The sequence below is a fragment of the Talpa occidentalis genome, unplaced genomic scaffold, assembly GCF_014898055.3.
Source record: "Talpa occidentalis isolate TD23 unplaced genomic scaffold, MPIMG_talOcc4v2.1 talOcc4.7, whole genome shotgun sequence".
Classification (NCBI taxonomy): Eukaryota; Metazoa; Chordata; class Mammalia; order Eulipotyphla; family Talpidae; genus Talpa; species Talpa occidentalis.
The window spans coordinates 59,935,563-60,079,741 of NW_023605083.1; the positions used below are offsets into that span (position 1 = coordinate 59,935,563).

Below are 144,179 nucleotides of genomic sequence, written 5' to 3' on the forward strand. Positions count from 1 at the left end.
GTTGCTGCCACCGCAAGCCGCGCCAACGCCGCCGCTCTCCAGATCGGTGGCCACGGTCGCCGCCGCCAGGTCGTAGGGGCGGCCGGGAAGCACCGGGGGAAGTCGCTTCATGTGCGAGAGCTCTTCCCGCCAGCGCTGAAGGAACAGAGAAGGAGAGAAACCGTCAGTGCTGACCTCCAACTGCCACCCGACATAGTGGAGGGCCCGGCGCCGCTTGCGGACTCCGATGCCAACGCTGCAATCTCGGCCCACACCCGGGTCCGAGGAGAGGCGGTCTGCATGGGTGTTAGGCAGTGTCTGCCGGATTGCGTGTGAACGAGCGCAGAGGCTCGCCAGCCCGGGTCCCTCCCCCGCCAGATCCCGGCGACGCTCCCGCCGCCCCCGAAATTGGGACACCGAGGCTCTCCCGGGGAGCCCTCGCCACGGGGCCGCCTACACCTCAAGCTCCCTCGGGCCCAGTAGCGAGGGTCTGGGGACCTCGCCACCTCCTGCCCTGCGGCCCGCGAGCCCGCCCGGCCGCTGGAACTAGGAGACGCGCGCGGGCCAGGCGTGCGCCCCCCGCGGCTCGGCAGCCGCCCGACCACACGCACGTACCGCGGAGCCCAGAGCGCGGGGGCCATCCGCGCTCTGGGCAGGCAACGGAGGCCGTGCGGTGGCCACCCCTTCGCCTCGCCCAGTGGGCTCGGCGACCCTGGGGTGCCGCCCGTCCTCACCCCACCCACAGAAGCCCACCGGACGCTGCGGGCGGCCCGGGGCAACACTCACGTTATTCGGGGCACCTGCTGGACGCAGTGTCTTCTCCCTTCCCGCCGGGCCGGACGCGAACGTGGAGAAGGACGGGAGCAGCGCGTCGCTGACAGCCATGTCAGACTCGCCAGGTGGCTGCCTGAGGGTCGGGTGGGGCGCACAAGGAAGCAGGAGTCAGGGGGCCACTCTCAACCGCCGCTCGGGTGCGTCCCACCAGCTCCCACCCTTCCCTGAACGCCGCGCTGCACCTACCTCATTAATGTGGGGGCCCAGAATGTCCTCGGGAGTCCGAAGCGGTAGGGGTACCCGAACCCCAAGGTCAACGAGGAGAAGGGGAAAACTTAGAAACGAAGCCGAAACCAAAAACGCCCCAATTTTTGCCCGAGCTTCTTCTTTGGATGAAATATAAATGGATGATGCCGTTTAAAAAAAAGTTCCTCTGTATACAAAAGTTCTCAGAAAAGTTGTAAACTCGTAAAAACACACAAGCGGGAAGGCGAGCGAGGAGGTCCGACGGCCGGGCTGCGCGCTCTTCGGCTCAGCAGTGTCCCCCGCCGCTGTCGCGGGCGCCGCGGCTGTGGCCGTGCGCGCTGGGGCTGGGGCCGGGGCCGGGGCGGCGGGCGGGCGGCGCCGCCAGGTGAGCCTGGCCGGGCTGGCGCTGATCTGCGTGCTGGGCGGCGGCGCGGGGTGCGGAGTCCGGGGGGCTGCGCCGGGCGCGCGCGGCCATGGGCGCTGGCCGCGGGCGGGTGGGTGGGTGGGGGCCGGAGGGGCGGGGAGGGGCACTTGGCGGCTCCCGGTGCCGCCGCCGCCCGCCACCGCCTCTGCTCCCCGCGCGCCCGCAGCCGCGCTCGCTCTCTCGGGCCGGGGAACTGCCGGCGGCCGCCGCGCGCTCCTTACTTATAACTTCTCGCTCCGGCGCTCCCCCCCACCCCCCCGCCTCCTGCCCGCTGCGCGCCGGGGCCGGCCGCCAGGCTCCACCCCCTCCTTTTCTTCTCCCCCTCCCTCCCGCGGCTCCTCTGCGGTTGCCATGGCAGCTAAATAAACAAACTCGGCGCACGTGGGGGCGGGGGAGGGAGGGGCGCGGGCGCGGGGAGGGAGGGGCGCGGGCGGGGCCGGGCCCGGCCGTGACGCCAGCCCGGCAGCTGGCGGGCAGGAGCCGCGCTGACGCCGGCGGCGGCGGCCCGGGCGCGGGGCGAGGGGTGCCGGACGCGGGGCCGCTCGCCGCGCGAGCAGGGCGGTGCGCGTCGCCCTGCTCCGACCCCTGCGTTCGAAGCCCGCGGCTGAGAGGCTGGTGAGGGCGGCGGGGAACGGCCGCGCGCCCCACCCCCGCTCCCGCGCGCGCGCCGCGCCGCGCCGTCTGCGCGCTGGAGGAGAGCGCGATTATCCGTGTGACTCATGCGGCCCCGAGCCCTCCCCTGCGCGCGCAGGCGCCCGGCCCCGGCCCCGGCCCCGGAGCGCCAGCTCGGGCGCTGGGCCTAGCGCTGCACGGTTCCTCACGGGCTCTTCTTCAGGGTGGGGCTTCGGGGGTGGGGCCGGGGGTGGGGGCCCCCCAGAGGAGGGGGGTGCCCGGCGCTGTGTCGCGGGGACTGGGAGCCGCAGAAGGTCCGGGCATGTTTCCCGGAAAAGGCGAGAAGAGGCCGCCATGGGAAACCGGGTTATGGTTCTGGTATTTCAGGAGCGAGGAAGCAGGGAAGGGGTGCCGGGTTAACTGGGTGCCGTGGGGAAGGCAAGATGGGGCTGCTGGGCGCGGGGACACCTTTCAACCAGGGGCTCTCAAAGCTCTTTGCAAACTGCGCACTCTTCACTCCACTTTATAGATGAGAAAACTGAGTCATAAAGAGGTGAAGAGGCGAGGGAAAGGTCACACAACAACGCGTTGCCTTCAGCTCAGGCTCGCGGCCGTCCAGTCCACCCAAAGGGTCTTAGCTGGAAAGTGGCCACGAGCCAGGAGGTGGAGCGATGCGGTGGGACCCCCGGTTCCCGAGAAGGGTCCACCCCGAAAAGAGCCCGCGGCCGCCGTCCGTGCCCACCGGGAAGGGAGGAGGAAACGGCGGTCGTTATTTCAGTCTTATAACTCTGCCTCTCCATCCACCCCTCTCCCCCCTTAGTTTGTGATCAGTAATTTTCCAGCCGGGAAATGTTTTCGCCCTCATCTTGTCTGCAAACATACTTTTTTTTTAAACGTGAGTGTGGTGTTCGGTATCGCTTGCTAAACGTCGGTTTGCGAGGTGTTTAGTTTGGATTCGGGCGCGCAGAGCCAAGCTCCGCCCGCCCTCTCCACCGAGCCCCCTCGTCGGTACACGCAGCCGCTCCCAGCGGGTGTCAGAACAGGAAAGAAAGGCAGGAGCCGACGCCAGGGAAAGGGCGAGCCGCAGCCCTGCGTGCGTTCTCTCTGTGTGAGCTCTGGTTGTCTCTACGTTAAGTTGTCACCTGTTTGTTTTGAGTCCTGCGATTCTGGTACCTATTAGGTTTCCTCAGAATATTTATTATCCCTGATTTTTTCCACTCCTTGCCGGCCACAGAAGCATTCTTGGAATGCAGCATCTCGCTCCGAATGAATCCGCTGGGCCTTTTCTACCAAGGCCAGGAATCCCTGTAGGTCCGGAGCTGAGCGCGCTGGAAGATGACTGGCATCCTCTTCCTGGCTGTGGTCAGGGGCTTCGAGGGCCCGCTGCTGGGGGAGGGGTGTGCTTTGGCAGAGAAACCTGGATCCGTCTACACTTGGCTTACTGGGTGGGGTTCAGCCCTCCCATGAAGGAGCAGCTCGAGGAGCTCATTTAACTCTTTGAAAACATTGCCCTTTTCAAAGGGAGGAACCTAGAAAGGCAGACACCTGCTACCTCCTCCCCTTACCCAAAATTTCTTGGGAAATTCTCCTTCAAGGCCAAGATTCCTAAACCCCAGTGAACTTGGTTTTGCCCTTGATTGATAGTCATCAACCCAGGATGTAAACTTGTAAGTGAGAACTTGGAATTTGTAACTGAGGTCGGCAGTGCAGGAGGTTTTTTTCTGCTTTGCTTTTATTCCTCTAAGGCAGTAGCCCTTCCCCTTACCAAAAAAAAAAAAAGTAACCGCCGCTATGAAAAAACAATATTACACAGATGAATTGGAAAGCCACTATTATTATGTCATTTAATCAAGACAAGATTCAGAAATTCAATTTAGAAAGATGAACTTGTAGTTTCCAAACAGCCTTCTGGAGGAAGAAAGCCAGTGCCTCTTCGTGGCAGGCAACTATCTGGTTATTCTTCTGATTGCATCATAGAGGGAACTCTATATATTCACCCCAGAGTTTTCTAAAAGAGGTTAAGGAACTTCAAGTTCACAAATCATCTCCTTACAAGGCAGGTGCCTGGTATGACAACAGGGTTATGACCCTCCCTCTCTTCAGAACAGGTAGGTCCAGAAGAGTTAAATCCCTGCCCCATATAATTTATAAACATGAGGCTGAGTAAACCTTTGATGACTAAATTGCACTCTAAAATAATAATAATAGAAGACACCCTTTAAAGAAGAATTAAATACTGGTGACTTTATTTCAGCAAACTGATATTACAAGTTTTGTGGTATGGAAGTTAATTATTAATGTCCTTGGAGTTATAAAATAGATTTTTTTTTTCCAGCCCAAACTACATTAGTTGGCAGGAGATGTGATGGAAACCATCAGGGCTAGGGGATTAATGTGAAGCCATTGAGAGGCGTGATGGATTGAAGAGGCTGCAGAAATGTTTCAAGTGAAGGATTCAATACCAGAACTGGGCACCAGGGCTGGGCACATAGCTCTGGAGGCCGGCTGCACCCTAGCCTGGGGTGTATGTGTACCACTGCCCGGGACTCAGGGAAAAAAATGCTTTTTTCAGATGGTGAAAGCCAGAGATAATTTTAAGTGTCCAAATTGCTTTGAAATGAAACCCCTACTGATAATAACTATGAGAGGGGTCTGCACATTTTAAGAAGGTGGCAAAGCTTCACTTCCACCTCCTTGTTAGACTTCAGCTTCGTTTGAATCCTAGTCTTGGGTAGAGGTTAAGAAAGTGGACTTCAGCATTTGATTTTTGGAGTTCGTGTTCTGGCTCTGCTGCTTCCCTTGACTTCACTTTCCCATTTCTTCTAAAAAATGGGGAAATGAATAGTATCTACTTAAGTGATGAGGATTATAAATGGGACCTTCCAAGTAAAGTGACTTCACACAACAGGTATTGATGTCCAGGTGCGCTCCATTACAGCATAAGCCTTAGGAGGACAGATGCTATCATTCTGTTTACCCCTGTATCCTCAACACCTTGTGCAGTGTCTGCCGAACATGTGGTCATGTTCAGCAAGAGTTGGTTGAACAAATGAGTAATGAGGTTTCCTTTTTGAACACTTCGACAGGAAACTGGTTTTTCCTTTCAGCTCTCAACTGTAGACTCCCCCACCTTTTTTTGTTACAAACTACCAGACCCCCCCTTTTTTGGTCAAGAACTACCAGACTCATCATTTTCCCTATTGTCATTTCATTACTCTTTCCACATTCCTTCATTTTCTTTGACCAAGGCATCTGCGTGCCTACAGAGTTCAGCCATTTCTGATATTTCCAAATATCTAAAGATTCTAACCAATATCTAAATATCCAACCATTTCTAAACACCTTCACTATCTTTCCCCTAATTCTGAGTTGGGCTGGCAGGGTTCAGCCTCGCTACAAAGGAGCACCTTGGCTCCAGCCCTCCTCATTGGTAGTTACTAATTACTGCTATAGCCTCCAGACTGTTGCCCCTCCCCCCACCCATCCCACCAGAGTTTCTCTGCTAGATGGAATCCATGCGGCTCACACTTTGCCACACTTCTGCTCTGCTCACCTCACCACCACGAGCCAATCTTTCAATAGCCCCCTTTGCTTAGAGGAGCAAGACTGAACCCCTTAGCCTGATGTCCCACCCTGGCCCTGGACAGACGTTACAGGATCATCTCTAGAGACTGACCCCACCCTCCCTAAATGTTAACCGATGTTCCCTCAAGCCACTGAACACATGATGTGCTTTTCCTGTCTGAAATGTCCTTTCTCCCCAGGGGCTCTCATCATCTTCAACCTGTAGAGGTCGATGATCTCTGACTTGTTCCTGGGGTCTGTTAGTCCCCAGCTAGGTCAGTCTTCTTGCCTCTGAGCTCCGACCAAGCTGGGTGGCAACTCTGCAGCGCCATTTTCCCAGTGGATGGCCTGTGTCTGGTTACTCATCTGTGGTTCTGCTTCCCCTGTGGCATCTTTAAGACAGCTGCCCAGTGGCTGTTCATTGTAAGATGAAGCAAGTGAGCAAAAGGGTAGGACTGTTCATCTGGGAACCTGCCCTTATCATGGCCTTTCTCTGTTTTTCATCCCTCTCTTCCTCAGCCTGCTTCATTTCTTTCTTTGAAAAGTTAGGTGAAGGAGACAGAAAATAAAGTCCTTCCTCACTCTCCTCACAAAGCAGTTGGACACAGTGAGAGCACAGGCCTGGCCAAAGCATTGTAATAAAACAAACTAGAAAACACAAACAAAAATAACCAAAACCCAAACCGAAACCAAATGGAGAAAGAGTCAACTCTTTTCTGTGGCCAAATCCATTGCCTTTCAAAACCCAAACACTGGATATCAAAGTTTTTAGAGCAGAAAATGAATCACAGACATTTAAAAATCAATTCTCAGAAGTTTAAAATCTTTATCATGGGCTTTTAGGTTTGATCACTGAAGTTGCAGTGTGAGTCCTCCAGAGTTAGCCCCAATGCATTCTTCAAGCTACTTAAAAAGACATTTTACACTTAATGGGATTATCTGAAAGACTCCGGAGTTGTTCTGACAGCAGTATGCTAAATTGGGCTTTTCAGTGCCCTCAGCTAGTTCTGAGATGTGTTAAGAAGATACCAAAAAAACAAAAACAAGCCCTCCTTTTAGTTTGTTTATTTTTAAATGTCTACGTACATGGTGATAGTAAAGAGTAAGACTTATAGAAGAAATATTCCTCCTAACAAAGAAATGAAGGCCTGGCATTTATCTTTGTCTAGTGGGATTGTCTTTAAGGCCAGAAGATATTATATGCATTGGAAAATAAATACAGCATTTGAAAGAAAATGAAATGGCAAAGAAGGCAAATCAGCATAGAAAACCTTGTGTTGGAATTTTCTCCTTTCTTTGTTCAAATTTTCACAGGCCTGGTAATAAAACAGGGGAGAATTATCTATCAGAGGGCAACTAAAACATTACACTCTCAAAAGATTCTATTTCCTTTATTTAAAAGCCTCTGTGCCTCACATTAATATACCAACAGTGTCACCCTCGTGAGGAAAAGTTGGGTTCCTGTGTAAGTCAGAATGGAGGTAAAATCTTTGCATTATGGAAAGCATAGGGATTCTGAGGGTTTGAAAAGAAGTTCCTCACACCCTGAGAAATGCAAACAAGAAACAAACAATTCTGTGTTTAATTTTCTTCTCAGTTTGTGGGTCGGACAAGAAGATAGGTTATTTTTGCCAATTTGACATTACGTACTTCGAGCCAGGGAAATGATTTTAACACACACACACACACACACACACACACAATGCATTTGATTACCCTGCGGTTGACTCTTTTTCACAAACATTGTGTTTGTTAATCAATTTGAATGTACTGGCTGGTGGGAGGATGGCCAGTGCAAATGCGGAAAGAAAAATAAAAAGGGCCCCAATAAATTTCTGACAGCACTCAGATACCTCATTGTGCTTGATGCCTTGTTTTATTCAAAGTCAGCAACTCAGGTCAGGACACATGGTTTTCTATCGGGATGATCAGAAGCTTCTTGAAAGAGGAAGCCCTGGAATAGATAGTGGATCTTAGAGGTATTTCCAGCTTTGTAATAGAGATTCAAGAAGGTAATCTGTTCAAAGACTGCACTCAGTCTATGTTGTCAGTTGCCCATGGATCTTTCTGGTTACTACATTTACCCAACAAAACTCTGAGAGTGAAGTGTTTATGGGAAGCAATGAGCTGCTGAATTTCAATGTTCTATGCCTCATTCAGCAAACTCAGTTTTTCATTAAAATAGAAACTCCTTTGGACTTCTCTATTAAAGACAGTGTCTCCAGGGCTAGCTGAGTGCAGATCAGAGTGTCCTTATCTGAGTTTCTTTGAGCCTGTTTGCTATGTTTGCTATGACTTGGTGAAGGAGAGGGACTTGGTTGAATTCCCTGGGATATGGGAGATGAAGAACTGATTTGAGATCATTTGATAAAAAATCATTTGAGATAAAAGTAGTTTAGAGACTCTCAGGGAGGTGGCTGGGTCTGCCACCCAGGAGTTGGAAGAAGGCCCCATTTGCCTCTTACTACCTGGATGACCCTGGGAGACTGTCATTTAGCCAGCCCCTACTTGTCTGTAAAATGGGACAATGGCTGTATCTGCCTCTCACACTACTGTGAAGACAAAGTGAGATATCGAATCTGAAAGCTACCATTAATATTAGTTTCTCCCCCACAACAATGTAACTTGACCTGTCGATAGTTATTCCTGTTTGAGAAACGTAAAGTGGGTTCTAAAATAGGCAACTTTGGGAGATGATGCAATATGTTGGTCAAAGTGTAAAATGCTTTTTCACACTATTTTCTTTTCTCCAAGTGTCACGGCAGATGCAACAATGAAAGACCAGGCTCACCTAAAACCTCACAGGGAACAGTTTCAATTAAGGTCATGTGTACGTTAACTTGAAGATCATACTTCTTGGATTCATGCCATGACTTGCAAACACCTTTCATTGGTTGTGTCAAATCTAGAAAAGAGGGTGACCTTGACCTTTCGTAAGGGCGTCAAGAGTTAGGTTAGACAAAGCCAAGGTCACCACTGAAGAATTATATCAGGTGGACAGTGTTGGCAGAGTTCTAACTTGGTCTTTCCTGCAAGAGCACTGGAAGGAATCTCCCTCCAGGAATCAGAGGGAACAGGGACATTCAAATAAATAGTGTCATGCCAGTCACTATACCAGATACCATGCAAGCACTTCAAATGCAGTAAGTCATTTCCTCTTCACACCACCTTTCTGAGGTAGGCGCTGCCAATAGTGCACTAGAATTCAGGCTTCAAGAGCTGTGGACCCTACCTGACTTACTCGTGTTCTAAAATGTAATGCAGTTTGCTGGCATTTAATACATGCCCATGTATATTTGTTTTAATAACCGCATTTTACCGTGTAAAGTACCACAGTATAGAGTGATGAAGAGAATGGCCCAGGGTTGTCTCCTTGGAGCCCAACCAGGGAAGGCAGCCTGGGCCTGCCTGTGCCACCTCTACTCCATTTGTAGCCTGTTCTTTATTCATCCTCATTTGCTCCTGTCCTCAGCTGTGTGAGGCTTCCCTGAGTCCAGAATTCTTGGATCAGATTTTTCAGACATGTACACTTTTTTTTTTTTGTGGGACTCTCGCTGGTGGCCGGGGAACGAACCCCGGCGCTGCAGAGGCTGCGGGCAGCCTCATAGCCCAGCACTCAACCGCTGCGCCACCCGAGGAGGCCCCAGACATGTACACATTTTAATCTTTGCCCTATGTTGGAGGAAAAACAGTCACTAGGTTCATTGGCTGGGGAGGAATATTAGGGCCTAACTGTTTGGATCGATGGATGGATGCAGGGTGGATGGGTGGATGGATGGATGGGTAGATGGATGGATCTTCCAATTGCTGCTTGTATATGCTTCAATCAACAATCTGGTTTCATCCTGTGCCTCACTCTCAGAGTTTCTTGATGTCTCCGCTTCTTGAGCCTTTCCAGGGTCTTGCACTCTGCAATCATAAGCTTTCATTTCTACTTTCTCTGATCTGAGTTTGGGGACTTTTGTCTATGTGTTTCCCAGTGTTTCCCACTCTCTCTCTGTCCTGGTTAGTTTTGACTTTTTGATTTCTTTATCATCACTTTAAAGGGGTTTCAAAAGGAGCACCATGCTTAACCAAAAACCCCTTGCTCATTTCATTATTAAGGGTAAATCTTTTTTATTTCAAAAATTAATGCTTGCTTATTCCTAAACATCTGTTAATAAATGTGTGTTTTACATTAAAAAATCCACATTATACCAATCTAGATATGACTATATACCCATTTGGGGTATAAGTTTTCAGAATTTTTATGCTTATATGAAAATATTAATATTTATTTAAAACATGGATTATTATGTGCACACAACTTTGTAAACTTTTATTTTCACCTGGTGTTATACCACAGACATCTATTCATGCTAATATATAGATGTACCTCATATATTTTTTATCATATTTTGATATTTCCTAATTTTGGTATTTAATCACTCTCCTTTTGGTAGTTTAGATTGCTCTCAATTTTTCACTATTATAAATTTTTTACAAGCATCATTAGGCATATTCACTTATTTTCTTAAACTCGGAACACTTCACAAATTTGCATGTCACCCTTGCACAGGGGGCCATGCTAATCTTCTCTGTATTTTAGTGTAAGTGCTGCCAAAGCAAACACTTTCTTAAGCTCAATTTATAGAACTTGATTTACGAGTTCAACATTATCAAATGGTTCCTCAAAAAAAAAAAAATGTATATTCCCATCAGCAATTTACATTCAGGTCAGCAAGGTATCAAGGTGTTGGTTTCCTTACAGCAGAAGACCTCGTTCTTTGGCTACTCCCTTTAAATACTGACACCTGCATTATTAGTTTTGGGGCTAGTCAGCCTTTCATGGCTGTGAGTTTGGGCTTCCTTCAGACTTTGAAGACGTGGAAATTGCACAGTGTTAGAATATAATCAGGGGCTCCCACTTTGCACATAAGGAAACAGGAGCTCGGGAGTAGCGGTGACTTGCTCGTACCCGGTGCTGGTGGAGCTGGGACAATAGAAAGAGTGTCCTGACCCCTCATTAAGTCCGAACCTCCTTCCCTGGATGGACATGAGAACCCCTGCAACCTGCCCTTGCCTGAGCTCCTGGCCCCTGCCCGCTGAAGCCGGAAGCGTGGTCCTCACAGGGGGATGAGAACCCCAGTTCAGAGACCTGGTAAGAGGCTCCGCCTTCCCTGGGCGCACTGCCTGTGCCAGGCCCACATTCCTCCTGGGAGCCCCATATTATTAATCCCATTACACAGAGGACGGACACGAAAGAATTGGACATTAAGTTAACCAAATTAGTAATCAGAGGAGATTTAGCACTGGGGACTAGATTGGATTTATTTTTAGAATGAATTCTGTGTCACTGTGTGAATTGGATTTAAAGGGAGGGAGAGTGGTTGCATTGGTCTCCCCTTATTTGAGTCTCTGCTTCCCAGTTTTAGTTACCTGCAGCCAACCATAGCATGGAAACATGCACAATAAGCCATTTTGAGAGACAGAGTTCAAGCACATTCACATAACTTCTATTACAATATTTTGTTAGAGTTGTTTATTTTTATTGTTAATATGTTGCTGTGCCTAATTTGTACACTAGCCTTTACCAGAGGGATGTAAGTATAGGATAAAATATGGTACTTGTACTATCTACTGGGGGACTTAGACCTTAACCTCCCCTATAGATGGGGGAAGGATGCTGCTGTGTCAGCAAGACCTGTCTGCCCTGTGTGGATTATGGAGATGATTCCCGTGAAGACTGGTGGTATTCTGGTTCCTCTTTTCTCTAACACACACAACTTAAACATAAGCATAAAACCCAGCAGCATGAACAGCTTCTCTAGACCCCATCTAGCTGTTTCAGGATTTTGTGTGGCCTGGTCTGGATCACCAGTCGAACACAATGCTTGCTGGCAGAGTCTCTGCTCTGGAATGATTGAGCTGTCCAGCATGGCCAGTGTGTAAATGTCAAGTAAACACCAAATTCAAGTGCAATCTAACTATTGTACTGGGACTGTTTGCTTTAGATATACCAGTCAGCAGGAAGGGGGAAGGACAGGGAGAGGGGAATGTATGACACTCCACAAGGCAGATTCTGAATGTTGCGAGCTCTCCCTTGACCAGCTGGAATCTTGGAGAGACCAATGTCAAATAAATAAGGAGCCGTGCTCCATGTTGCAAAAATAAGCATATCCACTGGCTTGAAAAAAAAAATTCAGATGAGAGAATATTTTCCAGTCAATCACACTGCAGCAAAGTCATCCTGTTGAATCTGTGACTCATTGACTCTGTGTGTCAATAGACAGAGAGCCAGCCCAGTGTTATGACTTCACTGGGAGATGCAGCAGGAGCGGGAGGAAGCAGGGCCGACCGTCAAACGGGGCTCCAAACTACGACAATAAGTAACAAGGAAATTCTGACCACTCGTAGGCTGGGTAATTGCACGTGCTGTTCCCTTTTTTTTAGTTCTTCCTTGGCTCCTAGGAAAGAACCAGTTTAAAATGTGGCTGACTTCATCCTTTCCTTGCATCCGCATTGATGACGTGGTCATGCTAAGGGCTAGGGCGCACAGAGCCTCCTGTGCCTGGTGTCCTATAGACCTCGCTATCACGTCCTTTCCTTGGAGAAATTCTCTAAGGTGGTTGGTATTTGTATTATTCTGTAGGTGAGAATATTGAAGTCCCCATAGGTTGCCTTTGGAGACTTCTGGTCAATGATTCTAACAGTTTTTCCTGGCTTTCATTTCAGGCTCTGTGCAGTTTTCGCATAGTCTCTCCTTTTGCTGTCCTACTGTGAGTCAGACACTACCCTCGGCCTTGGTGTCTCCATAGGCAGATGAAACTGTCATTACTGCTCTCCAGGACTTGCCAGAATACTCTTGTTTGATATTTCAGATCACTGCGACATGATGGTTTAAGTTGCCTGATGGGAATAGATATTTTAGAAGAGAGAATACAGACTCATTGCTTCTTTCCAACGTTGCGCTATTTGCAGATTCTGCAGGAATGCACTAAGAGATAATAGACCAGGGCCTCCCCTGGTGGCACAGGTGGTTGAGCGCAGCGCTGTGAAGCCGCCCGCAGCTTCTGCAGTGCCAGTTTGATCTCCACCGGCCTCAGAGCAGCCCACATGGCGAGCAGACCTCTCCTGTCTCGCCCGCTGTGTATTTCATCAGTCTGCCTGTTCTGCTTACCACTCTGTCTCTAGTGAATCCTCTCACCCTCCTGCGCATCTGCCTGTACCCTGGCTTTTGTATAAATAAAATAAATCTTTAAAAAAAAAAAGAGAGATAATAGACCATAGGTGACCTAAACCATGACGCCAAAAAGGGTGATCTGAAAGCAAAGCTTACAGCCAATTAGCTTTGTTTGGCATCTGGTTCGAGAGGTAGAAGCTTGATGTTGATCTTGTGCATCCACAGAGCAGGGTAGATGGGTATGTGAGCCTTGACTGTGCATCTGGGAGGCTGGCCCCTCGTCAGGTTTGACTACTGCACACACGTGAACTTGGGTCAGTCTGCTCGGTCTGTCCAGTGGGCTTTTTATCTATAACATGAAATAGGGGGTGAAGCAAGTCCCTGGTTGCTCAAAGTAGCAGGATTAATCTGGATGGCTGGAGTCTTGCTTGATTTTGATGGCCTCAGCCTATAAATTTGAAGTGTAAGAAATGAAAAACAAGTAACGAACTTTGCTAGCTCTCAAGATCAAGACATTTCATCATCATAACTCTCTGCAATTCTGTTGGAAACTGAGTTTATAAAGTAGCTTTGATCCTCTAAAAAAATCTGTTGTCCAGATAGACAAAAGCAGTTTTCAGAGTGACTTTGCCTTTAATTTAATATAACATTGATTCTTTTTCTTTCTCTCCGAGGCCTCAAGTGTTCAACTAGTTCTGAGAAGTCCTATATAACGTATTCCTTGGTCGCCTTTATCCTCTTAATGTTACAGTCTTTAAAATTTTTCTTCTTGACACCTGGGAAAATTCTTGAAAGGACGTGGTCAGTCCTCTCTTGCCGGAGTATACTTTCTGCAATTTGTCTTGGCTCTGTGTTGTTTGTCAAGCCCTCACCGAGCCCTGTGAGTGGGATGCTCCGTTTACCATTTTGAATTTCTCCCCTTTCAGTTGGCAAGCATCATATGTCTGCTGTAATCTGCCTGAAAAACAAACAGGAGAGTTTACACTGGTTTCTGTGTCAACCATCTGCTTTCTCAATGATCTGTACAATACTGTAAGTGCTAGAAAACAGTGTGGACATGCACATGCACGTGTGTGCAAAAAAAACCACTTCCTCCCTTCACATGACTCCTATTTAGGGAGCACCAACTATGTCTCTGGCTCAGTACTTGCCACTGAGGACCCCGGCGGAGAGCAAAGATAGCTTCGATCCTACCCCGAGAGAACTTAGAGTGTATTGCCAGGAGAAAGACATTAATCAAATAATCACAAAAGTAATTGTAAACTGTACTAACTACCATGAAAAAGGCTGTGCAGAATAGGGAAGCTCATGCTATAGTTGGCCTGGCCCATGTGAACAAGGAGTGGGGAGAGGATCCTCATATTCTCTTTTGACCTCTGATCCCTGATAAATGATTAAGACAAGTTTAGTTTTGTTTTTTATGCCCTTACATTTCTAAACCCATCATGATCTCAGTGGGATTTATATTTTTTAAATCATTTAATCTCCCAGGCGAGGGACTGAGGATCCAGAGGTGAAGAAGACATTGCACGAGAGATATGCCATGGAGGAAATGGTCATGCAAGGTGCCAAACATTACAATAGCGAGTGGGATGCATGGGAGTCCAGAAGAGAGCAGACTAAGTTCTACAGGGGCAGCACCTGGCAGGGAGGTTGGAGGAAGATCGTCCAGGCAGAACACGGCACTCACATGGGAGCTCTGACCCTGTAAGTAGACCAGTGTACATCCAGTGGGGCCAAAGTGCTGTGTGTAGGAGGCATTGGTGAATCTTTGGAAAAGTCCTTTGGGGACAAAAAAGCTGGGTGCTCCGGCATCTAGCTAGAAGCCCCCAAGAAACTAAATTGCCTGACACCTATACCATAAATCATTCTTGTACGGTCCCTTCCAATTCTGTGAAGCCTTCCAGATCAGAATATTATCAAACTACAAGGAGCAGAAGGAATCAACAGGGTAGGAAATAGTATAAAAAGGAACCACAGGGCCTCCCCGGTGGCGCAGTGGTTGAGCACTGGGTTGCAAAGCTGCCCACAGCCTCTGCAGCGCCGGTTCTATCCCCGGCTGCCAGGCGAGGGTCCCACATGGCGCGCAGACCTCTCCTGCCGCCCGCTGCTCCCCTCACCAGTGTACTTCGTCTGTCTGCCTGTTCTGCTCTCCGCTCTGGCTCTGGTGAATTCTCTCACCCTCCCGCGCTTCTGACTGTACCCAGTGCTTGTATAAATAAATAAATAAATCTTTTTTTTTTTTCTGCCTCCATATCTTTTTTTTTTCTTTCTCATCATGTTCTATTTATTTATTTTAAATAAATAAATCTTTAAAAAAATAAAATAAATAAAAAGGAACCACAATTAAAAAAACTGAAGGGTCAGGCGTAGGCCTTCCATTAAGTCCAAAAATTGCTCAAGACCCACATGTTACTATTATACTTTCCTCACTTCAAGGGATTCTTGATTTGAGATCTGCATTCATTTGGGGGGCGTAAATGTGTATAGGTCTACCACTCAGAATATGAATCATATTTTTCTTCAAATCCATCCATTTAAAAAATATTTTAAAACAGTAAAACATATTTAATAGTAATGTGTATAACATCACAAGTTAGAGGTGCTGTGTCAATGGTTAATAACCCTGTAATGTGATAAATGTCTAACAATGAAAACAATGCATCAGTCCATGAGTTCATCCTGAGTCCCATCAGTGGCAATTGTATTCCACTTTGATAAAAACCAGTCTACAACAACCCCAGGGCTGTTTAGTTGTTAAAAATCAAAGGCTTCCTTATATTTCCCATCACTTTTAAGTCACAACAGTGACTGAGCGCAATCTATTCTGTCTAAGCTGAGGTTTCTATGATAGCAGATAAGGGCCATTGCATTCTTCTGCCATTGGGCTTGCATTCTCTCTCCCTCCTTATTTTCTCCCATCCAAATGACTAATTGCCCACCTCCCTCCTCTTATACTCCTAGTATTGCAGCTTCTGGTGGTCAGTTGTCTGTTTAAAATATTTATTTCTCCTTTCTGAATTATCCCTCAAAAAAACAAAACAAAACAAAACAAAACTTCAACCCTAAAACAGTAGTGACTCAAGGCCCATTTCACAGATGAAGAAGCTGCATCGAGGAATAGCTGTTCTATCTCAGTGCAAGTGGTTGGTCAGAGCTGGGCCTGGAGTTCCAGAACGGGCTGGATATCCAAAGCCGTGGCTCGCTCTCTCTGACTAAATTCACTTGGTGAACTTTGCTCCTCATCTATTTAACAGGAATTTGCTGAATGCCAGTTATGTGCAAAGCACTCTGGGATGTGAAGGGATATTCAGGGAAGAATATGAGTGACAGAAGCTGTGTTCCTGGGGGAGTCAGAATTATGAAGGATTATCTTCTTGGTTTTGAATTGTATCATATTTTAGTGAAGTAACACTGGCTGGCAACGCTGAGTATGACTATAGGTCACACCTCTTCAAATGTATGTTACAAGGATCCCTGTTTTTTTTTTTTTTTAAAGATTTGTTTATGCATACAGAAACTGGGGTACAGGCCTGAGGTGTAGGGGGTGGAGAATTCACCAGAGACAGAGTGGGGAGCAGAACAGGTAATCTATTGAAATACACTGCCTAGGGTAGCAGTGGGTGAGACAGGAGAGGTCTGCTTTGCCATGTGGGTCAGCTCCCTGGCCGGGGATTGAACTCGTGCTGCGACTTAACCCCTTGTGCCACCAGGGAGGCCCCAGGATCCTGTTTTTTTAAGAAATAAATTTAATTTTTAAGTTTAAAAATTTCACTGATTTCATGTCACATGGTAAAGACACATGGTAAAATTCAGATAGCTTAGGGAAAACCCAAGATTAAAAGTTAAACCTTTTCCTATTACTCCTAAATACCAGATCTGTTCCACAGATGAAGCCATTGTAAATAACGTCTTCTTTTTTTTTTAAATATTTATTTATTTATGCATATAAGAACGGGAGTGTAAGCCAGAGGTGGGGCGGGGGTTGGTGAGAGGAATCACCAGAGAGTGGGAGCAGAACAGGAAGATCCACTGAAATACACTGCTGAGGGGAGCAGTGGGCAAGACAGGAGAGGTCAGCTGCACCATGTGGGTTACTCCCTGGCAGGCAGGGATCTCCCTCATGCTGTAGTGGCTTTCAGTAGCTTGATAGTGCTGTGTTTAACCCCTGTGCCATCAGGGAGGCCCTATTGTGAATTGCTTCTTATTTTCACTTTTCCCTTTGAAGACACTTTGAAGAGATTCACAACAAAGTATATGTTTTCTTTTCCTTTATAAAGTCAATAATGTAGAAATAGGAAACCCAGTCCATGAAAAAAAAAAAAAAGGAAGCGAGTACGCAATACAGTTGCTCTGATTGAATGTCCAACCTGCTTCTTAGCTTGTAGGCCAAGACAAAAAGGGAACCAGCTGAGTTCCATGGCCCTCATTATCATAGAGGAAGAAGTCCATTGTTATTCTGAATCCTCAAGCCTCAAGTTCAAGTCTCACCTGGAAGCCCATATAAGGATATTGATAGGCACAATAATCAATGTTATGGCAACAGCTTCATAGCAGATGCCTATGTTTGTCCACCATTTCTCCTGAAGGTCTTTTAAATAAGGTCAAGGGTTTAACAACAACGATGCAGACACCAGCGAGGGCTTGGCTAACCTGATTCCACATCTGGCTGTGACACAAAGCAGAAGGGAATAAAGCTCTAGTTTGGGCTACCAGTGGAGAACAGCAAGCAGATCTCTGTGGAATCTGCGACCATTTGCAAATTGAGCAGTGGAGAAAGCCTTGCAAGGGATGGCCTTGGAGGAGCAGGAGTCAGGATCCCAGAAGGGGGGGACAGGGAAGGGCCTTGCAAGTTTAGGGAGCAAGTGCAAAGGCATAAAGAAATGAAAATGCTTGGCCGCTTGGAGAATGTTAAGCTGTCGGGGGTTGAGAGAAAGAAATTCTAATAAGGCTTCCATTAAAGAGGCTGGATTTGCTGCTTGGACATTTTCTAGCTCTGCCGAGACAACTTTTTGTTGAGTTAAGCGAAAACGAATGAGAATCAGATGGGCCACATTTCTCTTGAATACACACGGGCTTAAAAACGAAGGGGAAAAAGAACTTGACAGAATGTGTCTTGGCTTTTGCCAAACCCAAAGTATTTGAAAAATCACACAAGACACATCTCAAACCCAAACACATGCCTGGATTCTCCCACTCCTAATTGCAGCTGCAGCCATTTAATAAAATGAATTGTGTACAAAAAATGGAGCCTGAATGGAGCAGCTTCATTAGAGAGAATGACTGATGCGGGTGGTTAGCCAGTTTGCCCTTGAGAATGAACACATCTCATTACCCCCACAGAGAAAAAGAGAGGGCCCACATAGGGTCGCTAACCAAGCTATTGAACAGACTCTTTTGTAGAACAATTAAAACCCATATTACTGAACTGCATTGTATCATGTGTAGAAAGAACTCGCATCTCTTGTTTCTCCCCCTCTCCATCTCTGGGTTTTACATTTCGGAATGTAAAAATGAAAAGAAATATGTTTTGCATCAATCTCTATTCACACGAGTGGAGACCAAATGAGAGATGGTGGAAACAGAAGAACAAGATCGCTAACACTATTTGTTGTGCTTCTAAACTCTCAGCTTGAGGATCACCAACGATTGAAAGGTGGCAGGAATGTGAGACCGAGAGAGGTTAACTGATTTATCTAAGGCTCACAGCTGGGGAGTCGTAGAGTTCAGACTTAATCCTGGATCGCTGATTTCTGTCCTTTCATGGTAAACTCTTTATTGGGTCAGACTCAGAAACTTGGAAGAAGAAAGGGGAATTATCTTGTATATTCCTTATTCCCTCCCTCCCTCCCTTTCTAAACAGACGCTGGGATCCGAAGACAGGTAAGGTGCCTTCAAACTCCGTCCGTGGAGATGATCATATGGCTATGCTGACAGAGCTTAAAAATAAAAAAATAAGCAGCCACTGAAAAAGGATTCAGTAGGGGTGGGGGTTGCAAAGTTAAGGAGGAGGGCTTCACAGAAGGCCTGGAAGGTGCCCTGAAGCCCAAGAGATAATGTGCTGATAATGTGCTCATATATGACAAAGTGGGGTGTGAGGGAGGTGTGAGAAGTGTGGTGGGTGTGGATGGGTAAGGGAGCAGCTGGGATCAGGGGCTCTGAGGCTCAGTGAGGCCAGGTGGTGGTGGTGCTGGCAGCACATGAGAGAAGTGGCAGAAGTGGGCTCTGATCCCAAAGGGTCTTGCATAACACGTGAGTAGGGTGGTTGGGCTCAATGGTGGTGTCATGCCCAGGACTGCTCAGGACTCATCCTCCCGACATGAAAGTTCTTAAAGTGAGGAAGGCTCTGGCGACTATTTTCCTGTGTGTGTGTGTGTATTTTGAAGTTATTTAATGCAATCAAAACAGTGTCCTTGTTGAGCTATATACTTCAGATTCATGCTCTTTTTCTGTATTGAGGCTCTGTCTCAATAACAAAAGGAAAAAAAAAATGATACGCTGGGCAGAATCCTTACCAATTTTTTAAACTATAAGATCTCAGTCCATTAAAGCAAAGATTGTGGTAAAGTAATTGGAATACATAGAATTCATAGAATTACCTTTTTTTGCCCTGGGACTCAGAGAGTGTTCCAAAAAACCTTGGGAAAATTAGTATACTACAGGCTTCCCTGTTCCCTGAAAGGTGAGGATTCCTACAAAAGCTTTTATTCCCTGACAAGGCATGATGTGAAGAAGCGTTGCCATGAATTTATACGGAAAAAATTTTAAGAATTCCTAGGTCCCAAAAATAATCTGCCAAACCATACCAAAAAACACATAAAACCAAAGAGAGCACTAACTTATAGCAAAAGCAGCAGGGCTATGACACTACATAGCTGGTGTGAAATAGTTCTGGGGGAGGATCTTGGCCAGGCCACTCTGGCTGCTCAGGATGCATGTGCTGCTACAGCCACTGCCGAACCCTATTTTCACTTTTTACCTTTTGTTGTAAAAGTGAAAATCTCTTTGGATTTCTTTCTGTTAGCAAAGACAGGTACTACATGTAAGTTTTTCTTTTTTTTAAAATAAATTTTATTTTTATATTCCCCATACAATTGCAATCCCCTTATTTTGACCCCAATCCCTCCCCTCCCCACCTCCCACCCTCCATAGAGTGTCTCTTGTTCATAGTTGTTTGTTGATTTTGATTTTCACTTTCTTATAGTTACTCATTTTCCTGGTCCCTTATTTAAGTTTTCTAGATTCCTGCTATGAGTGAGACCATCCGGTATTTTTCTTTTTCTTTCTGGCTTATTTTGCTGAGCATGATCCCTTCTAGCGCCATCCATGTTGCTGTAAACTGCATGTGTTTATCTTTTTTGAATGCTGAGTAATATTCCATGGTATATATGTACCACATCTTCTTGATCCAGTCATCTATTTTTGGGCATTTGGGTTGTTTCCAAAGCTTAGCTATTGTAAACATGTAAGTTTTTCTTAAAAGCATGTAGGTTTTTCATGAAAGTGCCTGGGATAATATAAACTTTCCCAAGCAGAAGTGCCTGGATAAGGAACACCCACCTACAAAGCTCTCTACCTCGATGTTCTGACATTCCTCCAGCATCATTTGTCCCTAATATCTTCCCTCACGCCAACTATTGTTCTTCAATACCTGATCCTGTTAACATGGGCACGTCATGTTCACTCAGCCCAGACCTGGGAGTTCCCTTGACCACACTTTAACCCTTACCCTCTTGTCTGAACAATCCCCCAGTCCTACTAACCTTCCCTTCTACGCCTTTCTTTAATATCTGTCTCTACAGCCCTATTTTTGACGATCTGCCTTTGGTCCTATTTCTTCTTCTCTTTCTCTTCTTCTTACAAAAAAAAAAAAAAAAAAAAAACAAGCCCCAAACACCCCAGATTTTTCATTTATTCTACCAATTTCTATTTTGCCACATCATTCACTTAGATTACTCTAATAGCTCTTTAAATAAAGCCTCCTGCCTCCAGTTTTAGCTCCTGGAAACTGTTCTTCACACTGCTACCGCTACCGTAGCGATTATTTTCATGTGAAAATAACCCACCCATGCCCATCCTGGTTCCCCTACACAGCAGGGTTTGACTCTAACAAGACGGGCCCTCACTACTGCTTCCCTGAGCCCCATCCAGCCTCAGGTGTTACACTGAGCAAACAACAGCTTGCAGCTTCCAGAGCAAGGAAAGTTGCTTGGTTTTTGCTTGTTTGTGTTTGTTGGCTTAATTTTTTTTTCCTTTTTTGTTTTTGCCTCTGTGCCTTTGCTCATACCACTCCCTCCACAGGGGATGCTCTCCCCACCTGTCACTTATTGCTCTCGGGAGGACTCTCAGAAGAAGGTTCATTCTGAATCAGTTTTTCGCTCTCAGCACCTGCCACAAAAATTGGATTGTAAGTGTTCAATAAATATTTACTAGATGAGAAGATTTTTGGACTGGGGCACATTCCAGGATGCCCATTCATTCCCTCACTCATTCATTCATCAGCATGACCTCATTTATTCCCTGCAGAAAGCCTGAAGACAGGGCACCATTCCTATGTTACACATTGGTACAGTTTCTATTATCAATGCTGTGTTTTCTTCCCTCCATATTTTAACATCTTTAAAACTGGAATAGTCATTAATGGCACTTAAAATTGTTATTGGACAGGTGCTTTTCATCTGCTAACCCCCCACCTGCAAACTCCCTCCCAGCACTGGTCCCCTAGCCTTGGGTTCCTCCAACCCTCTAGACCCCTTCAACCTCAGGTCTTTCACATTCCAATTTCCTCTCCCTAAAATTTACCCCTCTGGACAGCCAATGGTCAGTCTCCCAATTTTAAGTCTTTGCTCAAGTACCCACTTCACAGCATAACCGGTCTTTAAAATATTGCAGTGTCCCCTTCTCAAACCTGGAAATCCCCATTCCTCTTGCAACTTAATTTTACTGCCTGATTTCCTCCCTGGAATATATTACATAGAGCAGCACTCCAGCCTATTTTGTTCCCTTTATGTCCTCATACCTAGAACAGTGTCTGGCACAGGGTTAGAGCTTCAGTCACAGGTCGCTTAACTACAGGGGTCCATTCTGAGAAACGCATCATTAAAATGTAACTACACACACCTTGGTGGCTATTTGTAGCCTGTGGCTCCACCTTCCTATATGTGGTCTCTCGTTCACCAAAATGTCATGTGAGTAGGATTGACTGTGTTTGCTGAGTGAATGAGTCAAGGACTCTGCTTTTTGGTTGCTCAGAGGCTGACACTCCTTCCCTTCCCGCCTCCAGCCACTTGTAATGCACATTCCTTCTTTAGATGCCTTAATCCAGAATTACATTTCCCTTTGTCCAGGAACACTCAAGTTATCTCTTTTCTTTGCATATCTTTGCCCTAATGCTTCAGGGTATCTCACTGTCAATTCTAGCTCCAGTCCTGTGACTGGCCCGAGACCAGCTGACAGTGGCTGCATCAGAATGAGACCCTTTTGAACCAGAGCGGCCCTCCCCACCTAGGGCATTGGAAGTGGTAAGAAAGGCCAAGATGGATTTGAGAGTTGTAGAAAGAAGCTAGGAGATTGGGTGAAAGAGGAAAAGAGGGTGCAGGGTCCAGGCCCAGGTTAAAGATGCAGGAGCAGCAGTGGGTGGTTTGGGGTGTGCTGTGTCCATGACATTTGTTTCTGTGAAGGTCAAGGCTCACTTTCCAGAAGTGAATTCCACTGGAGCAGCTGATGGCAAATGTGGCTTCTCGGGTTTGGTAAGGCGGAGACTGCAGGCCTAAAAACCTTATTTCAAGGGAATTCGCCTATGAGGATGAGGGCCCCACTAAGATGACCTTGCTCTGACTGCCAGTTTCCCCAGCTGGAAGGGACCCATTGCCACCAGGAAACCTTCTACCCTTTGGGCAGGAGAAAGGCCAGACTGAGACCTGTGGCCACAGGTGTGCCATTGAGATCTCTGAACATATGACTTTGTAACCAGAGGTTCCTCTGTCTCTTCAGTGAGCCAGGGTGATCTCTGGGAGCAGGAGAGCTCCCATTTTTATCTCCTCTTTTAAAAAAAAGTTTTTTTTTGGGGCAGCAGTTTTAGGCTCATAGTAAAAATGGGAAGAAGACACAGCAATTTCCCATATACCACCCAGATAATGCATACCTCCTCCATTATCTTAGTAAAACATACATAAACATAAAATCTACCACTTTAAGTCTCCAGGGCAGTGGTGTTGAGTGTAATCAACCACACTGTTGTTTTGCCATCACCACCATCCACCTCCAGTTCTTTTTCATCTTCGCAGAATGACCATACCCATGAAGCAGTACCATCACACACAGTATAACAACACTGTGATGAACTCTGGCCACATGTACAATAGTGATGACTGTATCTACCCTAGGTGTGCAATGGGCTGTGCCATCAAGGTTTGTGTAAGAACATTCTACAGCATCCACACAATATCACACATTGACACAATGATGAAATTGCTTAATGGTGCATTTCTCAGCATGTTAAGTGATGCTGTCCCCCATTTCCCCTTCCCTTCCTGTCCCTAGTAACCTCTATTCTACTTTTGCCCTCTGTGAGTTTGACTACTCTAAGTACTTCATGGAAATGGAATCATATTTGTCACTCTATGACAGGTTTACTTCAGTTAACATATTCAAGGTTCATCCATACTGGAATGTCAGAATTTCACCTTTTCAGGGCTGAATAGTATTCCACAGTATGTATAGTCTTTTGTCTCTTAGCGATAGGTTTATGTTCTGAGACCTGTGTCATTAGGCTGTTTCATCATTGTACAAGTGTCATAGTTACTTACATAAACCTAGCTGGTATAGCCTCCTGCACATTTAGGCTACATGGGAGAGCCTACTGGGGCCAGCATCCTCTGTGTGGCCTGTTGGCCAAAACAGTGCCATATGGCACATGACTATAAACCACACTTTGTTTATCATCATCTGTGGATGAGCTCACTTGAGTTGCTCTCCCATTTGTCTTTCCATGTCCAGGATATTGGGTAGGTGTTCATGAGTGGCTTATGGATGAACAAAGCCCAAATGACCCATTGGGAAGATTTGGGATGGAGGACAGTTGTAGAAAGCTCCGCATTGCAAGATGTAGGTGCTGGCCAAGGAAGGCTGCTATCATTTCAGAGCAGAAGGTTGCTGATGAGTGAATTTGTACAAGTTCTGAGACTTTTCACTTCCCATATTGGTTTCTGTTGCCTTCAGTTTCTAGCAGAGTAGCAATAACATGCACAACCACCCAAGAATCTGTGGATCTGTTCCTAAGGAAATCAAGGAAAGGTGGACTGGGGTACGTGTGCCCCATTCTCAGCCTGTTCCAAGAAGAGAAATCTCAAGGTTAAGTGCTTCAACCTGGCATTTATTAAACACCTGTGGGTATCAGGCATTCTGCTGGTCCTCATTCACCTGGCTCTTAACCAGCCTATCAGGTCAATATGCCCCCTCCTCCAGGTGCTCCCTGATCGATCAAGGGTCAGAGCTGGTCCAAGTCACATAGGTCCTACAACTAGACTTAGGCTGTTGCTGCAACTTGTGTCCCTCTCTTTAAACCCACTGTCCTTCTACCACCAAGTAGATGAAGCCATTGCTCTCAGCTGGCAGCTAGAAAATATGTGCCAGATTCTAGATCCTGGGTATGATATCTGGCCCCACAGAGCCCCTGGGTTGGTGTCAGATGAATCAGGATGGGTTCCTGGACATTGTGGTCCAGAGTGGGCCAGAGAGCCTCTGCCAGGATGCCCTCAGCTCCCTGCTGGTAACCTCTGGAAGGTCTCATGTCAGGTCCAGAAGCCAGTGGGTCTCAGTCCTGAGCCCCATTATTTGGGTACTCCTTGCCTAACTTGGGAGGCCCTTGGGGCCAGGGAAGGGCCTGGGATCAGTTGGAAGTTGACTTGTCTTAGAAAAAAAATATAACTCCCACTCCCTCATCCTTCATCCTCATTCTCAGCCTCATCCCTGGGTCCTCCTTCAGGTGTCAAGAATGCAGGAGCCACTCCAACTGGTGTTCTCATTCTGAAATCTGCCAGCATCTAACCATGTGTTCTTGGGCAAATCACTTATCCTTTATTTGTCTCAACTTCCTCTTCTCTGAAATGGGGATAATTATCGCACTCGACTTATAGTGTTGATGGCAGGGTTAAAGGAATTAATACATCTAAGGCATTTGCATTGATTCTGCACATAACAGCTCTGGAAAGGCTAGTTTCCATTACTAGCAATCCCTTCCACGGGAGCCTTCTCCATGTGGCATGCCTTCCTGTCATTCGATCTGCAGGCCAGCTCTCCTGTAACCTCCACCAAGAAGTCTTTCCTGATTTTGGCCAGAGGGATGAGCCCTCTGAAGACCTGTAGTGGCAGGAAGGGCACAGTGCGGGGTTTCTATGATTTGAGCAGATGTGCAAAGGAGAGTCCTAGGAGCCCTTGGTGGCTTTTTCAGGCTTTTATTGAGCTTTTACCAGGTACACAGCAGGCAGTGTGCCGGGGGGCTGAGAGGCTGGCAGCCAATCTTCACTCTTTCTGGGCTCTCTGGTGTTCTCTTGTTCTGTTGCTCTTTTTTGTTCTGCTACTTCTGTTGTCTGCTGAGTCCCCGTGACGCTGCCTTTAAAAGCCCGGTCTCAGCCCAAGTGTGCCCACCTATGCATGCCCACACCGTACTCCAGGTGTCTGCCATCAGGCATTCATGTAGGACCGCAGGGATCTATCATTAATGCTAATGGCGGGAAGGTGGAAAAGCCTGAGAATTTGTCACTTACCCTAAAAGACCCCAGTGCTTTTCACTCTCTTAATCATGGTGTTTTTTATTTGTGGGCGTGAATTCTCCCTCTTGCTGACTGACAAGCTTCCTTGGGCCTGGAGCATGTCTTTTTCACTGTTCAGGCTGTGCAGTACCAGGCATCTCCCCTTCTTCTCTGGACCTTTGACCTTGGGTGCCATGGACATTACAAACTCTGCACAGGGCAAGGAAACCCAGGACTCCATGGAGAATGCAGTATGTAGCCCACTTGGGCAAGTCTCTTTGTTTTGGGTTTTGGGTTTGCCGTCTCTATAATGAGGTAGCTGGGTTAGATGACTTCTGAAGTCCTTCCAGACTTGGCCATTTTATAAACAAATAGAAGGCACTAAATCCTTCTGAAAGTAAACCCTTGGATCTGCCTAGCAGGACTTCCCAACCTCCAAAATTCCAACTCAGCACCCATATGTTCATTGTTGGGTTCAAAGCTTGGGTGTTGGAGTCAAAGACCGGGGTTGAATTTTGGTCCTAGTAATGGCAGCTGCGTGCAATCTACTTCTTTCTGGGAAACTCCCTTTCCTCCTTTATACATTGAGGATGATAATAACCTGTGTTAGTACGGATGGTTATAGGAGAATGTTTTAAAAGGGCTCAGGACTGTGTCCGTGATGAGGTTAATCATCAACCATGGCTATTATCTTGTTCCCCAAAAACTATGAGAAGGAAAGAAAGACCTTCGTGGCTCCACCTTTGACCAAAGCTTTATATAAACAAATAAACAGTTGTGTTTAATTGTGGGATTTGAGTGGGGACAATATAGGATATCATTAATTAATATGCTAACATTTTATTAATGGTAGTCCTTAGTTCTCACGCATTATTGCACAAGTATAACTAAAAGAATAGAGGCCTCCTAAATGAAGCATTTTCTAGGCCAGTGCCTTCAACCCTCTGATTTGGAATCCTCCCCCATTACTTTACCCATTCTGTTGGTGTGGCTCAAGGTACCTGAGCTTTGCATCCTTGGGCCCTTGGGCCATGTTCTGAACTCTACCCCTAACATCCCAAGCCAGGGGGCTGTTGGGAAAGGGGTGGAGCTATTTGGAAGCCCTTAACAGGGAGTGAGGCTGGTGGGCTTACTCTTTTTCATCAGGGCTGCTGTAGAAGGCATCTGCTGTTCCCTTGGCTGGCAGGCTGGGAAGCGGGCCTTCACCCCTACCCCTAGGAGGTGAGGGAGCCCTCCCAGGCCTCCTGTAATCCAGGCCCTTATCTTTCTCCTACATTATTGAGACAAAATTGAGCCTCCTACTGTCCACACCTTCATTCTGATTACTGAGGGTCAAGCTGCTATCCTGGACAGTCAGGAGGGTCTTCTGAACCAAATGTCGCTATTCACATACATCATCCAAACATACACACAGGAGTAGGAGATACACATTCTTCAACTAACAGTGCCAGAATAATTGGCTAATAATTTCCATTCGGGAAAAAAAAAATACAAACAGGGACCTCCCTGGTGGTTCAAGAGATTAAGTCTCAGCACTATGAAGCTATTGGCAGCCACTGAAGCATGAGTTTGATCCCCCCGCCAGGGAGCCAACCCACATGATGCAGCAGACCTCTCCTGCCTTGCCCGCTGCTCCCCTCAGCAGTGTATTTCAGTAGATCTTCCTGTTCTGCTCCCCACTCTGTCTCTGATGAATCCTCTCACCACCACCATCCCCACACCTCTGGCCTACACTCCTGTTCTTATATGCATAAATAAATAAATCTTTAAAAATATATATACAAACACAACTGGAGCCCTACCTCACACCACATATAAAATAAACTCTAAGCAATTCAAATTTGTAAAGATAACAAATGAAACCATAGTAGGAAAAATATATAACTGCACTTTTAATTTTGAAGTGAAAAAAGATTTCCTAATTATTTTGCAAAAATACAAACATTATATCAAACAGATTTAACACTTAAATTCATATATATATATATTCATATATTTTGTCACCAGCCATGTTGACAAAATGGAGCAAGTGTATTCCTCTGGTGAAAAGTGTGATATGGTCCAAACTTCTGGAAAGACAATTTTGCAATTTAAACCGGTAGAGAAATAAAAATGAGCATAACCTTGAATTCTAGGAATTCTCTTTGGGACATTTATAAGGATGGTCAGAAAGCTTTGGGTCTTGGCATGAGGTAAGAAATTACACGTATGTGCCTCCTGGTTTCTCCAGGAGCTTTTGAGTCAAGGCTGGTCAGAAATGACTCTTTGTCCTAATAATGTCCACAGGGACATCCCCACACTGAGGGGAGCAGTGTGGGAGTCCTGCTCTCACACAGGGCCGCACCGAAGAATAAGGCTCAGCAAGTGTTTGATGTCTGGGTCAGCAAATAGAAGAAAGAGAAAAAGGAAAATAACTAGAGGTTGGCAGGTGCTTGGCGTTAACAAGTGTGGAGGCTTCCCAGCAACCATCACGCCATCCTCCTGCATGTTAGCCTTTCCCTTGGGGGTGACGGGAGAGAGAAATTGGGTAAGATCCTGTTTTTAAAAATTCAGTGGGTGGACGAATTTTTACTGTGCCCAGCAGTGTATGAGAGCCTGAGCTCCCCATATTCTTGCCAACACTGGATATTATTACCTGACTTTTCCATTTTAGTCATTCTTTTGAGTGTCCAATAGATCCCCTGGCAGTTTTCATTTGCATTTCTCTTATTCATCGTGTCATGTTTGTGGATGTTTGAATATACTTTGTGGGGTGTGTGTGTGTGTGTGTGTGTGTGTGTGAGTGAGAAATGTCTGCAAGTTCCTCCTCTTCATGCACATTTTTTTCTATTGGATTGTTTCTCTTTGTAATTGATGTGTGGGAGTCCTGTATACATTGTTTATAAATCCTTTGTTGAATATAGTTTTGCAAAAATCTTTTCTCATTCTGTGCTGTGGATTCCTAATCTCTTAATGGTGTCTTTCTGATAGACAATTCTTACTTTTAAAGTAGTCCAGTTATCACTTCTTTCCTTTATGGATAGTGCTTTTTTACTCATTTTGCTTATCTCATGTCATATTCTACTCTATATGTAATTTTTTTTTGACAAGTCTTACTGTCTTCCTTTAACATTTTGATCTCTAATCCATCTGGAATTAATTTTAATATGTGGTTAATTTTTTTCAAGTGTTCACCCAATTGATCTGGCACCATTTATTGAAAACATCATTCTTTCCCCTTTCCACTGCCATGTCACCTAGATCATAAATCAAATAATCTATACTTGTGAATCTGTTTTTGAATTCTCTTTTGCAATCCACTGATCTATTTTTACCCAAACCACACTGTCCTAATTACCGTAGTTTTATAATATATAATAGTATAAGACCTCCAGTTTGTTCTATAAGATTGTGTTGGAGTTTTCCCTCCTCTATTTTCAGATAAATATTAGAGTCAGCTTGTTAGTTTCCACAACCACCTTCAAAACTATTGGCAATATCCACTAAAGCTGAACAGTTGTACTTCTAGGTAAATACTTAACAGAAAAAAAAAAAAACATGCAGGAATGTATATAGCCAACTCTACTCATAAGAGTCCCAAATTAGAAGCATCCCACATGTCCATCCACAGCAGCAGGAAGGACTAATAAGTAACTACACAGAGTGGAATGAGAGGCAACAGATGAGAGTAAACTCACCAACAACACACAGCACCAAGAGAGTTCATGCTGTGATTCCATTTATGCAAAGTTCAAAAGCTAAGCAAAACTAATGCACACTGTCAAGAAAGCCAGGTGGCTTGGGGAAGGAAGATCATGACGCAGGTCCTTTGGGTGCTGGATATATATACCCTTTCATGTTGTGAACACCCACATGTAGGATTCTGCACTTTTCTGTATGCACATCATACTTCAATAAAAAGCTTACTTAGGAATGAACTCAATGCATCCAGATATATTGAATTTTTTTACTTGCAGGGAAACTTGTCCTGCCTGTGCTGGGAATAGCTATCAAGACAAATATGAACTCAAGGTAGTTACTACCCTGCAGGGAGGTCAGGGTTCCTTTTTTTGGTGGTGGTGGGGCGGGGAAGAGGTAAAGGATGGAGGAGCAAACATCTAAATTTTCACAAGCCTTTATGAGAGCAAAAGGGCCACTCAGTCAGCCTCGCCTGGGCATTGGGGAAGTTATTTTGGCTGAAGCCTGAGTAGGATTTCAACTACTGTAGTCAAGGAGCTGTGAGTGTTTTTGAGGCAGGAAATAGAAACATATGAAATTAATGTGGCAAATTGTATTTTTAATTTGAAACAAGGTTAAAGTTTAATTTAAGGCCTGACTAATTTCCTTGGAACTCTGGAGTAGGGGGGATGTTGTAATATGGATGGCACATAAAAACACTCTCAAATCTCTAATATGAGAAAAAACAAATTGACACGTGGATTCCTTTTTCCCCTCTGTCCTTGACTGAATAACTTACTAGCCAATGTCATTGGTTAGATGTGGTTTTACCAATGAAGTAGTGAAATTAGTTATATTTGTTAAAATGCGAAACTCCCAATTTTTCTGAGGTGTAAGAAGTTGCAAAGTAGCCCAAGTAGGAAAATGTACTCACAGGTAAGATAGGGGGACGTGTTGGATACTATGAAGCAACCAGGGAGAGGAAGATGGAATTTTTTGTTTAATTGCTGGCAATTTGGGGAAATCCCAAAGGACCAAATGTTCTGGAAGAAATTTTGTGTAGTAAGAAAATGTCCCTAAATTAGACCTTTCAGCTTAATTCAGGCCTTCTGGAACCCCCTGGCTTCAGTATGGTAGTTTGATTGCTTCTTTAGAAATGTAAACCACTTGATTCTACCAAGTGTGGGTGAGTGAGAGTCAGTTGGAACAAGACTTGGTTACTTGTACAATGTGGAAGGCTCTCCCCAGATGGAATAAACTGCTATTTCAAAGCTACTTTGTTGCAAAGAATCTCAGCCCCTAGAATAAGTGTGCGTAAAAAGGAAGCTGGAGGTGGACAGATAAGGATTCCGGCCATGCCTTGGCCATTGGTTCTAAGACCTTGGAATGGCACATCACAGTTCTCTGGGCTTCAGTTTCCTTTTCTGAAAAACAAGGATGTTAACATACACCTCGAGTCACACACACCTTGTGAACTGAGATGTTGTTAAAGCTCATAGGACAGAGTCTGACCCAGATCGGGCCTTCACTCCATCATTGTCACTCTATTTTCTCATTATAGTTGGATGATATCATGCAGGACAAAAAGACAGCGTCCAACATCTCCTTTTCTAGGTCACTATATCCACATGAGAATTCACATTGTAATTCCATTTATACAAAGTTAAACAACAAATGAAACTAACATACAGTGTTAGTAGAAGTCCCTACAGTCCTGTCCTTTGGAGAGGCCGGTCACAGTGCAGGCCTGCTGCGTACACCTTCCTTATCTTTGGTTTTGTGTATGTGTGTGTGTGTGTGTGTGTGTGAACAAGCCAATCATATTTTCACTTGGAGCTGGGCTCTGTCCTCTGGGAAATTGGCAAGGAGAGGTATGAACCTATTGATTGGTCCCTGCAACTCATCTTGAAAATTCAATATATATTCTGCTTTCAACTATTTTTATTTTATTTATTTATTTTTTATTTTATTTTATTTTAATTTTTTTTATTTATTTTTTTTTCTTTTTTTTTTATTTTATTTTAATTTTTTACAGAGGTCATGTCACACCAGGGACACCCATGCTCCCAGGGGCCCGTTATCTCATTTCTTTCTTTCTTTCTTTTTTTTTTTTTTTAAGATTTATTTATTTATTTATACAAGCACTGGGTATAGTCAGAAGTGCAGGAGGGTGAGAGAATTCACTAGAGCCAGAGCCAGGAACAGAACAGGCAGACCGACGAAGTACACTGCTGAGGGGAGCAGTGGGCGGCAGGAGAGGTCTGCGCACCATGTGGGACCCTCGCCCAGTGGCCAGGGATCGAACCTGCAGCTTCACAACCCAGTGCTCAACCGCTGCACCACTGGGGAGGCCCTCTTTTTTTAAGATTTATTTTATTTATACAAGAGCTGGGGTACAGGCTAGAGGCACAGGAGGATTCACCAGAGACAGAGCGGGGAGCAGAACAGGCAGACGGACCAAAAGCACTGCTGAGGGGAGAAGCGGGCACGGCAGGAGAAGTCTGCCGCGCCATGTGGGAATACCCCTGGCTGACCGGGAATCCAACCAGTGCTGCAGCAGCCAGCTTCACAGCACTGCGCTCAACCACCCGAACCACCAGGGAGGCCCTCAACTATTTTTAAAAACCAGCAACCCATAGTGGGAAGTACAATTTGTGTTGATTTCAGGACATAGATGCTGTGAACATTTATACACACAAAAACCCTATTTAAGGTCGGGGAGAGGAATGCCCACGTGTGCACAATCAGCAAACTACTGGACCCAACTTACCTTGCACCTCCGACTGGAAGTGACATTAATTTCCTGCTTTGGCGCAGGGAGAAGGCGGCATCTTCACCTGGCAGCCCCTCTGGAGGTTGTGGACTGGGGTCCTGGCTTTGGATTAAGGGGAAGTGTGCATGTGTCGCATCCTGTGCCGGAGATAACCAAATTGCCTTCTTGTTTCTAAATAAGCTCATTTTGTTGGTGGAACAATTGAATGCTTTTTGTGTGAAGTCAACAGTATTTATAGATGACATTAAAAATTTCACCAGGCAATACTGTACTATTAACTGTGATGTAGCCACGTATTTTATATTCTAAATTTTTGCTGCAACGTGGAGCCTCAGAATGGACCAAGACTTGTATGTTTGAATAGTTTTTTTTTTAAAGATTTATTTATGCATATAAGAGCTGGGGTACAGGCCAGAGGCACAAGGGGTGAGAGGATTCACCAGAAACAGAGTAGAAACAAAACAGGGAGACTGACTGAAATCCACTGCTGAAGGGAGCAGGGGGCGAGTCAGGAGAGGTCTGCTGTGCCATGTGGGTTGCCCCCTGGCCGGCCCGGAATCGAACTCGTGCTGCAGTGGCTGTGGACAGCTTCATAGGTTGCTTCTTAACCCTCATGCCATCAGGGAGGCTCAGGACGTGTATGTTTGAAATGTACTGCTTTAATCCAGTCCCTCAGATTACTGTGAGGAAACTGAGCCACAAGGAGGGGGAAAGAAGTCGCTTGAGGAAAGTGGTGGGCAGCACAGGGCTGAAGGCAGATGTGTTGATATCATTTTTGGAGTTAGTGCGGGGTCCTTGGGCTCACTCTGGGCAAAGTTTCACCAGAGCTCCTGTGTTGGCGGCATGCGGTGAGTATCTCCACAAGGCAGAGACCGTAGTTATATTTATTTATTTAAATAAAGATAAGCTCTATTACTTTTTTTTTTTTTTAGATTTATTTGTTTATTTTATACAAGCACTGGATACAGTCAGAAGCGCGGGAGGGTGAGAGAATTCACCAGAGCCAGAGCGGGGAGCAGAGCAGGCAGAAGGACCGAAGTACACTGCTGAGGGGAGCAGCGGGCGGCAGGAGAGGTCTGCGCGCCATGTGGGACCCTCCTCCGGTGGCCGGGGAGCAGCCGGGGATCGAACCGGCGCTGCAGAGGCTGCGGGCAGCTTTGCAACCCAGAGCTCAACCGCTGTGCCACTGGGGAGGCCCCGTAGTTATATTTAAAGAGCAGGTTTATTACAAAAGGTATAGGACTGTAAAAGACATTTGCATAGACACAAATGGTCAGGAAGAGCTGCCCTGAGAGGAAAAGGTTTGCTGAGAGAGGCTTTCAGGCAGGTGGCCTTGAGGAGAGCAGCCTCCACTGAGGGAGGTCAGTGAAGAGAAGTCCTGGCATGGTAGAGGTCACAGGCAGGTAGGAAGCTGCTGCCCTGCAGGAGAGAGTTGGTGAAAGGAAGAACCTGCATAGTCACAGGTGGGCAGATGGAGTGCTGCCCCATTGTGGGGGCTGCATTAGGTTTTATCTTTAGGGAGGGGCTCATCTTTGTGGGTGGATGGTTTGTGTCCCCGACACTCCCTATAGCAGTCTGATAGTTTCTGGGTGTTGCACCTCCTGATCTGGGCATTGTTGCCTAAGGGTCTTGGTTTCTATAACTGGGTTAATGGCTTGCACTCATCTCTTCTACCCCTCCCTCCTTGTGTGAGTTAGGTTCTTCACCTCGTATCTCCTTTCCTCCATCAGTGTGGACTCCAAAATGCTTGCTATTTCCACAGACCACCGTGCAGAGGTGCACCTCAAGGTGTAAAACTCACAGAAGAGGCATTTCCTTTTTTAATTATAAGCCTCTGCAAAGGTTCTAAGGTAAACTCTATAAGGACCAGACCCTCTGCTGAAAGGAGACATTAGAATAGCCTCTCTTAAATCTCGGAGTGTAGCCTTTACCTGCCAAGTGTGAGCAAGAAGCCTCACATGCTTGCATGCCCCCCCTCCCAACCCCAGAGCTGCCCAAGATGTGGTCAGAACTAGCTATTCTTCCTGAGGAACTGAGCAGTTCAACATCTTGTCCTGCTTTCTGCAAACAGCGGGAAGCTGCTTGTCAGTCTGCCCCCAGGCCTGCCACTGTTTGCAGAGCTAGAAAGGATGTCAGATCTAAGTGGCAATCTTTACCGGGAGAGCAGGGGAGACTGGTAAGATTGTCAGGGGCTGTTTTCCTTGTGGATTTCTCTACCGGGCACACTCTTACCTCTACAGGAATGGAATGTCAGGACTTTCCTGAACTTAATTTTAGATGGAGCCTCTGAATCCCTCCTCTGTGCTCTTGTATAATTTAATGCTCAGTACTCTCTCCGCCATCTGCTTTGTTCCTTATTCCCATTCTAATCTTATCTACCCTATGAGATCCGTGCTATGACACTGACCCTGCTACAGGATTTGGCCCAGTAAATGTGGGCTGAATCAAGGTAAGCGCTGCTATTTCTCAGGAATGTGTTTCCCTTCAACAAGATTGTCTTTTTTTTTTTTTTTTTTTTTTAAATTCAGGGAGGGACGGGTCTTTGGCCTTAATGTCACAGACATCCAACCCACATGGCCATGTCTGACCTTGAAGTTAATGCCTAAAGATGCCCCAGTTTGAAGCTGCTAAAAACCAAATTTACAGGTTTCTGCTACAGCAAGAGCCCCTTGTACCAACACCTTGGCCTTGGCTGCCATTTGCTCTTTGGACAAAATGCCTACAGCTCAACCCTAGTCTGTATGTGTGCACATATGGCTCAGCTGGGAGGTGAGGCATGGCTCCTGACTCATCCCTTCAACATTAGCAGTTGATGTGTATTCATCTGTTTTTTATTCCAAAATACATACTGAGTGCCTTGTCAGTGTTCTATTGCTGGAGGTCTAGTGGCCAGGTGAGGCAGATAAGGACCTGGATCTGAGAGTGTTTGTATTCTAGAGGAAGAAAGGCACAGTATAAATATGTAAACAAATGAGATAATTTTAGATAAATGTGTTTTAGATAAAGTGCTAGGGAGAAAAGAAAAGAAAAAGGATAATGAGGTAGAATGATGGAAGGAGATAACTTTGATCAGAGACCTGAATTGCAAATGTGCAAGTAACTGGCAAAAGTATGCGGGTGAAAGGAGCCTAGGGAGTGAGAGTAGGGATGGTGCTGGTCCAGAAGGCTGTGGAGGGAGGGAAGACCTGAGTCCTACCTTCTAGACTCAAAGAGTTGCTTCTAGGTCCCAGGAAGGAGCATGATTTTATTTCAAATACAATAGGAGTTTGTCACTTTTATACCTTTCTGAACTTTCTTCCTGCAAGCCACAGACTTCTGTCTCTACCTGCCTAAGGCTTCAGGTCTTGAAGGCATCCTCAGAGCTCATTGCAACCACCCTTCAGGCCAAGGCTTGTATTTTCTTTTGAAATTAAGAAAGAAAACACAACAAAGCTATCTTTTGTGCCAGAAACATCAGGACAAGAGAGAAAGAAAGGAAAGGCATTATTTCCCCATTTTTCCACCCAAACTAGAAGACAGCCCTCATCTTGCATATGATGGTACAGTTCTTGCCAATATGTATAATTTTTATAGCTTTAACTAGATGATAATGAGCCATGCTATCGAGCAAAATAGAAATAACTAACCAGTTCCTATATTCCACTTCCTTTAGTCTATCTTTGTCCAGTCCAGTCCACCCACCTACTTACTGAAGTGAACTTTGTTAACCATTGCAAGAGCCTGGCATTGTGGAAATGTTTTGAGTGCATTATCTCAAATAAACAACATGTCAAACCTGTAAGGTAAGTGCTATTATTCTTATTTTACAGAGGAAAAACCAGAGGCTCAGAGAGATTAAATAAATTGCCCAAGATTATGCAAATTGTCACCCTGAATGATGTAGGAAAGATCCAAACCTAAAATCTCAAAATTCCAGTGCTCTTGACCCTGACCTAGAGCCCCTTTTTGCAGCTCCATCTATGATAGGGAGACTTCCCAAACCGGGTCCTTTTAAAGGGACTTCTGCTTCTACCTAATTGGGTTTCTACCTAATATTTATCTCATACACTTACTGTAAATAATGCTGACCATTGACATGTGTACAGCTTGATAAGTGTTTACTGAGTCCTTCAAACATATGACCTCACTTGATGCTCAAGCAGTACCCAGGTGGCAAGGGCTCCCCTCCCTGAGTATGCCCAGTGGAGGGGTGTGGAGGGAGAATAGAGCCAGTGTGACTGACCCAGGCTCTCTGGATGACAGCAATCTTCTGCTGCCTCACCAAGAACATGAGGCTAGGTGGGGCCTGATTAGTGACTGGTATAAGGGTAGATATTGCAGTCTCTCCTTCCTTGTCACTGGATCTTCCTGTGGCAGATACTGCCAAGGGAAAAGAAGTGTGGTAAATGTTCTCCATCTATCCTCTGCATAAAGGGCTAATGCTATTGCATGCCCTAAGACTGGACCCAGATCTTTGATTTCTGGAAGCTATTTGCCATTTCCTGTATCGTTACCTCCCAAGGAATCTTGTAAAGTAATGTAGTCATCTCATGTCCAGAGCCACTCAGTGGGCAAGGCAAAGATGAGCCTCTTGATTTGAGCCCTAGTTTTGTTACAGGGCAATCCCAGTGTGAAATGGGTACCTGACTGTGGGGCCTCACCACACTTAAAAGGGACTTACGAGAAGACTCAACTGTGGGCATACACAAAAAGGTTAATAAAGGGTTTATTATTTTTTTTTAAAGATTTATTTATTTATTTATACAAGCACTGGGTACAGTCAGAAGCACGGGAGGGTGAGAGAATTCACCAGAGCCAGAACACTGCTGAGGGGAGCAGCAGGCGGCAGGAGAGGTCTGCGTGCCATGTGGGACCCTCCTCCGGTGGCCGGGGAGCAGCCGGGGATGGAACCAGCGCTGCAGAGGCTGCGGGCAGCTTCACAACCCAGCACTCAACTGCTGTGCCACCGGGGAGGCCCTAATAAAGGGTTTGTTTTCAAAAGAAGGGGAAATGAAGAAACGAGTAATTCAGGGAGAAAAGCATGCTGAAAGCTGGTGAAAAACCCCCAAGGCCCACATGTCCAGTTATATAGCAAACCTGGCTGCTTAACTCTACCCTCAGTTGCCAGCAATCCTCCCTTCAGTGGTGATGACATTATGGGGTTTGTAGTCCTTAGTGTCTTGGATCTCTTTGGTCTGGGGTGGGGCTCCATAAAACCTACTTGTGGAGTTTATTCAGGACATCCTTTCCCCCCAACATTTCCTCCCTTTCACTTTTTGCCTCCATATCTCTAGTGATGAAGGTCAAATGTGTGGAAGCTGGAATGCAGCCTCAGATGATAATTTTTCCTTCAAGACATACAAAACATCAATGGTACGTGCAAAAACAATTCTGCTGCCCATTTGAGTAACAGTTTATAGCTTCACAAAGGGCTTTCAGATCAATCACTACAGCTATCCCCAGAGAGGCAGGCATCTTGCTGTTACTGTGTCAATTGTGTAGATGAAGAAACTGAGTCCCTGAGAATGCACAGAGGTAGTAAGTGGCACTGTCAGGATTAGAGTCCAGTTTTGTCCAGGAAGAATCCGAGTTTAGTCTGTGTATTTTCCAAGTATACCATGGTTTTTTGTTTTTTTTTTTTTTTTTTACTTTCTAAAAAATAGATATGAAATAGTCAGTGGCCTCAAAACTCTTAATTTACTATTGCCCTATGCTCCACCTCTCCAGGATAATGCAATTTATAGATTTGTTCTCCAGGCAGCATCTGAGCATCTGGCAAATGGTAGGATTTCTCCCTATGGCAGCTGGAAACCAGTGAGTGAAACATTTACTAGGTTATTGACATAATGGCTCGGGGTGTTTGTGTAGGTATCAGACAGGTATAGATTGCTTTTTAACACTCTTTTAAAATGAAAATAAATGTGATAGCAAGCCCCAAATGACTCTAATAGAATGTCAAGAATACTCAGTATTTGAGTATACTCGGTTTATGGTCTTGGGAGGGAAGTGAGAGGGGGACTCTGCTTGACCAGGTGTTGGGGCAGGGGCCTTGCACGACAGGAAGGTGTCAGGAGGTCCTTTCAAGGACCTGGAGGGGGGCAAGGGGAGAACAAGGTCGGTAGGTGGGAAAATCACTAACTCCAGGTGGATGATTTTGTGCCAGACTCAGAACCCCTTTTTGCTGATACTTAGAGCAGAAATGTGTCAGTGTTTAGCTCCTGGTAAATGAGGTGGGTTTTCTAGGAGGCAAACAGGGTTGGGATCAGAGATACGCAAATCCAAAAAGAAAGAAAGCAGCTGATCAGAGCAAGCCTGTCGGGAATTTTAACATATCTAAAGGAGTGTGTTAATCCAAAGGGGACCTAGTCTTTCCTGGAATCTTGGAAATCAGGAATTGCAGATGCCTGGAGTCTTTCTCAATTAGGGATATGTAGAGATAGATGCTCCAGAATCTTAGTCAGCTCAAACCTGCTAAACCTCCAGGTCACCCGATTGTGCCTGGGACCCTCCAAGACTGTGCCTAGATTGCTCCTGCCCGGGGCTACTGAGGCCAGGAGCCTGGGGGAGTGCGGGGGCAGGAGTGGGGGTGCTGAGGGGGTGGGTTGGGCTGGGGATGCAGTGTGGGGGAGGATGACAGAGGAAACAATGACTGTAAGCAGGGGGGAGGATGGGTCTTCATATTAAGAACTGGCTTTGGTCAACAGAAAGTCATAGTGACCCCAGAAAGAACTGTTTTGGTAGCAGAATGTGCTAGATGCCAGCTTGTGGTCTGTGCTGGAACAGAGAGGAAGAGAGTTGAGCCAAGTGCCAGGAGAGGTAAGGCAATAGCTGGAGGGCAATTGGAATGAAGGGCTTTTCACATTTATTTATTTATTTTGCAGTGTGAGAGGGTGTTGGAGTACTGAGGGGGTGAGCGGGTGGAAAGAGCCACTGAAAGGTCCTGCAGGGAGAGAAGGTAATTGACAGACAGGTGACCTTGAGATAGGTGGGGAGGGGCCAGGGGAGAGGGAAAGGGGAGGTGGATAGGGGTGGAGGGGCAGGAGGAGGAGGAAAAGGGAGAGGCTGTACTGGAGGTATGGATGAGGGACTGTCAGAACGCAGGACCTAGCAGCTTTCTTTGCTGTGACTGAGTGAGCCAGTTTGGGGTACACACAGCTGTAAGTGTGGGGAGGACTTGAAGGTTTGGAACTGGCTGCTGAGAGAAATAGGAAGGGGGGTGGAGATTGTGAGCAGCAGTCAAGAAAAAGTCTTCCTGAATCATGTTTCAGGTTCAGGGTGCTCCTCGGCTCCTTACACATCCCTGAAGACCCCAGTCAGGGTGAGGATCGCAGTCTCTCTGTGCCCTCAGTGATGCAACCATGAGTAAGAGTCACCAACTTCTGTCTCAAGTGTAAAAATGAAAGTAATATCAGTGATAGCTGCTATGAATCTGGACACAGCTTTCCCTGTAGACCATCTAGCTCATGGCTTTGCCAGTCGTGGTCTTCACTGAGACTGCAAACCACTGGGCCCTTCCTCAGCCCCCAAGCTGGGGCCTCACATCTACACACTCATTTCTGGAGGAACAGGAAGCAGGACAGGGAAGGAGGGAAGGAGAGGGATGTAGTGGAGGCCAGAAAAGTCCTGTATCCACCAACTCCGAGCTTGCACCTGGAGCAGTAGGTGCTTCTTTAAGTAAACCCACTAGGTATAAATGTTACAGAAGGAATCTACTCATTGCTTAAAAATTGCCATCAGTGCCCCTCTGAATACCAAGCTCCCTGTAGCATTTACATTAGGTGTTTAATGTCTGCAGAGAAAATTCCAGGAACATCCCCTGGGTGAGATGAAGAAGGGCTGCTTGGAGGCGCTATTTCCCTGCAGAGGCACCTTGAGATGGGAGTGAGTTTCTTCTACCTGGAAATGTGAAGGAAGGAGTTTCTCTGAGCTGGGAGTGCCCCTCTATACCAGGTAGGTCTCCTCCCAGGAATTGCTTTGGGATTGGGTGGAAGAGGGACCATCATAAACAGATGGTCCCTATTTATGAAAGGGCATGAGTGCAGTCCAGGACAGGAGCCTAGTGGTGACAGCAAAGTAGGAATAGTAGCTGGAGGCAAGGCTGTTCCAAAAGTAAGAGGTACTTGTTAGTGATATGTAGCATGTGAAACAGAATGTGTGGTATAGACTTGTGAACCCCCCTCAAAGACCAGTCGTGCAGTGGAGAGGGAAGAGCAGACGATCAGGACCCCAGTTCCACCGCTTCTCATGCTGTGAGTTTGGGCCATTGTCGCTCTCTAAGCCTGGGTTTCCTCATCTGAAATTGATTATGACAGTACCCAGGTCTGAAAGATGCAGATCAAGGAAGGTACCGTTGTTTGTAGTCCTATGCAAATTGAGGTATGCATCACCAATTTTTTTTTTTTAAGATTTATTTTTATTTACACATGTAAGAACTGGGCCAGAGAAGCAGGGGATGAGAGGATTCACCAGAGACAGAGCGGGGAGCAGAACAGGTGGATCTATTGAAATATACTGCTGAGGGGAGCAGCAATCGAGACAGGGAGGTCTCCTGTGCCATGTGGGTCAGCTCCCCGGCTGGGGATTGAACTTGTGCTGCAGTAGCTTGCGATAGCTTGATAGCGCTGAGACATTAACCCCTGTGTTACCAGAAAGGCCCATGTTTTTGAGATTATTAAGCTGCTGTTTTGCTAAGTGCTTTGTACAGAGCTAGAACTACTAAGCCTGGCATACATACAAGCTACTAATCTTCTCTTCCTCCTTTGTGAAAGAGTTCATAATTTCAACCTTTCTATTAAGTGAGTTTTTTGAATAGAAAATTGATGTTTGTTCATGCCTTTATTTAGTCAATAGATGTCTACAAATTTCCTACTCTGCTAAACGCTACATCTTTTTTGATGAGTATTTGTAGATTATACCTTATACCTTAATGTGAGTAAAGTACATATTTTGCTCTCATAGTCCTTTGTCAAGTTTAAGGTGCCCTAAATCAGCAATTAATTTTGGATTCACTTAAACTTAGAAGGCCAAGGTGATCACATTTAAGAAAGTGTTTGGGCACTGGTATCTTCCTTAATTTATCATGCAATCATTGTGTTCTGCTTTTATACCCCCACCCCGAGATTTGAGGTTGGTATAAAATAGAACCAACAAAATAAGGAAGACAGATCAAGAGCTATAAAATGTGATGGGGAAGTTGGTTGATTCAGATACACAGGGTAAAAATATCTATTGTAGTCATGCCCCAAACTTAGAATCGAGTTTCCTAGCAGTCTAGGGGTTAATGTAAAATAATGAGTTAAAGGTCACAGTGGACAATAAATAAAAGTGAACCAGTTCAGTGGTTCAGCTCAGGTTCCTTCAAGGGGAATCTCTAAGAAAGGTTCTGAGATAAAACTTTAAGGAACGATGAAATGAAAAGTACCTGGCAAACTGAACTGTTACCAAGGTAATAGGAGTGTTTCTTGTGTGACTGTCTTCTATACCAAGAAATGGCAAAGAGCTGGTGCTGATGCTTTCAGATGATGGTTGGAAGCGCACGGTAAAGTCACAGGCTCTGTATGATGTAGGAACAGCTTGAAAAGCTTCCAGGAAAGTGACGTGTTTGCATTTTCTTAGATTGTTGCCTTTGAAGTATTCGTTGTGTCCCTTGGACTTTTGTAAGGATTGGTGAGCAGAAAGCTATTGATCTGGTTATAGCTCAACTATCTTAATGTTGCTGAGATAGGCAAAAACGTGGTAGAATAAAAACACACAGAAGCAGACTGCCAGCCAATCTGTTGATTGAAGAAACGTTCATCTCCCCCACTACATGACTTTAATGGTATTGATAACAACAAGAAAATTTGTGAAGATTTTCAAAATAATGTGAAAATAATGTGAAGACTTTCATAGAGCCTATTTTAATTATGATTATTTTATCATTCTTATGTGTAATTTTTGCTCTGATACCAAAGGACACTTAAAAATATCAGCTTGAAACTGTAAGCACTTGTTCTGACAGTAGCTGTAACAGCTCGTCCCTGGAAATCAAGGACCTGAAGAATCACTGGGCTGTTGGAAAAGTTGTGACGTCTAGGAAAAATGCGTCATGACTTTCCCGGCAATCCAATACAACCGGTGTGTGATGCTACATCCAGACTTCAGGGTTTCCTGTGAAACTTTCAGAAACTTGCCATACTCCAAGAATAATTGGCTCAGTCAGGGAAACTTGGAAAATATTTTCAAAGATATGGATGAAAGTGGTTTTCTTCATTTAGCTACATATATTCATTCAGAAAATGTTCATTCAGGGAGGATTTCACGCTACAGCATGCCAGGCCAGGGCAGGAGGTGCCTGTGGTCATAGATGCAAAGGTAAGTCAGTTGGGGGAGAAGCAGGGGTGTGAATGAGTAGCAGTGTACCAGTACCATGGGATAGGGCCGGAGCAAAGTCATTGGAATCTGGAGGGAGAAGCCCCATCTGCTCCATGAACTGGAAAAGACATCCCAAAGACAGGAACTCAGGCTGAATCTTGAGTTCCCAGTAAGTGTTCCAGGAAGGGGAGAGAGGAAGGACAAAACAAACAAAAAGAACAGCATGTGGCAAAGGGCCGCAACACTTTAAAAGAGGGTGATACAAACAGAAAAGAGTCCATCTAGTGTCAGTTCTGAGGGATCAGGGGTGGTGGGAGGTGAGGCTGGAAGCTCTACTGTTAAGATAGGTGTGTTTTATGGGAGTTGTTGGCGCCGTCCTGTAGAAAAAGTGGTCCTTAGACCTGCAGTGCAGACCGGAAGTCAGTAATCTCTCCACTTACACCAGGGCCCCTCTTTCTAGGAGTCACATTGTTTTATATTTAGACTCTGGTCCAATGTCTCGTCCTGGTTGTTGGCCAAAGAACTTAAGTTCTTTGTATCCAGGAAGGCTTAATATCCTTTGAAAGCCAGATGAGGGCTTTGGATAATTGTCCTTTTGAGATGGCCTGGTCCCAGTTGTGTTTTAGAATAATGGGTCATGGCATAGAGAGGCAAAGGGAGACTCAAGGCAGCGTGGCCATGCAGACAACCCTCCGCATGTGACAAGATGGTGGAGAAGCAGCCAGTTGCTTGTGGGTGATGAAGGAACTGATGGATTAAGGATGATGCTGTCGTCTGGCTTGAACAAAGAGGTGGTTGGTTGTTGTGATCTCTGAGAGAGGTGGCATATGAAGAACAAGGATTTGGGGAACAAGATGATTTATTTGGAATGTGTTGATTTTATGGCACTTATAGAACATATTCAAATGGTGGTTGGGTATGAAAGCATTGATTGGCCAAAGACAGGATTTGGGAATTATTAGTGAGAGGATGACCCCAGAAGACATGAGATTTGGGGAATGTGGAGTAAGAGAAGAGCACTTAGGGTAAACTAAGTCCTAGGGAACTGGGCTATTTACTGCTGGCCAAAGGTGATCCTTGGAATCTCCCTACCTCCTGTGGGGTGTTAGGTAAGAGTCTGAACAATCTGCGCCTTGTTTTATCTGTAAGTTGGAGATAGTTACCATAATTGCTGAGTGCTACATGGAGGATGAAAGGGGTTAGCTGGTATAACACACTTAACCGAGTGTTGGCATGGAGCAAGGCATCAATACATTTCAATGACAGATCTTCTCAGGTTCCTGGAAGAACACGGGATGATGAGTTTGAGAGTGAATGGAGGACTCTCATCTCATCTCCATCATGAGCTGAAAGATCCGGGACCTACTTATTTCACTTCTCTGGAGGTTCCCAAGCCTTGGCACTTGTTCCTACTGCAATGTTCTGGGGTCAGGTCAGGGCATCAGGATAGAAACAAACAATTCTACAGGTTATTCTGTTGTGCAGCCAAAGGAGAGAACTTCCTTAGAAGACTCTCACAGAGATCAAAATGAACTGTGCAAGGGCTTTATTGATTGATGTTGAAGTATTTCTGAAACCTTCTTACTGTTTTCCTGTTCTAGCTCCAAATTCTGTGTCTCTTTTAATTTTAAAAGAAAGTAAGTCTTTCACTTTTTTTTTTTTTTAAGTGTCCCTTTCAGTTCAGGTCATCAGAGGAAGCAGACATTTGTCAATACTTCATCTTTGTCTCTAAAGGCAATGCAGTCTCACCCTAATAAAATCATGCCAGTAAGTCTTCTCCTGGGCAAAGCAGCATTGGTGTGACAGGGAACACTCCAGCCCCCTGACAAACACTGAGCATGCTCCATGTGGAAGGGTGCGAGGGAGGGTCCAGGGCAGGGGAATAATGTGAAGCACAGGTTCCCAGGGAGTAGTGTAGTGCCAGAACATTTTGTGATTCAAGAAAGCCATGGTGGGGGACGCAGGCTGGGTTAGTGCCTATTTGCTCTGCAGAAATGGCATATTGAAGTTCTGAACACTAGGAAAGGAATCTCCATCTTGTTTTAATAGCTGTTCACACACTCTTCCCTCTTGTCCTGTTTACTTCTTCATTGTTTTCTTAGGAATTACAGAAATGTTTTTGTCAGCACCCATAAGCCGACGTTTAGGTCGTCTTTCTATATCTCGACAATCCGATGGACTCCCTTCAAATTAAGTTCTGTCAGTTGGTCATTCAACACATATTCAGTGCTGCCACCATCCTTAGGGATTCACCCGGAATAGCAGATTTGGAGTCACCGAGGGCGTCATGCTAATAACTACTTGTCCACAGGATAATGATGTTCTTTTAAAACCAAGATCAGTCCCAGTCTGCTCTTTCTCACCATCTTGAGACTAAGTCCTCAAATCTCTTTTGATCAAGTTGATGTAAGTCACTTCACCTGTCTAGTTATCCATTTATGAAGTCCCTCATCCATTCACCTCCCCATCCATCCACCTACTCTCACTCGCTCATCCTCAAGTCATCCATCATCCATCTAACCATCCATCCTCTCATCCAGTTGCTGTTCAACCATGTACTCTTCAATCAAGTTCAAGTTTCTAGTCTCCAAAGACTGTTTGATATTTCTATTACTATCCCATGGAGAATATCCTTAATATTCCACGGAGAGAGAATATACTATTTCATTATTGTTATTACTTAATCAATTGAATCATTGCATTAAGAAAAAATTGGGGGCCTCCCCGGTGGTGCAGCGGTTGAGCTCTTCACTGCGAAGCTGCCCACAGCCTCTGCAGTGCCAGTTTGATCCCAGGCCACCGGCGAGGGTCCCACATGGCGCGCAGACCTCTCCTGCTGTGCCCGCTGCTCCCCTCAGCAGTGTATTTCGGTCCACCTGACTGTTCTGTTCCCTGCTCTGGCTCTGGTGAATTCTCTCACTCTCCCGTGCTTCTGACTGTACCCAGTGTTTGTATAAATAAATAAATAAATCTTAAAAAAAGAAAAGAAAAAATTGGGGGACTTCTCTGTGCCCAGTATAGTGCTGGTTATTACTACTGCATCTACAGTAACCAGCCTGAATAGAATGTTGAGGTTGAGTATTTCCCAAGTGAAGAAGTGGAGAGCGGGACAGGGCCTTTCAGGCAGAGGGAGCAGCTGGTGCAGCATCTTACAGGTGAGAGAAATACAGCTTATGGGCACTTGCTAATGCACATAGGTGGTGATGCCAGGATTCAGGGTGGTGCCACTGAGCCTCCAGCATTCTAGACTGGAGAGAGATATAGGGCTGGGTGATGAAGGGTCTTGGGTATTAGGCTAAGACATCCAGAGTTGTTAAGGGGATGCTTTGTAGTTACATCTGAAACTGACTTGACATCCTTTGTCTAAAGTAAGAAGTGATTATACATACCTCCAGACTTCTGGAATTCAGTGGAGGGATGATTTCAGATCTACAACTCACAGATGTTGTTGGCACCAGATTGCCTGACCCCAGGGTTACTGCTCTCTGCCACCCCTTCTCCCGCTGACTCATTCTCCTTTTTCTCATATCTAATCTTTCTCATTCAGCCTATTTCTAATACAGATCTGTAAACCCAGTCAGAGCTCAATAAATGTTTGTCGAATGAATCACTAATTCCTGTGGTAGGTGTGTGTATATGTATGTGTGTGCGAAAGGACTTTTGAATTTTTTTCTCTATTCCTGGCCTATTTAAAGGGCATTGGAAGAAACTAGATTAACAATAAAAAAATATTTTAGACCTGGCTCTCTCTTGCTGACCAGCCATGCCTCTTGGCAAGGTCACTACATACTCTTGGGCCTCTGCTAGCTCATCTCAAGATGTAATTGGTAGCTCCAACTTACCCGATACTTATAGGGTAGTTGTAAGCTATGAATGAATCCATGCTTGTCAGAGACCTTTGCTAACTGTAGAGCACTGTGTCTTCACAGTTTAACATTTCTGCTTGTCTCCTAGTGTGTGTGATCATGTCGTATCTAGATAAAGGACAGTCTCCTCATGCTACAATAGTCACCATCCTCTGTCAGTCAGTCTTAGCAGCACACAGTACACTTGGGGGTCTTTAATAAAGTGACTTTTACAAAGGGAAAGGTAGGCCTAGGGGAAACCCAAAAGCATTCAGGCAATACTCTGGCACAAGTAGCAGTAGGCATCTTACCACTCTCCCAGGCTTGGTAGGTCCTGGGGAGGAAGGCAGGGGCCCAATTAGCCACCTATTCCACCCCCTCTGGAGATGGCAGATCTCATCTGCCAGTGCCTGCCATAGACTGAACCTGACCAGAAGCCAAGTCTGAAGTTTTCACTGATGTAGTCCATGAAGGTCTAACTCCTGGGGTGCTGAGCCAAGTGAAGAAGTGAACATAGTGGATCTGGGGGTCAAAGCAGCCCTACCCCAGCACCTACATTGCCTCTCCCCTCCAAAGTTGTTCCTGTTGCCACAGATACCCTTGTAGCCACCCTGTTCATCAAACTCACTCTTATTTGTCATCCAGCTCTTTATTCCTGTCCCATCTCCCCCAGTAGGCCTCCCTGGAACTCCTGTTGTGATACGGTCAGGCCTATATCCAGGGTTCTGCACCCACTGATTCAGTTACTGTGGATTGAAATCTGTGCTGTGAGTTAGACCTGCGATGGTCACACGTGGACTGAACATATATAGGCCCTTTTCTCTTTATTCCCTAAACAACACGGTGTAGTAACTATTTACATAGCATATATATTGATTTAGGTATTATAAGTAAACTAGAGATGATTTAAAGTATAGAGGTGCCTACATGTAAATCCTATGCCATTTTGTATAAGGACTTGAGCATCTATGGATTTAGGTATGGAGAGGGATTCCTAGAATCAACCCCCCCAGGGGGATCAAGGGATGGCTCTACTACTGTGGGAATGATTGTTCGCTGGAGACAGGAACTAGGTCTTCTTTCTCTTCCTTACTCCGTAACCTAATCCTCCACCCACTAGCTACTTTCCCCACCCCTGGCATGGTGCTGGCACAGGATGTGTGGCTCATACCTGGGAGGCGTTACTTGCCCTGAGCTGAGCTTTGTGATCCTGAGCTTAGTGCTTGAAACCTTTCTCCTCTTCTACAAAACCTTTGGTGGCTCCCCATTTGCTGCGAGTCAGAGATATTCTAAACCCTGTTCTTTGCTACCTTAAACACTCTGGCATCTGCTCCTGCCTGCACTTGTCCAGTCCCTGGTGCCCATGTGGCCAGCCCGACAAGTGTGGGGCTTCCTGCCTTCCAATGCCGTCCCTTGGATTGTTTTGCCATTCTTTCTGATTTGGTCTGTTTTTGGTGATGCCTGTATGTAGGATTGCTTGGGTAATTGAATCATACTACCCTCTGTCTGGGCAATCCTGGGGATCCTAGAGAATTTATACAAAAGCACTTTGAATGAAGACATCTAAGGAAATGTTGTCAGGTGGGACTCTGCTGTACCTAAGGCAGCCCCCTTGGCCTTGCCATTACCTTCTTGAAGGTATGTTCCATTCCATTTGACATTTAATCTCTGCCAATGTGTGGTGGTTGTGTATGTGTGGTGCTGATGTGTGGTGGTTGTGTATGTGTACATATGTGGCATATCTAAAAGTCACAGATAATTTCTTTCAGATTTCTTTCTTTTTAAAAAGTATTTATGCATACAAGAACTGGGGTGTAGGCTAGAGGTGCAGGGGTGGGGGTGAGAGTATTCACCAGAGACAGAGTAGGGAACAGCACAGGCAGATGGACTGAAATACACTGCTGAGGGGAGCAGCGAGCCAGACAGAAGTCTGCTGTGCCGTGTGGGCCAGCTCTCTGCTGGAGATCGAACTCATGTTGCCTCATAGTGCTGAGACTTTACCCCTTGCACCACCAGGGAGGCCCTGTTGCAGATTTCTTAATGCTCACTTATGCTCACCACTACAATCACATACCACATCACAATGGAGATAATTCTGAGAAATGCATCATTAGGTGACTTCTTGTGTGAATGCCATAGAGCATAGCCACACAAACCCAGATGTAGCGCCTACTACACACCTAAGCTTTAGAGCCTGTGGGACCATCCTTGAATGTACAATGCTTTGTACATGGTGTTGAGTGTGTTTGAGATACTCTACGATGTTCCCATGGTGACAAGTGACCCAGTGATACATTTCTCTAAACGTCTCCCTTTCCTTGAACATGCTTGCTTGTATGAGGCGTGCTTCCCGCTGAATCTGACCACAGTCATAGCCAGTCCATGAGAGATGAAGAGGTCAGGGAATGGCCTCTGTGCCCTCTGTGGAGGGGAGGGTGGTGAGCAGCTTGCAGAGTGAGCCACCCCTGCCCTCACGCATGAGTAGCCTGGAGACAGTCCCCGGGGCCTGATCGGGCCTGACACCAACTCAGGGCCAGTGTTCGGCATCTGGGAAACTGAGGACATCTTGCTCACCTGAGTTCCAAGCCTCAGGCTCTTCAAAGGATCCTGGTACCCTGAGGTGGTCAGACATCGTGGGGTGTGAGGTTGGAATCAGTCTGCCTCTTCCCCACTTAAGGAAAAACAGAGCATTAATGGGGCTCCAGTGGTTGGCCTGGAATTCCCAGTCCTGTCCTTAACTCACCTGGGCCTGCCTGTGGCCAGGGCTGGGAGTACTGCCTGCCGCAGGCCCAGGCAAGGTTCTTCTGGGGCTGGGCTTGCTGTGGGCATAAATGGGGGTATGCACTGGATCCGGCCCGTTCTGCTTGGGCAGTCAGGGCAGGATCAGCTCTAGATTCAACAGGAAAGGCATCCAGGGAGTGGCTTTTAAGGACACCCTCTCTTGAAGGCCATCTAGACCCTGCACTTGCATGAACTTGGGAATGGGGACCTGCTTAAACTTTGCGCATGTCTCCTCACCTCAGCTTCGTTCAGGCTCTAGGTCAAGGAGTGTGTGCGAGTGGAGCTGCATAGAGCACCAGCTGCTCCTACATTGGCTTTCATACTGAAACAGCATGAAAAGCTTGTTAAAATGCAGAACTCTGGCCTCCCTGGTGGCGCATGGGGTCAGTCTCAGCACTATCAAGCTATCGGCAGCCAATGCATCACGAGTTCAATCCTCGGCCAGGAAGCTGACCCACATGGCACTGCAGACCTCTCCTGTCTAGCCAGCTGCTCCCCTCAGCAGTATATTTCAGTAGATCTGCCTGTTCTGCTCCCTGCTCTGTCTCTGGTGAATCCTCTCACCCCCCCCCACACCTCTGGCCTATACCCTGGTTCTTGTATGCATAAGTAAATAAATAAATCTTTTTAAAAAATGCAGAATTCCTCTGAACTAGAACCGCTGGGGTGGGGCTTTGAAATCTGCTCCTATCTCTATCCCTTCAGGCCATTTCCCTGGGGCCAATTCCAGGTCAGTCCAGGAATGGCCCTTGGGAAATGTTGGGACTAGTCCCAGTCCACCAGATCTTTGTGGTTTACAAAACACTCTTCTAGCACAAAGCTATTTGATGTACACGGTGTCCCCTAAGACAGGGCATTTTTTGAAGGGAAAATCTGAGCAGAGGACTATGTGGCAGAATCAGTTGTATCTCTGTTAATTTGTTCACTCATTTTTATTGAGCAAACATGGGTTAAGTATCTGCTGAGACACCCATGCGGAAATTGCCACCCAGTTGGGTCTTCACATTTTTACATAGACCACTTAATATAGGAGACCTATGCATCTTGAGGAAGTGGGGCAGGGAGTGTATTGGGAAGAGGAATCTCAGAGGGATTCCTGGAGGAGGTTTGAGATGGGTTTTGAAGGTTGTATGTGATCTCACTATCTGAGATCTTGCAGAGGTAGCTGCATAACTGTGCTTCATCGGGCTTCAGAAAGCCCCATGTGCTCAGGGAATACTGACTCGGTGGGTGTTCACTGAGATGAGGCTGGGACAAGGTTGCTGATGTTGGTTGCTTTCCTTCAAGCCACAAGAGGCCCTGAAGTGTCTGCAGAGAAGAATGACATCAGCTGGTGGTTTAGCCCAGTGCTTCTCAAGTGTACGGAGCATGTGAATCACCTATCTTGTTAAAAATACAGATTCTGACTCAAAAAGTCTGGGGTGGGGCCTGGAAGTCTGCATTTCTAGCAAGTTGTGTGGGGGGGGGCATGGTGTGCTGATGCTGCTGGTCCCTGAAGCATATTTGAAGTAGAAAGACTTTAAGTAGCTAGGCTTCCAATCATGGCCTGATGAAGGGAGAGACTGGATGGGAGTCGGGGAAGCATTAAACATGGCTTTGGGGAGAAGGGAGCTGATTGCTTGAGAAGTTAGTGGCTTCTCACATCAGCATTGCAGTCAGACCCCGGCAGCTTGGGTTAAATCACCCTTTGTGTTTAATCACAGACAGGAGGGATCGGTACTAAATTTTGCTCAACTCTCTTCACATGGCGAGTTGTAGTCACTGACATCTCAGTGTTCTTGGTGATATCATCACCTGTTGATCTTACGCCATCACAGCACTTGGACCTGTTTTGCTAGCAGAAAATGCGACTCTCTCCCATGCTGGTAAGAGGACAGCCGCTAGTGTGGGATTATAGAATGTGACCAGCTGTTTCAGTGGTTTTTTTTTTTTGTTACTATTTGTGAAGTCTTCATTCTTGTTGTCTGCTAGCAGAAGAGTGGTGGCAGTTGCCAGAGGTTTGAGGAAAAAAATCATGGGAGAATTTACATTTGAGAAAATTCCATTCATTGACTTAATTATTTCTGGGAAGTCAGAAAAGACCACCATGATCCTTGAGCCATGAACATGTTTGGGCCGGCCTTGGAAATACTAGAATTCTGCAGGAGCAGCTTTTGAGAAATCCTGCACTGTGTAGTTTTGTAGCCTGAATATGTGGCCTGTATTTAAAACTTTTGAAATGTTAAGTGGTGTGATAGTGAAATTAACACAGAGAATGAAAATAATTAAAACTGAAGAGGTAGTGATAAATCTTGAAATAATCATCCTGCCACACTTATCCTTATGTGTCAATGTTTCCTGCTTTTTTTTTTTTTAACCAATCCTCACCATTATTTGGACTTTTAAAAAATGTAGTGGCAATTACATTTAATTCTGTTTTCTGCTTGACATTGCAGCATAACTATTTTTCCATGTTGCTATGCAGGCCTCATAATCAAGTTCATGGGCACTATAATTCACTGGCTAGATGTATGATAGCTTATTTAAACCTAACTATTGGCCATTTCAGTCACATGATGCTATTAAAAAGGGAATGAGCAACACTGTTAGTGGGAGTGTGAACTGGTACAACTCTTTTGGGAAAGCAATTTGGCAATCTGTACCACAGGCCTGAAAAATGTTTATTGCCTTTGAGCTCGTCATTCCACTTCTGGGAATCTCTCATAAGGAAATAATCTAAAGTGCAGACATGGATTTCTGCATCTAGATTGAAACTTTATGTGTAATGGAGAAAAAATTGAAATAATGTAAATGTTCAAACATAGGGAAAACATTATATAAATGATTACATAGCCACTCAATGGAATATTATGCAGCCATTAAAAATGTTTATGAAAAGTTTATGAATGGAAAATGTTTACAGTATGACCGAAGTAAGCAGGATGTAAGATTATATTTATACTATGATTCCAGCTGTGTAGAAATAGTTTACTAAGTCTGCATGGAAAAGATGGAGGGAAATATACCAAAGTATTAATAGCGAGTGGTAGAAATAGGACTGCTTTTATTTTTTTCTTTCAACATCTCATGTCTTAAAGTTTATTTCCTTCTGGGGGCCTCCCTGTTGGCTCAAGGGGTTGGGATGCAACCTATGAAGCAATCTGCAGGCTCTGCAGCATGAGTTTGATACCCTGGCTGGCCAGGGAGCAACCCACATGGCGCAGCAGACCTCTCCTGACTTGCCCGCTGCTCCCCTCAGCAGTGTATTTCAGTCTGACTGTTCTGTTCCCCACTTTGTCTCTGGTGAATCCTCTCACCCCCGCACCTCTGGCCTGTACCCCAGCTTTTGTATGCATAAATAAATAAATCTTAAAAAAAAGTTTATTTCCTTCTGATAAAATGTTAACACTCAATAGAATGAAATTACAATTGCTAATATGCAATGTAGAAAGCTAACCTTGTTATTATTCTCTTTGCATATATCTAAAACATGTATTTGCAAAATCAGTTTTGTGTGAGAATGTCAAACCAGACTATTTTTGAAGCAGTTGCACACATTTATATTTGTCTTGAAGAATTCTTTTGTTTAAAAAAATACATGTATCCTAAGACAATTTAAGTTCTACATAGTACAATTTTGGGGTACTCAGCATTATAATATCTGGATTTTTCTTTATAAAAAAGGATGCGGTCAGCTCACAGGAAACTTAGCCCTGGCTTTGTGCTTTATCAGAAGGGCATTACTAGCAAGTTTTGGAATTCTTGGAAATCTTGAGTATGAGTAAATGTGAATATGGAGTTAAATTAATTGTTGACTAGGTTCTTGTTATTCTTTTTTTTTTTACTAGTACTATTTTTTTTATTTTTAAACAATATTTGCTTTCCACCCACCTCCTCAGATTGAGTCCCCATAGAATTTCCTTGCCCAATGCACCCATGCACCATCATCTCATTCCCCTGTTCTTCAGTTCTTCTTCCTCCCTCCCTCTGATCCCTCTCCCTCTTCCTCCCCTGCAGGATGTCTCTGATTTATAATTGTCTGTTTTTGCTTTGTTGTGTTTTGTACTGTTATTTTTTTTTTTTTACACTAATGTCTTATTTGGTTCTCCTATATTCCTGTTATAAGTGAAACCATCCGATATTTTTCTTTTTCCTTCTGGCTTATTTCACTGAGCATAATTCCTTCTAGCTCCATCCACATTGCTGTGAATGGCATGAGTTTATCTTTTTTGATTGCTGAATAATATTCCATCGTGTGTATATACACATCTTCTTGATCCAGTCATCTATTTTTGAGCATTTGGGTTGTTTCCAGGTTTTACCTATTGTAAATAGTGCTGCAATAAACATAGGGGTACAGGTATTCTATTGGGTTCTTGTTATTCTTTTTTTTTTAAATTAATTTATTTATACATGCACTGGGTACAGTCAGAAGCGCGGGAGGGTGAGAGAATTCACCAGAGCCAGAGCAGGGAGTAGAGCAGGCAGAAGGACCGAAGCACTCTGCCGTGGGGAGCAGTGGGCGGCAGGAGAGGTCTGCGCGCCATGTGGGACCCTCCTCCGGTGGCCGAGGAGCAGCCTGGGATCGAACCGGCGCTGCAGAGGCTGCGGGCAGCTTCGCAACCCAGCGCTAGAACTTCGCCAGCGCCACCGCTGCGCCACCGGGGAGGCCCCCCTCTTGTTATTCTTGATAATTAATTTGGTCAAAAATTTTTATGAGAAAGTTAAAATATGGGCCTCCCCGGTGGCGCAGCGGTTGAGCGCTGGGCTGCGAAGCTGCCGGCAGCCTCTGCAGCGCCGGTTCGATCCCCGGCTGCTCCCCGGCCACCAGAGGAGGGTCCCACATGGCACGCAGACCTCTCCTGCCGCCCGCTGCTCCCTCAGCAGTGTGCTTTGGCTCTTCTGCCTGCTCTGCTCCCCGCTCTGGCTCTGGTGAATTCTCTCACCCTCCCGTGCTTCCGACTGTACTCAGTGCTTGTATAAATAAATAAAAATAAATCTTTAAAAAAAAAAAAAGAAAGTTAAAATAGAAAATCCCTTTATTTATGCATTTTCCAAATGTTCTATCTTACCAAATAATTATTTCATTATAATTAGAATAATTTTTAATATACACAGATACTCAATGGGCTCTTAAAGGATAGATTAAATAAATTGTGGCATGTACATTCAGTGGAATTGTATATGGTTGTTAAAGATAATAATATCATGCCCTATTTGTAGATATTGAAAACATGTATGCAACTTGTTAAGCAAGTGACAAAACGTCAGCTCTCAAAAAGGCACCTGATGATCCTAGTATGTAAACAGTATGTTCAAGTCTAACACACATTTGTGCTTGCACACACAATCTTATATAATATTCTAAAATAGTGATCTCTGGGGAGTAAGAATATGAGTGTTTTTTTTTAAAAATTTCATTTGTTTGAATTTTCTAAATTTACTAGTTAACTATTCAATATTTATATAATTTATAAACTAAACTTTAAATTTTCTCTAACTTCATTAAAGAAAAAAAAGGCAAGATGGGAAACTGGCTTTTGCATGGGAAGTGAGGACCTGTTGAAAGAAATTGAACTTTACCTGTTTCCACTACTTGATATTCCACTCAGGTATTCAGGCCTCAGGTATATGCTCCCAGGAAAAGCAAACTACTCTGTTTTTCTTCCTATCCTCTTTCTTTCTCATTTCGTCTGAACGTCTCTGAATCTAGACTTTATTAATGACTTCTTCTAGGAAGTGTTCTCAGATTTTCCTGTTCCCACCAACATGAAAATAATACCTTCTGCAGAATTTTTATACCCCAGAACCCAATTCCTTGACTCTTCTCACTCTGTGCATTAGGAATATATAAGATACTAAGGTATTACTATGCTATAATATGAAAACATTATCACTGGCACTAAAGCCACTTCCTTCGGGACAAGTTGTATGAACTTCACATTTCTGCTTCTCATATCACAGGCGTAGAAAGTAGTACATTCATAATGAAACATTGCTAAAGGACTTGGCTGAAAAGTTAGCACAGAATCTTTTCTCCTCTTGGAGAAGGAGTGTAGAGATGATATTTACAAATAAACGTGCAACTTAGAAAATTCTGATGGCAACATTGAAGATCTGTATTGAATAACCCAGTATGTGCTGCCAGAGATTGCAACAGATACTTAATATTCCTCATTCCTTTCAATAACCCACAAAAAAGTACTATTCCCAATTTACAGAGGAGGAAACTGAGGCTGAAGTTTGTACAGCTGGTGAGTGGGACAGACAGAAGTCGAATCTGTCTGTCTGACTGCACAACCCCTGACCTATCCACAGGGCAGTAGAGGCGCCAGGTGAGTGACTCAGGAAACACGGCCAAAGATTTCCACCTTCCAAGGCAAGTGTCCTTTCATGCCAGGTATCTAATAAAAGTCGCCTATTTTCATTTTGATCATCTGGATTCCTTGTGCCAGTACACTAGTAAAGGGTATGGCATTTTTATTTTATTTTTTTAAATAACAGGATGTTTGGAACCTGTCTGCTCAAGTAATAGTTTAATTTCTATTCCTTAGTCTACATGCTGATGCCTGAGTTACAGAACCCCTTCTCTGGAAAATATGCAAAAAATCAGGATGCTTTCCTACTATCTGGCATTGGGCTGATCAGCTTTTCCTTATCTTGTCTTCCCCAAACTTACCTGCTGAACTTCATGAGGTTAAGTGCTGGCGAGTGTCAATCCTAAAGAGAGGAAAGGGGCCAGCCCAGAGAGATAGATGTGTGGGAAGAGAAATGCATCCGAAGAACAGAACTCATAACTCATTTACTTGGAAATCTTTACTGTCAATTTTCATTATTGGAAGCAACTATGATCAAAGTCTCTGGGAACCCCAAATGAATGATTACTGTACCATTGTTCCTGGGGGAAATATATGCTAGGTTCCTGGGAGCCAGGACACCACATTTTTATCCAGAGATCAATACGTAACCTTGTTTTGTGTGTTTCTGTTGAGAGACATGTGAGTGACTATAAACTGTTGACTCATTAACATTGAGCTCAGCCACTCGCACTCTACCCCAGGCTTGAAGGTGGGTTATTGAACAGGCATATCTTGGCATTCTTGTGCTTTAGAACAGTAGACAGCATAATCCTTGGGGCCTTTTTTTAAAAAAAGAGATTTATTTACGCATAGAAAAACTGGGGTGTAGGCCAGAGGGGGGTGTGTGTGCACGTATGTATTTACCAGACAGAGTGGAGAGCAGAACAGGCGGAGATCTACTGAAACACACTGGTGAGGGGAGCAGCAGGCGAGTCAGGAGAGGTCTGCTGCGCCCCATGTGGTTATCTCCCTGCTGAGGACTGAACTCTTGGCTGTAGCGATGATAACGCTGAGACTGAACCTCTAGGCCACGAGAGAGGCCTTCTTGGGGGCCTTTCAAACAGTAAAATCACCCTCAAAAAGCACAAAAATGGGAAAGGACAGGGTATGAAATACAAGATAAAAAGAACACTTGTTGACAGTAGAAGAGCTGCACCAAGCAGGCAGAGAGAGCATCGCCTATCCCAGATCAGCTGGGGACGTGGGGGTGAAGGCGCAGTAGGGGTGCTGAGAGCCATGCCACAGACTCTCTGTTTTTAATAGAGATAGATGTCTTTTCTTGCGGTTCTGGAGGCTGGAAGTTTTAAGGTCAAGGTAGTGTAGGTTTGGTGTCTCTTGAAGCCATCCTCAGTTTGTAGCTGATGGTGTTTTGATGGTCACTGATCTTTTCTTCCTCTCTGTCTCTGTGTCCAAAACCTCCTTCTTCTTCTTCTTCTTTTTTTTTTTTTTTTTGATTTATTTTTGCATACAAGAGCTGGAGTGCAGGCCAGAGGTGCGGGTTGTGGGTGGGGGGACAGTGAGAGGATTCATCAGCAACAGAGTAGGGAACAGCACAGGCAGATTTACTCAAATACACTGCTGAGGGGAGCAGTGGGTGAGACAGGAGAGGTCTCATGTTGCAGTGGCTGCTGATAGCATCATAATGCTGAGACTTAACCCCTTGTGCCACCAGGAAGGCCCCAAATCTCTTCTTATAGGGACACCAGTCAGATTGGATTAGGGTCTGCTCTAAGTCCTCATTTTAAATACATTTTAGCGATCTGATGAATCATAAATATGGGAAAATTGGGGACTATGAGGACTGACTTTAATTGCAGCTATGACACTGTTGAATTAGGCATCTGGCAGTTGTTGATTTGTTTGATACTGGCAAGGGTGATCTGATATAAACTTGAAACTCTAAGAAATTAACATCACCCAGTTTCCTAGACATATTCTGAAACACACAATCTAGGTAACAAAGAAGGAGGGAGGCTTCTTTTTCTTTTTTTCTGGATTAAGCAACAGAAATTTATTTCTCACAGTTCTGGGGCCTGGAAAGTCTCAGGTCAAGGCGCTTGTCAATTTGGTTTCTGATGAGAACTCTTTACTGGCTTCTAGATGGCTATCTTCTTCCTGAGTCCTTACTTGGTTGGGAGGCAGGAAGAAGCTTTTTCTTTTCCAGTAGCCACCTCCCATTGCCCTTTACTCGAATTCTTCTCTTGGAGAGAAATCATCTTTAGTTTAAGACAAGGGAAACAATAATGTGTGTAAGCTTCTGGCCTCACCCAAAACATTATTAAAATGAGCTATAGCTCCTGGGACTACAGTGTCTGCATACGTAGCTCTTCTAGAAAATTTAAGCCAGACAATTGGAGGGGTTGGGGTGGGGAGAGTGAGGAAATGAGGCTAATTTCTCACATGCCTCCAGTACTAATAGCCTCTGCAATAGGCTGTTTATTTTCTCATTCAGCTCCCAACAGAGCCAGTGGTGACTGCGAATGTTGGAGTTAGGAAGGAGATGGAGGGACCCAGTTTTCCCAGCACCATTTATTGAACAAACTTTCTTTGCTCCAATGCATAGTCTTTGCTCCTTTGTCAAAGATTAGTTGACCATAAATCTGTGGGTTTATTTCTGGATTTTCTATTCGATTCCATTTGTCTGTATGTCTGTTCTTGTTCCAATACCATGCAGTTTTGATGATTATGGCTTTGTAGTAGAGTTTGAAGTCTGGGAGTGTGATGCCTCCATTCCCTTCTTTTTTTTTTAGGAGAGCTTTGGCTATTCGGGGTTTTTTGTGATTCCATATGAATTTCATCAATAATTGTTCTATTTCTTTGAAGAATGACATTGAAATTTTGATTGGAATAGCATTGAATCTGTATATTGCTTTTGGAAGGATGGCCATTTTAATTATGTTTATTCTTCCAATCCATGAGCAGGGGATGTCTTTCCATTTCTTTGTGTCTTCTTCTATTTCTTTTAACAGTGTTTTATAGTTTTCTTTGTATAGGTCCTTTACCTCTTTTGTTAGATTTATTCCCAAATATTTGATTTTTTTTGTTTCAATAATAAAAGGGATGGTTTTTTTGATTTCTTCTTCTTCAGATTTATTGTTTGTGTATAGGAAGGCTACTGACTTTTGCGTGTTGATTTTGTATCCTGCCACTTTACTGAACTGATTGATTGACCACTACCTCACACCATACACAAAAATCAACTCAAAATGGATTAAAGAACTAGACATAAGACCTGAAACCATAAAATATATAGAAGGAAATATAGGCGAAACACTACGTGATTTGCACATCAAAGACATCTTTACAGACACATCACCCAAAGCAGTGATAGTGAAGGCGAAGATAAACAGCTGGGACTACATCAAATTAAAGAGCTTCTGCACAGCAAAAGAGACAATAACAAAAACAAAGAGAAACCCCACCAACTGGGAGAACATTTTTGCACCCAACACTAATGATAAAGGACTGATCTCAAAAATCTGCAAAGAGCTGATCAGACTTAACAACAACAAAGAAAAGAATCCAGTTAAAAAATGGGCAGAAGAGCTAAAAAGAAACTTCTCTGAAGAGGAAATGCAAATGGCCAACAGGCATATGAAAAAATGTTCAACATCACTTGTCATCAGGGAAATGCAAATCAAAACTACCATGAGATACCATCTTACACCAGTGAGAATGGCACATATTAAAAAAACTAGCAACAACAAATGTTGGCGAGGGTGTGGAGAAAAAGGAACTCTTCTGCACTGTTGGTGGGAGTGCAAACTGGTCCAACCACTGTGGAGAGCTGTGTGGAGATTTCTGGACCTACTAAACATAGAGCTTCCATATGATCCAGCAATTCCACTCCTAGGTATTTACCCAAAGTACACAGAAACATCCATTCCAAAGAACACCTGCACCCCTATGTTTATAGCAGCACTGTTTACAATAGCTAAGCTTTGGAAACAGCCCAAATGCCCAAAAATAGATGACTGGATCAAGAAGATGTGGTACATATATACCATGGAATATTACTCAGCAATCAAAAAAGATAAACACATGCAATTTGCAGCAACATGGATGGCACTGGAAGGGATCATGCTCAGCGAAATAAGCCAAAAAGAAAAAGAAAAATACCGGATGGTCTCACTCATAGCAGGAATCTAGAAAACTTAAATAAGGGACCAGGAAAACGAATAACTATAAGAAAGTGAAAAGCAAAATCAACAAAAAACTACGAACCAGAGACACTTTTAGGGGGGCGGGGGTGGGAGGGGAGGGATTGGGGTCAGAATGGGGGGGCTGCAATTGTATGGGGAATACAAAAATAAAATTTATTATTTAAAAAAAAAAAAGAGAAAAAAAAATAAAACCTCTTGATTTCAAAGAAAAAAAAAAAGAAGGAGATGGAGGGATTGGGGTCAAAATGGGGTGGTTGAAATTATATGGGGAATATAAAAATAAAATTTATAAAAAAAAAAAAAGAAGGAGATGGAGTTGCATGGAATCATCTGACTGATGAAGGGTCAGCATCAGAACTAGGGCCTTCACACCCCCCAAAACTTATCTTCTTTCTTTGACTTTTGATTTGGAACAAATGGAATCAATCCCAGATGTTGCTATCAATGCATCTGTGTTCGAAAAGATCAATAGTTCTTTCTAGGCTTTGAGGTTTTTATGAGTTTTTTATTTTTGGTTTTCATTTCTTGGACATCTACTAGATGCAGGAAAGGGCATGGGTGTATGTGTCCTCCACCACAGAATTCTGATCATCTGCCCAATAGAACTATGATGTAAGCCCATATGCATCTTCACTTGTCTTGCAGCCGCAACAGAAAACTGAAACAGGTTAAATTAATTTGATAATATATTTAGTGAATCTGGTGTATGTAAAATGTTACGAATTTAATGTGAAATTCATAGAAACATGAAAATTGTTAACGAGATTATTCTTTTTTTGGTACTACATTTTTCCAAAATCCAGTATGGATTTTACACTTTCAACATATCTCAATATGTAGTGGCTACCATATTGAATAGCACGTATCTAGGGAGAGATATTTCTTTTTTTTTTTAATTTGTATTCTGGGATTTATTTTATTTTGCTTCAGTTTTTTTTTTTTAATTGAAGTAACATTGGTTTAAAACATTGTATAGGTTTCAGGTGTATAGCATTACCATTAGACATCTGTATGTACTACATGATGATCACCACCAATAGTCTAGTTTCTATCCATTAATATGCAGTTGATCTCCTTTACCCAATTGACCCACTCTGCTTCTCCGCCCTCTATGGCAACCACTGTTTTGTTATAATCCAAGAGTTTTTGTTTTGTTTTGTTGGCTTGTTTTGTTTCTTTTATCTTCCTCATAAGTGAAGTCATATGGTATATTGGTCTTTCTCTTATGTCACTTAACATAATGCTGTCTAGGTCCATCCACATTGTCACATTGTATTAATAATATCATCATCATAATGTCACATGGAATACTGGGAAGTATAGTCCATTGTGTATATATTCTATGTTTTCTTTATCATTCATCCTTGATGGGAATTTAGGTTGTTTCCACATTTTGGCTATTGAAAATAATCCTGCAGTATACACATATCTCTTTGAATTAGTGTTTTCCTATTTTCTTTTTACATAATGGGTGTTTTGTAGTACTCAGAAGTGGAGTATGGGATTTCCATTTTAATTTTTTTGATAATTGCCATGATGTTTTCCATATGACTTTATCAGTCTACATTCCCACCAACAGAGTATAGGTGTTCCCTTTTTTCCTCACCACCACTTATTGCTTCTTGTGTGTGTGTGTTTCATCTGTGCCATTCTCACAGGTCTAAGAGGATATATCATTGGGGATTTTATTTGTATTTTCCTGATAATAAGCAGTGATGAACTGTTGGCCATCTTTGTGTTCTTGGAGAAGTATATTCAGATAGTCTGCATATTTTTTGATTGAATTGTTCGATTGAGTTGTTTGATATTTTGTTGTTGAGTTTTATGAGTTCTTTATAAATTTTGGATACTAACCCCTTGTTGATGTGTGAGATATTTCTAATATAGTTCACATATCAACATGGGGTGTTGGTCATGAGAGCCTATAGTCTGTACCTGAGCACTGGGGAGGGAGCATTTCACTGAGGATTGCTTCTGAAGGCTTCCCAGAGGCAGGCATTTGTTTGGGAAGTGATTGTCAAGGAATGCATCCTTAACAAAGGAAGGTGCACCTATCTGGGAGCTAGTGATAGGGCCACACCCTAATGCCTAAGCTGACTTGGTGCTATTTGCTGGCTCAAGTTTCATAGTGGAAGTAGAGTTCTAGCAGGAACAATCCATTTTCAGTCCTGACGAGTTCACTATATGCTTAGAACTGATAAGCTAGTCCCTCCTCTCTGTAGGAGCTCACCTCTAGACCAATAATCTTAAACTCCTTGGGATATCAAAATCACCTGGATGGCTTGTGAAAACACTGAATCTTTGGCTCCATCTGAGTTTCCAAGTTAGTAGGCCTGGTGTGGGACCTGACAATTTTCATTTCTGGTAAGCTTCAAGTTGCTATTACCTGGAGAATTAGTCTTTGAGAACCACTTGTCTACTAGATGGGTAACACCACCAAATAGTCATATATTCACTGAACAAACATCCCCAGCTTAGCACTTTGTGGCAGGCATGGCTTTAGTGCTGGATAGAGTGGTGAGCAAGATAAGTGAGGCCCAATTCTTCAGTGGGCCTTTGAACATGGACATGAAGAACAGACAGTCGCAATTTCAGGGATCTGGAGTTGACCTGGTAATAATGTCCTACCATTTGTCCTAAAACTCTGATGTCTGTAAATGCATATGACACTGCGTTTAACATCTACGCCAATGTTTTAACAGCCAAGATTATCTCTACTCCTAAGGGAAACATCTATCAGAAGGGATATATCTTTTAATGAAGAACCTACTATATGACATACTTTGTGCCAGAGGCTTTACAAAGATGACCATATTGTATTCTGAAATGTTAGGAGCATCTGTTGTAGAGCAACCCCGATACAAAACGGGGTGCCTGACTGTGGGTCCTCACCCGCGCACTTAAAAGGACTTATCAATGCTCTACTGCAGGCACACACGAAAGGTTAATAAAAGGTTTATTTACAAGGGAAGGGCAAATGAGGAAATGTACAGTTCAGGGAGAAAAGTGGGAAATAAAGTTTTAAGTGAGTCCTACCCGATCCGCCGATCAGGAATCCCAAAATGGCACTCTGAGAGCTGGCCGCCAGCCAGGAGCCGTGAAGCCAGGAGGTGAGCGACAGCGAGCCAGCCCAAGGCCCACGTGTTTGGTTTTTATATCTAACCTGGCTGCCCAACTCCACCCTCAGGTCCCAGTCACCCTCCCTTTGGTGGTGACGGGATTTGTCTTTCCCAATGTTTTGATGGCTTTAGTCTGGAGTGGGGGTGGGGTCCACAAAGCCTGTATGGGATTAGCTCAGGACATCATTTCCTCCTAACACATCTATGTGCTTTATGTTAAGCTTAGTTAAAAGTTTAGTACAGTGTTAGTTTGATCTTATATATACATATATACGTACTTTAAAAGGTTACAGCCTTAACAAAAATTCAGATATGAGGAAAATAAGTAAGAAAAAGCTAGGGAATGATGAACAAACAGCTCTGGGGCAACAGGGTAGGAGAGGCGGTGGAAGGGGGTATGTGATGTATTCTGCTCTGTGTTGGAAATATTTCACTGCAGTTGTGGCTGTGTGTATCCTGTGGACCTAACTATTTATTTATTTAAAGATGTATTTATTTATGCGCACAAGAGCTGGGGTACAGGCCAGGGATACAGGGAGTAAGAGGACTCACCAGAGACAGAGCGGGGAACAGAACAGGCAGAGCGACTGAAATACACTGCTGAGGGGAACAGCAGCTGAGACAGGAGAGGTCTGCTGCACCATGTGGGTTTCTCCTTGGCTGGCCAGGCATCGAACTTGTGCTGCAGAGGCTGTGGATTGTTTCACAGTGCAGTGCTTAACCTCTTGTGCCATCAGGGAGGCCCTGGATTTAACTGTTTAAAAGAATCATAGAAGATAGACCAGAAGAAAATGTATTAAATCCTTAATCATGGTTATTTTTGAATGAGAGATGTGTGTGAATATAAACTACTTATATATAAACTACCTATATATAGCTATATATGTAAGTGTATATAAACTACATATATAAACTACCTATATATATATATATATATATATATATAGGTAGTTTCTAATTTTCTATGATGACCATGTATTTCTTTTATAATCAAGGAAAGAAAGAAAAAAAATGCTTTGTTTAACAAGACAAACCCCCTAATTGTGTAGATAAATACCAGGCAGTTGAAAGGAGAAAGCAAGTGGGGTGTGGGAGAGCCCACTAGGCATAAAAATAACTTTCTTTGGGTTTGATCTTCAAGCCACAAGCTGCAATCTCAGGAACTCTTTCTCCCCTGAGCTTTGTTTGGGTCCTAAGGAACAAAACAAGGCAAAATGTGACTGTTGAACTATATGGTCCCCTAGTCAGGTAGAAAAGAGAAATCTTTTGTGCATTAAGGAAAAAGCACACAGGGGCTTCCCAGCCCTTATTTTTAGATTGCCTGTAATCCAGTCTCCTAAGGGCTCTGCAGCCAAGTAAACTGGAAAAGTTTGTTTCTCCTTCTTTAAGCGTCATTTGCTTTTCTGTTTTCTGTGGAGGTGAGTGCGATGCTGTCTCGCTGCAGGCAGGGACTTCCCTTCAGATTAGCATGTGCCCTTGGCTTTCATCTGATTTGGCCACAGCCCCTTGCTGGCCTCAGCAGTTGCTAAATGATTTCCTGGGAGATTAGGGATGGGGGCAGAGGAGAATAATAGTATTAATGATAGTCAGCTGGGATTATGGTCCCCTGATGCAGACGTCCAAACAGACACCAAGGGTGGATGATCTGCTTTTTTGTTAATGGCGGGGGCTAGGTCTGGAAGGAAAAGCCACATCCCTGACCAGCTTTGTCTGTGCTGGCTCTGCCATGCCTCAGTGATATCCCACCTGCATGGATGCCAAGAGCAGTTCTAGGGTTCCCCCAAGAGCCCTTATAAATTTTTTCGTGGGCAGCGGAGGAGAAGGAAGGCGAGACAAGAGGAAAGTCATCTGTATAACAACAGCTAGTCTGACTGCAGTGCCTGCCACATGCCAGACATTACCCCAGATGACTCGTCTGTATCATCTCATTTAATCCTCACATCAATGAATCCGGTGGTTTTGTTTTATTTGAGTTTATAGACTATTTTTTAAAGAACGAAATGGCTTCAAGTTGGTGAGGGGACGTGCCCACTGTCACGTGCCATTTTGGACTGGGAACTAGGACTTGATCCTACTAATATGATTTTGAAGCTTGCATCTTAACTAGGATTCCTCCTGCACTCATCGCAGAACCTCGAGGAGTTAATATTTCTCTAAAACAGAAACACCACCAACAACAATAAAACAGCTAGACGTGGCTCAGCTGCCTCCAAACATTTGGGAACTCCTTATTTCCGGAACTTATTTATCAGAATTCTGTCTACCTCTACAGTCTCTCCCAAGGTGACCTCCACCCATTGCCCAAATTCCAAGTTTGTACAGGATGTCTGGTCTCCCTCCCCCCAACACACACACACACACACACACTCACTCACTCACTCACACTTGCCTTCACCTTCCACTATCTGCTTCTGGCTTTCACTGCCAGCGAGCTCCTCTCCTTGCTCCCATCTCCTGGACTATCTTCTTTTCTGTAAAATCAAGGTAAATCAGTAAATCAAGGTCCAGCTCTCCCAAGAAGCCTTTTCTTAGTTCATTAATTCATGAACTCAGTCATTTGATTAAGTTGTATTAGGCAATCACTATGTGATGGCCCTGTGAATGAAATAGTAAACAATTGAAACTTATCAGGGAGATCAAGAAAGGCTTTTCTGGAGTATTTGTGGTTCCTCAGGGATCACCAAGATGAGCAAGAGAAATTGCCTGGAAAAATTGGAGGCAGGGGGGAATGTTGCTAACACTGACTGAGAGACCACCAGGAACCATGTGAGAGACCACAGACAAGCCTCAGCTACCCCAGGACCCACCTGTAGGAATATGGGCTTCCTGAGACTTGGTGTGCTCACCGAGCGTGAACATGTCTTTCTACTGCATTAAGTTTCCTACTAAAAGTTTTAAGTCAATCTGTCACCATATCATTGTCGCAATTTCCCCCACTCCTCCTCCCTTCTCTCTGGTAACCACTAATAGGTCTTATCAGTTTATTTTCATTTTTTTTAAGTTCATATGATTTGTTTAAAGGTTTTTACATGTGCATTTGGGGTCACTTTTTTCCCTAGAACAATATCAACAGCAAACCTGTATTCATATTGTAATGTAATCTCTATAGGAATATTTTGTTTTCTTTGTAAGGTAAAAATCTGTTGTGCAACAGTTAAATTAATCTTAGTGACCATGTAAAGAAATCTACATGGTATTTTGATGAACAGAAATGGCTTAGGTGGTATTCTTCTGAACTTGCTATAATGCCAGGACAGTGTATGTTAGGAGTGCCAAGAAATTCCATGGCAACTGGTCACCTGGTGACTTGGGTTGGCTTATCCCAGACTTCAAGTTGATCTTGGTGTATGGTGAAGGAAGTAGAAGTATTATCACATTCTATGTGAGTCAAGTCATAGAGAAACTTAGGAAACCATTGCTTTTGTTTTTGATTCTTCATAAGTTTATGAAATTCAACCATGATGCTGTTCATGGCTAGTTCATGAATCGTTCATTCATTTTTACTGCTTATATAGTATTTCACAGGTTGCAGTACTTGACCATTATCCTGTGGGTGGACTTGGGTAGCTTACTATTTCCACAAGGCTTTTATGGACATTATTAGGCATGTTTCTTGGTTTGTAGTTCTAAGAGTTCTGCATCTATGCAGAACTATAGGGCCTGCATCTATGCTGGGTTATAGAATATGTGTATCCTCCAATGTACTAGAAAAATGGCAAGTTGTTTTCCAAAATGATTGTACAAATAATTGAAACGCCTTCTGGCAACTGCATAAGGGTTCCTGTTGTTGTAGATCCTTAGCAAGTCTAGGTATTACCAGAATTGTCAGTTCTTGTCATTCTCGTGGATGAAAGTGATATCACATTATGATTTTTTTAAAGATTTATTTATTTATGTATACAGGAACTGGGGTACAGTTCTGAGGTGTAGGGGGTGAGAGGATTCACCAGAGACAGAGTGGGGAACAGAATAGGCGGATCTGCTGAAATATACTGCTGAGGGGAGCAGCAGGGGAGTCAGGAGAGGTCTGCTGTGCCATGTGGGTATCTCCCTCAATGGGAATCGAACTCGTGCTGCAGAGGCTACGGACAGCTTCATAGGTTGTGTCTTAACCCCTTGAGCCACCAGGGAGGCCCACATTATAATTTTTTTTAAAGGATTTATTTTATTTACTTATGCATACAAAAACTGGGGTATAGGCCAGAGGTGTGGGGGGTGAGAGGATTCACCAGAGACAGAGTGGGGAGCAGGACAGGTGGACCTACTGAAATACACTGCTGAGGGGAGCAGCGGGTGTGGTAAGAGAGGTCTGCTTCTCCATGTGGGTTTCTCTCTGGCTGGCCGGAGATCGAACCCATGCCACAGAGGCTGTGGATTGCTTCATAGTGTGGTGCTTAACCCTTGCACCACCAGGGAGGCCCCTATTTATTTTTTATCATTCCAGTGTTCTCCTTTTTTTTCAAGTGTCTGTTAACAACCATTTCTCTGTTGTTTATTCTTTTGGTGAGAGTTATTTATCTACTTGGTCAGTTTTGTAAATATTTCCTCCCAGTTTTTGCCTTTTTACTTTTCTATACATATTTTGATGAGTTTATCAATTTGATATAGGTTAATAATTTTTTAAATGTGCCTTATTTAAGAACTCTTTCCCTACCTTGAAATCAGCAGTGTATCTTAGGTTTTCAAAAATCTATTAAAGTTTTTCCCTTTATTTCAGTCACTAAAATCCTTGAAATACTTTTTTTTCATGGGTGAAGTAGAGATTGAAGTTTTTATTATATCTTCCATATGAATAACTGATTGCTCCATAACCATTTACTGAATATCTATCCTTATCTACTCTTTTCTATCATAGAAATCTATAAATGCGTGGGTCTGTTCTAGATATTTTCCAATTCTCTAAATAAGTCTTTCTATATACAACAATATCCTATCTTAATTTTTAAAAAAGAATTTATTTATTTTTACATAGAAGAACTGGGGTGCAAGCCAGAAGTGCAGGAGGTGAGAGGATTCACCAGAGATAGAATAGGGAGCAGAACAGGCAGATCTACTGAAATACACTGCTGAGTGGAGCAGCGGGCGAGACAGGAGAGGTCTGCTGTCTTATGTGGGTTGCTCCCTGGCCAGGGATCGAACTTGTGCTACAGTGGCTGGTGATAGCTTGATAATGCTGTGCCACCAGGGAGGCCGCTATCTTTAAATTTTATTTTTATTTTTATTTTTTTTAAAGATTTGTTTATTTATGCATACAAGAGCTGGGGTACAGGCGAGAGATGTGGGGGCTGAGAGGATTCACCAGAGATAGAGTGGGGAGCAGAACAGGCAGACTGACTGAAATACACTGCTGAGGGGAGCAGCGGGCGAGACAGGAGAGGTCTGCTGCGCCATGTGGGTTGCTCCCTGGCTGGCCGGGAGTCAAACTCGCGCTGCAAAGACTGTGGATTGCTTCACAGTGTGGTGTTTAACCCCTTGTGCCGCCAGGGAGGCCTAAATTTCATTTTTAACTAATAGTAGTTTGGTTATAAAAATACAGTTGAGCTTTGTTCACTGATAACAATTTTGCTATTCTATTTATTCTTTCTAATAATTTGTAGTTTCTATTGGTGTTTTTTTCTAAAGACAGCCTTATATTTGGAAATAAAATTTTTATATATTTCTTTTACTTGTACTGATTGCATGAGCTAGACCTCAAAAAAAAAAAAAAAAAAATCAAACTTAAACCAGGATAGCAGCTTCTTTGTTGACTGTAAAGGAAATTCTTCTAATAACTCACCATTAAGTGTGATATTTACTTTGGATTTTTGTAAATATCCTTTTTCAAGTTAAGGAAATTTGTTTCTATTTCTAGTTTGCTAAGTTTTTAAAGAGAGTACTTATTAATGTTGAATTTCTAAAGAGCTTTGTGTGTGTCTACTTATATCATGTTGTGATTTATCTCACTTATGTTATGATGAATAGCAAACAAATACATAATTTAATCCAACATGGGATTTCTTGATTAAACTAAGTTTGGTCATATGATGTTCTTTCTTTATAATTGTTGGATTAGATTTGTTAACATTTCATTTGGGAAATTCGCATCTAGTTTCATATGTTTTATTGGCTAGTGATTTTCCTTTTTATTGTCTTTTTTGTTTCACTTTGATATCAAAACTACAATTTCCTCCTCAAATGAGTATGGATGTCATTCTCTCCTTAAGGTTCTCTGCATGGGTTTGAATTATCTGCAGACCACCTACATAATGGTGGTCCCTCTGTATTGGCTGGGCACCATCTAGGTTTATGTAAATACCTTCTATGAAGTTTGCACAATGACGAAATTGCTGAAAGATGCCTTTCTCAGAATAAGTCCTATGGTTAAGTGATGCATAGCTGAATATAGACCACATATTCTTTATTCACTCATGTGTGCACAGACACTTAGCTTGTTCCCATCTCTTGGCTAGTGTAAATAATGCCGCAATAACAGGAATGCAGATAGCTTTTCAAGATAGTGATTTTCTTTCCTTCAGATATCTATCCAGAAGTGGAATTTTCCATTTTTTCAAGGAACCTCCATACTGTTTTCCATAGTGGCTGCCCCAACAGTCTTTCTGCTGATATAATAAGCTAGCCAGTGATTTGGAAAATAGGTAAAATAATAGTCAGTTTAGCAAAATATAAACTCCAGGGTTTATTAGGGTTAGTTTCATTAATTCCTCCCTCCATTTGTGATACCTACTGAGGCCACCATGTGCTGGGCTCTGGATCTCTATCTTGTCCTTGGGAATTCCATGTCCTATTTGGAAGGGAAGCAAACTTGGGTTATCGTCTCCTAATATGACTCTTAGTAAGTCTAGATTATTTCTTCTTTTAGTGAAATATCAAAAACAAACAAAAACTCATCAGAAACCCTTGGAGGAAAATTTGAATAGTATTGCTACTTCTAGGCGGTTTATTCTTGGTGGCCATGATTCTTATTTCCTGTATTTTAGGTCCCTTTACTTCCCAGGTTTCTTTTCTGTCTCCTGGTCCATGTGTACCACTGGTTTCCATCCTCACCTCTCTCCCTGGGAATTTTTATCTAATCTCACTCACTGCCCCCAACTCCCGCCCCCCAGCATGTATGTCTCCAGTCCTTAACCCTGCCTCCACTTCCTGCCTTAACTGACCCCTGCCTCTCCACTGAGGACACCATTTGCCCTTGATCTTTGCTGGTGAGTCTGTGAAGTTCAATGAGCCCAGGGATGGAGGCAGAAGCTGTCTCTTCTGCTTTCCCACTCTACTTCTGGGGCCTATCAGCCTCTCTGCAGCCCCCCACTCCTTACCACCCCATTGCTCTTCATTTCCAACACTAGGTAGGGAGTGGGTACTTTTTCATGCATGTGTCTCTTAACTCATCTTCCCAAACCACCTTGCAGGAAGGTCATTCTTACCCCTACAGATATAAAAACATTGGGAGATCAGAGACATGAAATTTTGCCCAAGATCTTGCCTGCGGATGCAAACTCAGGTCCGCTCCCAGTGGTGGTTCTTTCTTCTATTCTGCTGCCATGGAAGATTTTCTTATTGCTGCTGCTCAATGACCCCAGACAAGTCACTGGTCTTCTGGACCATAGCTCCTTCATCTGAAAGCTGGATAGATTCATATCTACCTTCCCTTGTTAAAGGATTGTTGGGTGTTTCAAAGCTGCCATAAAGCTTTTTTCTTTCCAAGAAGACATGTGAACTTGGAAAGGCGGGCTGCAGGGTCCAACACTGAACCTCATATGTAGTCTCTGTCCAAACCTCAGTAGACCTCAGAGCAGAACCCTAGTGAGGGTTGTCTGTGCATGCCTGGGTCCTGGGAGGCAGTTCCTGGGAGGCAGAGAGCTGAGGTGGGAGAGAATGGAGCATTGGAGGCACTGCAAGGACTTTTATGGCTGGACCATAAAGAGGGGGATAGTGGTGGGGGAGGGGTGAGCATTGAGGTTGACAGGCAAGCAGAGCCTGTCATGAGCCAGGCTAGATAGCTTGGCTTCTTGTTCAAGGACAAAGGGAAGGCAGTGAGACATTTTATTTATTTATTAAAGATTTATTTTATCTATACATACAGGATCTGGGGTATAGGCCTGAGGTGTGGGAGTTGAGAGGATTCATCAGAGACAGAGTGGGGAGCAGAACAGGCAGATCTGCTGAAATACACTGCTGAGGGGAGCAATGGGTGTCACAGGAGAGGTCTGCTGTGTTATGTGGGTAGCTCCCTAGCCAGGGATTGAACTCTTGCTGCTGTGGATGCTGATCACTTCATAGTGCTGAGACTTAACCCCTTGAGCCACCAGGGAGGCCCAGTGAAGGCATTTTAAGCAATGATAGTGATGATGACAGCAGTAATAATACTGCTGCTAGCTGCTAATAATTACTCAGTGCAACTTTCTTCCTTAACTCATACTGCATGCAACAACAGCTGCAAGAGGGCAGAAATTACTCTTCCTCTCTTTTTATAGATGAGGAAGCTTAGGTTCAGAGGGATTAAGTAGCTTACTCAGGACCACACAGGTGGTCTACTGCTGACCCAGACTTCAAAGCCAGGCTGTCTGGCTCCCGGGGCCACTGCTTAACCGTAACTTTCTCCTTAACTGTTATTGCTGAAGTGTTAGCTTGCTCACTTTTTCAGTTTGCCTTTATGGAAGATAATTCAGTGTGAAGGATAAAAGGAAGAGACTACAGAATAATCAGAGGCCCTGTTCTAGGTAAAAGATATAGTGGGTTCCTAAACCAACTATGGAGTTTAAGAAATCTGAAAGGCATTAAGACACCAGGATGAAGAGTACACTGATGCCTTCATCCAGCAGGTGCTGTTCAAGCACCTAAATGTGCCAGGCCCAGAAATGGCCAGCCCTTAGCTGGGGGTAAGTGGGAGGGTAATCTGGATGGATTGGGGCCTGTGAGTGAGACAGGAGTCCAGAGTGACTCCACCATATGAGGAGCCCTCAGATGATGAGCTGTAGAGTAAATGAGTTAAATCGGGTTTTTTTTCCCACCCTCCTGCCAGTAGCTTCCGTGACCGGCCCCTGTGGTCTTGCTGTCCTCCCGTGATCATGGACCCTGGGTCCAGGGAGCATGGGTGTGCGCATGTGTAGGTGCACACAGCTGGGCCTGGAAGAGAGGCATACAAGGGTGGTGTCCCTCTGGAGGGTGAGGGGCTTAAGTTGCTGTCTCCCTGCCGGCTGGTTTCCCTTGTTCAATATTAAAGACCTGCAAAAATGATCCCGAGGGCTGCAAAACTCTCTTTTAGGCTGTGAGAACCAGCAGTGAACCTACCTGGCCGGGGTGGTTGCAGGAGGGCGCTTCCTGAAAGTGAAAGTACAGCCCACACCACTGCCAGGGGCAGAAGGATTTGAAGGGGCATTACTTGGAGGTTCTGGAAGCCTTCAACCCCTGCTACAGGTGGGAGGTGTTAGCTGCAGGTGGGAAGTGGAAACGTGGTCTGCTGGGTCCCCACCCTGATGTGAAGGGACTCCCTCTTGGCTCAGGATGAGGTTTTACCTTGGCTTTGATTCCTCATTAATTATCCTCCAAGTTTAATTCTGTAAGTGCCAGTAATGACTAGGAGTTAATTTCTCTCTCTCTCCTGCCTGCCTCACTTCTTCAAAAATTTTTTTTTTCTTTAATGGGCCATCCAAGCCTGTTTGGAATGTTTACTGAAGGAGGATAGTTAGAGATGTAAATAAATGAATTTACCTTGTCAAAAGGATCTGGAGATAGAATTAAGGTGAGAGGAGTAATTTACAGGTGAATAATTACTTGGAAACCTCAGCAGGGAGACTCTGGGGTTCTCTAATTATTTATCTTCTCTCAATTTTCTCTTCTTTGAACTGCTAGCATGGGGGTGTACGGGGGTGGCATGGGGAGCAGGAGATGTTATTTTGGATTTCCCCTCTCAGTTGTGAAATATTTGGGGTGGGGGGTGCTCGACCAGGATGTCGATTTGGCCAATTGCCCTTTGTGATTTGCAGGGCGCTTCCACACTCATTTCATCCTTGGATTTTCTCATGTGCCCTCTGAGGTGGATGGTATCATTAGCCCCATTGACAGATGGAGAAACTGAGGTTCCTCTGGGGGAGTGTCCTGCTCATAGGCTACAGGATGAATCCAAGGTGTGTTGAGGATCTCCAGGCTTCTGACTCTCCTTGGCCCTCTGGCTGCCCACAGGGCTAACAAAAAACAGGAAACAGTCCAAGGGTGTTCTCATCTGCCTAGCTGCTTTCTACCTTTCCCAGGTGACTCTTCTTTCTCCCAAACACCCCAGGATGGCTGGGTCTCTCCTCAAGCCCAAAAGCTCTCCAACAACCTGCTCCGTCTTCCCTGTTGGCGGGCGGCCGCGCCCCTTCCTTACGCGACTCATTTTCCATTTTAAGATTTCCTGTTTGAACTAAAGGGCAAAGATCTCAGCAGTATCAGCCTGGAGCCGGGCTTCTGTGTGTATAAAGGGGAGCTCAGCCCCTGCCCTCTGTTTGTCCACTAGTCTTATCGACAGAGCCCAAGTCCCAAGTTCAGAGGTTCCAGTTCCTTCCCGATTTGCTGGGTAAAGTCCGGCTCTTCCGTGCGGGTGGGCAGGGCGGGCGGCCAGCCTGGAGCCAGCAGTCATTTACAGCTGGGGCTGTGCTTCCGTCCTGACCTGCGAGCCTCTGGCTGTAGCAGACAGGCAGACAGATGACTGGGCACAGGCACTTAGAAGTGCCTTCTCTCCTTCCCTTTCTCCCCTTTGCCCTCTGTCTTGGGCTGACTCATCTGGTGCCCCACTGGCCTGGGCACCCTTGTGTCTCTGTGTGCAGGGCCAGCCAAGTCGTGCTCCCTGCAGCCTCCTTGAAACCAGAGATCTTTTGGGGCCACTCTGGCCCTCATGTTGGCACACACACTCATGATCACCCACGTATTCACACACAACCACACGCTTCCAGTTAATGCCAGGACTGTTGCTGAGATCTTTCCCAGAGAGAGGCACTTAACTGGTGCCACTTTTATGGGGGATAATAAGAACTATTGCCTGGAGAACAGCTTGCTGGTTCCAAGGTCCTTTCATCTGCTAGTCTCATCTGATCTACAGGACAATCGGGAGTCATGGAGATAGTTATCAGCTCTATTTTACAGATGTGCAAATGGAGTTCAGAATCAATGGCTTCATTTAATCAACCTTTCATTCAACATAGTTAATGGGGAGCTCCCAGCTATGAGGTGGTGGGAATTTAGAGGCGACTTAGACCCCATCCCTCGTAAGGTTGCTCAGAAAGTTAGAGAAAAAAACAGTGATTGCAAGGGAGGGCACAGAATGCCAGAAGCAGCACCCTGGGGGACTGAGCTGGGAGCAAGGGTGTGGGGTAGGCGCTCAGGAAATACTTCCACAAGGTCTGTCCAAGATCCTTGCAAAGCACAAGGAGACCTAAAGAAGGGTCGTGGCTCTTGATGGTATCTGCGAGACATTCTCTGTCTACCAGAATCCCGGCACACATTATACACACACAAGGGGCCTTTCGTAGGTCCCACAGACTATCCTATGAAACATCAGCCCCTTGAGAGGAGGGACTTCACCTGTTTTGTGAGATGCTAATTATCTCCAGGACCCAAAATGGAGCCTGGCTCAAGGCACTCAATAAATATTTGCTGTGGAATGAATACACACACACACACACACACACACACACACACACACAATGCATGCATGCCACTTTGTATCTCAGAACTGTTGAATCCACAAGCTGCAGGAAGCTTCCGGAATAATACAGATTGCTAGCTGGGAGCAGATCCAGAGCCTTGGAGACCTGACTCTGAGTCCTGTTTGCTTCCCCCAAAGACCAAGGAACTAGGGGTATATGTTGGAGCACTGAAGCTCTTTATATCTTCCAACTGGTGTGACCTTGTGCTTGTGTACTACAGCCTAAGAAGTTCCTGCTGGCTGTTCCAGGAGCCCTTTTCCTGCTCTAACGTTGGGCGAGTGTTGGAATGGGCCAGAGGCACTAGGCAGAAATTTCTCTGAGCTGAAGAAACTCCTCTTTCCAGCCTCAGAAGGCAGACAGGAGTCCCTGTGCCAACCCTTGTGGCCAGAAAGGTGCCTGGTCCGTGGTCACAGCTGCCAGCTCCCTGGGCTCTGCACTGCTGTAGGGTAAGGTAAAAAGTATCAGGCTTTTCTGCCCTCCCACCATTAGGATAGATGAGGGAACCCTGTGGTCCTGAATGCATGCCTGATGGCGGGCACCTGAAGTGGGTACACCTGGGCTGAGAGCCCGAGTTTATAAGGGTGGCGTCGCGGGGACGCCAGCAGAAGCCAAGAGTGAACGGAAGCCGAGTGAAGAAGAGAAGCAGAGAGAAGGCCGGAGAGCCCAGATAGAGTGAGGATTTGCTGGGGGCTGGGAAGACTGCCAGCCTCCCGGCCCGCAGCACCCCTGCTTGCCATATGCCTGGTAAATCTAAATAAGAGACCTGCAAAAGCCACTGAGGGCTCCAGGGCTCCTCCTTTACCTGGTCTGCTGGATCAGAAAACCTGCTCAGTGCCCTGTTCCTGTCGTACAACTGCCTGTCCTGCTGCCTGCTGGGATGAATGGGGGTGTGGGTTACCCACCCACCTGTGTGGGTCTGCCCTCTGTGAGCCCGCTGGGCCTCCCCATTCTCTTCACCAGAATGAGATGCCTGGGGTGTCAGGGGCCTGCGCATGATGGGGTATCCCTGGGGGCCTAGCCTCTGGCTATCTTAGAGGCCCATAGCCTGTGCCAGTCCCAGGCTGGTCTCCCTTCTGCCTTCTCTGGTGGCTGTTGATATATGGCATGGTCTGCAGGGGGACTTCAGTTGAGGCTCAGAGACTGTGAATTGCTGGGGAAGATCTGGAGCGCTAACTAGGGCTTCCTGCAGCCAGCATTCTCCCTGGGAGGGAGCACTTCATGGGGAGAAAAGAGGCGCCATCTCTCTGCTCCCAGCCAGCCTGTCCCACTTGGAGTCTTTCCCAGCAGCGTCACTTTCCCTGTTCTGTCATTCATCTTCCTCTTACCCTCATATTGTACTTTTCTATCCCCTCCCTCTGGCTCAGTGGGACTTGAACTTAGAAAGAATAGGGAGCCTTGAGCAGCCTCTGCAGCGCCAGTTTGATCACCAGCCACTGGCGAGGGTCCCACAAAAAAAAAAAAAAAAAAAAAAAAGGAAGAATAGTGAGCCTTGAAATCTCAGTCCAGCTACTAAGCAGTAGCATGACTTGAGCCTCAGGTTTTTCATCTAGAAAATAATTATTTCTTCCCAGGCTCGTTATGGAGATTGTATGAGATGATAATGTATGGAAACCTCCAGGCAGGTAAAAGCAGTGAATTAGACCATAGAATTAGACCTGTGCTAGGCACTGTTCTGAGCAGTCCATGATCCAGGGAGGCAGGTACTATTCAGCCCCATTTTATAGGTAGGTTAAGTTGAGGCCCAAGGTCAGACAGGTGGCAGGAAGCTGAGCTGGGACTGTGAATGCAGCAGCCTGACTCTGAGCCAGTATCCTTCTACCTTGTGGGGATAGTTGCTTGTTGAGCACTGGTTAGGTTCTGTGGCTCCTGGCTGATTCAGGAGCTGCTTGCCATTGCATTGAGGAGGCTTATGGTTGGGATCTTTATTCCCCCCAATCCTTCTTACTCTCTCTCCCTTGGTCCCATATGCCCTCCTGTGTATCTTGGGCTAGATCTGGGCTCTGTTTTCTCAGATCTGCACCCAGGGGTGGAGGCAAGCACCTTAGGTCAAAGTTTCACTAAGAAGTCTAAATTGAAGTTTGTATGTGTTATTTTGGGGATCTGCCCTTTAAAAGAAGGACAGAGTGATTTGATTTAACAGACATTAGCAAGGCAGACCTGAGGCTGACCTCCATTCAGCTCACAGCCAGAGGTTTTATTTTATTTTTTTTAAACTCTTTTTTCTTTTTTTAAGATTTATTTATTTGTACAAGCACTGGGTACAGTCAGAAGCACGGGAGGGTGAGAGAATTCACCAGAACCAGAGCGGGGAGCAGAGCAGGCAGAAGGACCGAAGTACACTGCTGAGGGGAGCAGCGGGCGGCAGGAGAGGTCTGCGCGCCATGTGGGACCCTCCTACGGTAGCGGGGTGGGGGTGGGGGGGGTTGGCGGCCGAGGAGCAGCTGGGGAGCGAACCAGTGCTGCAGAGGCCGCGGGCAGCTTCGCAACCCAGCAGTCAACCGCTGCGCCAGCCACCGGGGAGGCCCACAGCCAGAGGTTTTAACAACAGGGTCCTGGCTACCCACACAACCACCCTCAAGGCTGAGTCTACTTGGAGTAATGGGGGGGGGGGTCTCAGCCCTTAGGGGCCCATTAGCAGGGAACTGGGAAATCAAGTTCACAGAAAAGAGGAGTAAAGGGTAGGGCCTCAACCGGCACTTCTGACTCCTGATGGGGTACTTTCTTTGATTCTTTTCTCCCTTTTATATTTTGTCTTCATATTTAAAGCTTCAGGAGAGAGTTGATGCTCAGTGAGCCTCTATGACTGTAATTCCACGTGTGAGGATGGAAGTCCTCGGAAGAGGCCAATTGCTTATTCCGAGGAAGAGCCCAGGGCAGGAAAGGGCTGGAAGCTTGCAGCAGGAGTTGAAGTGACTTGCCCACAGGCACACAGCCTGCTCTTTCTCCAGGCAGGAGCACCCCTTCTTGCCCACTAGCTGAGGGCTCTGGAAAGGCAAGGAATTTGAGAGACCGACCGGGGCAGCAGAGTAGAAGCACTCCTTCTAGGGGCCTGGAGCCTTGGGTTTGCAACCAGCTCCACCGTGGGCTGGTGTGTGGTCTGCGAGGGGGACTCTTCCTGTGTCTTGTGTGTTCCAGTTGCACAGATGCCCTTTCCACTGACCACTTGCCTCCAGCCTAGGGGTGGGTAATCCATTTAGCCAGCCATTCCCACGCCCTTGCCCTGGAGACCAGAGTGTGAGTAGTCCTGGGCTGGGGGAGAGAAGATCTCCCTTTTCTCTTTCCTCAATCACTTCTTCCGCGAGTCCGGTAAGAGTCCCTAACAAGGGGTGCAGTTTTCCTTTCCTGACTTGAAAGAGGCAAAGAAAGGCAGGGGTAAGGGTGTGGGTGCTTTACCAGGACAGACATGAGATAAGAATCAGGGACCTCAGTTCTAAGGCAATTTTTGTTGTCTGTCACATGCTCAATGCAATACAAGGGAGAAAGAAAGATATTCAATGTGTAATTGGACCTCAGAAATGACCAAATGTGACAAAAAAATAGGTGTGTTTTAGCATCAGGGAAATATATTTACTTAGAAATGAAAATTGATTGCCTTTAACTTATGATAAGATAATATGTGCCTCTGAGTCATTGTCATGCATTTGTGTTCATAAACCTCCCTCATTAAGTAGTAAGGGTACATATTTTATCTTAATTCATTTTTTATAGGGCCGTGAATTCCTGCATTTATCTACCTTTGTTTTTCTGTGTGGACATAAGACTGCCTGGCTTCCCTGAGGTGAGATAATTTATTATCTAATAACAATTTCCCTGGAATCCTGTCTAGGGCTGCAGTGCGTTGTAGCTTCTCTTCTTTCTGCCTGATTGTCACTTTGAATGATTCATGTCATCTGTCTGCCTCAGTTTCCTCCTCTGCACCATGAAATGAGCATATTCCAGCTCTCACAGGATGGTTGTGAGGTTCTGTGAGCTACATCTACACAGCTCTATGTGACTCTCAGGGTCAAGTCCTACAGCCACTGACATTAAGGGAGCAAACAGGTCCAGCCCACCTCTGGGTAGCCCCACTGATGCCTCCAGGCAGTCTCCCAGGCTTCAGTATGGAGCTGTTGCCAGCTCCTCTGTACCTGACCCTACAGGTTCCCTGGAAAACTCAGATCATCTCTTCTGGATCTGTTCTGCAGGGGGAATTCCAGGACAAGATGGACACTTTGGTGACTGCTGGGGCACTCCATTGGACATCAGAGCTTCCTTTAAACTCCTGAGATGTCAGGGCATGGGCCAGGTAGCACTCATTGTACACTCTATGTTCTAAGCACTAAGAAGCTTTATACATTCATCAGTTCAATCCATCCTTATGAAAATCCCATAATGCAGGTGTCATTGCTTCATTTTATAATTGAGGGATCTCATAATACATGGTTGTAAAGATCATAGGCTCTGGAGCCAGACTTCTGGGATCTAAATTCATACTCTTAACTATTGGACACTTGATTTCAATTATCTGAACCTCAGTTTGTCCTCCTATAAAATGGGAATAATGAGTAGCATGCTGTACCCATGCCAGACTTCATGGGTGAGGGTGAGAATTCAATTAGCTGTTGAGTGATGTGCTGCAACTGGTAACAGAAGGCTGGTGCTGCTGCAGAAAAATGACCACACAGGGAAATTCCCGCACCCAGGCACTTAGCCAGGAAGAGGTAGAAGTAAGTGTGTCTGGGATCCAGATATACTTGCGTCTAAAAGCCTCTGCCGTAATCAACAGCATCGTATTTTCTCTTTTCACTGAGCTTCCTGACCCAGACCTGTTCCAAATGGAGCCCAGAGCCTGCTGAAAGAGCTGGAGGGTACTGGTCAGTGAGGACCGACCAAGCATCTGATGGCTCATGCTTGGGCAAAGAACACTGCACACGCCATCGCGGCCTATTGTCATGGCCCACATAGTGTGGATGTTCTGGAAAACTGTCTGGTTTGTCTCCTAAAAAGAGAATTGAGTGGACATTTACAACTTTTATAGACTCTTCCAGGGAAGGTCTATCCTTTTAGAGGGATGGCTATCCTTTTGTTAGGGAAAGTGGAAGAGTACGTGATCCGAGTTGGAGGAAAAGATGGAGATCAGGATGTGAGTTGGGAATGGAGAGGAGAAAATAGCTGGGTCCACGAATGACCAGAAGTGTTGCTCTCCCAGTGCACTCGGCAGTGGCTTCGTGCGCTGGAGGGACTTATCCACAGACCACACTGGGAAGTGGCAGAGTGACTTGGTCCTCTCCCACCCCGTGCCCTTTGCACATGCTGACCTCCTTGCTTGGAATGTCTGCTGAGCACTCACGTAGGCATGCTCTGCATCGGAAGGGAGTTTTTCTTTAAGGCTCATATTTACTTCATGATCTCCGCACCCTTGCCAATGATTGATTTATTTATCTTTAATTTTTTTTAATTTGCAGATTTCTCCAGTCAACTATAGCTGTCTATAGAGTAAGGCATTGTCGGTCTTATCCATTGCTGTAGCCCCAGCTCCTAGGGCAGTGCTTGACTCGTACCCATGGTGTTCGGGTTCACTTGACATTTCTCCAGGTCTTCAGCATTCTCTCAATGAAAATATGCGCGCTAAGAATCTGACCCCATGATGGTGCACGGGTGCACTGGTGAAGGAAACTCTATGGGGACTACACCTGAGGGGGTGGGGGGAAGCAAATATTGTTTAAAAATGAACAATGATGTAAAAAAAGAGGAAAAAAAGAGTGAACTACAACTTTTCACACTGCTATTTTTTTTTAGATGACAGTTTATGAAATAACAATGCACATACCTCACAATTCACCCGTTGAAAGTGTTAAGTTAATGTTTTTAGTGTATTCACAGAACTGTATTGTCATCACCTCGAGGGGAAACGCTGCGTCTGTGAGCCGTCACTCCCAGCCCCTTGCCCCACCCCACCCCCACTCCTGGCAACCTTCATCTACGTTCCATTCCGTCTTTGTGGATTTGCCTATCTGGACATTTCATACAAATGCAATCCCATCGCATGTGGTCTTTTGTTGACTGGCTTCTTGTGCTGAGTATAATGTTTTCAAGCTTCATCCTCATATCTGTAGTTCATTCATTTTTAGTGCCAAATAATTGTCTATGGTGTGGACAGACCAGACTTGGTTTATCTGTTTATCACTTGGTGGGCACTTGGGTTACTTCTGCCTTTCGACTGTTATGAATAATGCTGTTGGGAACACTCATGTATGAGTTTTTGTGTGGACATGTGTTTTCATTTCTCTGGGGTACAGACCTTCTTGTTTTTGAACTATCTTCTGCCAACCAGCTAGTGAGGACTCTCATTTGAATGGATGGAGCCTGCTCTCCTGGGAGGGGCTTCTGCCTTCCCTTTCCCCAGCCCCCATTCGGGCTTTTCCCTTCAGGGACTCAGCAGGGGCTGGCAGCTGGAGCCTTCCATCCTGGTGGCTGGGCAGGCGTGCCATCCAGGGAGTAGCACCTCACCTTTGGCAGCACCTCACCTTTCATCTTTATGGAGGGAGAACAAAGATCGAAATGCCTTGTCCCCAGACAAAAACAGACACAGCATTTTAATGATTAACACCCCAGTGTCGCTATTGGTCTGAGCTGGCCTCCAGCTGTCAGTGGGCAGCAACACCCTGCTGGCTGGTGCCTTTGCGCTCTAAGCCCCAGGAGGAAGAACCATTTCATAAAGATTTGGTGCTTCCCTGTGAAAGTCCCTGCATGTGCAATTGATCTTCTGCCATGGACAGCTTCCTGGCATGTTCTGGGCAGCTCCAGAGCCATCCCTCGGGATCCCTGAGCCTCCTCAACCTGCTCCTGGGGTGTTCTGCCTGGTTATTTTCATTTGTTATTTCATTTTTATCTTCTTAGCCACCCAGTCAAGTAGCTGCCACTCTCTCCATTTTACAGGGAGGGATACTGAACCCAAACTTTAATCCCTTATCCTCACCTGCTCTACCAAGGAATCCAATAGCACCTAAAGGAACCTCTGGAAGCAAAAGATGCTGCAACAAAGCCAGAAGTTCATATACTTTTTGTCTCTTCTTTGTGAGACTAATTTTTTTCTTTTAATTTTTTCACGTGGATTTCATCTCCCTCTTAGCTCCTCCTCTCTCCCCTCCCCAATAGCCTCCTTAGTTTATCTAAAGTGGACACAGAGGGACTTGAAGTTGTCAAATTGAGTAGCACAATTCTCTGATCATCATTTATCCAGGCACCGGCTCAGTTGCCTGAGCCGGTTATTCACTCCCTGCACAATTATTGAGCTCCCTCCATGCCCAGCGCCAGGTTCCATGCCATGCATGAGGGTCGGTCCATAGATGGTGGTGGTGTGGTTCAGTTCCCCAAAGACCTCGGTGTCTACTGGAGAAGTAAGCACACATTAATAGTTAATAACGAGAGCATTCCTGGAAAGGGATTTGCAATGTCGTCTGAGAACACAAGGAATAAAAACTTACATGGAGAAATTATGGGAGACTTCCCAGAGAAGATATCAGTCTCCGAAATCCTTCAGTTGGAAACAGGAGTTTATTTTTCATTTATTACTGGGCAGAAACTGTTAGTGGCGATCTCCTTCATTTAAGCAGCCATGACCCATGTCACATACTTGGCCTTTCCTGGCAATAGCTATTGAGACCAGAGGTTAACCTTGGGCTCCAAGAAAACTGAATCTTGGGTAGTCAGGTGACCACTGATAAGAGGCCTGGCTTGAGAAGATGAGCTCAGCCCATCAGATCCCTTTTTTTGGGAATTTGATCTGGGAACAGCAATGGATTAGTTAGCGCTGGTGCTGCATTTGCAAAGTTGCAAGGTAGAGTTGAGGTTGGAAGGTAATGGTGAGTGTGTGTGTGTGAAGGTAGAGAGGTGCTAAAGTAATAAGTAAATGGAAAGGAGAAAAATGAGTTTAGGGCAGATAGACAGGATCTGAGAGATCATGAGGAAGAGAGTGTCCAGTGGCTTCTGGAGGACAGCAACTGAGTGATGTGAGGGGCCATGACACCTTTCCATTCTCATGTGCTTCTCTACTCCTGCTTCTGTCCTAGAATGTGTGTGGGAGATCCCTGAACAGCTCCACTAAAGCTCCCTTTTAAAAATGAGCTATAATGAGTCTTGGTTCTTGAATTGCAGAGTTGTGGCTATAAAAATACTCAATTCCAAAAATGTTTTCAGCTAGAGCAGAGCTTTTCCAGTTGGGGAAGGGGAGGAAGTCATGTTGGAACATTATAGAAAAGGTCAAGCCCTGTGGAGGTGGCTCATTCAATCTGGTTGGGCCTACAACCAATGATGGCATTTGTGAATTCTAGAGCTAGGTTGGAAGGGCTTTATAATAGTCCTTCATGATTTATGGAAGTGAAAACACAGTAAGTCAATAAGTTGGCTTATAAACCACGATATGAAAAGACTGGCCTTTCTCAGGAATAAACCCATGCATTTCCCTTTGATTCCTGTCCTCTCTTCACAGATAGTTCTCACCTGAGGCATCTTATCTCAGCTACACTTTGGCAACTGCAGAGAGAGAGGAAATGATTTTATTTTTATAAGCCTGATCTTTTTACAGTCCCCTCTTGCCAACACTCTCTGTTATCAGGAACTGAGAGACTGCATAGGTCTCCTCATTTGTCACTGAACCTGAGTGTTTTCCTTTCCTGCCTCTTTCCAGTCATGTTGACCTTGTGTAAGTGAGTCAGTCTCTTTGAGTCTCATTCGCCTCGCCTATAAAATGGGAGTAATTGTATCTACCTAGCCGGACTATAGGGGCGGTTCTTTTCCAGCTTCCTGTGGGGGAAGTCCCAGGGTTAAGAACAAATTCTTCATTTAATTTTTAATTTTCCAGTCTGTTACAGACTGTTACTATAATGCAGCTTGTGTCTTAAGCAACCAAATTCAACAACACCCAACATGGTCTAGACCATATTCCCTGAGACTGTTCACTGGTTAGGTGCTTGGTGGCCCTAGCCAGGTGCAAGTGTCACACAGGTTTTTAACCACTCATTTTCTTTGCTACATTTCTTGTGAACTGGAAACAAGTACTTTGCAGACCAGCACTTTGCAGACCAGCCTGTGGACTATTGTAACACTGGTTGAGGGGCTTTATGGAATCCAGTCGTGGCAACACATGCATAGAGTATTGGGGGCCTAGGGTGCTTTATACCTGTAGCTTGTGTGTGGTCTCTTTCTGGGATCAGAATGTGATGCTGATCTCTTTCTTCCTGAATATACTTAACTCTTCCTTCAGCTTTTCTGACTGCATTCCTACACTAACTTAATGTTTCTGGTGAGTCCTTTTCTCATTGTTGTGGCTTGGACTCTGCTGCCTTCTGGAAGGTAGCTTATCTGCATTTCAAGGTTACACTGGTAGGTAACATGTCTATATCTGAGGTTGTAGGTTTTAGAGTCAGGCAGCTTTGAACTTGAGTTTTGGCCCTGCCACTTACTAACTGTAGGCTGTGGGACAGGTTGTTGGATCAAACCCAGCCTCCTCATCTATAACAGAGTTCCATTGACTCTCAGTTCAGTTATTGTGAGAATTAAATGATCTAGCATGTACAAAAAATCCATTGTGTCCAATAGGTAGCAAATAAGGTAGTTCCCAACACTTTATTTTTTCTATTTCATCCTCTGGGCTTTGGAAGCCTCGGGAAGTGGCAAATGCAGACAGATGACCAAGGATGGCAGCAGGGACATAAATCATCATGTCAGCACATCCCCAACGTGCTTTGCTGAGGTCCCAAGAGGGGCTAGAAGTAAACATCATTTGTGACCCTAATGCTGAAGCTCTTACCTTCCATGCTTCTCTGCCTGAAGGGGTCTCTGGAATCCCAAGAGTTCCCTGTTGACAGGAGATCACTTTGTCCAGATGCTGATAGTTACCTGCCCTTGGCCTCCTCCCACTCTTCTCTGCTGACAAAACCAGTTTAAGAAGGGTGGCTCGATCTCCAGCTTGGGGCAGAGCTACTGCTACTTTAACTAGTCACTATACCCCATTTTCCTCTGTTAGCAGTGGATTTTAGGATGGGTGGATCATTTTCTATGGCCTAAGAGATGTAAAGGGGAAGCTGATGGGAGGCATCTGGAAAAGGTTCCTTCAACTCTTCAAAAGGGGAAAGAAACTGGAAGATTCAGTTTCCTTGCTGCTTCTGAATGTTTTCCTGTCTGGATGTGATACTGCTACCTTTCCTCCCCCTTCCTTTTGTTTTCTCCTTTTTTATTACTTCTAATGCCCTCCCTCATCCTTGTGACAGGGCTGGTCATAGTAGTAATTGTCACCACCTTTAGAGTGTGCGTTGTGCTCCAAGCCTTGTGCAGCCACCATCTTGAATATCACTTTGTCTTCATAGTAGTCTCCTCAGGAAACTGCTTCAGAGCATTTACATAACTCCCCCAAAGTCACACAAATAGGAAGAGGTGGAGTTAGAATTTTATATAGATATGATTTGACTGAAACCTATTTCCCTTACTAGGAGGGGGTGTCGAGGGCCTCCTATCAGAGGTTTAGGTGAAGGGGTGAAAACCAACGCGTGGGTGTAAGTGGTCTCGAGAAGGGTGCGTCTTGGAGCATGACAGATTAAGTAGCTCTCTGAGTCTGTGTGCACCATGTCCTGGAAGAAGTCCTCCTGCTCTTTGGTCATTCCGTCTTCTCCACAGTTTGAGAGACAGCTCCTTGTGGTGCAGATGGCACCTGCTGCTTCATTTCATCCCAGAATCCAGAAGCACAGAGGCCTTCAGAAGAGAACGTAGATGACAGGCTTTCCCAACAAGGCACCTGACAAGTAGCCAATAAGTGGTTGCGATCCATTTTGCAGTTAATAAGTACCCTTTTGATGTCACATAGGAGTAATAATAAAATTCCCCTCTCTTGAAGGATCCAGTGATTCATTTCTTTCTACACCTCTTTGTCCACAGAAGCCCTTTTCCCTGCACTCAGCTGCTCAACAATAAAGGAATAGCCAGCATTGCCCAGTTCTATAGATAGAACTGGAGCAGAATAACAAGAGGCCTGATAGAAGCTTCATCCTGCTGAGACATTGTCCTGAAGATGAGATCTATTTGTTCTCTTCTGCAAAATTTTATAGATAAGGACACAAGAGTCAGTGGATGTCACTAGGACATGTGCAGGGAAATGAGGATTATCTCCACTGTCATCAGTTTGGGTCGTGAAGCTGAAAAGCTGCCCAACTGAAGACCAGAAACCACTCTCCATGGAAAGATCCCGCATCCAGATATATCATGTACTGCTATTTCATACCTCCATGTGAATATTTATAATTTTAACTCTGTAAAGAAAGGATTCCATTTCAAGTTCACAATAGCTCTGTGAGACTAGCATGATTCTTACAGCCTACCATTCCACAGCATCTTATACTGAATCTCATCATTGTGCACCATATCATCTATTTATTGTTGAGTCCACTTGTAAGGAAGTAAAACAACACTGTAAAAACAATCCAGGGGTCAATCTGCCTTCCACATCACCTGTTTATTTTTGCACCCTTCTTCCTGGTATGTAGCCATGTGTGCTTAGATTTTGATGACAGGTGTATATTTGCTTTAAACCATAAGTACAATCCATACAATGTTTTATCCTTCCTTTATGACTTGACTTTATTTGGGGACATTTTTCTAAATTTTCATCATTACTATTTTCTCTGTCTGCAGTAACACCTTGTAGACATGGCATTGTTCACTTAACGAGCTCTACTTACTCAAAGAGGCAATGACTATCTGTTACATTGTTTAAGAGATTTTTCTTTGAGTTACCTTTTTGGAATAATTGTCAGGTGAGGGGTTATTGGGTCAAAGGGTAGCCATCAGGTATCTACAGAACATTGCTGTGTTCTGGGTGGTGTTAAGGAGCTAAGAGACAACTGCAATTGAGACAGACACACTCTCCCTTCCCATCTTCCCCAAACTTACAGTTCCCTGGGAAAGACAGAGGCCAAGGGGAACACAATAAATAAACAATATAATCATGGATGGTGACAATGCTTTGAGGGCGTAAACAAGGTAATCGGGTAGAAAACAAGTGGGGGAACCACATGGATAGATTTCTGGAAGTCACTGTGAAAAGTCAGCTGAGCTGAGACCCCAGAATGAGAGTGATCCAGATGGAGAGGGAGCACATGCGGGACCTCACATCGCAAGCGAGCTTGGTGTGTGAGCTGTATTGCTATATAAGACGCAGATGGCCACACAGTTCAGTAAAATCACTCCAAAAACCTGGATCCTGTTTAGCAGAACACTTCGATTCTGCTCTGATTCTTATAGCAACCTCCTAATGGATGTCTCTGTTTCTACTTTTGTCCCTTCTCCATCAATTTGCCACTCAACAGCCTGCATAACTGTGTAAGTCTGGATCATGCATAGATTGCGAGTTACAGAACTTTCATTTCAAACTTGGTGGAACAATAAAATTAGTTCACATAGATGAAAAGTCCAGGTTCCACTCAAACCAAAGCTACAGGATCCATGCTCAGCTCAGCTGTCCTCTGGGATGGCTCCACTCTTGGGAACTTTGCCTTTTGTGGCAGGACAGTCACCAGCATCTCATGGTGATAGCCTGACTAACAGTTCTGGCTGAAGTTTTATTTATCGGCCTGGTGATTTACTTGGTGACCAGGGTGGTGGTGGGGGTGGGTGGATGAGCTGGTGGGATGCTAGGACACAGACAGAGGGAGGGAATGAGAATCTAAGTATGGATTGTGTGCCTATTTCTGTGCTGGGAGTGGGCTCAATACCACTCACATCTCATGGGATGACAATATTGGAAAGGTAATTGTTCAAAGAAAAATGACATTTTGCTTACAGAAGAAGAGGGTGGGATTCTGGGCAGGAAAAAAAATCAGTGACTTACCTCTGTAGCTGCATGCACTTCTATTTCTATATCTGCATTTACCTCTACATTCATGGCAGGAGTCTTTTTACTCACCCATGCACCAGCCGTGGTGGCATCCTGTCTCATTCTGGAACTCCTGGACTCCTTATTAGCACCCATACATGGTGTGTGCTCCCTCCCTCTTTCTGAAGTGTTCTTAGAAAGACCGGCTCACTTTCATTCTTTAGTTCTTGGCTCAAATCACCTCTCAGAAGCTTCTCTGTCCATCCAAGGACTGCCCCAATCATGTTCCATTATGTTGTTCTCTTTTCTAGCACTCATCAGTTTATAATTTTCTTGTTAATCTCTTTGTTTACCCCTTTGTTCTCTATATATCCTACCAGAATGTAAGCTTGGGGGATACAAGGACTGTGTTGTCCTATTTGCTGCTCTGTCTCCTTAAACATAGCACAGAACATAACAGGTGCTTGTTATATTTGTGCTGAGTAAAGGAATGGATGGATTGATGTTGTTAATTTCTCAAGTCTTCCTGGATTGCATTGGAGTCATTGGCTTAAATAGTGTAGTTTACAACCACACCTGTAGATTAGCAGCCACCAGGGTTCCAGCTTTGAATTCAGAAGTTTTAGTTTTGAGTTCTCTTTCTTTCTGCCTGAGCAAGCCAGCATGGGTTGTCCTTTCTGGGCTTTATTTTCTTGTAGGACATTAGCATTGAAGCTCCTTAACTCCTGGGAGGGGGTTGGTGAAGATCAAAAATGATATGGATGTGGAGAACCTTTGTAATCTGACAAGTGTCATACAAATGTCAGGCCTTGTTACTGTCAATAGATCTCAGAGTTCTTGGGTGCAGGACCCCATATCTGCTCTGTACCCTTTATTTTTCTTGTGTGCCTGCTTTCTAGCTCTGATTTATATCCTAATTTATTAATCAGTTTATTTGCCAGAGAGTCACAGAGTAGCTGCAGTATCTCAGTCCTAGTACAAGGTGCTGGGGTGTGGTGGTGGACAGGCCTTGCTTGAGGAGTGTGTGTGTGTGTGTGTGTGTGTGTGTATGTGAGTGTGTGTGTGATATGTGTAGTAGGGATAACAGGGATAGGAATGAGAACACCCTGCCCCCCTGCAACTTCAGGTCTTCTCAGATATTGTTCTGACTGTTTATTTAGAAAAAGGTGGGGGCCTCTGGCTTTCAACAATAATTGTATGTGTGAAGAACTGGCAGATCATCAACAGCAATTTTTTTTCAATTAAAAAATAAAAATGACCTTCAAAGGCAGAGATTTAAAAATACCAGGAATGGAAATCACTAGGTTTCTAACTTGGTCTGGACACAATGGCTTGCTTCCTCCTTATTTCTCCCCAGAGGCCCAGGGTATTGGGCAATTGCAGCCCAGCCACTAGATTTTTCCTCATTTGTCCCAGATGCTTGCTGAGCGTGAAGCCCTCTTCCAGAACTCTTCATGCAAGCAAGCGCTACACACTCCTCAATTTCATCACTGCCTGTAATGTCTCAAGTCTCCCAGTGTGTCTTTTAGCTGGCTATTCTTTATTTTGTACCCTTCTGTCTGTTCCCAAGATGTATGGGCCTGACAGTGCAGTGCAGATCTCTAAAGGGTTTGTAACCTGTCACGTTAACTTTCTGGTAAAGACTCAAAGAGCATCTGTCTGGCTGTGGTTGGTATAGTCTTGGATGCTTTGGTGATTGACGTTTGGGGAAGTGAGCTCCACATTAGGATCTCTGAAAATCCCCATACTAAGGCATTCATGAGAAAAGGAATAGCTTCTTACAGTATGTTGAAGGGTGAAAAGGAAGAATATTTTTTTTATCCTAAATTTGTTCTTTCCAGCCATCTCGATCTACCCATCTGGGGATTGCCATGCCCTGCTTCTTCGGTTCATGAGTAATTCCTGCTTTGCCTCTGTTCCAGAGTTGTTCAGGATCAGACCTTTACTGTAGTTCCCATCTGTGAGAGTTAGTTTTATGTGTCTGTGTGCCTGGGCTAAGAGATGCCCAGCCTGCTGGTGAAACATCATTTCTGGGATGTCTGTGAGGGTGTCTTCTGAGATTGCATTTGAGTTGGCAGACTAAGTAAAGGCCACTCTCACCACTGTGGTGGGCATCAGACAATACTTCAAGGGCTTGGATAGAGCAAAAAGGGTGCAGGAAGGATGCTTTCTCTGCCTAAGCTAAGACAGCCCTTTTCCCTAGCCCTTGGACATAGCACGTCTAGTTCTTACTTATTAAGACTCAGACAAAGATTTATGCCAGTGACTTCTGGTTCTCAAATCTTCAGGTTCATACTGAGCCTCCATCTTTCCTTGTCCTCCTCCTTCACCTGGCAGATCATGGGACTTTTGACCTCCAAACTATGGAGCCAGTTCCTATATGAATCTCCTCTTATACACATCTCCTGGTGGTTCTCTCTCAGGAGGACCCTGTCTACTACATCATCTTTGATCTTTGTCTGGTTTCTAGCACTCATAATTATCAATTTACGTAGCTTATCCCAACCTGGTCATAGGCATTCCCTTGTGACTTATCTTGGACTTCATCCTCTTGTCCTCCAGTTGAATTCTCTGATCCAGTAGTCGCCTCCAGGTTTTGCTCTTTGGTTCAGCTGGCTCATCCTGGACTCAGATGTCTTCCACGCACCAAGCTCTGACTGGGGACTTGGTTTATTTTATCTGGTTTGCTCCCATGGGGGCACCTTGCTCTTTCAAGGGTTTCATCTTTCTGAAATTTCAGGGGGTTCAGTCCCTTAATGCTCACCTCCAACAGGTGTCCAGCCTAACTGTTACCTGTGCTGGGGCAGTAAAACAATTCTTCAGTGCCATAAACTCAAGGGCTCACCTGCTGAAGGTCAGTATGTTCAGAGATGTTTTTTACAGCCAGTAAACATAGCAGCCATTTTCACTGAAGCACAGTGGGTTGTAAATTATTCCACCGATAGCACCAGCTCCTTATTTACAAAGAAGTGGGGAGCAATGACACATCCACTCTCCACGGTGAGAAAATGCAGTTCTGGTTTTACCCATGGACTTCCTGTCATCACACTGACAAGTTTTTTAATCCCCATAGCCTGCTCCTCAACATTAGAGTTTTGGCCTATAAGCCCAATCTAGTCATTCTTTTCTCTACTGGAACTCAGCTTCCAAGAGGCCCTTGTTTGCCCAGGTTGGCAGAGTGAAGGCTAGCTAGATCTGAGGCCTCATCAGTAACAACTAGTGGACTTTGCAACACTGGGGCATTGGCTGGGACTGCTTAAATGCCCTGTTCTGCATGGAATGACTTCTGGAAGCCTGGCCACTTACATCATAGGTGTAAACTGGGTCTTCCTGCTCCAAGACTGTGCAAAAGGAAAGACATGGGTTACTTGCCAGCTGTACCCTGCTGCCTGGCACCTTGTGCCTCCTTCCATTTACCCTTCAGGTTGGGACAAGGACACTACAAACTAGGGTGGAGAAAGACTAAAAAATTGCAGATCAGGGAGATGGTACCTGACAGCTCCTGGAGGGTGTCAGGGTCACCAGGTAGAATTCAGGCAGACATGCACTTGAAACCTGGGTCTGCTCTGTGCAAGGAGATCACTTGGGCACTTCACATCTTCATGGGCCTCAGTTTCTTCAGCTGTAAGATGGGCTCAGCAGGGTCCACTGCACAGGGGAGAGGTGGTCTGAGACTGCCTGTGGAAGAGCCCAGTACTCGTTTGCAGAGACCTGAGATGCACAGACCATGCTCAGGCTCTCGGTCCGCACAAGGCCTCTTCTCTCTCTGTCCTGGGAACAACTGGAGAGTCAGAAGAAGATTCCAGGCACTGTCTCCAAGTGCCAGTGCTTATGAGTGTGGGTGCTGTGGGAGCCTCCCTCCCTCATTCCCAGGCCTGTTCCTCACGTAATGTGAATGGGCAGCTGGCCACTGACCTGGGGGGGCTGTGCTTTGGAGGCTTAACAAGTGGCCCATTGAAAGCCTCCTCACTCATCTTCCACTCAGTTCGTCCTGATTATGGGTTTCCCCAGTTTGGCTTGAGTTGAGGTGGGGGGTTTGGGGAGAATCTTTCTGACCAAATGATGTCTCTTCTGGTATTAGCTGCACAGGAGCAATCTCCGGACACATAGGCGTGCAGGCAGAGAGGGAACGAGAACCACCAGAACTTCAAGAGGACAGCTGTTGGTGCTTCCGGCTGAATCAGCCTCCTAGCCCTGGTGGAAGGCGCCAGAGGCTTGTAAAATACAGGGATGTTTCCATAGGCGTTTGCTGTAAAGGGCTTTCTCCACTCCCTGACTTTCAGCCAAGTCTGGTTCGGGTCTGGGGATTTCTCATTTCCCTTTCTTCTTGAACAAGTGAATCAGATTCATGAGCTTCTTCAAGCTGGATCCTTCCACACACATAGAGGAAGGGAGAGCCTCGTGCCCCCTCCAGATCAGCAGTGCATCTCACTGAGTCCTGACAGCCCTGCCCCCTGGCTGGACTGGATGGCTGGAGTGGAGAGGCAACCCAGACCCCTTGAGTTAAAGCTGATCTGTGTGAGGTCAGGAGTTGAAAGGCAGCAGCTGGGATTTGAACCCAGAACTCTGCCCACAAAGCCTCAAACAGCTTAGCCACTTTGGAGGCTGGGAGGGAAAAAGGCTGGAAAGCGGAGCTACGAAGACGTTAAAGTGGATTAGCGAGGAGGGTGGGGTAGGGAAGGAAAAGGGAAATATATAAAGAAATGCATGCAGTTATTGCTCCATCTAGGCAAATGAAGTTTGCTCATGTGATGGAAAATTGAGAAACTTGACTATGCAAGCTTTATGTTCTATAGCGTTCTGAACCATGAGAATTCTCCCCAGCACTCTCCTCCCCCTGACCTCTAATTAGCGATCTGGTTGTTGGATCACGCTTTCCCACACTACTTGATCAGATTGATGGAAACAGCATTTTTTTTTTCTTTTCTAGTCAGTTCTTATTGGTCGTTCCACACATTTATATATGCCACCCAGCAAGAAGGCAAGGTGCCAAGGGAAGGGGGACACGAGATTGGCCGGCACCTTTTCTCTGCCTATTGTCTCAGAGCCACCCCCATTACTCAAAGGAGGGAGCGAGTGCTGCAGGGAGTTGGCAACACTTGCCCAAGGTCAGAAGGCTACCAATGCTGCAGTCAGACTGGGTGTTACTTCAGCTGTGCCAGAGCTCGGGACCCAGCCCTTTGCACTGCCCTGGCCTGGTGATGTGTTCTACAAAAATCTGCTCATGTGTACTCTCCAATTGTCACAATAACTAGAAATTCTGGTGTGTGTTCTTAGTGATTCCATCTTGTAGAGGGGGAATAAGACTCAAGGTTAAATACCTAGGCTGAGACCCTACGTTGTCCAGCGCGTGGTAGAACTTGCACTTGAGTTTTCTAGATTCTAATTCCTGTTCTTCTCATTCTGTTTAAAAAACAGAATTCCTTTCCCTCCCTCCCTTCTTTCCATAATCCTTTCATGCCTACTTTTACCAGGTCCTGTGCTAGATCTAGGTATTGTACTGCAATGAAAAGCCTATTATTTGCCCCCAGCAATCCATTTTGTGCAAAACACAGTGGTGGACCGCATGACAAGATGTGAAGTAAGTGTGGCAGTAGAAATGTGTAGGTGGGGGAGATGCATCTGCCCAGTTGGCTGGAGGAGGTGGTGATTCTCTCTCTGATCCTGCATGCATGCTGAACACCTTGCGTGAACTATGTGCTCTGCATGTATTTTTGAAACTCTCTTCCTAATTGAATGAGGTACCTGCCTCTGTGGCATCCTTGTGGGTACTGATTGAACAGGAAGTCATCTGCCATGTGAATTAGGTTAATTTGGTGAAAATGAAATGGAGAGCTTGTAATCTGTGATGATGGGAAAGCCTGGGGAGCATAAAACTGTACTTATTGCAGAAGCTGCTCATGGAGTGGTGTCCTCTGGCTCCAGTCGGTTACATAAGCCATCTTCAGGTGGCACTAACCAGGGCTAGTCCAGCACACAGGAGCTGGGTTGCCTTTTCTCATTAGGATCCTGAGTGCATTTCTATAACTGCCCAGACACACAGAGAGGGGTCCTTTTCTGAGTTCACATTCCTGGGGGGACTTCGCAGAATCCCTGAAATTGGGTGTGAAGTGTGTGCGTATGTGTATGTACAGTTCTCTGGGAGAAGGGGCATAACTTTAATCAGTTTCTAAAAATGGTTCCTACAGAACATACCTCAACATCATAAAGGCCATCTATGACAAGCCAACAGCCAGTATCATTCTCAATGGTGAAAAGCTGAAAGCAATTCCATTAAGATCTGGAACAAGACAAGGATGTCCACTCTCACCACTGCTTTTCAATATAATACTGGAAGTCCTAGCCAGAGCAATAAGACAAGAGAAAGACATCCAAGGAATCCAAATAGGAAAAGAAGAAGTCAAACTATCACTATTTGCAGATGATATGATAATATACATAGAGAACCCCAAAATCTCCACAGAAAAACTAATTCAACTCATCAATCAATTCAGTAAAGTGGCAGGATACAAAATCAACACGCAAAAGTCAGTAGCCTTCCTATACACAAACAATAAATCTGAAGAAGAAGAAATCAAAAAAACCACCCCTTTTATTATCGAAACAAAAAAAATCAAATATTTGGGAATAAATCTAACAAAAGAGGTAAAGGACCTATACAAAGAAAACTATAAAACACTGTTAAAAGAAATAGAAGAAGACACAAAGAAATGGAAAGACATCCCCTGCTCATGGATTGGAAGAATAAACATTATTAAAATGGCCATCCTACCAAAAGCAATATACAGATTCAATGCTATTCCAATCAAAATCTCAATGGCATTCTTCAAAGAAATAGAACAATTATTGATGAAATTCATATGGAATCACCAAAAACCCCGAATAGCCAAAGCTCTACTGAAAAAAAAAGAAGGAAATGGAGGCATCACACTCCCAGACTTCAAACTATACTACAAAGCCATAATCATCAAAACTGCATGGTATTGGCACAAGAACAGACATACAGACCAATGGAATCGAATAGAAAATCCAGAAATAAACCCACAGATTTATGGTCAACTAATCTTTGACAAAGGAGCAAAGACTATGCATTGGAGCAAAGAAAGTTTGTTCAATAAATGGTGCTGGGAAAACTGGGTCGCTACATGCAAAAGAATGAAGCTTGACCACTACCTCACACCATACACAAAAATCAACTCAAAATGGATTAAAGAACTAGACATAAGACCTGAAACCATAAAATACATGGAAGGAAATATAGACGAAACACTACGGGATTTGCACATCAAAGACATCTTTACAGACACATCACCCAAAGCAGTGATAGTGAAGAGAAAGATAAACAGCTGGGACTACATCAAATTAAAGAGCTTCTGCACAGCAAAAGAGACAATAACAAAAACAAAGAGAAACCCCACCAACTGGGAGAACATTTTTGCACCCAACACTAATGATAAAGGACTGATCACAAAAATCTGCAAAGAGCTGATGAGACTCAGCAACAACAAAGAAAATAATCCAGTCAAAAAATGGGCAGAAGAGCTAAAAAGAAACTTCTCTGAAGAGGAAATGCAAATGGCCAACAGACATATGAAAAAATGTTCAACATCACTTGTAATCAGGGAAATGCAAATCAAAACTACCATGAGATACCATCTCACACCAGTGAGAATGGCACATATTAAAAAAACTAGCAACAACAAATGTTGGCGAGGATGTGGAGAAAAAGGAACTCTTGTGCACTGTTGGTGGGAGTGCAAACTGGTCCAACCACTATGGAGAGCTGTGTGGAGATTTCTGGACCTACTAAACATAGAGCTTCCATATGATCCAGCAATTCCACTCCTAGGTATTTACCCAAAGGACACAGAAACATCAATTCCAAAGAGCACCTGCACTCCTATGTTTATAGCAGCACTGTTTACAATAGCTAAGCTTTGGAAACAACCCAAATGCCCAAAAATAGATGACTGGATCAAGAAGATGTGGTACATATATACCATGGAATATTACTCAGCATTCAAAAAAGATAAACACATGCAATTTGCAGCAACATGGATGGCACTGGAAGGGATCATGCTCAGCGAAATAAGCCAAAAAGAAAAAGAAAAATACCACCGGATGGTCTCACTCATAGCAGGAATCTAGAAAACTTAAATAGGGACCAGGAAAATGAATAACTATAAGAAAGTGAAAATCAAAATCAACAAAAAACTATGAACCAGAGACACTTGTTGGGGGGTGGGGGGCGGGAGGGGAAGGATTGGGGTCAGAATGGGGCGTTTGCAATTGTATGGGGGAATATAAAAATAAAATTTAATATTAAAAAAAAAAAAAAATGGTTCCTACACAAAATAATGTAAAGAACTAGTGATACAGTTATTGGTTGCTACTCAAGCTGAGTTTTGATTAAGTGGGGCTGGGGTGAGGCCCAAGACTCTTGTCTTTGGCTTATTTGCTGAATTTTAGTTTTCCAAGTGGTTCTAGTCCTCACTCAGCCTTGTAGGCTTGAACTAGAACATCACTTTGCAAACTTCAGTAGTATATGAAGTGCCTGGGGATCTAGACAATTGTGCAGATTCTGACAGCCAGGACTGGGATGGGGATGGAGAGCCTGCATTTCCAACCAACTCTGGGAATGCTGCTGCTGCTGTGGATGGGTGGACTGATCTTTGAGTAGGGAGGGTCTAAAGGCACATTTTGCTTGGGTCAGTCATGGGACATTGGTTAGATTCAAACCACATCCAATTCCTCCGCTTGAGATTGAGGCTAATTACTCAAGCCACTTCCCTTTGAAGACCATTATTAGAGGGAAGTTAAGAGATTTCTTAGGTAGTGTTGAGTATATCACAGCCCCAAATCCCACTTCCAGTGGCAGCATGGAGAGTAGAAAGAATAAGTTGGGTGTTAAATAAGCTTAGGCATCCATCCTGGCGCCACTATTGATCATCCTTGTGTACCATTAGCGGTGATATCAGCTGTAAATAAGAGAATGATTAATAGTGACTTCATAATAGGGGTTTAATTTTCAAACAGAGAAGTCTATTGGTCATGTTGGATCAGCTGTATGTCATCAAGGACCCAGGGTTATCTTGTCCTGCTCAACATCTCTTGCATGTAGTTCTCATGGGGAAGAAACTGCATCTGGCATCTTGTCAGTCTTTGAAGCAGAAAGAAGGGGACACTGGTTGACACTGAATCATGCACTTGTAAAGGGTAGTCATCTATAGGTGCAAGAAATATTGGGAAAGGATTATAACATCCAACTTCTTTTTTTTTTTTTTAAAGATTTATTTTTTTCATATAAGAACTGGGGTACAGGCCAAAGGTGTGGGGGGTGAGAGGATTCACCAGAGAGAGTGGGGAACAGAACAGGCTGATCCACTGAAATACACTGCTGAGGGGAGCAGTGAGCGAGACAGGAGAGGTCTGCTGTGCCATGTGGGTTGCTCCCTGGCCGCCTGGGGATCGAACTCATGCTGCAGTGGCTGCCAATTGCTTGATAGTGCTGTCTTTAACCCCTGTGCCTCCAGGGAAGCCCAGCATCTAACTTCTATTCTTGAGAGCAGCAAGAGAGAGGTGATTAGGGAGATGCAACTGGCTCGGTGCACAGTTGGTATCTGCGATATCATGTGATTCTAGGCAATTTACTGAAACTTCTTGAGCTTCAGTTTTCTCATCTGTAAAACAGGAGAATAACTGGGGTGCATGGTTTCACGTCAGCAGCAGCATCACTTGGAAATTCAAATCAGAACTACTGAATCAGAAACTCTGAGGGGGCAGTCCAGCAATCTGTGTTTTAACAAGCCCTCCAAGGTATTCCTGATGCACACGCAAGTTTAAGAACCACTGCCTTAGGGATTTCTGGAAAGACCAAGCAAGATTATTACTTACGGCATTTAACACCCAGTGTTCATAAATTGTAGCCTGGGAGTTCACATCTTTGACCAAAACAAACTTTGATGGAGTCTATTTCTTGGAATGCTGACTTGGAATAAAAAGTTCAGAAAAGATCCAATAAGAGAAGTTCCAAGGTTTGTTCTGTCTAGTGACATCAATCTTCCAGATCCCTAGGATTCTTTTGAGATTCTGTGACCAAGGGCACTAAAGAAAGACTACCGAGCTGGAGAAAATTGGAGACAGTCAGCTATTCCTTGACTTTTCAAAATACATAGCTTTATTAAGATATAGTCACGTGCCGTAAGATTTACCCTTTATAAGTGCACAGTTCAGCTACTTTTAGTATGTTCACTGAGTTGTGCAACTATCACCACTATCAAATTTCAGAACATTTTTATTATCCCCCAAAGAAACCTACTCACTAATGTTCACTCCCCACTTTCTCCTTCACCGCCCCCCAACCACTAATCTACTTCCTGTTTCTAAGGATTTCATCCATCTATCTATCTATCTATCTATCTATCTATCTATCTATCTATCTATCTATCTATCTATCTATCTATCTATCTATCTGCCTACCTACCGTCTCTATATATTTTTTCACTGACTTGTTTACAAGGAGGGATTCCAAGATTCATGTTGACATCACTGATGAAAATATCAAAATTCTAAGACCAAAGTCCAACATGAGTTCATCCTGTGATATGGCTGCTAATAAAAACAATAACAACAATGATGATGATATTGTTTGTTGTTGTTGGCAAATGTGGTTCTTTTATTCTACCGGGAATAAGAATACTTGGGCAAATTACTGCATGTCTGTGACCTTCAGCCTCATCTGGAAGGTGGGGGAACTGAACTTCTTTGATGATCTCTAAAGCTCTCTGGACCTGAGAGTATGAACTGCTGTTTTGTGCTGGTGGGAGTCGGTCAGATTTTCCAGAAGCTCTGCATGAAAGCTGGTGAAATCCACTGAAATGGATGTGGTTGACCAGCCTGGGGATGGGCCTGAAGCCTTGGCAGAGGAAGCTGGGATATTGCTTTGGAGGAAGGAAGGGGCAGGGGTATGAAAACCCTATGTCAAAATCACTATCCTGGGAAGAGGAGGCAGGTGGATTCCATGGGATTCAAGGGCTAGAAGCACGACTAATGGAAACTGCAGATCAGTGCAAGGGAAACCCTACAATGGTCAGAGATAGAAAATATGGAGCAGGTTATCTTGGCGGATGGGAGTGCCCATCACAGGAGGTGTGCTGGAGCAGTGGCTCCAGCATCCAGTGCTGGTTGGACTGGAGGATCTTTCCACATTTGAGGGAGAAATCTGTGAAAGTCTGAGGTCACAGCAGAGCAAACATGCATAAACAGTCTTTATCTCCTCCCTGCTTTCATGGACGACTGCTTGTAGCAAATAATGCCGATATAAATTGTGGCTCTCATCTGTCTCCTCTCTAACTGGAGTTTGCTTTGCATTTGTAGCAGCCCCACCGATCCATGGGGGACATGTTCCAAGACCCCCAACATGCAAATAACCCCAAACCATGTATTATATATACTGTTTTTTCCTCTACATACCTATGATGAAGCCTGGTGTGTAAACTTGGCACACTAAGAGATTAACAACAATCACTAATAATAAAATCAAGCGATTATAACAACATACGGTAATAAAAGTTCTGTGAATGTGGTTTCTCTTTCTCTCTCAGAATATTTTATTGTATGTAATATCTTCAGACCACAGTTGATCATGGGTAACTAAAACCAAGGAAAGCGAAACAGTAGATTGGGGGAGCTACCATAGGGGGCCCTTCCAGGGATGTGAGGAGAAAACTGTTTTCCTGTTGGCATTCTTTCATCATGGCAGTGGTCAGCATTATGGTTCAGAGGGCCCTTGTCTCAGTGTAATGCGAGAGAGATAATCAGACCAGTGCTGTGCAGGCGACCCCGGGCACACACACAGTCAAGCGGGGGCCCCAAGAAGGTAGGGACTTATCTGCTGGGGTAGCCAAGGAGGCTTTTGCAGCAAGTATGGAAGCAAGAGCTGCATCCTGAAAGAAACAAGACATCAGTCCCCTTGAAGGCATGGGTTGAGTCATGTGCCTGGAACTCCCACGAGCTTCCTCGGAATCCAGGCCTGCTGGGAAGGGTGGACATGCCTACGTGTGTGATGTTGAGTCTGGCCGGGCTCCTGTAAGCACTGACTTATTTCAGCTCATTGAATCCTCACATCAATCATTTCTTTCTTTTTTTCTTTTTTAAAGATTTATTTATACAAGAATTGGGGTACAAGCCAGAGGCGCAGGAGTGTGGGAGGATTCACCAGGGACAGAGCAGGGAGCAGAACAGGCAGATCTACTGAAATAAGCTGCTGAAGGGAGCAACAGGTGAGACAGGAGAGGTCTGCTGTGCCATGTGGGTATCTCCCTGGCCAGCCGGGAATCAAACCGGTGCTGCAGAAGCTGCAGACAGCTTCACAGCGCTCGCTCAATCCACTGTGCCACTGGGGAGGCCCATCAGTCTTTTCTTAACAGCACGATTTTTATTATTATCTGTAACTTACATGGGGCAGAACTGAGCCACAAGAAAGAGGAACCAGAGGGACTTAGAAAGGCCTTGGGAGGAGGGGAGAGCTGTGCTGGCCTTCAGGGATGAGGAAATGTTGGTCATGGGTAGAGCAGACAATGCAGATGGAGACAAGAGCATGGTCCATGTGACATGGGGTGCCTGCGAGTGCCCATGCTCGGGCTCCACGTGGCCCTGCGCTGGCCCTGTGCAGGTGGGGAGGGGTGCCTGGGAGTGGCTGCCCCAAGAGGCAAGGTCAGTTTTTGAAGGGCTTGTGTGTCTTGCTGTGGGCATCCTGACTCCCTTGAAGTCAGGCCTTGAGGACTCAGGCAGGCAAGTTTGAGAATCTCTTTCAAACTGGGCTTCTCCTTGATTGTCCTGTCACCTGCTCCTTCAGGGTCTGCCTCTCTCACCTTGCCCTCTTTCCAGGGGGTGGTTGCAGCTCTAGTGGGACTCAGGAGTCAGGGACGACCCACCTCACCTCCTCTGTCTCTAAAAAGCTTTGCAGGCAAGACCATCAAAGTTTAGGGCCTGTTTCCTTCCAGCAGGGACACTTCAACCCACACTCAGCTTTCCCAGCCACTCACAAGGTCACAAAGAGGCTGCACAGGACACAGGGCTTCCTTTGGGATCCACAGCAAGTGTGATGATTAAGGCTCCCGAAGGTTCTTTATAAAAAGCTGGGCAGTTGAGGAGTCCACTCCCGCCTCTCACTGGAGCAGGGAGAGTTAAGGCTTTGGCACCAGAGGGGCCAACATTTAAATACTGGCTTAGCCCTGTCTAGCTGGGTGGCTTTGGATGAGGATCTGGGATAAAGACACTGGTTTGTGAGGTTACACATGATAGAAAGTATAGACAGCTGGGAGGTGTGTGGACACTGGGCTTTCTATTCTTTGTATTGCATCGTTATTTTTAGCAGAGCCATCAACGGGGCCATCTCAAAGAGGCGCCCGAGAGCGTGAGCGGGTTTATGATGGCCTCCCCGCAGGCAGCTGGGTCCGCCCAGTTTCTTCTGCAGACAAATGTTTGGACTGAACTTCACCCTCTGCACAATGAGGAAACATGTTTTAAAGGCCTCATTTGTCAAAAAAGACTTATAAAACAGACTTAACAAGACTTCTGCATGCAGCTGGAGCCCTGGGATTGGCTGGTCTGGTGTCGGCGAGGCTGGAACGCTGCCCCTCAGGCTCGCCAGGCGGCCAGCTCACGTGTTCCCTGCCCACCCCTGCGCCTACTCCTCAATAAAATGCTCACCTGTAGTGCTCTGAGATGCCTGACTGTTAGATGCCCTGCAGATATCAAACTATGCTGGGAAGTCGCCCTGGGGAGAAGTCCAGGAAATCCTCTGGTTAATGGGTCACTTGGCTTCTCCTGCTGCAATACTGCAGGATCCTTCTGGAAACAACCCTTTGCTTTGTAAATGGGGAGATTGAGGCCTAGAAAGATGGTTTGTATATTATGTGACACATAAACATGTATGTAAAATGACAAAAAAATATTAAAAAAAGACTAGATAAAGCACAGGCTAGGGCTTTCTGCTGGGTGGGAGTTCTTAGACCCTCCTCTTTGTCTCTTCTGCTCCTTTCCCCCCCCTCCCCATAGAGAGCAGTTTTATCCTCCCAGTACCAAATGAGGTTGGTCACATATTATTCCCATGTTACAAAAAATTAAGCAACCCCCCAAGGCCACACAGCCTTAGTGGGCTGTGCAGTGGTTGCACCAGGATTCCATCTCTGGTGTGCCAGATACAAAACTTTCTCTTCATCCTCATAGGATATGATTTTAAATATCAGCCCACATTCAGGGCCTGGAGGGCCTTACTGCCTTAGACAGCTGCTGATCCAGGACTCAAATCCATGACTGCTACACAGGAAACCACCATCTTTCCCCAGGCTACCTGCAGTCAGCTCCTAAAAATTCAAGTTCATTTGTGAAGTCCTGGGTCCCTCTTCATTGTTCAGAATATTTGGACTTCAAGATGAAGGAGATTGAGGGGCTGTGAGGCTTATTTGGGACTGACAGGGTGAGGATGGGTGTGTTTTCATGTTCAGTTGGCTGCCCTTGCTGAATTCCCAATTCCCTTCCCTATTTATTTGCTGCTTGGTCCATTTCCTGGTACATAGTAGCTGCTCAATAAATAGTTGCTAAATGAAGAAATGAATTGCACTGTGGTTTGGTTTGTGTGGAAATTTTAGATCCTCATTTGGACACTGGCTCCCACTTCTCAGGGACAGGGCCTTCTCCTTCCCTCTGCCCTGCAGGGATTGGCCTGGTGCCTTGGCTGGAGAAGGCATTCCGTGGGTACATACTGAACAAGTGCATACATGGATTTCTTTTTAGACTGTTGGTGCTGAATCACCCAGCTGGACTTGGTCTGTGCAAATTTAGACCCTGCTTTTGGAAATGTTCTCATCTTTGTACATTTATAAATGTAATCCCATGTGCTTGATCTTATAGCCACTGACCCCTAGAGCAGAGCCACTATTTCTGTGAATGGACTGAGCATACTCAGGGTGTCCTACAAGGCAGTGGCCTTGCTGAAGGAGAGCGGGAGCAGGTGGGTGCTGGGGATATGGGAGGCATTACAGTGCTATGCAGATGGGTCCTTAGTCAGAGGAAGTGGAAACCATGAGCCTTGGAATACGTGCTTACTACATGAGTGCCCACTAGCCCCAAGAACGTGGGGTACTTGGGTTTTGTCAATATTAATGAAAGTTGGTTAGTAGGAATTAGATTTGCTTGGAGGGATTTGAAGCATTACCCTTCCTCTAAATGAGAGATTTCTGTTTTTTTTTTTTTTTTTTTTTTTTTCCATATAAGAAGTCAGGATTAGTCAAGTTGGTCCACAGTTGGCATGTGACATAATATCAGGGGCCTAGGCTCTTGTTGCTATTCTCAAGATGGCCTCCTGGCCCAGGATGCCAGCTGGAGCTCCAGCCATTTTATTTGCATTCCAGAAAGCAGGAAGGAAGAAAGGCAGAGATAAGGAAAGCACACCTTCCGGCAGTTGCATATACTTTTTCCTATTGTACTCCAGTGATCAGAACTTATGGTCACTTGCCCAAATATAGCAGCAAGAGGGGCTGTCATTTATTCTGGCTGACCACGCGCTCAAGTCACATCAGGCGATTCAATGACTGAATGAGGGGAGGGGAGAGCTGATACCAGAGCATCTAGGGTCAGGACCGCCAACTCGAGCCTCCCTTTCCTCTGCTCCACCCTTCCACACCGCTGGTCTAGAGGAGGGCAGTGTTTATGGCCAATTTCATTTTAAGGAACCTGAAACTGAGAAGCAAATGCTGAGTTGGATATAGGAGGGGCTGGGACTTGAATCCAGACCGTCTGGTGTATAAAATGAGTGGTTCACACGTGCTGCTTTCCAAATGAGGTGCTGTTTTCCCCTGAGCAGGGAGGACCACCGCACCAGTGTTTATGCCTCGTCAGTGCCCAGAAAACAGAGAAGCGGGGGGCCACTGGCCTGTGTGCTCGATCCTCATGGTTCGTTCCACTGTGCGGATCCTCCTCCAACCTGACACTCAGCTCCCAGCGCCGCTCCTCTTACTCATCATAGCCTGTTCTGCATTCTTGCAGGGCTGGACATGGGGGGAAGCCCCATACATTTTTGCTGAGTGAATTAATTGATTCGTTAATGGAGCTAAATCACAAGACCATGTGTCACTGGGCCTTCTCAGGACTTTCTTCTCTATGTGTCTGGAGGAACCAGACCATTCTACATTCATCAGGGATGCAGAAACCTCAGACACCCCCTAACCCGCCCCCCCTCCCCCATCTACATGGGCAAGGGGCTACTCTTTGAGAGCTGCTGTGAACCCTGCGCTTAGCTGAGCTCTTCCCATCATTATCCTGACCTGCTGGTCCTCAGAGCAACTGTTGAGGAGGTGGGATTCCTGCTCCACAGGTGAGTGGACAGACTCAGAATGGGAATGTGATGCTCCAGAGGTCACGCGGCTCATAAGACACTGACCCTCTCAGTCTTCTTCCTGTGCATCCTTCACATCGCTCACTTAGTCCATTTTCAAATCCTTACAGATTTGACAAGTCAGTCATTGAAACAGGTATTTGGCATCATCCATGGCAAAGACCCAGGAACTAATTAAATGACAGCAAGAAACCTGGTTTGCTCTGGTCACATATTACTCAGGTACCCCTCAAGGTCCTGGCCTTGACCCCCCCAGTACCAAAATACAGCCTTCCTCCCTCCCTCTTTCCCTCCTTACCTCCTCCCTTTCTCCTTTCTGCCTCACTCACTCCCTGCAGTGATATTCCTGGGCTCTCTGCCCAGGTCCTCAGCACATCCCTCCTCCAGCCACCTCACCTTTTGTCAGACCATCCCCATTAGCCCGGGCCTGTGTGAGCGGGGCTGCAGGTTGAGGGCCACTGAAAGGCTGCTTTCTGAATTGGCCTAGCTAGAAAGAGAGCAGCAGGCTTCCCTGGCCGGAGCTGGAATGTGGCTAGGTCTGAGGGGCCCCTGTGTCGTGGGGATCACGAGCCATACACCACCTCTCCCCCATGCACACTGCAGCACATACGTCAGGGGCAGCCGTCAAGCCTTGGGGCTGCCCTGCGTGGTTACAAAGGGCTTTTCCGTCATATTTTTTATTGCCTCTCACCCACGCCAGTCCCAGAAGGGCGGCTCAGAGTGAGAACTCATTTTACAGCCCAGGGAGAGGAGGGCCTGCCAGGTTCAAGGAAGGATCTGGATCCAGAACGCCAGCACATGTCAGATGAGGCTTCAGCTCTGCGCCAGGCCTGGTTTAGCTCATCTGTTCCCACATCTTTAGGAAGTCCCTGGCCAGACCCATGTCCACTCAGGCGCCCACTTCCTCGCCTTCCGGGCACTGGGCAAGCTGGCTCTCCTGGTGTCCCTGGAACTCACTGTGCTTGCTCACATCCTTGGCCTTTGCTCCTGCTAGTCCCCCAGCCCAGAAGTTTCTTCTCCCCTGTCTCCATGTAACTGGCTCCTTGTCCCTCAGATCTCAGCTTAGTGACCTTTGCCAGTGACTTTTGCTGGACATCCAGTAGGGCATCCAGTGAGGCCCTTAATACCCTAACATGTGCCTTTTGATCTATTTATTTTACTCATTTTAATTTATTTTATTGACAACCCCCGCCCCCCAACCGCACCCCCCAGTATCATTTAATGAAAGCAGTGACCTCTCACAAAAACAGGATGCTTAGAACTGTGACTGAGAGCAGGGGGTGGCTGACTTGTTCTGTGAAGGCCTAGATAGCCAGTATTTTAGGTTTCGAGGGGCCTCTCGAGATTTCGAGGCTCCTCTCTGCCCCCATGGTGGGAAAGCAGCCTCGTTGGACATGGATGCATGTGGTTGTGCTCTAATCAAACTATAAAAACATGTGGCAGGCGAGATTTGGCCCTCAGGCATGCTTCACAGCCCCCTGGTTCAGGACGTGGCTTGGTTTGTTGTTATCAGCTGAGCTGTGTGAATACTACCTCTGCTTCTCCTTATCTTGGAATCTTGGCAAGTTCCTCCTTTCCTGGTGACTCAGTTTCCCTGTCTTTATCTGTGCATTGCGGATAATGCAGAACTCATACACATACTGTAATACCTGACTTGTTGCTCAATCTCAAGTCTCTTATGAGGTGTCTGCACAGAGTAGGGACTCCGTATAGATCTATTACACCAATGAATGACTGAGCACCTAGTGGGTGCCAGGGCTGAGCTCGCTCTGGGGTGATGCTGATGAACCAGAATCACTTGGGCTCCCTGTTCTTGAGGTTGCTCAGAGTTTCAGCAGGACAGCAAATGCCCCACACCATGGGCGGTGACAGATGGGGGGAGTGAGGGAAGATAATGGGAACAAGCATGCAGGTTACTTCTATTGCAGCCATCACCAGTGCAGGTTCTTCAAAGCAGTTGGAAATCTGTGCTTTGAGGCAGAGTCAGTCTCTTATTTTTTCCAAGTAATAATTGATGCCATAGGGCAAAAGCAAACCCAATCGAAACAACACGAAATGGGCCAATGCACACAATTGCTGGTCAGATTCAGCCAGTGCCTTCTCACAAGCCCATTTTATGGGTAAAGACACCAGGGCTCGGGGGTGCTTTGGCCTGCCCACAGGCACACAGCTAGCAGGGAGAGCTCTGGGCTCTGAGCACAGGTGCATCTGACTCCCAAATCTGTGCCTTCTGCGCCAGTTGCCTCGATTGCCATTACGTGAAGAGGCAAGGGCTGCTTTGGGCTATATGTTTGGTGACTTGGAACTCGGCAGGCCTCACCTGGTCTTGTGAGTTGGCAGCAGGACAGCTCCCTGCAGAGGGTGGCCCTCAAAGGCGGCGGAGGGTGCCTGTCTTGACAGCTCCCATCTCCTTGCCTCGCCCCAGGGTGCCCCATCACATTTGCTTCCAGCACAGTCTTCTGCTTGTCTCTGTTCATTTATTTCCTACAGCCTGGGTGTTGATGTCCAGTCCCTTCAGGCCCCTTCTGCCTGTCACCCTAGGTGACTCATGAGAGGGAGGGTGGAGGAGGCCTGGAGATACCACTTCCTGCCTCAGTGGGGTCTGGTGGAGCCTGACAGTCCTGGACTGGAATCCTGGCTCTGCCACCAGGCACCTGCTGGGTGAGCTTGGAGTTTTTCCTTCACCTCGCTGAGCCTCAGTTTCCTTGGAAGCAGGTGCGAGAGTCTGTTTCATTCACTGTGCAGCTCAGTGGCTCACGGCGGGATGCCTGGTGCCACAAAGGTGACAGGAACCCTCTTTCACTCTCCCCGTCCCCCTCCACCTGTCCACTCTTGCTCCCGCCCCCACCTGGCCCCTGCAGTGGCTCTCCTGCCTAGACACCCAGAGAAGCCTGTGGAACCTGGGTGGGTCTCTGCCCTGCTTCCCCTCTCCGCAGTGCCAGATCTGCCAGGGAAGGGTTTGGGCATAAATTACGCCCATCTGTTCCCTCCCTGCTGAGGGAGGGGAGGAGGAGAAACACATGGGCCTTGGTGGATGTTGTACTTTCCATGTGCAGCTGTCAGGAACAATGGCAGGGAAGAATGCGAGCTCAGCAAGGAGTGCACCCCACCCTGCCTGGCCGCCTAATGGGGCGCACAGGAACCAAGGGCACAGAGCGCTCACTTCAGAACAAGTGGGCAGGAGCCTTCCGCCTGCCAGCCCAGACTGCCATCATAGCTACCATTATCCATCCTTAGCTCCACTTGCTCATTTATTCATCCCGCCATTGTTTCCCCAGTGCGTTTCTGGACGGGCCAAGGCCACGGGCTAGGAATGGATGTGTCTGTGGGCTGAGCAGTGGAGGTGTGTGCACCGGGCTGTGCAAACACAGAGTGGGGAGGATGACCTAGGGTCGGCCTCTCTTCCCCAAGAGGTGGAGCAAGGGCAGTGAGCGCATGGCCCCCTGAGAGCAGGCGTGCTTGCGGGGTGGGGGGTGGGGGGGGTGGGCGATGGCTGTAAGCGGGGATTGTGTGCTGTGGCCCTCAGCCCGTCTTTAGTTCTTCCTCCCGCTACATCCTCCTCCTGCTACATCCTCCACATCAGTGTTCGATCGCGTCCAGGTCCCTCACCTCCTGGTAACCCTTCCCCCGCCTCATGTCTCTCTCAGCTCCTGCCCCTTCAGTTTCCCTCCCAGCGAAATTCCCCAAATAATTTTTTATGCTGGGCATAAGGTCTCCATTTCCTTCTCTCGCCCTCACTCCTCCGTCTCTCTCTATCCTCACTGCTTCGCTAAAGCAGTTCCGAGGTCATCGTGACCCCTGCACCCCCACGTCAGTGGGCACTGCAGTCGTATCTGAATCTTCAGCAGCATTGAACATGGTGGCCCCTGGACACTGGACACAGCATTTCTCCTGCTCCGAGACACCCCCACTCCGGGTTGCTGCCTAACAGCCTCGGCTCCTCTTTCTCAGCCTCCTTTGTTGAGTTTCATTCTTACCTGTCAGATCTTTAAATAGTAGGGTCCCTCAAGCCTGGGATGTATCCCAGCTTTGTATTTCTTTATCTCATCAGCTTTGTAGTTTTTCATCTCTAGTTGCCTAGTTCATTTCATAATTCAATTGCCATCTCTACGCTAACTCCCAAACTGACATCTTTCTACAAAAACCGCCTGCTGCAGCCTATAGAATCAAAAACCTAGCTAGTGTCTTCTTATCTTCCCAAGCTCAATGACTGGATTTGTCACCCTCCCTTCTATCTGATTCCCCACCCCCACCCCTTCCTTACCTCCCGCCTCCCAGCAAGTGGCTCCTGGCCTACCCAGCAGTGCAGGTCAGTGACAAAGCAGGAGGAGTTGGTGTCTCCTAGGTTTGGGGCTTAGGGGTTTGGGTGTCTACGTGAAGGGTTTACAGTTAACCATGATAACTTCTGTCATAGCCATGGTAAATATTGGAAATTAGTGTGACCAGTGATTTCTTTATGTCTAAACCCCATATATATTTTTTTTTTAAATTACATTTCCTTGCAACCTTGGTTCCATTTTCTCCATTCTTCCCTGCCTACCTCCAATCCTGGTAGAAAAAGCAGACTCATGATAAGGCAATAGAGACAGAGACATTTTGTAAGAGTCCCATGGAGTGTGGTGGCCCTGGGCTGGTGGTCAGGATGCCGGTGTTCTGTCCTCGCGCTGGTGCTAACCCAGCTCTGGGGCCTAGGGCAAGTCCCTCTTCCTTTCTGGGCTCCCCCACCCTCACTGCTTCAGGGTGTGAATGGATTCAGTGGTTCTCAACACTGGCCGCTAAAGAGCGTTAAAAAATACAAATGATCAGATCCTGTTCCCCAGAGAGTCAGATGTAATCGACTAGGGTGGAACCCACATGGTGGCGTTTTTTTAAAAAAAGCTTGTAATTATTATTTTTTTAAAGATTTATTTATTTATATATACAAGAACTGGGGTATGGGCCAGAGGTGTGGAGGGTGAGAGGATTCACCAGAGACAGAGTGGGGAACAGAACAGGCAGAATGACTGAAGTATACTGGTGAGGGGAGTAGCGGGCGAGTCAGGAGAGGTCAGCTGCACCATGTGGGTAGCTCCCTGGATGGCTGGGGATCGAACTCATGCTGCAGTGGTTGTGGAGAGCTTCATTGGTTGCGTCTTAACCCCTTGCACCACCAGGGAGGAGGAAGATTGTAATTCTTAAAGCAGGTAACTCTTACATGCAGCCGATTATGAACTGCTCAATCAGATGCTCTTGGCACTTCAACTCGGGCAGTCTAGGCTAAGAATGGCTCCTTTGGTCTCCCGGGTACTGGGCTTTGACCTGCGTCTCATCTCTGTACCTATGTCATCTGCATCTCAGGGCCCAGGCCTTGAACTTGGATTCTATGGTAGCAGCACAGGCAGTTTTCAGCTGAGGTGGGGAAGCAGAAATGCAGTCTGTGGGGAGAGGGGGATGGGGCGGGAGTTCTGTGAGGAGGAACAGATTGAAGCTATTAACATTTGATCAGTTTGGTATTGTTCTTCTGGAGACCACAGCTTATGAGGCTGCTTAATAAATGTCTGGTCAGGGTCCAATCCAGAGCCGCCAAATGGATGTTGCTATGGTTTCCGAGGAGGTTGTTTCCCACACAAGTTACTGCTTCCCACCCCAACTGTGAAAGACCAGCGTCTTCCCTCTACTCCTTAACTCTGTTCCTTCCCAGAAGAGCCTGCGGTGGGAGAGCATCTGTCCGAGCCAGTGATACCCTGGCCGGGGAGGGGGACGGGGCAGGCCTGTGCTGGCATTCACCTGTGCCAGCTACTGGCTGGGGCCTGGCACATCCTCACTCCCCCTCTTCAGGTGGACCCATCGCTCATCAGGTCTTGTCTCCACCCAGGGTTCAGGGTCCTCATGTCTGACCCTGTCGCCCTTGAGTCTGGGAGGGGAGTTGTGGTCGGAGCCTGGGACTGGCAATGTTTGTGTCCATGTGAGTGGGTGTATAGGGAATGGGCAATGCTTATGTGCAGTGTGTATGTTGGTGCTTCAGTGTACTTGCCAGTGGGTGAGTGTGTGCTGAGTGTGACTGTGTGTGTGCATGTGTGTGTAAGTATGTGTGTGTGAATGGCAATGACTGGGCACAAGTTCCAGGCCATGCTACTAAATCTTCAACAAATGTGTTATGACACATTTAAGACAAATGAGCAGTTTTAAAGTCCAACATAAAAATGCCATAGAAATACCATGCAGCTTACAGATAAAACTTGACCCAATGCAGCTGAAGCTCTCTGTGCTCTTTTCTGATTATTTCCCTTCTGCCTGCCAGAGGTCCCCCTGTGCTAGATTTGGGATTTATCTTTCGCAAATGAGACGCACCCCATTTATTTCACAAGTCAGGCTTCTTCCACTTTTGAATCTCTCTGTGAAACATAATTAAATGTGAATATGTGCGTGTGTACACAAGCACATGTGTTGGGTTGGATGAAGTGGTGGGTGAAATCTTATGAATTAGGGATGCTTTTAAATGTACAGCGACCTCTGCTAGGTGTGCAGCTGAAGGTGGACTACCAAACTCTCCTTAATTAACTATTTGAGAAGCCAGCCAAACTTACAGAAGGAAATCCCCCAACAAGCCATCAGATAAACATTCTTCAGGGGGGTAGAGGTAAGGGGCTAAAGCTAGATCCCCCTCATCGCCCCCACTCCGGTCACCTCCCTTATTTTCTTCTTTTTTGAGTTCCTATAGTGTTTCTCTTGGTGTGATCCTGTATCTGTGCAGTGGGAAATTTGAATAGTTGCAATTTTCACCCCCGCAAAGGACCACAGGAGGAGGCCCCCTAAGTTCTCACTGCTAAATCAAACTGCATGTGAGGAAGGTCACCTGAGATATGGTCGATTTTGAGTACATCACAGAAGTTAATCCACATTTCAAACAAAACCAGCTGTTGGGCAGTGTCTGAGCTAAAATAAAGTGACTTGATAATTGAAACCAAGGCCTCAGACCCTGTAAGGTAACAGGAGGCCTTTACTGGTTTGTTCATACGTTCGCTCATTTACCCAATATATTCTGGGTTGACACATGATCTCCATCATTTCCTTAGATGGGAAAAGATCTTTCTAGTAGGAGAGGACAAGTAAGCAGGTAAAAACATTTGCTGGTGGGTGGAAACATAGGCCTACACTCCATTGATTCTGCTTTGCATGTCTCTACTGAACAAGGAACACGAGCCTCTGATTACACTAAATTCCATGAGGAACTGAGAGCAGAAAGACCTGCGGGCCACCTCGGTGCGTGACAACAGGATAAATGTGAAAGACTGACCGAGGAGGGACAGAACAGTACTGCAGCTTAATTGGCACTTACTTTGTACTGGAGACTGTTGAGGATACTTGACCTATGTTAATTGTCACAACAACCACTGCGTAAATATTATTTATCCCCCTTTTACAGTTGAACAAACTGAGTCTTGGGTTAAGGTATTTGCTTAGTAAATAGCAGGACAGAGAATCAAGCCAAGGTCTTTCTAACTTCCCAGCCGAGTACTGCTTTTTGAAAATCGTTTTGTGGCAAGAATGATAGACTAGCCTAAGGTAGTTTCCAGTGAATCAGAAAGCAGGAATCTGATACTGACATGAGATTTAAGAAAATCCAATGTAAGATAAAATATTTTGAGTATTTGTCTAAGAAAATTTTGGAAAGAAAGATATTTGGCTTAGGAGGAGAAGGGAAGGATCCTAGGCTTTTTATTTTTTTCACTATGACTTCAATCACATAGTCCTGGTAAAATGTTGGAGGCAGGTTCTGGAGATAAAAGAAAGAGGGAACAATATCACCTGTTATGGCAGAGGAGCTGAAGTCCAAGTTTTATAATCCCTTCTAAACAGCTCTGAGCTTTTATGATTTGCTAGAATCGCAGAAGGACTTACGAAGCCCAAGTGGAAGAAAACTTTGCCTTGATTGCTGAGGCTGCAAAGAGATCTTTCAATTACTTCTTAGTTTTTTTTTTTTTTTAAATTAAAAGAAAACTTTTTTGAGCCCCAAATGATCTCCATCGTTTCCTTAGATGGGAGTAGACATCAGTTTCAAATTTTCAAAGTTCAACTGGTTTGGAGTTTCCTGTGTCCTAAAAATGTCTTCAATTAAAAGCCAGAAAAAAAAATTGTATTTTTTTTTCATCCTCATCAAACTAAAAAATGGCTGAAGGGATTTTATTCAAACTTTCCCCCAAAATTCACCTTTTGCCAAGACCCAGCATGGAAAATTTCAGCCCAAAAGGATCACTCTTTGGCAAGTTACCCGAGCTAATGAAAACAGAGGGGCATAAAGGGAGCCTGTGTGTCGCTCTGACTATAGTGGTCACTGGAGCCCACATTGTAGAGAAGAAGGGCCTCATTCAATAGCCCCCTTTTAAGTCTTTCTTATCATCAATATGGATGAGCCTTGCATTTGAAGTGGTCACCAAACAAAAAGCACTTACTTTATGAATACAATCTGGGTAGTGACATTATTTCAAGTGGCTTTGTTCAATTATGATGGACTTTGGAATACACTTATTGTAAATAGAGAGGTAAGAATTGCTTCAAGGCATGGCCATTCATTCATTCATTCATTCATCCACTCATTGCTCATTCATTTTACAAGTGTTTACCGAGAGCCTGCAGTGTGTATGGCACTTTCGGAGATAGTGGGAATGCTATGGTGGGGAAATAGAAGTAGTTCCTGTGCTGGTGGGTGTATGGAGGGAGATCCAGGAAACAGATTAATTTACAAATTGACAAATCTGGGGGCCAGCCGAAATGTGCTGAGATACAGAATGTCAGGAATGGTGGAGAGAGGGGTCTGCATTATTAGGGAGATTAGCAGAAATCTCATTCCTATTTATTCACCAGTTAGCAAGAATTTTGTGGGTGGCCACCATGCCTGAGAGTCTGTGTGGGAACCAGCTGAACCAGTCCTGGATTCTGCCCTCCACATCCTCCCAGATCAGTAAAGCAGTCAGGTAAGCAAGGGACTCCAATATGGTGCGACAGGCTCTTTAATGTATCATGTGCTGTGTGTCTTCTGCGGGCACAGGCATGAGTGCTGGATACACTCAAAGAAGACTTGTCCCAAGAGGGATGTTCAGCAAGCATTTGTGAGATGAATGAGAAACAGGGCTGCCTTGCGGAGCCTCCAGGGCAGTCTAGCTTCCACACTCATCTGTCTGAGGGTCTGGAGCCTGCTGTGTCTGGTTCACCTTTCTAGAAGCAAGAAAGATGGCTCTTGAGTCAAAGGGGTGTAAGCGAATGGCACTTCCCTTTCTCTGATGGCTTATAGGGCACTCTTTGGAGTTGGCCTTGCAGTTAAGCACTTGACTTTTAGCAGATGACCTGGTTCAAATTCCAAAGCTAGCATTCTCCTAAGCCGTGTTCCTGTAGGAAAGTTTCTCTCTGTACTGGTTCCACTATATGCAAATCAAGGACAATCATGGCACCTAGTTCCTAGGGCTGCTATAAGGACTAAATGTGCTTGTGCTTCTATAACCACTAAAGGTGTGACCAGCATGTATCACCCAATATGTACCTAAGTGCTGCCCCTTACTTTCCCACACCCATTATTCAATCTGTCCAAGGTCATAGGCACTGCCCTTTAAATGTCAGGCATTGTACTGGGAACTCAGCGGTGTCCCTACCAGGCTCTGGCACCTTCCTCCTCATAGGTGGGTAAATTCCTGAATCTCCCTAAATCAACTTCTTTGCCTCTTCAACCCAGATAAATAAATAGCGGCTTATTATCTCTGTAATGCCACACACACCCCAAAAAAATTAAGGGAGAGCATCAATGCATTTTTCATCAGCACATCTGACCTTTAGGTGAAAAACTCTGCCAGAAATTTGGAAATATCTTATTACTTTAAACATCAGAAGGCTAAGGAGATTTCTTATTATTTATTGGAAATAAAAACTTCTTTGTGACCCAGAGCAAGGGCAAAATTGAGATTTCACAGGTCAGCGGAAGTCTCACCATGTTTCTGCTTGGTATTAATTTTATTTAGGGAGTAGAGGAGCAGAAGGAAGGTGTTTCCAGAAGGATAAATCAATGTGACCATATAGCTGAGGGAGGCAGCTGAGCCGGAGGGGAACATGGCCTGGATGTGGGCAAATCACTCCATCTCTCTGAGCCTCAGTTTCCTTTTGCATAAAGTACCCATAATAGACTATTATCCTGCCGGGGCTGTCTGAGATTCATGTGAGCGCTGCATGTGGAAACAGGTCAGTCCAGAATAAAGTTCTGTTCCTGACAGTTTTTGCTCCTGAGACTGAGATGTGGACTCATGTAGGGGACAGTGCCACTTCCTTGGTTTCTGTTTTCTGGGTATCTAGCTAGGTAGGCCAGAGGTGGTGGCAGCAGAGGGGCTGGGAGGACACCTGTAGTCTCATTTTGGAAGGTGACTGGGCAGACGCTACTGGGAGTCTATATTTCCCTTTGAAAATACCAGATATTTGCGGGCATTTCCCCTATTTTCTTTGGTGAGCATTTTATTTATTTATTTATTTATTTTCTCTTTCTTTTTTTTTCCACCCTGGATTTTATTGAGCAGGTAGTAACAGTAGTGTTGTTAGCTGGCTTGGTGAGCATTTTAAATACACAGTGCTGTGGCAGATTTGCAAATCTTTGCACTGTGCAGTTCCAACCAATAAAGGGGATGGAGAAGGGGCCTTGCTTTGAGGGGGGGGGGAGAGAGAGAGAGAGAGAGAGAGAGAGAGAGAGAGAGAGAGAATGTGTGTATGCACGCAGTGCTGCATATCTGTAGCAGGCTTTTTTAATGGCAACTTGGTGCGCCTTCCCCTCAGCATCAGGCTTCGCGCCAGCCTCCCTCAGCCACGGCATCCTTCCTTCCCATCTCCAGGGAGGCAGGACCCAGACAGAACCCAGGCCGGCCCAGTGCGCTCCAGCCAGGCTCTGCTCCTCCAGCCTAGCCGGGCTCTCCATGGCTCAGGAGGCTTTGCGGGTCTGGGCCGAGGTGGCCCGGTGCAGGCATGGGCGGCGGTCCCTGTGCACGCAGGAGCGCAAGGCCCTCGGGCAGGCTGCGCTGCTGCTGGCCTCGGGACTGACCAGGCCGCGTGTGAGTGCAGGGATTCCTGCTCCGGCCTTAAATATGCCGGTTATTTTTATCTCCCTACGTCAGGCAGCTAAGGCCATCCCACCAGCGGCCGGGAGGCTGCTACACAATGTTTCCCTTTAGTCGGGAGGGGAAATGGAGGGAGGCCAGACTTCCTGATCACATGGTGCTGAAGTCAATGAAAAAAAATTAAGGGGGACCCCTCCCTTTTTCTTCAATGCCTGATCCAGATCCCCCACCCCTCTCCCCTCACCCAGCCCCCTTGGGCTCCGTGCGTCGGAGAGAAGCAAAGACTCCAGGCGGAGGGCCAGCGAGGCAGGAGAGAGAGAAAACATAAACACGAGATTGTTGCAGTAATTGGTGGCTCTGAAAACACTGAGGAAATGAGAGGCTTGTACGAAACATCAGCCGACAAGAAACGGGGTGATGTCAGACAGCCTTCCAGGATTAGAAACCCTTAAAAGCTCCGAGCCCACGGCCGCTGCGGAAAACTGCTCTGCTCTCCTGGCTCTCCTGGGTAGGAAGCCCAGATCTCAGGGCACTGGACTCCGGCTCTGGGACTCCAGCCATAGCCTCTGCTTTCTTTTTCTCTTCCGCAACCCTTTTTTTCTTTTTCTTCTCTTATTTTTCTCTCTCTCTCTCTCTCTCTCTCTCTCTCTCTCTCATACACACACACACACATTTCCTATCTCTTTTTAAAAGCACAGGAGAAACCACATCAAATGATTTCCATTTCCAAGATACTGGGTATTTTTATCATCTTTTCCTTACTTTGAAACTCCCAAACAAACCCAAAGGGGTCAAATGAAATTTGGTGCCTGTTGTTTGAGCTTGCTATCATTTTCTCTTCTCAATTGCTCCCTTCCCTTCTCTTTTTTTTTTATGGGTTAGAACTTGCACATTCATAATATACAAACCCGTGGAAGGACAGGAGATAGAGAAATAAGAAGCATTCATCAAAGACAGGCTCACCAAAGAAAATGGGATTAATTCCTTTGCAAATATCTGGCCGTTTTAGAGGAGAATATAGATTTCACAGGAACGCTACCAAGTCGCCGTGCTCATGACCCCAAATGCTGCTGCCTCAATTTCTTTTCATGTTCTGAAATAATTAAGAATCTCACGGCTTGTACACACACGCGCGCACACACAATACTCCGTCTCTCTCAGTCCGCTGCAGGGTAGTTAACAGCCCGAGAGCCGGGCTAGTGCCAGGTCCATCTGGAACCTGCCTGCATCTTTGAGTTGGAGGCCAGGACTCGTCTGTCCAGGGACACAGAAGGTGCGGTCTGTCGGGGCTTTCTCTCCTGGTGTTTGCTAGGATTAATGAGGCAATGTTTGGAAAGGGCCTGAACCCCGACCACCAAAGGCACCCAAGACACCTTTTCAAAGAATGATTTATGTCCAGCCTTACCCAAATAGGAACCAAAAGAAGTTTTTCTGTTTTCTCATCTTTAGAGCAGATGAATTCAGCACCTGGGGCCTTGCTTTGGGGCATTTCAGAAGCTTTTGAATCTACCTTATTAATTGCTCTGTCACCCTCAACTCTGAGGGCAGGTTTGTTCCCTTTCTTTCTGACACCCAGAAAAAAGGTCACTTCAAGTTTGAGTCTGTACAACCTTAGAGGAATTGGACCTGTGCCAAAGACTCGGGCTCCCCTCACTGTTGCCCCTGGTGAGAAAGAACAATGTCCCTCACGCCGAACCCCTTCCCCCCACACTCATAAATCTTGCGGTGAGTTAGCCCCCGTCATGCCGGACGCCCCTAAACTGTGGTAATTTGAGCCAAGTGTACTTTTTGGTCTGATCCAACATACCTGTGGTCACACCACCCACCAAGAGGTAGATAGAAGCGTGGCTGCCCAGTGCCAAGGGGCACCTTTCCCGTCATTGATGTTCCCTCAGGCTGGGCGCTCGGCCTCTGAAGCCTCCTCTCTTTCTCCTCTCCTCCTGCTGTCTTGGTGTCGCCTTCCCTCAGTTTCTCCACCTGGGCACCTGGGGGTCTTTCTAGTCTCTTCTTTTCCCTTCCCATACCTGTCAAAGTCAACGATCCTGATTTTTATCCCCAGATAATTTTAGATTCTCTGATGCTTTGCTGTCTCTTTTGGCATTAAAAATTAGAAGCGTTTCTCAGGCAGATCACTGTCTCTGAGTGCACAGTCCTACAGCTTGACCTTAATGCCCAGATTTAATTTCCACTTGCTTCAACTTTACGAGCCTCAATTTGCTTATCTATAACATGGGGGTGATGCAAACCCACCTTATAGGCTTGTTGTGAGGATGGATCAGGTCAGGCACGTAGAGACTTGGCCCAGTGCCTGCCCCAGGGAGAGGCTCTGTAAACAGGAGCCTCACGTCAGTTGCTTCTCAAACTCTGCCTAGCCACAGGAGCACGGGAGGGCTTGGCAAAACAAGATACCTGGGTGCCAGCTCCGAGCTCCTGATTGACTGGGTGTAGCATAGCTCCCAAGAATCTGCATTTCCAAGAAGTTCCCTGTGTCGTTGTCCTGCTGCCTGCAGACCACACTCAGATGTGTTGTGGACAAAGTCAGATCTGCTTGTGTCTCTGTTCTCTTTGTCCACGCTCCTTGGCAAGGTCCAGCTCACTCATCTAGATCACTCACACCAAGCTTTTCCCATCTGTTCTGTTGATACCTGCAGCTGTGCAGGCCTCATACTGCATCCACTCTACTGGGAGGGTCCTTCCCCTCTCGTCACTGTCTTGTGACCTTCTCCCCCATTCAATGCCCAGATGTAATGCTTTCTCTTCTCTGAGGCCTTTCTGGTTTCCCCTCTCAAAACCAGCTGTTTCCCTCCTCCATGCTCTGCTCTCCACTCAGGCTTCTATCTTAGTACCCTGGATTCCAAATCATGATCTCTGGATGTGCTTGCTTCTCTGACTGGTCAGTGGACTCCTCTAGACAAAAGCCAGTTCTTGTCTGTCTCTGTGGCTCAAGGTTGTGCAAAGCCCTTGACATGTGGAAGGACTCAATGACTGTTGGATGAATAAGAAAATGAATGGACCAGCAGCCCATCCTCTATCTGACAAGGTCTTAGGGTGCTCTGAGGGCTCAAACATGCCTCCAAGCCACAGCCTCTGGGGTTCCACCTTACTCTAACCTTGATTTAAGGAGAGAGTTCAGTTATTCATATAACTCCAAGCTGCCTCTCCCTTTATAGCTTTGAATGATCCTAACCTTTTTTCTCCCAGCTCACAAGAGGGTGATCAAGTCTGGAGAGAGGAAGTAACAGAGAAGATTTTGTAGCCTTGGCAGTGGGAGAGCCAGACACAGGTCACCTTAGATACAAAGATTCCCTCAAACCCATCACAAACACACACACAGATCTAGAAACCACCTTTTAATGGAGATTAATGTAGTTAATTAAGTTAATTAAGTCAGTTCTAGAAGGACCTTTCCAGAATGTTCCCTCATGGCAGTAGAAGTTGGTTTGATGACTGCCCAAGGACCTCCCTCTCTACCTACTCTGGGCTTGGAGCTCTCAGAGCAACTTCCTGACCTCAGTCACACCACTGCAGGTCCAGAAAGGCAGCAGGAGGGCTATTCCTAGCTCAGCCCTGGAGACTCAGGGGACCAAAGGCAGCAGTATGACTTACAGGAGGTTTTTACAAGTGAGCTACCTTTGAGTTATAGAACATGTGGAATAAAGCCAGGAGTCCAACAACACTGTCACGATGGTCGTGTTTCTAGGTCCCCAACACTGTGCCATGGACTTTGTGTATATAGTACTCCATTTCACCATCACAGCCATTAACAATATAGGTCTTGCTATTGTTTCATGTGTAGGTGAGGAAACTGAGGCTCAATAAAGTTGGATAACTTGTTTAACTTTACAAAGTTGAACTGGCAAAGTTAAATTGGTAAAACATGTCCTCACTGCCATTGTCATTGGCATGATGATCAATGAGAGCAACCTCAGGAAGCAGAAGGGAGGAACAGAACTGGACTCAGCTTTATTCCATCCCCATTCATCACCATAGACAAGGGTGCAGAAGTGTTAGAACCCAGGATTCCTAGACAGATAAAGTCTGGGCCATCATTTTACCTGAATCTAATTTGTCCACATGTGACCAGGTTGAGGCCCAGAGAGGACTTGCTAATGGCCTAACATCACACAGCATGTGAGTGAGTATATGAGCTGCACCAACAATGGAGGCAGAGCTTTCTCCTTCCCTCCCTCTTGCTGGAGTTTTTATCAGGGTGCCTGCACTAGGTCAGGCTCTCATGGTATTCAGATTACTTCCCACTTGACCCCTTTTGACCTTGACAAGACTCTGAAACAACAACAATTATGAGGTTCATTCAGGCATCAATGGAATTGTGGATGGGCGGGGTCCTGACGTGTTGTCTGCACTGACTGCCCAGCAGAAGCAGATCTGACCTTTGCGAGAATGGAATTTCTGGGGCAGCTATCTCCCTGAATTCTGTGACATCCAGACAATTCATCTCTCTGCTTCATCATCAGGGTTACCCTCTGTTTACATATTAACTCCCAGGGAAATCTCAGAGCCTCATTTGCTTTGCCAGTTACTACTGAGTGGGTTTAGCAAGTGGGTCATTCAGCCATCTGGAAAATGGGCTCGATTAGTACCTGCCATGCAGACTTTACCAGGGATCCATCCAGACTGTCTACAGCACCCTCCCGCCCCCTGCCCCTACCCCCAAATATGTCTGTTTTCTAACCCCAGGGACATTTCATTTCCAAATGAAATTTAATTATTTGGAAAAAGGGCCATGCAATATAATTAAGGATCTCAAGATGAGATCATCTTGAATTATTCAGGTGGGTCCTGAATGCAATGAGAAGTGTCCTTCAAAGAGACATGGTGAGGTCTTATGTCTAGTTCTTTAATCCATTTTGAGTTGGTTTTTGTGTATGGTATAAGGTAGTGGTCAAGCTTCATTCTTTTGCATGTAGCGACCCAGTTTTCCCAGCACCATTTATTGAACAAACTTTCTTTGCTACAATGCATATTCTTTGCTCCTTTGTCAAAGATTAGTTGACAATAAATCTGTGGGTTTATTTCTGGATTTTCTATTCGATTCCATTGGTCTGGTCCAACCACTATGGAGAGCTGTGTGGAGATTTCTGGACCTACTAAACATAGAGCTTCCATATGATCCAGCAATTCCACTCCTAGGTATCTACCCAAAGGACACAGAAACATCAATTCCAAAGAGCACCTGCACCCCTATGTTTACAGCAGCACTGTTTACAATAGCTAAGCTTTGGAAACAACCCAAATGCCCAAAAATAGATGACTGGATCAAGAAGATGTGGTACATGCACACCATGGAATATTACTCAGCATTCAAAAAAGATAAACACATGCAATTTGCAGCAACATGGATGGCGCTGGAAGGGATCATGCTCAGCGAAATAAGACAGAAAGAAAAAGAAAAATACCGGATGGTCTCACTCATAGCAGGAATCTAGAAAACTTAAATAAGGGACCAGGAAAAAGAATAACTATAAGAAAGTAAAAATCAAAATCAACAAACAACTATGAACCAGAGACACTCTATGGTGGGTGGGGGGGCGGGGAAAGAAGGGCTTGGGGTAAAAATAAGGGGGTTGTAATTGTATGGGGAATATAAAAATAAAATTAAAATTAAAAAAAAAAGAGAGACATGGTGAGGAGAGACTCCTGGGGAGAAAAGAAGGTCACATAGAGGTTCAGCAGAGATTGAAGTGATATGCCCATGGGCCAAGGATTGGGATCACCAAAGCTGGAAGAGGCAAAGAAGGATTTGCCCCTAGAACCTTCAAAGGGTGTGCGGCCCTCATAATACATTGATTTAGGACTTCGGGCCTCCATACTGAAGAGACGATAAATGCCTGTTGGTTTAAACCTCTAAATTTGTGCTCATTTGTTATGGCAGCCCTAGGAAGTGAATACAAAATAATCTCTCTTCCCACTTTGCAAATGAGAAAATTGGATCAGAGCAGTTAAATGTCGTCTGCAAAGCCACACAGATTACAAGGAGCTTCAGTTCAAGGTCTATTCCTTGGATGCCAGAGCTAACACTCAAGCAAGTAGTGGGAGCATTGGAGGACTGTGGAGGGAGGTCTCCTGGGATGAGAAAATCAGACTTCCTCAGCTGCAGGGAGAAGGGAGGTTGTCCTTTCAGTTCCAGGCAGATCTTTTACTCCAGAGAATTCCCTGAACAGGAAGGGCTCAGTCAGAAACCCCACACAGGTGAAGAAGGGGGGAACTGAAGGGAGTTTGGGTGGTTGGATTTGCAGAGATGGTGCCAGGACTTGTGGTTTTTGAAAACACTGATTGGGCTGCTCAACTTTGATGGGGGGAGCGGGATGTGGGGAGGACTCAGCCAAACAGTCTGAGTTTGGAAAAACACAGATTTCTTTTATTCCCCCCCCCCTTTCTTATTTACACAAGTCAGGCTGGGAGGGGCCCCAATGAGGAAGGAAATCAATAGGAAATGCCTTCAGAAAATGAGATTTTTTTTCAGAAAGCATGTCATGTCATCATTCTTGATGTACACGCTTGGACCTTGCAATCTGAAACAGGAAATCAGAGAAATGAAGACTGACGTGGAAGCCCCATGGCTCAAAAGCCAGCTGTGGCCACTGGACTGGCAGCTGTGGGTCCAGAGCCAAGTCACATGGAGGGCAGGGGTGCGAACACTGGGGGCCTGGCCTGGGGAAGTTGTGGGCAGGACATGAGGGTCTCTCCATCCAGCTGATGGGCCATCATGAATCGGGGGATAGGAGTGTTCTGAGGGGCTCCACAGGGAGGCACTAAAACCACCAGGAGGTAATAGGACAAATGGTTTAAGGCTTGAGTCAGGTTCAAATCCCAGTTTCACCTCTTGCTAGCTTGGGGAAGTATAAATTTAAGCTCTTTGGGCCTGATTCTCCATCTGTACAATAAGAATAATGATAATCTTTCCTTGTAGTGTTGTTGAGAAAATTAAGTTTTACAAAATGTCAAGTTCTTGGAGCAGAACCTGGCCTCTAGTCAGCACCACATAGATGTCAGCTATTTTTATTTCTTCTTAGAGAGGCCAACAAAGGCTTTCCAGAGGAGGCTGAGATGGGATTAAAAGATGAGGTACTTGATTTATGGAGGCAGGTGGGCAAGCACATGCCAGGCAGAAGGGGCAGCGAGTACAGCAAGCCCAGCATGTCTGACACTCCGTATGGGCACTGAGGAGAGATGAACTGGCAGGGCCAGTGCATGGAGGCTGGTGCCTGTGAGGAGCTTGGACGCCGTCCTGTACTCAGTGCTTCTCAAAGCTAAGCAGGCATCAGAAACACCTGGAAGGCTGGGAAAGCCCTCGTGGCCGGGCCCCACTCCCAGAGATTCTGATCCAGCAGGTCTGGGGAAGGCATCTGAGAATTTACAGGGCTAACAAGTTCGGAGGTGAGGCTGATGCGGCTGGACCAGGGGCCACACTTTGGAGACACGGCTCCAGGTGATGCCGGCAGCAGGAGGACTGAGGTCAGGGTCACAATGACGCTCCGGGCAGCTTTCAGGGAAACACATACCCAGTCTTGAGGCCACTCCAGTAGCTACCCGAGTCCAGAGAGGGAGAATGTTTGGGAGCCAAGAGGCAGAGCTGACACCCGGTTTTCAGGGACAGCAGCAGAGTCTGGAGGGGTTTCAGGGTTCAGGGGGCTGCCCCGAGGGTAGCGTGCCCAGCCAGCTGCTCCTCCCAGCAGCTCCATGCTGTCTTCCTTCTTTCCTAAGGGTGGCCCAGGGAAGGGGAACCTGCTTCCTGGGGATCCCAGACATACAAAGAGGAAGGCGCAGGGAGCAGAGGAGAACCATCCCAGCTGAGCTCCCTCCAAAGCCGAGTGCTGCCCACGTGGGCTTCAGCAGTGACCATTGGGACAGCGTGTGGTTTCCTGGGGTCGACGGGGAGGGAGGACAGTTATCAAGGCCACACGGCACCCCTCTCAGTCGGTGCTGGGGGAAAAACAATATTTAGTTAGTTAAATACCCGGCTACAGTTTCGTTTGAAAAGCTGGCTTTGATTAGGAGACTGCCGGGATTGATTTATGAGGGCAGATGAAAAAGAGAACAAGCAGAAATATGTAGAACTCACCCAAATGATGACTAAGGGGACACACAATACAGAGTCCTCGCGAGTGGAGACGGAAGTGACTTATTATGCTTTGTGTCCTGTCTTGGGTTCATGCAACCATAGCTCCTGATCATCTTCTTTTAAAACCTTTGTCTAGCCTGCTTTTAAATCAGGGATCGAGAAGCACCCTTGTCCTAGGCGATTCTTACCTCTGAAAAGAAGCTTTTTTCCTTAACACGTATATATGAATTATGATGTCTATGAATTTATAAGTAGATGAATTCTAGTTTTCTTTGCCTCCTGGTTGCAGGCTTGTGATATGGATGTTTATTAGGGTGTAGCTTGAAAATGTAAAAACTGGGAACAGTCCAGCGTCCCTCCATGGGGGATTTGTCACTTTTCCAGGCCATGGGGCTGTGTGTCCACTTATACAGATTGGGGTGACTCTGACTTGTGTATGTGTGGCAGTATCTGAGGTACAAGTCGTGATACTCATGGTGGTGAGTATGGCGATTCCTGTAACACCCCCGCACTCCCTAGTCAAAGCTGCACATCCTGTTAATGGGCACACAGACACATAGAGCAAGGCGAGGCGAATGCACATCACAACAGGCCTCTGCAGTGAGCGGTGGGAGGGGGCCGGTAGCAGGGGGGGCTGCTGCTTTGTGTGTCATGTTTGAATCGTTTGCAGTCAGAATGTGTTGAACCAGCACTTATGTAACTAAAGCATCATTAGAAGCCCAAGAAAATCCTTACTCTGCACTCCTGAGAATAATGAGGACACCCGCTGTCCTTTCTTCTAGGACCTTCTTCCAGGACCTCAGTAGTACCCTCCAAGTCTTTCTTGGGGCTCTGTGGATGGCACCTGCTCTCCAAGCTCTCCAACAGGCTCTCCAAATTGGCCTGTTGTTCAGGCCAATAAGGATCTGACCCCAGGATCTAACCTGGATCTGACCCTACCCTCACCTCAGCATTACCCTGAGACTGGTAGACTGGTGATGCCTCATCTCACCTGAGCAGAGCTGCCAGGCTCGGTCTTGGGGAGAGGCCCTCATCACAGCTCACAGCTCTTCCTGCAGACTGGTTCCTTCAGTTTTGCATGGCCCCATTTCTCCTTGTGCCCCTTCTGCTTTCATTCCTTTCTCTCATCAGCCGGGTGAGGAAAGGTTAGTGGTAAGACTATGAGCCACAGCGCCATGTCAGATAACGGTCCAAAACCGCCCACTCCTTCCCACCCCCACCCCCACCACCACCAGGTGTCTGCACTGCACTAACCTGGGTCTCCCTTCCCTCAGATGCAGCCCTCCTCCCACTGGCCCACAGCCTAGAAAGTTCTGGGCAGCTGTTGCTTCTGCACAGATTCCAAAATCTCATTCCTGGGAGGTCTGGCCTGGTGTGCCCACAAGCCCATGGTGGGCACACAGGAGAGATCTCCTTCTGGGACAGTCATAGGATTATGTTCTGCCACTGCCCTCAGTGATCTAGCCAAGGAACACGCAGGCTAAAGGCGCCTGGGTTTTCTCATTTGTAAGTTGAGAACGTTGGTTTCTGAGCTGATTCCCAGCCCTGACAGCCAGCGTTTGATTGCATGCCTTTGTTGGTGCTCACCTCTTCTGTGTGGCCTTTGGACCATCTTATTCCATTGCCACTCCCACAACAACTCTGTGGAGTAGACAGGGCAGCTCCTGTTTACCCTATTTTAAAGTCTAGGAAAATAAGGTTTCGAAAGGACAAGGACATCCGAGGTCATTCAGCTGACATTGGCTCCTGGGCAGGTGTTTGCACTTACAGAGTCTGCAAGAGACTCACGAGGAGTAAGAGCTTATCCGGTGGATGAGAGAATAAGATCTTCCCTGCAGAAGGCAAAGTGCAGAGCCGCCTATAGGAGCTGGGGGTGGGTTGCACCTTGATGAGCTCAATGAGGCTGGAGCCTGGAGTGTGGGAGGAAGTGGAAGGAGAGGAGGCTGAGCACCTTTCCATCTTCTTATGAGTAAGTCTGCTTCAAACACTTCCTCCTCTGGGAAGCCCTCTGGGCAATGGTGTGCTGATAAATAGTCCTTTGGAATCTTCTTTACCATTATGGATTGACATCCATGGTGGCCAATTTCAAGTCAGCCATGGGAAGTCATTGACTGCTTCGAGTTAGCCCTGGGTTAAGCTGGTAGAGCCATCTCCAGCACACTGGCCACGTCTCTGCTCTAGAACATCTGGTTGGTTCTCAGATTAGCAACTATTTCATGGCTGAACTCAACTGTAAATAAGTCTCTTGTTCTATACAGTGTCAGTTTTTCGAGGGTAACATCTTGTTTGAGTAAATGATTTTAAGATGATTACGTGAATTAAATCTATTAATAATCTGTGTAAACACACATAAAGTACTTGGAATCGTTCTGGAAGTGCTATGTCAGTGCTGGCTGTGCCTACTAGCTGTCATTTCTGTCCCAGGCCTACAGGCCCACTGGCAGTGTTCAAGGACATGTCTGTTGAAGGGATAAATGAACTCCTAACCCAAACGGATGCATTGGGCTCCACTTTTCACATCCTGCCTATTTTTTCAGACCACTTCTTAACCCTGATGGATTTAAAATTCTGCACAATCTTTGGGTTTCACATGGGAAAACTCTCCCACCTAATTCCTATGGACAAGGGGCCTCCAAATATATCCATTGGATGATTGGCGTGACTGTGAGTCCTCTGGGTTTGGAGTCCAGGGAAGACTCCACCAAAATGGCTAGAGTCACTGCCCCTTTCTGAGCCATATTCTCTCATCTGAAAAAGGAAGATCGTGGCACAAACTTTCTTAGGATTAATGAGACTAATAAATGAGTTTGGGAGGCAGGGCCTGCTCTGTGGGTGCCCCAAGGCTGACCATGAAAGCATTCCTTGCCCCCCAACCCTTTCCTTGGAGATCAGCCAGTGGGAAGCAGTGGCAGAAAATTGAGGGGCACATGGGAGGGGAGAGAAAAGGCTCCCCTCCCCACTCACCCCACTTTTTCTTGGTTCTGGCCAATGGTCCCATCTCTTCCTCCACACTCCTGCCTCAGTACCCATAGGTAGGACCAGTGTCCTCAAGTTCCAGCCTTCAGCAAAGGCTGGGGGATGGAGAAACTAGGTTCCTAATGTTGTCGTTACTCAGAAGTTGCAAAATCTTTTGTTATTTCTCTTAATTCTACCACGATCTCAACAAATAGACCCTTTAATAAAATTTATTTTCAGTGTGTCATTTGTTTCCTGCCGGTACCCAGATGATGTGGAGCCTGGCACCTGGGCAAGTTAGTGAGGCTTAATAACATTAGCAGCTACCCCTTTTTTAAGGGTTTAGCTTGGGCTAAGCACCAGGCCAAGTATTTTGTTTTTTTGCACGTATTAGATCGCTTAATCTTTACACAACGACTCTATGTGAAAAATGCTAATTTTTTTTTTTTTTGGTTCATTCATTTATTTATATATCCATTGATTCAACATGTCTTTGTTGAGCACTCATCACATATTAGGAGCTATTCTATTTTTTTTATTAAATAATAAATTTTATTTTTATATTCCCCATACAATTGCAACCCCCCCATTCTGACCCCAATCCCTCCCCTCCCACCCCCCAACCCCCAAAAAGTGTCTCTGGTTCATAGTTTTTTGTTGATTTTGATTTTCACTTTCTTATAGTTATTCATTTTCCTGGTCCCTTATTTAAGTTTTCTAGATTCCTGCTATGAGTGAGACCATCCGGTATTTTTCTTTTTCTTTTTGGCTTATTTCGCTGAGCATGATCCCTTCCAGTGCCATCCATGTTGCTGCAAATTGCATGTGTTTATCTTTTTTGAATGCTGAGTAATATTCCATGGTGTATATGGACCACATCTTCTTGATCCAGTCATCTATTTTTGGGCATTTGGGTTGTTTCCAAAGCTTAGCTATTGTAAATAGTGCTGCTATAAACATAGGGGTGCAGGTGCTCTTTGGAATTGATGTTTCTGTGTCCTTTGGGTAAATACCTAGGAGTGGAATTGCTGGATCATATGGAAGCTCTATGTTTAGTAGGTCCAGAAATCTCCACACAGCTCTCCATAGTGGTTGGACCAGTTTGCACTCCCACCAACAGTGCAGGAGAGTTCCTTTTTCTCCACACCCTCGCCAACATTTGTTGTTGCTAGTTTTTTTAATATGTGCCATTCTCACTGGTATAAGATGGTATCTCATGGTAGTTTTGATTTACATTTCCCTGATTACAAGTGATGTTGAACATGAAAAATGCTAATTATTATACCCATTTTGCAGATGAGAAAACTCGAGCTCAAAGTTGTCAGTGATTTGCTAAGTTACCCCACTAGTAAGTGGGGGAGTCAGGATTTAAATTAATTAATGTTAATCACACTATGATTTGGCAGGAAGGAGCAAGCATAGCCTCAGACCCTCCCTGCAGAACTGTGCTCCAGGAGGGAGTACTTGCTGATTCATGAAGACCTCCAGCTCAAAGTCCTAGGACCTTTGCCTTTCCTGGGAGTGCTCCCTCTGGCATCAGGACACAATTGCCTCCATAGACCCTTGTTTCTTACTCAGAGAATGTCTGGGCGGTTCTCTGTTCCCAAATAAGCCCCAGTGCACAGGGTTTCCTTTCATTACCTCTTGCCCATATTTCTACCCACTCTGAGCTGCTGCAGCAGCCCCACTGTCGATCCTCCACCCTCTGTTCACCCACACCCACTGGTGTTTACAACATGTCTCCAGCATCTGCGAACTTCATTAGAGCCAGAGATACACCCTCTTCCTGCTCATTGGTTCAGACCGTACATGAAGTCAGGCGGAACACAAGTCCCCAGGGTTCCTGCTAGATACATCTGCCAGGCAGGCCAGGTCCCCTTCTCTGGGGACCCCCAGCCAAGTTTGAATCCGGCATCTTGGGGGTGCCCAGGCCACACTGTTATAACTTTGGTGAGCAGTGGGTTGCTGAAAAGGAGTGTTAGCTTTGGCGTGTGTGGTAGCACTGGTCCCATTGCCTAACTTTTCTGAGTTTCAGATTCCTGATCTATAAAACTGCAGAGCAATAGAGATGAGGATGGCAGTTACTGCATAGGAAGCACCCAGCATATTTTAGCTACAAAAATTCTCTCTCTTTCTACTAAAGATCACTTTTGAGGGGGTACAAAGACCAAGTAGTAAGGAATATATGCCAATTATTTGTTTATTTTTGGAGTATTCTCTACTAGATGTTGATATGCTATCAGATTAAAAGGATAATTACTAATTTTATAGATAAATAATCTAAGGTGAGAGAATTTAAACTATTGACTCATGGTCACTCAACTAACACATTATATGTACAATCCACTCTAAGCACTTTTTTTTTTTCAATTTTCTCTTCTCATTTTTTAAGTATGAAAATAAACAACCGTGTGACATGAGCCAAAATGAAATCACCTTTATTTCTCAAAAAAGATATGTGTCTTTCCTTGTTGCACTTATTCTCTGCTTCGAGGCTGTTGTGCCAAAGCAGCTGCCATTTATGACTCTGTAATCCCATTACCAGTTCTCTCTGCTCCTTGGATGAACTGAACTTTCCAAACACTTTTTGAGATACTGCCTAGCAAGACTGGGAGGCTGGAAGCCTCGCTGATAGTGGGTTGATATCAGGGAGTTTCTTCCATAGGAAAGGAATCAGGACTTGGGGCTGAATGGGGACGGCCTGGGTGACAAAAACGAATCTTGAAGGTCACCATATTGTGTGTTTTCTCCCTCTTAAGCGCGGAAGTTGTAAAATAGTGGAGTTTTTTTTTCCCCTCTACCTCATCCTTTTATTGAGAATAAAAAAATAGAAGCCTTGGACTGTGAGCTTTCACTCACCACCCTATTGTGAGTTCCCTGCTGGCACCCTGGGTCTTACTGAACTCCGAATCCTTGGTGGCCCCTTCTGCACACAACCATGGGCAAACACGAATGAACAAACATTGGTTGAGCACTCTGTTGGTTCTGTATATTATGCTCAGTGCTTTGACATGAGAAAAATGAAAATTGCTTGTCCCAGGTCACACAATGGTGGTGGAGGCTGGCTCTGACCTGGTCCGTGGGGCCTCTGACTCCGTATTTAGTGCTCCTTCCTCTACCTCTCAACTGTCACTCAGTATCTCCATCAATGACGTTGGTTGAGCAAGATGCAAAAGTCTTTTCTTTCAAAGGTTGCCAGCGAGATTGTATATGCTGTTGGGGGGAGGGAGGATGAATGAGAGAGGCGTGATTTCTCTTCCCAGAGAAGATTATAATGAGCTTCAGCTGGCTGGGTGGTTCACTCACCATGTGAGAGTAAAGAGGATCAAAGAGACCAATGTGTCACCATGGGAACTGTCCTAGTTTTACCATCTTTATTTTTCAAAGTCCTGAAAATGAACACATGGGGAGCAGGGAAAATTCAGTGAATGGGAAGTGATGCAGGCTAGTGATTGAAATATAAGGTTTTTTTTTTTTTTTTTTTTTCTTGTGGGACCCTCACCGGTGGCCAGGGATGGAACTGGTGCTGCAGAGGCTGCAGGCAGCCTAGCAACTCAGCGCTCAACCACTGCGCCACCAGGGGAGGCCCGATTGAAATATAAGTTTTAAGAGAGCAGTCAGAGAAATATTTTGAGCGGTTTTATAAATAGCTGCTCAAGGCACTTTTCCAGAATGAGTAAGAGTTGACTGCAGGTGAGCAGAATTATGGTTGTGTATCTGGAAAAATGCATTGAGATTGCACTTCTTGGCCAAAAGAAGGGCCTGGGCTCACCTAAGGAGGGATGGAGGTGGAGAAGGCCTGTGAGTGACAGCGGAGGGGATGGGAGATGCCTGGAATGTTGTCTGGAAGGCGATACACCCAGAGGTGACATTGTTGAGGGAGTTCAGGCTTACTGCAAAAATGACCGCAAAATAGTCCCTGCTCTGTATGTGGGACCTTCAGTCCCAGAATCTGGAGGCTTGGCCACGGAACTCCATCGGTCAGTAAGATACAAACAAATATGATGCAGTCGGAGGCTTGGAAAACACTTCTGACTCGGGACAACCCTCTCCTGCTGCTCTCGGTGGCACTGATACCCACACCATATGAATACGCCTGGACGGCCTGCTGGATGACGAGAGACACATGGCCTGTTACTTCCATCATCCCTGCTGACAGGCAGCCAGGGATGTGTGAGGCTGTGGATGGCCAGCTGACCTCAGACAAATGTGTGGGCCCAGTTGATCCCACATGGAGCGGAGCTGAGCTGTCCCAGCTGATCTCAGTCTGACTTCTGACCCTGAGACTCTCAAGCAAATCGATGCTCACTGTTTTGAGCTGCTAATTTTGGAGTGATTTGTTATGCAGCCCAAATGAACTGATACACAGTACCAGCAACAGATTACCAACACCAAGTAGAAAAGGAAAATGCACTCTTGATGCAGCGCAGGGGGTTGGCAAGCTGCTGTCCACTAGCTCCGCCCAGGCTACCACCTGCTTTTAGAAACAAAGTTTTAATGGAACACAACCAGACTCGTTTGTGACCTAATGTCTAGGATGTTGGCAGAATTATTTTTTTAATTAATTAATTTTTTTTTGTTTGGTCATATAAGAACGGGGGTGTAGGCCAGAGGGGCAGGGGGCTGGTAGAAAGGGTTCACCAGAGACAGAGTAGGGAGCAGAACAGGCATATGTACTGAAATACACTACTGAGGGGTGCAGTGGGGGAGACAGGAGAGGTCTGCTGCACCATATGTGGCTTAGCTCCCTGGCTGGAAATCGAACTTAGGCCATAGCAGTGATAGCACTGAGTCTTACAGAGAGACCACTTTGGCAGATTTAAATGGTTGTAATGAAGACTTTCCAGTCTGCAAAACCTCAGATGTTTACAGTCTCTTTACAGTACAAATTGATAAGGAAAAGAAGAGTAAGTGGGGCTTTAGGTACAAACCTGCGTTCATGCAGAAATAGAGAAGCACGTATTTTAAGAATCCATAAATGATGATTACTAATTTTTTAGTTTTTCAAAAATGACACCTTCCCATTACTAAAACTATTGAGGCACCACGGAAAACGTAAGATAGTGTAAGTCACTCGCTTGTTCATTATTGAGATAATTTCTCACAACTTTGAAACATGCCTGTCCAAACATTTCTTTTCCTATATTTTTTTCTTCAAAGGAAATTGTCCTAATCAGACTATTTTCACTTATTATTAATATCTAGGATAATAGTTGTGGTAATTGCTTCATCATTTTCAATGTCTACATTCTGTTTCGTTATAAAAAGACCATCCTACCTTGATACCTGATCCCTCATTGTTTTAGTATTTTGTTTGCTTCCAATTTTTTTATCATGTTAAACACTGCTGTGATGAATGATCAAAAAATTTAACATATGATGCTTCTAGGAGTTCATAATTAAGTTCAAACTATATAAGAGCACATAAAATATATTAAGTGTAATTTTGCCAAGGATCATTTGCATTTAATATTTATATAAACATTCTCCAATTGCCTTTCAGAAACTCTGTGCCAGCTTACGTTCCTACCAATAATGGAATAAAGAAAATAGATGATTTTGACTTCCAGGGTAGACCTTTTCATCTACTAGGGTATAGAGCAAGCAGCTAGAAGAAGCCACCGAGGCTTGGCCTTATGACCTACGACCATATCACTTCAGAGTTCTCAGTCACCTAGGGTACAGCTGATTGTGTGACTGCTGCTATGAAGCTCTACCAGTTCAGAAGACATGCCCAGTCCAGCCCTAGGAAATGTCAGTAGAGAGAGATGTCAAATCCAGAGTCTGGCCCCCAGTAAGCAATAATATGACTGCAGGGTGGGAACCCAATGGCATCATAACCACATGTGAAAAAGACCTGAAAGTTCATGTCAGTCAGTAAAGGTGTAGTGCCATCCAAGCTAACCACAGTGCTGGCTGTATTCTGTCCAGAAGGGTGTCATGCTATTCTGGCCTGGAGATACCAGATCTGCATCACTGTTCCATTCTGGCTACTGTCCTTTAAGGGGGATCTGATAACCTGGGGGTGGGAAGAGGGCTTCTGAAGAGAGAAGGAGGGACTCCAGTTCATTTCATTTGGAGAAATATTAGAAGAGTTGGGTTTAATTTAAAAAGAAAAGGTTAGGAGGGGTAGCGGATTGTCAGTGCTGGTGGATTTGTCAATATTGGTCTTTTCAAAATAAAAATTCTTTTATTATAAAATTTATAGGTACTCAATACAAAAACGAGAAACATAACTGTAAAGCGTAAAGAAGAAAGACAAATTACCCTAATTGCATTTAAAAAAGAAGTGTCATTAATATCTTGATGAACAAGCTTCTAAATAGCACTTTGCAAAGTTACACACGTTAAATATACGTACAGCTTCACATAAAAGGTGTAATACTGACTTTTTCTTATAAACACTATGTAATGGACATATTTTGGTGTCAGCCATCACCTGATGGCTGTTTAGAGTTTCATTATATGATTTTACCATAATTTATATGATCAATGTTTAATTGGCAGAAATTTTAGTTTTTAAATGTGTTGGCTTTTATAAACATATATTTGGATCAATCATCTTGACTTCTCTCATTGTTCATTGTATAAATATCTTCTTAGGATAAAATCCTAAAAGTTAAACATCCAAGTAGGAATAGTTGCTCAGTTAAAACTTTAATATTATTAAACAGTTATCCAGAAAGATTGAAGGAATCTGCTCTTCACAATGAGCTTGGCTTTATTTCCATTTCTTAGGCTCCTTTGGTGCATTTGGATCTTTTTCACATGTTTCATATGATTGCATTTCTTAATTTATAGTTTGCCAGTTAATATCTTTTTTCTTTTGAATACATTTATGAATACTTTGTAGGGATAGTAATACTTTATTTCTTATACATGTCACATACACATTTCCCCCCAGTGTGCCAATTAAACTTATTATGGTGCTTGGTATGTTTTGGTTGATTGTTTTTGCTTGCTAGATTTTCAACTTTCATTCAGCCAAGTCTATTCATTTCTTCCATCCTTCAATATTTTTAATGGTTGTCATATGGAAGAGGATTAGACATCTACTCATTGTATGAAGGAGACAGAAACAGTCCGGGGTGGTGGTGGGGGGGGAATTTGCAGCATGGCTGATTTCCACTAAATATAATAAACAACTTTCTTCCAATTACATCTGTCAAAAATGGAATGTGCTGCCTGGCAGGTAGTGAGGTCTCCCATAATTAGGGGCTTTCAAGCATGAATTGCATGACCACCTGACAGTGACACTGTACAGGGTGAGGCCAGATGGCCTCTGGCAGCCTTAATTATTTACAAGGCAGATTTTTTTAATAGGAAGACAATAATTTAATTCTACTTATTTTCCCCTGCACACTTTTTTCAAAACTGTACCACCACCTAAAATGTGGGCTTTCTAAGAGCAACTGGACAAAAGTTCATGTGGCAGAACGGGCAGCACTAAATTAAAATAGTTCTGAACCACTGATTGTTATAAGAAAGCATACAGGAGACTGCAAGGGGTCGTGTGGTTGAGTTTTCCTTTCATCACCAAGCATCACCTTGTAGCCACAGAAATTCTCACCAAAACCATATGAGACCCATAGTAGCTGATCTCTCACAGCTGCAAGTATAGACTGGCTTAGGCAGAGTTGATTTCCTACAACAGGTCAAGACTAGGTGTGGCCTCTGATAGCTCCAGAACAAGGGGTGCCCAGCGGGGCTAGGGAAGTAATCTGGCATGGCACTGCCATTATACAATTGACAAAAGTGGGTTACAGAGAGGGAAGGGGGTATCCCAGCACAGAGGTCTCAGATCAGGATGAGAATCTGTACTAGATTCATAAGGCATGTGGTCTTCCCCGCTTGATCTTGGATTACTGTTATTTGGTGGACACGATCAATCGGCAGGAAGAGTTAGGGTTTAAATCTAGAAGAAGGCACTCACATTTTTTTCGTTCATTCAACAATATATAAGAATCCTTACTATGTGCAAGGCTTTGAGAAGTCAGCAACTAACAGTAAAGATAGTTCACAATCTTAAAGGGAAAGAAAACTGAAAACCGATGACAATATAAAGTGGGGAAATTACAGGTGTCTGTGGTTGCTTATGAACATGGCATCAAAACTTTTCCAGAGGATCAGGTCTTTCAAAAAGACTAAAATTAAAGTGGGGATTTAAAGGAGGAGGAGGAGGAGTTGGCCATGAGGAGGGAAATGGGAGGAGAGAGAAAAGGTGGTGGCTGCATAAGTGTTTTGGGAAACGGAGCAGAATATACTGTACAAGAGACTACAGCTAGAGTGAAATTCACATTCTGGACATGTAATATGGCTGCTTCTGATGCCTGGGATACAGTGCAGAGAACCAGCGTTTGAAATAAGGGATCAGGTATTTGGCTTCCAGTCCTACTAGTTCTTGATTATATGACCTTGGCAAATAACATAATCCATCTTTAACCTCAATTTTCTTATCTGCCAATAGTGATAATAACACCCACTTCCCAGGGTTATTCTGAGAGACTGGGCTGAGCTAATGAATACAAAATTAACAAGCACAGGACTAGGGTTTAAATATCCTAAAGTCTACCTATTGAAGTTGCCAATCAGGCAAATCTGTTTCATTTCCTAGTCCAAATCTTTCTTGCTGTCTGTGGACACATTTCCACTGCATCCAATCAGCAGAATTACATTTTCTCAGTTACTACTTTGGGGCAGTCTTAGATTATGGAAGAAATGTGAAGCAGGAATGTAAACTTGAAATTAAATTGGAAAGAGAAGGCTGTTAGGGTGGTTTCTGTCTTCTACAATGTCTGTCGGTCTTTACCCCCATCTAGTCCATGAGCTCCTACAGGACATATAAACGGGAGCTACAAAATAAGTCATCTCTTTTCCGAGTGATGATGTTCCCAAGCACCTTGCTGAGGAGGTTTTTAGCAAATACTCAATAAATAGAACCAATACAAGTTTGAGAACTTAGAGTAAAATTTAAAGGGGAGTAAATACCTGGTATAGGTCAAAAGGATTATGGGAAGGATAATTTGTGGAGATCAGGGAGGATATAGTGGTGAGGTTGGAATGTTCTGCTTTCTTTTTTTTTTTTTTTTTGAAGGAAACTGATTATTTATTTTTAATATTTTATTTTATATAATTCTTACATCATTTTTCATCTTTGTACAATGCATGCATTTTCATTTTGGTTATATTCCCCATACAATTGCACCCCCCCTTATTTTGACTCTAGTTCTTCCTCTCCCCATCCCTCCCTAATCCCCTCCCCCCAGTGTGTCTCTGGTTTATAGTTGCTTGTTGATTTTGATTATTACTTTGCATTGATTAGTCTTTTTCCTGGTCTCTTATTTAGGTTTTCTAAATTCCTGCTATGAGTGAGACCATGCGGTATTTTTCTTTTTCTTTCTGGCTTATTTTGCTGAGCATGATCCCTTCCAGCTCCATCCATGTTGCTGCAAACTGCGTGTTTATCTTTTTTGATTGCTGAGTAATATTCCATTGTGTATATGTACCACATCTTCTTGTTCTGCTTTCTTAGACACTACCACAGAGTTTTCAAGGCGCTTGTACTTCTTCATGCTCCTCCAGTGCTGTGACCACACTACATGCTTCCTTAATATTGTTAGTCGCTGGATTCTAGCAGTTCTTATGGAGGGGCCATGTTCTCTCAGTGTGATTTTCCTTTGCATTTCCCCTGGTGACCAGTGGTTTTAAACACCTTTCCATATGATTATTAGCCATTTGAAGATGTTTTTCATGAAATGCCTCTTCAAGTCTTCTCACAAAAAAAAGTGTTGACTGTCTTTTATCCACTTGGAGAGTTATTTATATATTGAGAATGCAAGTCCTTTGTGGGATGTATCTGCTGCAAATCTTTTCTCCCAGGCTGTGACCTGCCCTTTTACTCTTCATGTTGTTTTTGATGAAGACATTTTCAGTTTTAAGGAAACAGGGTATGTGCATTTTTTTCCTTTTAAGGCTCTTTTTGTGTGCTGTTAAAGAAATCTTTACTATTTCAAGGGGATATTCTCCTATTTTTTCCCCCAGAAACTTCTCATGAACTTCTTAATTTTGAACAAATCTCCAACCAACAGGGAATTTATAAGAATATGACAATGAATTCATGTATGCCCTTTACTTGGGTTCATCAATTAAGATTTTTTTAATGAACTGCTTTTTCCCAAATAAAAAAAAATGATTGTGTATAGTTAATAAAATGACAAGAGAATCTTCTAATTGCCCTGACCAAGTCCTCATCTCCCAAGCAAGCGCTTATTTGTCTTTTCTTACACGTGCTTATAGATCTTCCCTATAGATATGCAACAATATATTTATGAATATTTCTTTTACTTATTTACCAATGGTATTTCTTTTACTTATTTAACACCTATAAATAAGACTGTCCTGAACATTGCTTTGTCTTTAGCAACGCAGCTGGGTGACTTTCCCCTCAGATCCTTTGGAAATGACCTTACTCCTTTTCAAGGGCAGGAATAATTGCTACATTTTGTTTTTTTTTTTTTTTTTTTTATTTTTTTTAATTATTAAATTTTATTTTTATATTCCCCCATACAATTGCAAACGCCCCATTGCTACATTTTGTTAATTGTATCAAAAGCTTTATAACTTAAAGGTACATTGAGATTTATAACTGTTCCAGAAGGGACCAGTTAGGTTGTGTTTAGTCTTTCCTTATCACAAACAGTGCTGCAGTAAACATCCTTGTACACAGGACGTTGTATGAGTGAGCAGTGACATCGCTGTTCAGAAGGTATGTGTTTATAATCCTGTTAGTTGTGGTCAAATTACCAAAAAAGTTATATGGGTTGAAAATCTCCAGCAGCAAGGGATACCTCACTCCTCTCTCTGGAGGGGGAAGCGTGAAGCAGTGGAGAAAGGAAAAAGGACACTTTGAGTGGAATTTCTTAACCACATCACTGTGGGCATTTTTGGCTGCATAGTCCTTTGTGGTGGGGCTGACGTAGGCATTGTGGGGTGTTTAGCAGCATCTCTGGCCACTAACAATTAGCTGCCAGGAACATGCCACCCTTCCCCACCAGAGGTGGGACAACTTAAAATGCCTGCATACATCACCAGATGTGTTAGGGAGCAAAATGTGTGTAGGTTGAGAACCATGATTTGGAGGGGGAGAGAGAGAGAGAGAGAGAGAGAACACCAAGATGCAAAGCTGAGATGACTAATAACATTTCATGCTTGAGGGCTGGAAGGGCTATTCCAAGGAGATTGTCTCTTCCTTGCACACTCTTACCTTCCCCACATCGTAGCCCATTGCGTGCATGTGCTTCTGTGTGGTGAGGTAAGAAAGGCACAGTACAACCTCTCTGCCTCTTTGCTAATAACGAGTCACCCAGGGTAGTGCTTACACAGGTGGTTCGTGACCTTTAATAACACTTCAATCTTGCAACAACCTGTGAGAGTTCTGATCCCTGGTCTATAGACGGGGAAATCGGAGTTCAGGGAGCAGGAGAAGCCAGGTTGGGCCCTGGCCCTGAGGTTGCCCATTTGCCATTGCTCTGTTCCGAGAGGCTTCTCCCGCCTGCTTAGCGGCCACCACCTTTGAAGCTATTCAAGGGTATTTTAGTCATTACTTCCATCATCAGTTCAACCTCAGAATAGGCTCAAAGTCATTGTTCTCTCTCTTTCCTCACGTTTCGGTTTATTTTAGGAAGTCAGATCTATGGATAGCTCTTTGCTTTCTTTTAGAAACCTCTCAGCTGCATTACTAACCACACCCAAGGGTAGAGGTGGATCACATGATGGGACCTTCATGGAATATATGACAATCACTCTCTAGGTCAGTTTCCTGGTGGATGAAATGATAACTATGCTCTCACACTCTGCAGGTCTAGCTGTGTTATTATTGTTCCTTGGCAGAGATAATTTGCTATCTCATAGTAATACATAACAATGAATATGTAACTTCAGCTGCTAAGGAAGAGCCTGGTGCCTAGTAGATGCTCAGGAAATGTTTGTTGAATGACAGAATGTTTACTCACATGGTTATCTAGAAGCTAGGTGAGTAAGGAATCTGCCGGTTCCTGGGCCTCTGAGGTCTCCGAACTTGGAAACGCCATCCTCAACATTTCCCAAGCCTCTCCAGTGATCAGGATCAGCCAGGGTCAGAGCCAGGGCCAGCAGTGCCTTCCAGACTATGTGCTCTGAGGCCACCTGGACCCACTTTAGCCCTGGTCCTCCTTTTTCCCCTTTGGCAAGTTCTCTAATCCTCTACCCAGTGTGTGGGGTTTACTAGATGCCCAGGGGAGTGTTAAGACTTATGCTTTGTGCCCATGAAGTTGTCTCAGTGACCCACGACCAGATCCCAGCTCCAGGGAGGCTCTCTGTGAAGGTATATTTTCTCCTGGGGAGAGAGTATCTCTTTTGCCTAATCACAAGAAATTGGGCTGTCAGAGAGGTGCTGAAACACTGATTGTTGGTGAATCCATTTGTTTCTGTATACAGACATTCCATGACAATGTTTATATGGGCCTCCACATACCCAGCAGTAACCACATCCAGTAGAACATCATTCATTCATCCAGGCAGTTATCCAATGGAGTTCATGTGTTCAAGTGAACCCCAATAAGAGAGTATAATCTCTTTGATAAGTGCTGTCTCCTCCTCCTCCTGTTTCTCCTCCTCCTCCTCCTCCTCATTATCATGAACATATGCTAGTCAGTACATGGAATAAGGGTCAACCCAAGTGAGGTTACCTTCATGGAGGGGATAACACTGAAGCTTAGGCCTTAAAGAATGACTAGAATTTTTTCAGGAGGGACATGTCACATTCAGGGAACAGAAAATAATTCTGTGGGGTGAAAAGATATGGTGGGGGCTGGGGAGAGATGAGCCATGACCTGGGAAGGCAGGTGGGGCCAGAGCATGAAGGGTCCTCACCCGGCTGAGGGTTCTGAATGTGTTCTGAAGAAAATGGAGCGTCACCAAATTTTTTGTTTTTTTTAAGCAGGAAAGAGATAACCAGATATAGTCTGGAAAGTTTATCCTGGCAACTGTGTAGAGTTCAGATGGGAAAAAAGCAAGAAAGGGGTCAGGGAGTCCTTCTAGAAGGTCCAGGTGACTACCCTGGGGAGGCAGAGGGTGGGCGATTCATGGGCTCCAATTTTAAATCAGGTGGTCAGGAAGGGTCTTAATGGGAAAGTTACTTGCAGAGAAAGATACAAAGGATCCTAGCAATGGGGTGGCAAACTATGTGGTGAAGAACATTTCAGGCAGAGGGAACACTAAGTACACAGGAACCTGCTTGTCCATACTCAGCTGGTCAGTCCACGGGCTCTCGGAGTCATTAGCGCCTCATTTGGGGTGACTTACTTGTAATAAGCATATTCTCCTTTCTCCTCTTCCTTCTGCTCTCACTTCCCCTTTCTCCCTTTGTCTGATGAAATGGGACTGGTGAAGGAAGCCAAGATGCTTGTATCCTCTGCAGCTCACCTGGGGAAGACCTTCCAGGAAAGCTGGCAGAGCTTAGAAGGAGACAGGAACTGTTTTCAGCCTGAATGGAGGAGCCTTCTGGATTTATCCAGAGACACCACAGATGGGCCATTAGATGTTTTCAGAACGGCACCAGGCAGGGAGTCCCCACTCCTTCAAGAGCCGAGATGAGGAGTCTGTGGTCTCTGCTTCATGAAGTGCACCCCTCCATGCTGCCCCTCACTCCTGCGTCACCTTCTCCCCCCAGCACGTGTACAGCTCCCCATCAGGACCTGTTGCATCTCTGGAAATGACCTCAGTCTTTAGAATATTTGTTCTTTTTTGGCTTTTTAAACAATGTCCTCGTTTTGCCAGAGGAAAAGGGAAAGAGACTCTCTAAACGAGCAGGCCACCCTTTGTTCTGGGCCCATAAATCTGGCGCGAGCACATGTCCGGCCTTCCCGCCCCTCCTGCATCATTGTCCCCACTGCTGATTAATAGGTCAGAGCTAAGTTTAAACTGGCATTTCCTGGCCAGCCCATCTCCCAGCCCCCACCCGGCCTGGCCATTCCATAAAACCCTCCGTATTTTAGAACATGATTTCACTCCGTCCTGCAGCCTCCTCCGCACCGTTGCCTCCCAGGGACCTGTTCTGACTGCCCAAATCCGAATTCATCTGCACGACTGAGGGAGGGCCGAGGCTGAGGGTGGGCATGCGGCTGGGTCCGGGTGGCCTCAGGTACCTGTGCCAACTCTGTCTTCTCTAGTCTTAGAAGATCCTACCTGATCACATCAGAGGAGTCCCCTGGAGAGAGGGTGTGGCCGTTATTATGACAGGTTGTTTTATTTTGCTTTTGTTTTTCTTTACTGTCCTGTTGAGTGACTGAAGATATCTCAGTGATGCCAAATAATGCAGAAGAAAAGGTACCAGCAGGGAAGGATGTTCCTGATGCTGACTGAGTAAAGCAGGCTACAGAGTTGAGGGGATCTATTATCTACCATGTAGTTTTCATAGCAACTTGCTGTCCTTGGTTAACAAGGAGGAGGTGGAATCTGTCCATCTAGCATTCCTTCCCCATCTATCTCTGTATCTGCCTCAAAACTGGCTTCAGTTTTGTGAATTGTCCCTCAGCCCTGGGGTAAGTCATTGCATCTCCACCTATGACTCCAGTTTGTCAAGAACCAAATTAATAAGAATCCCAATGATGTCTTCCACCTGAGCCAGTCAGCCTGAAGGCCACTTCATCTAACAGCTGACTTCAGGCTGCAGCTGGGAGGCCGAAGCACGGCACACGGTTATCTCAGCTAGGATCTCAAGCCACCCTTATTCCCCATTTTACATGGAGGACACGAAAGCCAGAAGAGGATGAGAACTGGTCACCCATCTAGGAAGTGAGAGGGGAATGGGAATCCAGTGTTTCTAATGCCTGTGGCTATGTTTCTTTCCAATTTTGTGCTGCTCTGATGGTCGATTTGGGGTTCAGGAAACATGACTGCCACGTAGAACATTCAGTAAATTTTGCAAGAGACCCCGTGGAAGTGCACATGTGTGGTAACAGAGCCTGCCTGGAAGTCTCAGCCAGGAGGTCAACTGGGCATCCTCAGGAGGTTTCTTGTAACCTCATTAAACAAGCCTCCTTCACTTCAGCTTGGGGTCTGAGACAACTGTGAACCCCAAAGCCTTGCACAGCACTGACATCAAGAATAATAAAACACACAGAACTAGTGGCCGATTTTCTACCTTCTTCACATTATCAGCTAATCAGGAAAACATAGTCATCATAAATAAACAGACCCTGGGTGCATCCAAGGGAAATAAACAATGAGTGACATTGAGCAAATCCAATTTGGAGCACCAGAAATCTGGCTTCGGGAAGCCCTAATTCCTTCCACATTTAAATCATTGGACTCTTGGAATAAATAGTGTTCCAGATTGGCAGTGTTGAAAGACTGAGATACACTTAAGTCACTCATAGGACATTTAAAAATAAAAAGGCAAATAAAACCTGTTATAATTATTGTCACATACCCTCTCTCTAGGTGGTCCCTCTGATAGATTTAGGTATCATCTTTCAAGGCTACAGAGGCCATTTACTATGAAAATTTGAGAACATATAGATATACAAACATAGTAACACAAAGACTACTCTCAATCTCATCACAAAGACATATCCAGTGTTGACATTTACGTGTGATTTTTCAAGATGTGTGTGTGTATGTGCATGCTTGTGTCCATACTCACCTATATGGCTGGATAACAGAGAAAAGATTTATACTGTACATTTTCTTTTGCAGCCAGCCTTACTCAACATCATGCTGATCTTCCCATGTCAGTGACTACTCTTCTACAACATCATTTTGCATGATTGAGGAGCATTCAATTATATGCATATACCATCAACAGTTTCAACTGTTTCCTGTGTCCCCAACTACTTGGATGCTGGTTGGAGTCGGGGATATACTTACAGAGTAATATCCAGGTGCCAGAAGTTTTATAACTATGTCATGATGGGATAGTGGCCTGTGGGACAGAGTCTTCCACTCAAATCCCAACTCTGCTCCTTACTAGCTTTTTGAGTTCATGTGAGTTACTTAACTTAAGACCTCAGTCATCTCTAGTGAACATGGCCAATGACATTCTCCTTAAGGGGCTGTTGTGAAAAGAGGTGAGATGCGATATCTGTAGAGCCTGGCGCAGAGCTGGTGGGCAGCGAATGGCAGCGATGGTTGTTGCAGAAGAGAGAAAGTGTTCAGGGTGATATCTGTGGGAGGCTGTGGAGCCTGGGTGAGTACTGAAGGGAGAGGTGGGCTGATCAGTCAAAGGCGGGGTGGGGGGGGGGACTTGCAAACATTCCTCTGCTTTAGTTCTGCTTTTTGGAGCCAGGGATCTGAGGGAGGACATGTTTTCCATTGGGATGTCAGCGAGCTAGTACTATTGGTGCATTTGTCGACATCATGCAAGTGGGCACAGCAGGTGGGTCTGGAAGGGTGTAGAGCTTGAGGCTGTAGCAGAAATGCCTTGAGGGTTTTTGGGCTCTCCACTAAACTTTGCAAAGTAGGAGTGAAGGGCTTAGGTTGGGACGTCATAGATGGACCTGAGTGTGGGTTCTTGTTCTGACATTTCTGTGATTTGCAAACTCATCTATAAAATTGGGGCAATAATCACAGCCTCATGGGGTGTTTATGAAGATAATGGGAGATAATAAATACAACACTGACATATTTTCAGCTGGCACCTGAAAATACTCAAGAGGTGGTGACCACAGGTTTTCTTCTCTACCTGTTCTGCCTCCCCCACCTGTTCAGTGACGCTCTACCTTCTGCCTGTGTGTCACTCGAGGGGACTTGGACAGCACCAGGTGTTTATAGAGAAGAGAAGACAATGACAAAACAACACTAGGGATGGGGGATATAGACACAAGGGGAGAAGGGATGAGATCTGAACCAGAAAGCTTCTCATAAAGCTTGAGCTCCAAGGTTCTGACCCAGACTGCACAGAAGATTCTAGGAGATGGCTATGAGCATTGTTACCCCCACTGCTGAGCATCTTGACAGATGTTCTCAAGAAGGAAAAATCCCAGCAGCTTTGAGGGTTTCATACAATCCTTACCTGGAAATAGAAGGTGAACTTAGATGACTTTTTGAGATCTTTCTCCAGGCTATGTGGATGAGGTGATGGTCTTCAAACTGTGGTCCACAGGCTGGTCCATGATGAGATATATGCACAAAAAGCCAAGAGCAAATGCTTGGAAAATTTTATGACAGTTTGACAGAGTAAAGTTGTGTGTGTCGAATCTAATAAAAAAGAGTTTGTTTTTGTATATCCTTAAAAATTTTATATTTCCAGTAATTTATTTTTATTATATTTTACAAATGTCACAATCTGTGATGGATTAGAGAATTAAAACCAAACAAAATAAAGCGGGTTCTCCCCAAAGAGACTCTGAGCAGTGCTCCTCTGGGGTCCTCTATAAATGTCATGCATTATTCTTCTCTGGGGTGTTCTCAGCTTTTTCACTTTGGAAGCAGAAGAGGAATGATGGATCAGAGAGAGGTGTGAGTGGGGTCAGAGAGCCCTTGATTCCTGGCCTCACAGTGCCACAGTCTAGCTGTGTGGTCTTGGAAAGCCTCCCCTTAGTCAGTTTCATTATCTGTGAAATGAAAGTCACCACATGGGGTTGGGAAGATTCAATGTAGGTCAAGGGCCTGGTAGGATCTCTGGCTAACAGTCAGTGCTAAAAACATTTGTTCTTTTTCTCTTTTTGATTGGAGTATGCGTGTGTGTAATTAAATGCTTTGCTTCTTGGTGTCATAAAAGGTCTATCCTGACCTTTGATTGTCCTAGGCTAATTGTGCTCCTTGACATCTCCATAAGGATAGTTCTAGCATTTTATATCCCCTACCTCACAACAAACCTGCAAGGGAATGATACTCTTCCATTTCAAAAAGAGAAAACTGAAGTGGGAGAGGTTGAATCGTTTGGTCAAAGTCAGAGAACTACCAGGGACGGCTTTAAACTCAGGCCTGTGGAAACCCGCTGCAGCTCTTTGCTTAGTCTGGATGGGAGTTTCTTCCAGAGCCCTCACTTTCTCTTCCTGACCCTTCCTTCTTCTGATTATCTTCTCTTTCAAGGTGACTATTTTGTGGGTAATGTTCAAATGTTCAGTGAACCCAGGGGGCCTGGGGCTTGGGGCAGGAGCCAACGGCTCAAACAGAGTGGTGCCTTGAGCAGTTACCACAGCAGAGAGGGACCCAGGGCTGCCTGTGAGGGAGCACTAGCCCCTTCCCCCTCTGCTTCTGGTAAGCCTGGGAGGATGTTTTGAGAGATAGGTGTTCTTTTTTAACTTTGGAAATGAAACTCATGTCATGTTTAGCTGTGGACACATCTGCAAAGCAGCTGGTCATGTTGCACAACCTGCGTCTCTCACAGGCTAGCTCTGGCACGACCAGGGCAGAGGACACTTGTTTTCCTTGCTTGAGGTCGAGTAGCAGTGATGAAAATAGACTGCCCCTCACCCCACCCCAGTGAAGAGATGAGAAGTGGCTCTACCAGGTCTGTGGGGGAGAGCGGGATGTGGGTGACACGGTGGATGCTGGCTTCACAGTCAGAGAAACCTGGGCTTCCATTCCAGCTTCCTCCCTGACCTTGAGCTTCTGCTTTCTCATTGGTTACATGGAGACAAGAATATGACT

At 45.3% G+C, this 144,179-nt stretch overlaps 1 protein-coding gene, 1 long non-coding RNA gene and 1 pseudogene across 3 annotated transcripts in view; 1 reads left to right on the plus strand and 2 right to left on the minus strand.

Annotated features, from left to right (window-relative positions):
* Window positions 1–1,498, minus strand: part of KLF4 (KLF transcription factor 4) — a 4,693-nt gene extending 3,195 nt beyond the window's left edge. Inside the window, exons 1-3 of one of the 2 annotated variants that reach the window (XM_037494160.1) lie at window positions 1,000–1,498; window positions 766–886; window positions 1–135 (exon numbers count right to left, since the gene is read on the minus strand). The exon at window positions 1–135 is cut by the window's left edge and continues 856 nt beyond it. In XM_037494160.1, the coding sequence (XP_037350057.1) occupies window positions 1–135; window positions 766–886; window positions 1,000–1,004 (261 nt within the window). In that variant the 5' untranslated portion in view covers window positions 1,005–1,498. The remainder of the gene's footprint in view (window positions 136–765; window positions 887–999) is intronic. The other variant, XM_037494159.2, reaches the window with a different exon arrangement.
* A 2,323-nt stretch (window positions 1,499–3,821) lies between these two features.
* Window positions 3,822–78,570, plus strand: LOC119231000 (uncharacterized). Its single transcript, XR_005121845.2, has 7 exons — window positions 3,822–4,143; window positions 14,253–14,468; window positions 35,596–35,725; window positions 37,217–37,295; window positions 39,718–39,872; window positions 77,908–77,977; window positions 78,384–78,570. It is a non-coding gene; the product is annotated as an uncharacterized LOC119231000 (long non-coding RNA).
* Window positions 10,113–10,211, minus strand: LOC119233102 (U6 spliceosomal RNA; annotated as a pseudogene).
* Window positions 78,571–144,179: the final 65,609 nt, after the last annotated feature.